The following is a 144,179-nucleotide window of genomic DNA, read 5'->3' as shown; positions in this document are numbered from 1 at the left end:
ATGTAGGTTATATGACTCATTCAATATTGTTATTACAAAATTAAATTGGTACTGTTTCTTATATATAAACACGAAGTGATGAAGCTATTGTTGGAGTAACATTAAAGTTGTGCACATGTAACTATGTATCAACACCATTTTACTTTACACTTTACTGCATGTATAAATCATTTGTGCGTATGGTATAAGAATTTGCCGTTTTTATACCATGGTGTATTTTTACAATTTTAAAAGAATGCTATCAATATACATGTATGTTGTCATTCCATATAGTTCAGCATATATATGAGCCGTACTCTGTCAAAAGTGGGTTAAATGCATGTGCGTAAAGTGTCGTCCCAGATTAGCCTAGGCAGTCCGCACAGGCTAATTAGGGACGATATTTTCCGATTTTATGATATTGTTCGTTTAAAGAAAGTGCCTCCTTAACAAAAGTCTATTTTAGGCACACAGTGTCGTCCCTGATTAGCCTGTGCGGACTACACAGGCTAATAGTGGACGTTACTTTACGCACATGGATTAAACCCCTTTTTACAGAGCATGGACCATATGTAGAGTAATGCGTCAACGGGACACGTTGAATGTAAAATCAGTGCCTTCAACTGAATTCATCTCAACGTACGTGTACAATTTGCGAATTATAGGCCAAGATAAGTTCCAAAGAAAGTTGCCCTTAATGAGCAGTTTATTGAATGATATTGGTGCACATAAACCAGGGATTATTTGCGCATTGCCTTCCTGTGGGACTTACCTTTAACTTTCAGTGAACAGTTTGCACTCCTCTCTGTTATTAATACTACTCTTAATAAGCCGGGAGAAAAATAAATGACGCGACGTTTAGCATCATAAAACATATTTATCCCATTGTTATTAAGGTAAATCAATTAAGTGCATTTCTTCTAAACTACTGATATGTATTACTTTCCCTTGCTCGAGACATCCGTGTATTGGATGGGAAATACGCATATTGATGATTCAATATTGTATAAATTTTCGGAAACGTATTCTAGATCTACAGCAAAGGTGTCTATGAGCTCCAATAGCTCTCTCCTTGGTAAGCGAAATCGACGGAAAAGTTCATCATCATTGTTCATGTCTAATGGATTCAACCTATCTCTAACAAGAAATATCTTTAAAAAAGATATACGGCGTTGATTGTGGTCGATGTTTATGAACGATCAAAAGTTATCTCTATGAGATAAAAAGTAGCGGATGCCTTTTTTCTGCGCAGTTCTTAGCTACATCATAGGCAAATCAATTACGGGGTGTTGCGCCAGATTTCGTGGCTTATTTTGCTTTATGTGATATTATTACTCAGATATCTATATTTACAGAATAGAACAACACAAGAAACATGAAAATAAACGAGTGCATATAGGTCAGCCGGCAATACTCGAATCTTATTTAATTGCATAATTATAGTATAGTGAATTATTGTGCTCATGCTTAATAAACTGGTCCAAATGGATAAATATTTCTAATTAATTTTATCAAAATTGGTCCTTATCATGCAAATGTTGAAACCATATTAAAAATCGATGATTGACATACCACAATAATATCGCCGAATATCTTTATTTAGTATCTCTCTGATCAAAACAGACTTCAAGTGCACAAAGTTTACGAGACGGCGTTTATATAAAGATTTCTGCAACTGACCGCAAACTGACCTTGATACCTTGCGGATTGGAATGCAATGCATTACAGTCACTACGTTATTGTCAGTAAGACCGGTGTAACACAATGATCGCAACCCCTTCTGCGAACTCCGGTGATGAACTGTATATAAACTCTGACTTTCACAAATGGCCGCGTAATGACCCGAAACCTCGCGGGTTTAAATGCAATGCAAGTAAGTACTAAATATGACAACATAGCCTTTAGTATAAACGCTTTTGCGCTGTTAATTCTCTGAAAATAAAAGGTGAACGCACAAACTGTATTTATGTCGAAAATTGATTGTAAAACTGTTCTATCTATTGAGCCTTTTCATTAGAGATAAAATTGTTTCATGCAGTAAAACAGTGTTACAAAGACGCGGATATGTTTCCAATGTTCTGGTGTTATACTCAAATCAGCCAATGGAATAAATGAAGTGTATTCATTCGTACCTAGCCGCGGGAAATTTTATTTGAGTATTATTGGACACTTACAAAGGTCAAGTCAGGGTGAAAAGCTGGCTTAATACAGCTTACGCCGAAAAACTCGCTCTCTTCGAAAATGTCTCCGCATTCAATGAACAAGTCGCATGGAGGCCGCCATGATTAAACTCGAAACTATCCGCGTTCATTTTGCACGGGTTTTCAATGCCGACAAAGCGTCAAGCGACGAGCAGTCGTGGTGTAAGGGGTAGACTGCGGTCGCTCGACAATATGTCGAACAACGCGCGGTCGATTGACGACCGTCGCTCTCCATTAAACACGGCTATCGTCGCACGACTATTATTCGCTGGTACAACCATAGTCGCCCGACCATGGTCGCTCTCATTAAACCGGACCCTGGGTGTTACATGACGATTTAACTTTTATAGAACTTATCGTCAAGAGACTCACCCTGAATCATGATCACGAAGACATAACATTTTAATAACTGCGCAATTGAATATCTGAAGTTGTTACAGCGATACGCACGCGAACAAAAACATGAATTTGATTTTGCGAGTTTACCCGACTTTTACTAGTATAAATTCAACAGGGGCCAATCTTACGAAACAAATGGTGACCGTAATCGATATTATTAGCCTGCGAGTGTTTCTAGAAACTCTGGACATTTTATTTTATCGCAATATATGTAGTAAATATATATATCTATATATCTATATATATATATCTATATATCTATATATATCTATATATATATATCTATATATCTATGAAGTAGTTGCACGCAAACGTTGATCTGATTGTTTTAGTAAAATGGGACATACACAGGCTTAATTGCAGGTCAGAGGTGGGGAATTTTAAATTCGGATACATACCTTAACAATTATCTTGAACACTTGTGTGAAGGTTAAGTGAAATTTCTCAAGTAGAAACAGTGCTATCGAGATGTTGCGCTCAAACTTGAACCATTGCATTACGCGATCGCCGACGCCGACAACGACGTCGACGTATGGGTGCGTAGTATATCTCGGACAAATCTATGAATAATCTTGATAATTAAACTTATTTGTTATAGTCACACATTAACTACAGATGCCAGGTCTTAAAGGGAAGGCCCGTGTTTCAGGCATAAGGTTTTTATCTCGTACATATACATGCTTTCTACTATTTCTACATATTTGAATACATAACGTGATGGTCGTGGTGGAATAGACAAATGGACACCGCCTAGCGACCATTATGTCCTCTGTAAGGGATCGTTTCAAAAATCGTGTTTTAAAACACAAAGTACTGGTTCTACACAGGTAACAACTCGACTGTGTTTCAAGGCGACCTGTGCTATCGGCGAAAGTTTAATAACTTTACCCAAACGTCCACGTGCTTTTAAACTGAATGGCAGTGAAGATTGATGTTTCTTTTTTCAACCGGGCACTGAATTTGTGTATGTGTACAGTGACTCAGAATGAACGCAAGTTAATTGTCTTTTAATATAATATGAGTGTTGCGCATTATTCTGAAAGCGGTGAAGTCATCATCCAGATACATTAATTTCTGCTGATAAAGAAATTTTAAAGGCTATTGTGATATCAGCACACTTTTAGAAGTTGTGTAGTTTGATTCAATATAACTCTTTGTAGGTGTCGGATGCTTTATTTTCAACATGAGACATCGGGTATAAAAAACTGAATTTGTATTTAGGTACACAAAGAGAAGTGTAAATGTCCGTATGTTATGTTATAAAATGTAATTTACATAGTCTTCAATTTCCTGTTCAAAACATTATAATTAATACAAAGGAAAATGTAACAATGAATATTTTGTTTAATCAAAATGTAGTGACTCCATCAATAAAATATCTACAACTAAAAAGAGACCAAACAGGTTGAAATAATGTCGTTAAACCATTTTATTGATATGCTACCATTTAATATAATTGAAGAAAGTGATGTAAACACGTTTGGACATATCATAATTTAAAATACCTACACATACAAATATAAACACACGCTGACATATAGAGTTAAAAAAATACATACATTTTATTAATCATGGAAACGCCACAAATAAAAACGCCAAAGTGTTTAAAGGAATTTTACACAATTAGCTACGGACGTGCCAATATCATTAAAAAGGCCTCTTTCTTTATACCCGTGAAATGCAATATAAAGAATCGGCATTTGCAAAAGACCATCTAAAACACTTACATATACACGCGTGTTTTACGAAAAACATGCTGTATTTATGCACTCGTTTTCATGTTATTCGCTGATATTTATGTTGACAAATAACAAAATAAACATTTACTTATATATAGTATTGATTTTATTGAGCTAGTACATATCATATCTTTTTTAAATAGAAACAAGTTTCCATATTTCCCCGACATGTTTCTTTCTTATGCCCAAATGTGTCGTTCGTAATAAGTTTGTTTTCTGCAACAACTAGGGAAATAAAATTCGACCATAAACTAAGAGCAAAAAAAATCCCTTTTGTATATCGTCATTGGGAATTAATAAAAAAACAGCTTGTTAATAATCCGGACAGCATGTTTCCCGTTATTGATTATTAAATAATATACTACGGACAATAATATCAATGAATGTAAAACTACACAGATATACGAATTTCTGTCATACTTTCTTACATAACATTACATCACGTCACATTATAGCATGTCACATCGCATAACAAAACATCAATGCATTAATTTGCATTACAAAAGAAAATACTAAGTTAAATCATTTTAATATGATAAAATGGTAAAACATACTGTTTAAGAACAAACAAAAATACAAAAAAAGTATTTTAATTACACATAAGATGCAGTAAGTAGTGTTCAAAAACGTGTTTAAATGTTATTAATACTTGAACAATACACAGTACAATGCAATTATTGTATTGATTTAACGCATGATAAACAAAGCAAATGCCATGCTAATTTAAACAGTAGACGATTTGTTTTCTTTGCGGATGACGTTTTATAGCATATGCATATGGATCGCAAGTGCGTGCCAATCAATAAACCTATCAAACAATAAGTATAAGTTTTATTTTCAAACGTTTGTGTTTATTGGGTTGTATTCCTGATTTATATCAAAGACTTTTATACAATAAATTGGAAAACACACACAGACGTCATATTCGTAATAAATTGTAGTAAAGGCCTAAAGTTAATGACATTGTAGTTATAAAAACATAAGAACGATTGATGCTCCTACTTTTATGCCATTTTCTTTACATACTCCGGCATTTTTAAAACCGATTCAGAGTTTCATCTTTCCATTTTAGCGGGAAGCAAAATATGTTCAAAGATAGACAAGGAAAGGCTTAGTTGAATTAACATAGAGCGTTCATATCATTATAAATATACTCTGTATCCGAAATCTAAAATTTAGTTTCGATAATATGTTATTGTATTAAAGGGGCTTAAAAGGAACAGATTTTCGTATTTTTGAACAATGTGATTTAATATATTTACTAACACATCTTTAGTTGTTATAAAAGTAAGTAATCACAATGGTAATGAAGAAGTGCAATACAAAATACCATCCCATGGATTTGAACCCGGGACCTCTGGAAGCTAAAGTCTACGTTTTAATTTAGATCGAACTCCTTCAAGCCAGAAAAACTAGCTTACCGAAACACTTTTACTTGCCAATGATGAACAAATTAATTTCCAATTTTTACCTGTCGCCTAATGTTGACTTTTTGAACAACAGAGTTAATTAGTCGTTATGGTCTTTTTAATATTCGAAATACATATTTTAAGTTTGAATAAAATTATTCAACTTATTCCTGATCAACTAGCTTACCGACATCTTTAGCTTTTCTGTAATCTGCGTATACAGTGCAGATGTAAATTCGTCCCTAATATTGACAAAGTTTGAACTAGAGTTACCAAACTTAGCTTTCTGCTTCATTTTAATATATGGAATTTATATTTAAAGTTTGATTGAACTTTCTCAACTCAATCCTGAATAACTTACTAACATAGCTCGGACGCCGACGCTGACGATGGGAAGAGAATAATAACTTGCCTTTTCTTATATAGTCGAGCTAAAACGGTAACGTTTAGACATACATCATGGCTCAAGTAAATGATTCGCAAATATCAGTATAACAATTAAGCTTTTAATTAAAAATACTTCTACTTTTTAATTGCTAATGAAATTTATACAGAACTACGCAGCATTAAACCGTGCGTTTTAAAATACAAATACTTTAGATACGCTTTAAAAATATACATACGTTTGCAAAAGTTAAACGATAGACATCCATAAAAAAATATATATGGTCAATTAAATATTTCTGCAAAATAGAACCATTACCGTGATACTAATTTGTTGACTTGTTCTTTCAATATGTGTGACAAAATGCATTACATGTACAGCCTATATGCCCATGTATTGTAGAACATGTAGAACATTGTATTCCTAAACAATATTTCTTTTGAAATAAATACGCTGGTGCAAAATTGATTCTAAATGCTCAACATACAAAGCGTTGATATACATGGAATTTGCATTTATATAACAATTATATACATGTGTATTAATTCTTAAAGTTGTATGTCTTTGTCAGTGTTACAATTTCAAAGATCAGCCTAAGATATTCTTCTATTTTAGACCCAGTTTAATTGAGACAAGCATGAAATAATTATATTTAATAATAGGGAGGACGATTTTTAGTAACGTCACTCACACACCCCTACACAGTTGCTGCCTCAAGTGGGTCGTGACGCAAAACATCGCTGCGAAATGTCAATGGCTTCTTAAAAACGTGTATGAAACTCTTTGAAATTTGAAATGTAACAACATTAAAAGACCAACTATCTTTAAATAGTTAAACAAAACGGTAATTATGCGAACACAGTTAAACAAATTTAAATTCGTCTTTTCAAAGAGATTGCTGATTTCAGTCGGGTTATTTATCGCAAAATATATGAATATTTTAACGGTTATAATTCGGATGAATAAGCATGTGTATTATAAAACAATAAATACGAAGGGCACGTCGAGCCCTGTAATTTCAACCATTTCGTAATGGTTTAAATGCTTTACAGAAACTTTAAGGAATATAGTCCTACCAACTGCAATCTTTTGTCTATTTGGTACAAAGCACTGCATTTAAAAACATGTTTCATACAAGTTTAATGAAGATCATCGAGGTTAAAGTTCCCAAGGTTATTCGCCTCTTCTGAATACGCTGCAAACGTTGCTCCGTCCATTTCCGACGCCAACTGGTTCCCTTCCGCTAGTCGATGATTCTCCCCACCAATGTCCGCCTTGCATTCTGGACATTTTGACCTTTGGTTTGCCCCTCCGCAATCATCGATGGCGTAAACGTGCCCTTAAACGTTATATTTCAAATAATGCAACATATAGTGTATCTCCTTTACTTAAAAATGAATAATGACAGGAGTAAATATGGATACTTTTATTAAGCTAATAATATATGGTATTCTTTAGGTAAAATGAATTCCATTTTTGACTAAATCAAAGTTTAGTATATGCTGTCCGCAATCAGCAAAATTCATTTTGATGATTGTATATTTTAATTGAGTGTCCTTATCAAATGTCATACTTAAAATGGATGTTGTGTAGTTAGTTTACCAATTACTAATTCGAAACCTTAGAAATGTGGGTATTAAATGCACGTTTTTTTGTCAAAATATTTTTCTTTAGAATGTGTACCCGGTTTCTCAGTATATAGTCATATTTTTGCAGTCAGTTAACTTCTTTAAGCTTCTCTAGTGCAAGTTGAGCAGATTTTAGTAGTTAGTAAATGTAGATACGAGAACCTTATGTTAGTTACTGTAAACATTTCATCGTCATTAAAATTAATGTAGATAATGGCAATACTTAATATTGTATGATCAATCGCTAACAGATATGCCGTTGCAGCAAGGACTGAAAACGTGAGCCCCGGCTTTTCAGTTTTGCCTTCTTTTGAACGCAGCTAGTTGGCTAGAAAGTCAAATGTGTCTTATTCGGAACAAAAAATAACACAAAAACAAAAATCATAAGTAAAGGTAATAAAAAGTGCCCAACAGTTTCACATATTTACAACTTACCATTCGGGCACTTGAACCAATGACCCTTGTTTAGTTTCATTGCCTGTGTTATTGAAATCCGCTCTTCTTCAGTTATCTTAAGCCCTGGAATCATAGTCATGTCCTTCATGCGATCCAAGCAGGCACGCACTTGAACAAATTCATCTGCAGTTAATACATGAAACGAAAACAATTTGTTCCTCACAAATTTAATGTCATTTACTACTCTGGAATGTTTACCAACTCGTTTCAAATGTTTCTCCAGTTTATAACACTTGAAGTACAATTGGGCTCGGTTTAATTCGGTGTTTATATCCATTAGTTCTTGCTCAGAAAATACAAAACGAGCTTCTGCAACTTTTTTAACAATGTCGTCAAAAAACGACATTCTTTGTGTGTTCACTGTCATCACAAACAAAGTTTCGAACTTATGTATTACTTGAAGTTGAACGTTTATTGTTTGAATAACTTGATCAGATAAAATAACACAACTTTTGTTTTCTTTTAGGGACGTTATCCGCTTTTGAATTTTGAAGTAAGCATTTCTGATCGCAGCATTACAACTTTTTAAAGCGAGCTCCGTAGCTGATATTGATGCGTAGCTTGACTTAGATATTGGATTTTTTTGTTTCAACAAAAACTTCGTTTCCGCGTCCAACATTGTTTTCAATTTTCCGAATGATCCACCGAGAGTTGCTATCTTGACTTGTTCAATATCTCGAAGCTGCTTGTTCACAATATTTCCATATCTCACACATTTGCGAATAGGCGTTTTGCATTTTGGACAGCATTTAAAACAAAGCTCTCCGGTTTCATCTTTCATATTCATGTAGTAATCAAGACCTGTGGATTCAAGTACATGCCCACAGTCGTCCAGTTTTACGAATCGTGCGTTTTGGAGGTCTTCATAGCCAAAGAAAATCTCAGTAACTTTTTCTTTATCACAAATTCGGCAAAGGTGTGGACACGGCTCACCACACAAACCAATGCATATGTGGTTGCAGTTTAATATTCTTTCGCAAGGTTTGTTGCATGGTGGCCGATTACATGGTTCACTGCAAAGTTTGGAGCATTGATCATGTTTACAAGACCATGTACATGGTTCCTTACAAGGCGTGCATGGGATGCCACACAGTTTATTGCATGTATTATGTACGCATTTGTTTTGACATTTCTGATCACATGGCAAACAATGCGCACACGGTGATTCGCATTGATGACCACATATTAAAATACGACTGCATTTCTGTCTGCATCTGTCGTGATATCTTCCTTTTAAGCAAGAACCACACGTACCAACACATTCATGGCCACATTGTAGTATACTGCCGCAAGGCTGTGGACATTGTTCTAAATTTTTCTGGAAACAACGAATTTTACATGTATGTCCACAGAAAAATTTCTTTTCAATTTCATATTCACAGTTTTCAGTATGCGAATAACCGCATGCATGGGTACATGGATGTCCGCAATCGAGAATTGTAGGACAAGGTTTGGTGTTGCAAATAACTTTAGAAGGATCCAAGTGACATTCGATATCTTGCAAGTGCTTGCATTGTGGAATGGTCATCGTAACAATTACTGCACATGGTGGGCAAGGATCTTGATAACATTTTCCTGTGCACTGATGGCTCCGTTCACAAAGTCGGTAACATGGTTTTTGACACTTCAACAATTTATGAGAGGGATCTTTTATATGACACTTCAGTGGACAAGTATGGCCACAATTCAGTCTTGCTTCACACATTTTCGTACACCCGCCTAGTGGAGCATCATGGAAGTCCATGGCCGTTTTTGCAATTTTCGGTGGGTCGTTTGGATGATTAGCGCAGCGGAGTTGTAATCCACTTGAGATAGAACCCCGTTTCATCATGTCGTCTGTAATAGCTTTCCACAAAGACGACACAGATGATAATTGGTCAAAATTACCAACTACGAAGAATCCCATTCTTGCTCGTGAAAGAGCAACACAAATTCTATTTTCAGTTTTCAAAAACCCTATTCGATTTTCATGGTTGCTTCTAACAAGTGACAATATAACAATATCATTTTCTTCTCCTTGATAATTATCTACTACGGTAACATATACATCTGCATATTCGTCGCGGTTCATTCGTCTTTGTAATTCAAGTAACTGACCTGTGTATGTGGTGAGAACGGTTATTTGAGACCCATTGTAGTCTTGTAGCAAAAGATGTTTTGCCAGTTTAGCAACATAATCGGCTTCAAATGGATTAGCATAACTTTTGAACTCGCCATTTGAAATTTCTGGTTCGTTATGATTGATGAACATGACATTCTTTGCTAAGCCTTTAACATCGCCGTAGAATCGCACATGGTTGTGATCTTGCAGACCTGGGTAAATATGCCGCATGATGTCCGCTATGTCTGGTCTCATCCTGTGCTGAAGCTCTAAGCAATCGCGTGGCACTCCGTTATTGACCATGCGTTCGAAAAGGCTTATGTTCAGATTGTATCTGATAGCCAGTTTGTAAACCGATGGATTTGGTCGCAACTGTTTGTGATCACCTATCAAAATAAGGTGCTTGCATCCATCACTGAGCGTCGTGATGATATGAGCTTCCAATACTTCAGCCGCCTCCTCAACAATCACAATCGGAGGTTTTATGTCCCGTAGAGTGCTGAGGTATCGAGCAGCGCATGTAGTTGTCATTCCGATAACGGATGAATGTCGCAATATTTCTCGATCTTCGAGCATTTGTGCCTCTTTGTATCGTTTAGCTGTGATCTTAAAACCTTCCTTTTCTTGTTCAATCTTATGGTATAAATACAAACAATATGTTTGCACCCAGCTTCGATAAAGTCTCCATCTGTCTTTAAGGTTGAGCTTCCAAATGTCGTCAATATCACATACTTCTTGGTGTGTCATTAAATCATGACTTAAAATTAGATTTGGTATCTTGTTCTTGACAGATTTCCGAAGTAATTGTTCTTTTTTTAAGCGAAACTGAAGCTCATTTTCTTCTTGCTTCAGTCTCTTTTGAGCTCTTCGCAGTTCCTTAATTTTGTTTTTCTGTTCTTTTTTGGATAATTCCTCATTGCTTTTAACTTCTTTGATATTTAAATCTATTTCATTTAAATTAAAACGAATCTTGGTTATATGATTTAGTATTTCATGCACGTGTTCCTTAGTGACATTATAACCTGAGAGTATCTTCCGTCTGGCTTGATACAATATTGTAACCTCAGATGTGTCAAACTCGGGTAGTATATCTTCGAAAAGAATACTAGCAGATCTTTCGTTTCCTGTTGTTACATGAATGCTGTTTTCCAAATCCTCATCTTCATTGGGGCCTTCGTAAATTGCCAGTCTGCACTCATGCTCTATCAAGTCCGTTCGTAGCCAATGAGCTATAGTTGATTGAGCAGAATCATCGGTATTCGTTGATATTGTATTTGTTTGCAATGATTGGAATTGCCCATCGCTCAATACATCACGTAATGTTTCTTCATTGATTATAGTTTGTAAACAGATTTGTATAGTAATGGTTAACTCGCGGATTTTAGTTTTAGAATCGTCAAAATCCTTACGTGCCGAGTCTTTTAATTGCTTCATTTTCCCGATTGCGCTCCGAGGACTGTAAGCGCCCATCCGATATTGTTTCAATTGATAGTTTTTTAAACGCTCATTCGTCGAACGGCCACCAACGCGCACCAAGTCTCCGCGATAAAATTGCGCAACTCCCTCCAGAAATTGATCAAGTGCGTGGTTTGTATAGCAAACTATCAACATCGGTGAGGCCATTCCTCTATCATTGCCCCATGTGTCTTTGTTGTGAAGTAAAATCTTTGCCAACTTAAGACCAATGTAAGTTTTACCCGTACCTGGTGGGCCTTGAATAATTGCAAATTCTCTTGATAGTGCGTTCTGTATGGCTTGCAGCTGCGAGCCGTCCAATTGTAGGCTTTCCTTTGCTGGCCATGAGGATTTGTCAAGTACTTTCACACGTGCAGACTTTTTGTTTTCTTGTGACACAATACGCTTGTGATACCTTTGCATCTCGTTTCGAATATGGCTAGGGTGAACAATTGTGTAGTCGTCGTGTATCAACGGCCACAAATCAAAAGATGTTTGGTGATCTAAATAAGCAGGTGGGGAGCTTTTAGGTTGGCTATATACAATATGTTTTGCAAATGAGAAATTCGTTTCGTTAATGGATTGAAGCCCAGATAAAACATGTTTGTAAGATTCAAAATACACAGTAGATTCAGCCACAATAAAGTTTCTGTTTAGCACTTCTGATATCTTTACGTTTTCATCTTCAATAAAAACAGTAAATATCCCGTCTTTTATCTTTTTATTGTCAACTACGGTAGCCAAAACAAGCGTGTCAAATTCATCGACGGAAAGACAAACCAATGATCCATATATCAAACGTTTTCCTAACTCCCAATGTATTTTTCTTAGTCCAGGTGTCATTTCCATTTTCATTTTGAAACTTAAACCAAATTCAGTAAGTTCTGGTCCAACAACAAATACGTTTCGGTATAAACGAACATCAGTATTTCTAACGTTTGGTTTAGTTTTGTTTTCATTGTGCTTTATGTACTCCGTGATGCCATCCCTTAAAGGGCCAATAAAATCTTCTCTTAGAAGTCTAAATTGTACATCTAAATAATCATCTACGTCTTCGTATTGTCCGCTCAGTTTGTTCTTTCGTAGAAATGGTTGAATGAAGCCTTTGATTTCTTCTATTCTCGGAAGAACCGGAATGGTTCTAAAGTCGTCTGGTGGTTTACCTTCATGACTGTGTTCAAATGGTTTTTCGTCTTTTCTATAAGCATTATTAAGATCAGCAAAATCGTTCAATGATTCCCTTGTTAAATCGCTAATACCAGAAGCGTTTGCTGGGTCATCAGCGATCATTTTTATAATTGTAAACAACCTTCTAAATACAGTGATAGACATTGGATTTTTGGCCACTTGATTTGTCATAATTTCCGTCACACATGTTACAACAGGGTGTTTTTTATCGGAGTCGGAACTTGACTGCAGGTCGATCAAGAATGTTAGAAGAGCTTCCCAAAAACCCTCTTCGCATAATATTTCAAAAAGTGTATAAAGCGCGGTTGGCACATCTACACTTTCGAAAGCTTTGTTCAACACTTTAAGGAAGAGCAACAGCAATTCTGGATCTAACTTTGTTCTTACAATACATTTTCGTAATGCGATATCTTTTTTCGTTAGTTCCATAACAATGTGAGACGCGTCGTTGTTTTCCATTGCTTTTAGAAATGGAAAACCGTAGCCGACTGGTTCATGGTTAGAAGTTCCTGTGATTGATAGTTTATCATCATGTCTTTCATCTCTAGTCGTTGACTGATAAATATTAGATTCCTTATTACCCATTTTGGTATCCTTACTGGGAGTAGATCCACTCTTGGCTGGATGTATCATGCTTTGTTTTTTAGGTCTACATCCATCGATGTATTCAATATTGTTTTCTGTGTGGCTTTGGTAGAATGATTGTGCATCAGTGTCGGGCACTAAACAGGATTTAAACTTTTCAACAGTTTTTCTCTCGTTACGTCTGTTACTTTGACCGCTTCCCGAAAGCATACCATGTTGATCATTTTGATCTTTATTTCCACTGTATTTACGCCTGTATATGGTTTCTGAAGAACGATTTGATAGTTCCTCAGAGCTCATCGTCGTTTTTTGAAAAGAAAACGGAGATGTTGACTCATATTCTTTCAGTGTCCTTTTGTTGTTGTTCTGTAAACTGTTCATTGTTGGTTGTTCGTCGTTTCTCTCATGTATATCAAGTGCCGTTTTATGCAAACTACCACCTAACTCGTTTCGGTCTGGACTAACATGCAGCCCTCTTCGGACGAGGTTTCCTTTCCCTCTTTGGAATTGAGCAGAATTCGTTGTCGATACAATCGGCTGACGTTTGCCTGAGGAAGACTCTGCATTTTGTCCTCCGCTATTATGATAATAAATGGCCCTTGGCATATCAAAATCAGTTCGATCAGCAGATAGATTTTTTTTACTAGAATGCCTTTTGCTTTCAAGTTGAGATTGTATATCTAACTTATTTCTGACGTGTTTATCTTCGAGTACAGACTGGTCATGGTAATATCGACTGGTTTCATTCTGGCCTGATGTCACATTCTCTTTCGAATCTACAGGCGGATCCCCTGCCTTAAGAAATGTTCTTTGCATTGGATAATGTTGTCCACCGTGGTGTTTTTTCGTTATCAGTTACTGTAATAAAAAAGAAAGCCAAATAATAAAAGAAACGTGTAAATACAACCCAGTTTTGTTATTTCAATGGTGCCTCCGTATATCAATAAAGATGTCCGAAGGATAGCATCGTCCCTCGCCGTCATCATTTTTGCCTTGGAGTCCGAAATAGTCCATGAGATGGAGTGACTAGACACGAAAAACTAGTCTTCAAAATTGAATCGCCCTTAAGTGACTTCGATCTTTACCTAGCGTCAAAGGCACACGCCTCCTTAACATCGGCTCAATTTTCTTTAAAAGGAGCAAGGTTTCATAACAATCCTTCAATGAGAGAAGGCATGTTGGGAAGACATGAAAATATTACGTACAATTGGGTCGACTGACAGACAATATTGGGCATTGCTATTAACCCCTTAAGCTGGCAAATGATTAATAATCCTGTACACGAAAAGCTTCTAATTCACAGGTGAGTATTACTAACATGTGTACTTCCGACATGAATAACCAATATTGTATTGAAGTAAACGGACAGAACAATAAATGGAAGTGCAGTGATTCATTAAAACCCGACATAAATTTTACATTTGCAAGTAAAATTATTCAACAAAATATATTGGGTTTCACAGATTTTAAAACGAACTTCTTGATTTAAGCCTACGAACAGTATAGCGTTGCGAGATATAATCAGACTTTAGAATGCGGTCAATAACTTTACTATTTAGGCCGTGTGTTTATGAGCCGTTTTAATGATTATTATTGGCGTTAAACTCAATGGATTTGGCTTGTGGGTTACATCAACTTGTCCAAAGAAATAGTTTAGTGATTAAATGAAGCTTACCAAACTAGTTCTTTTGGAAAAAATGGCGAGAACACTTTCAATTAGCGTAATGGTATTGTAATTTTCAATTAAAACTTAGGTATATCTTATGATAATAGCCGTAAAACAATAAAACTCACTATCACAGCAGTATTGTAGTAAAACAGTATTGGTAAAATTTGAACGTTAAAGGGAGTTGTTGTTCATTTGTAAAATAACAGTTTCAGTTTTCAAAGCAAGTATCTTTGATTTAAAAAAAAGAAATATGCATTACATTTTAACACTCAAAATGAGATATCTAAGTTAGAGGAAATGTAAAAAATGTGGGTTCGTTTATGAAATAAATCATTAATCGAAATCGGTAAAATTGTAATCTCCGTGTGTAAAAGTTATAATCTATTATCCGTGAAATACGCGTCTAACTAACATAGACGCAGATCGAATAAGCAGACTGAGTGTTCCTGTGGTACCGAGTTATTTTGCTGCTAAAGTATCCAGATTTAATTACAGTTGAAAAATATTTTTATTCAACTTTATGGGAAACAAGAGCTTTGTTAGGGGTAAGTCAAATCATCAGAAAGCACCTTGACCTAAACCCCATTGTGGTCATGAAGATATTGGCATTCTTTTTCTATGTTACATGAACGAGCCGAAAAGTGTCGAAATTATCCAAAAACTATTTCATCTATTGTCAGGCAATCTAAAAAACATAGAAGCCACACTTCTGTGAAGGGCTGAATGGAAGTATGAGAAAGTGCAATAACTCTTTGCAATCGCAAAACCTTGACTATTATGCTTTAGCACTTAAGATAATAATTCTGTAAACGTTTGACTAATATCACATGCAAAGTATAGCTGAATTTGCGCACAGAAGCTGTTAATGTAATTTTAAAGAAAAGGTTATAACTCTTTTAAAATAGATCGCGTGCCTTTGACAATATGTGGTGTAGCACTTGGAGATAATCATCATTATTTAAACGTTGAACTATATGGAAGCACACATACATATATGAGGGATAATACAAGAAAATTTAGTTAATATTGCTTATGGACATGTAATCCCAATATGTCATATTAAACTCAGATGGGCCACCCTTGGCCATATTGGCCCTTTCGTAAAATATTCAATAGACCCATCTCCCTTCAATCTTTGAAACTCATAAACGCATAGTCAGTGTTAGTTAAAATTTCAAATGTGGCCACATTTTTATCGGCTGTTTACAAGAGACACCCAAATCATGTCAAATGTACGATCTTTCAAGTGTTTTACCGATATCTTACGTATATAACCCTTATCAACGAGAGGTATTGATTTTGCATGAACAAGCATTTCCGAAAATCACAAACTTGGAGAAAAGCCAAAATAAATGCAATGATTATCGTCGTACTTTATACATGTATGTTTATCTCAAAGTGTTTATGCGGGACTGTCGACATATCCTGCCTGTGGATATGTTATTCGAAGTTAAAAATTGAACTGTTTTACTATAATATTATTTACACCTTCATTCAATGTAACAAATGATACCATTTTATTTTAAGGAAAATGAACAATTTAATTTCAGAATAATTTAATCTGACATTACCATATACGGCCAAAAAGGGAACAACTTTTTTCGCAAAAATTCCGACCGATTAGCATGAACATAAAAACGATGTATACCTCAGTTTTACTTCTTGAAACATATTTCATGTTGACTTAAAGTCAACTTATTTGACAAGTTACTGTTATTTTTATTGCTAAGATACATTAGATTGCGCCTATAATGTGCAATTCGATAGTTAACCCATTTATGCATAGCGTCTAGAAAAAAAGGCCTTGGCAAACAGCGTAGACCCAGATGAGACGCCGCATCATCAGGGTCTGCGCTGTTTGCTCAAAGAAATTTCTGTTAGAAATATTCTTAATATAGAAATACATATACTAGACATCCGTAATTTTGGAAATAAATTGATCCAATTTAGAAGGATGGGAGAGTCCACTGGGCATACATGGGTTAAACTCACCCTTAACGTGTACGGACTTAAAACTACACAAACCGATAGCGCAACCTAGGAAGTATCGTTCATATTGGTAGATTTTTCTTCACTTTAATTTGCTTAACTTTCATATCAAATTCTTTTGTACTTCCGTGATATTTTTTAATTATTTGTAAAAAATAATTAAATCAGATGTAGTTTTCTTATAAAATCGTCACGTTTTGTAGTTATTATCCACTGTTTATTGTAAAATAAGGCTTTCACAGATAGAATGTATATTTTGACGGATGCAATGTGTTCACGCGATATATTTTAGTAGTTTCAATGTATTGTTAAGGTATGGTATGTTTTATAACGAAAAGGCATCTTCACGAAGAAGACATAACAAATAATGTCAAGTGTTTTTACAATGCATCAAAAGCGAAGATGAAATCAGACAATTATATGTTTAATGTAATCAATCATAATTCTGTATATGTCATCCACACATTAGTGAACGTTTACGTTTTCATTTAAAGTGCAGAACTAGTTTAACTTATTGCTTAATTCAGTTATCAATACGACAACTGAATACGAAAATTAAAACGCATGTAATACTTCTTCCATAAATAAACGTACGTCAAGTACATTTTATAAGTCGTGTTCTGAGAAAACTAGGCCTAATGCATGTGCGTAAAGTGTCGTCCCAGATTAGCCTGTGCAGTTCGCACAGGCTAATCATGGACGAAAGTTTCCGATTTTATGACAATTTTTGTTATAATGAAGTCTCTTCTTATCAAAATTCCAATTTAGGCGGAAAGTGTCGTCCCTGATTAGCCTGTGCGGACTGCACAGGCTAATCTATGACGACACTTAACGCACATGCATTATGACCAGTTTTCACAGAACGCGACTCATATTATCGGTTTTCTATTATTTTTCACGAGCGTCTCTTTTTAATTCAATATGCTCCATCAATAAGTAATAGTTAAACATGTATTTAAAGTTTAACTCATCAATTGTATTTAAAAAAGCTACTATAAAGATTTAAGATTTAGAGAAAAAACTTACCCTTGTTGCCGATGTTTTTATGTTGTTATCTTGAGTAACAGCGCAGTTAGTGTCATCGGCTGTATTATACCAACGTGTCTGCGGCTTACTGCGCATGTGTGAGAACGACAGCGTAAAATCTGTTTATCAATCGATACATGTAAACTATAGTTTATCTGATTGATTTAAACGAGGCCCCTCGTATCAACAAATACATTTGTTAACGTGATCGATGTTTTGGGTTTCGAATTATAAAGTCCATTGTATTAATAATGTGAATAGTAAATACAAGCGCGGAAGTTCCTGCAGTTATTCACTACCGCATAACATGGTATATACTCTTAATTGTTTTTATTTAAATGAAAATATAAACGCTGAAAAGACACTGAAAATGTCAACAATATTATTGCACAGTACAGTAGCCTAACCTAATAAGTCATACCAGAAGTTGTTGCCAATCAGGTCATTTTAATCTGATCGGGGCAATACTTGATTTTCTAAACTATTGCTCTATTGTGTAATAGTGCTCGTATTTGAACTCAATATTTTAATTCAATTATTTTAACAATGCTTTTAAAAAGGATAAGCAACAGCCTCTTGGGTTTATAATGTAACAGTGATCTGATTTGTACAGAATTTTAGCTCTGATAATTTTATACATGTAAACCTATGGGTTTATATGATTATAAATGCAAAAGTCTCTGATATTTCTAATTTAGAAAGGTTACATTCAATTGTCTATTATATATATATATTCTTTGATCTCATCTTTGTGTTTTTTGTAGTCCGTCTCTTCCGAACATATTCGTTTCAGCCTCACACCTAAGCCGTACGGAATGACCTTTTCGTAGACTCGGTATGAGACGAGTCCTTGTGCAGGTAGAGGTGCCTATCTGTTGGTTTGGTGTGTAAGTCTGAAACCAGCCTTCCTGTTCGAATTGACGTCATAGTGTCTAGGAATTCGAGCTGCTCTGTTGAGTAGCGGAGCTCGAGCTGTATTCGTGGATGGATTGTATTTGCAAACGCGTGGAATGTCTTTATTGCCTCCAAACCATGTTTCCACAAGCCCCAAACATCATCAACGAACCGGAAGTAAGCTATTGGATGTTTATTTGATACCAAAAATAATTCTTTCTCCCAGGCTCCCATGTAGGTCGACGCGTATTTCATACCTAAGTGCGATCCTATGGCAGTTACTTCATTTTGCATGTGGTATCCATTGAATGAAATGGTGTTGTTATTTAGGACATTGTCCATCATTATGATCATGTCGTTGGTTGGAACTTCCGGTTGCACTCGCCGATTGAGAGCTTCAGTTACTACCGCACTCTCTTGGTACGCTGGGGTAAAGAGCCTTCACATCCAAACAAAATATGATGGTACCGTCTGGTAACGGCTTCTGTATCTGTCCTATATATATAAATATATATATTGCTAAAATATATTTTGTTAAAATACGTACACAGTTTCAATTCAATAATTTAATACTGATTTAAACAATTAAGCATATGCTTATGAAAATCACAATATCTTAATATCTATATAAAAACTCAAGCAGGAACATGAGCTCAATTATTAGCTTAAAATTGCACTTGAGATAAATCCAAGTAGCGCTTCACCTGAAAGCATTGATTGTTGCCTAGTTTTATTCACCGATCCAGATAAACTAATCATCCTTTTGAAAATCTTAGTGAGAATAAAACTTTCTTCGTGAGATCTTGTATGAGCTATTTTACTAACATTTACTTGAGCCTTGACAAAAAATACTTTTGCCCTGCACAGACGAATAAGTATATTTTAAAAATAACATTGAATTTTATTAAAATTGAATGTAAACGACTCAAAAATAAAAGAAATATATCTTTGTGATCTTCATTTCATCTATATTTGATATTGGGAAACCTTGTCAATAGGAAAGATGATAAGGTATTTTATCTGGATATATAGAGGATATCTGTTGGCAAAGACTATAGGTCTTTGCTGTTGGATTCGATGGAATATCGATTTTATTTCACGAGTGATCATATAAAATAATATTTTAACGAGTGGCGCAGCCACGAGTGAAAATATGTATTTTATGACCACGAGCGTATTTAAATCGAAATTCCATCGAATCCAACAACTTTTCTTTTTATTTAATGCTTTTTGCAACTAACGTTTATTGACATTGTAAAAGAGTTTGACTTGATAATTTCGCTGGATTTATGACGTCATTTTGTCGAAAAAACATCACATTAAAACAGTGAAAAATATCGATATTAGTCACTGTTATTTTTCTCTGTTTAAAACAATGAAATAACAGTTTTATTTTCAATGATATTTCTCTTTAAACCATCGGAAAGCATAAAATAACAACTTATGATTAGGGCGTAAAGCAAACGTTTATTTCATGTTACATGACTTGAAGTTTATTCCATGTTACATAACTTAATGTGTCTTTATTTCTATCAAGTAAAACGTCAACTACATGGTTCTAAAACACCTGTTTTTTTTTTCAGAATCCTATATCTCAATACACATCGTGGATGATATCAAAACAAAATCAAAACCCGTTTTATTTAAAGTTTGGCAAGATGACTTATTTATTTAGTTTCTAGATCCTTACCATAATGTTTAGCATACATTATTATGAAAAAACGTTAAGAAACGTCATCGTCGAAGAATTTTATAAAATAAACAGTTCATTTATGGTTAACCAACGATCAAAATCGGTAAAATAATAAAGCGTTTATAATGCTATTGATCGATAATTTGTAAAAAAGCCTGAGCAATGCCTTGGTTACGAGATGGGTTTCTCCAGAAGTCTGGTTCGAATTTATTTGAAGGCAAGATTATTTACAATTCTCGCAATTATAAACGTGCAGACTACTGCAACTAATTTATTATTGTTAGTAAACCTCTTTCTTATAATTTCACCCATTCATATAGGTTCGACAAATCCCATATCTGTATAGTATGACATACTTTTAAACTTGATTTAATTTTTATTTGGAAAATTTCTATCGCATCGATGTTGTTATTTGCTTCAAAACACATCAGTTATATAAAATATACAAAAATATAATTTTGGTAAAACATCATCTACAAATGATGTGTAAATGCCAATGCTTTTGAAAACATTCACTTTTTACTAGTATTTGGATGTTTATCAGTCTAACAGCAGATTGATTTAGTAAATTACATCCTTATTACACAAGTTTAGTGTTTTTCTATCGTAATGGTGACTGAACAGATTGACAGGAAAGATAATAACAAATCAGGTTTGCTACGGTCTCTTTCTTCGTTTGGCCTGCTATTGCGGAAATATTCAATAGGTGAATTGTATTTCCTTTATTTTGTTGTATGCATGTAGATATAAAAAAATATTTACGTCTCACTTGTGTGCTCACTAAGTATCAAATAGTGATTTTAACTCTAAGATGACCGAATATACATTAAAAAAGGCTAAATACATTAAATGATTTGTAAAATACGAAATCAGTGAACAAGTTCCTTTAAACCTCGCATTATTTAATAATATTATTTGAAAACAATAAATAAATGAATCTTTTTTAGTTTAGCAAATGCTACATTCTATGCAAGAGTAGTTTTGCGTACAATTCGCTTATCTTAAAAAATGAACCACATAGCTAAGCCTTCAACAAATCTATTGTTATGTTATTTTAACCGATTTCAAAGAGGATATTTGTACGCGATTTAATTAAATGCTGAAAGGAAGGCTACAAACAATAATTAAATGTTCGGACTTTGAATAACGAAATCACGTTTTCTAAATAGTCGTATTATCTACCGTTATCACTTATTGTCAAGCCCTTTTCAGAAAATCAAAAATGGGTGAACGTGCAAATGTGCGTATTTTTCAATTGTGGGTGCTGCTTATTTAAATCAGCGTAATGTATAGTAATTGTGTGCACTTAACAGAATAAGCCAACTTAGATTTGTGAGTTTAATAAGTACCTTTCTGCAAATAAATAGAGATGTTTACATATAGTCAGTGATTGTATTTATTACCTAATTTGAATAAATGAAGGTGTCGTTTTAGGACATGACCAAGAATGAATCCATTCAACAGAATGAGTAAGATTTTGTTTGCTTGGTTAAAACAACGGATTTGTTTCCAGCAGTGCATGAGACGATGTTCATATTACTAACCCTGTCCGCAACCACTTGTACGGTGGAACGATCATTTAGCACGCTGTGACGAGTCAAGACATGGCTAAGATCCACCATGTCCGACGAGAGGCTCTCATCATGATTGTGCAGGGACCGGATGAACACCGACAAGAATATGTTCATACAAAAAATCATCGAACAATTCGTCAGAGACCTTCACGTCCCATTCAGGGACAGAATAAATGTTAATTTGCTTGAATTATCGCCTCGGTTTTGCACGAATGAATCCTGTTTAAAACAAAACAATCTTTTGCGCGTACATAAATTGTGCCAAAACCTCATCAATGATGTGTTTACATGTAAACCGATTTTCCAGGGGTTGTGGGGGTAGGGCAGTTGCTTGTAATTGTATGAATAACTGCTTTTGTTAAATTATAATACAAATGTACTTTTATTTTAACGAAAGTTCCACTAATTGGAAATAGATTATGCGTGAACAAATACACTTCGTTTACCAGTTAAACATGAAATGAAACATTCAACATTTATTTTTATTCAATTGTTAACACGTGATAAAGTGTCATTTGTGTGAGAAAACAAAACTGTTCCAATAAATTGACTTAAACTCGGTAAAAAAGCTAATTTTCTAGCAAAAAAAATTGTTTAAATATATAAACTTATTGTTTGAAGACATTTAACGAGACGGTGTGTTTCATAAGGACAGAACTTGTAATATTATCTGAGCATTTGATTCGAGATAACACGGTAAGGGCATTTGAGTGCGTTTTCTTTTTCTTGTTTTCAGAAAAGGCTATCAAGAAATCCACTGGATTAATTTGAATCATGATAACACAGATAAACATATGTTCAGCATGGTAGCCATGTTTACAAGAGAGATTAAATAACATGCAATAATTGTGATTATGGTCCGTAATATAGGAAAAAAATCAATTAACACGGCTATGAACGGTTTGATTCTAGATAAAAGAATATATATTTATGAACATAATCATCATTTGTGTTGCATGCGTCGTCGTGTTGCATGCGTCATCACGTGTGGTGCATGCGTCATCACGTGTGGTGCATGCGTCATCACGTGTGAAGCATACGTCATCACGTGTGGTGCATGCGTCATCATGTGTGTTGCATGCGTCATCACGTGTGGTGCATGTGTCATCACGTGTGGTGCATACGTCATCATGTGCGTTGCAGGTTACCCGGACGAAATTATGGCGCTTATTGTATTATTTTTTATCACACATGCGATGAACATGAAGTCTAGGGGGGACAAGGTATCTGAGGGCGAAGATAGGGCAAGTTTATGCTCACAGATGGAGCAAGATTTTCATAACCCCGGATCAGACTAAAGAAGAGAGAATAAAGAATATGAATCTCAAAAGGGAACTGGAGAAGCGAAAGTTGGAAGAGAAAAATCATGATTTAATTATTTTTAGAGGGGAAATAGTGGAAAGAAGATCAGATAGTCTTGTGAATAGCACAATGGCGACACCGGGCATTTCAGAGCCGGGTCGGCCATTTCGTCTATGATAAATTTAAAGAAACTGTAAATAGAGTTAGTGTTCCAGTTTCAAGTGTTCACCACAGTTCTTTCGTTGACAGTTTTTCAAGTTGTGTTAATCACAGTTCTTTCGTTGAAAGCTTTTCAAGTTGTGTTAATGACTCTTTGTCTGAAAACAATGAGATTTTAAACAGTAATCAGAGCAATGATTTGCAGTATAGGCATAAACAGTGTCAAGCAATTAACTCTAGTCTAATCACGTGTGATTTTAAATCAATAAGTGAACAGGAACCCTGTGATATTAACCGAAGTATTGATTCCACTATTGTCGCGAAAACAGTTTTAACAGAATCAATTGCAGAAAGATGTAAGTGCATGTATACTAATGCAGATCAGCTCCAAAACAAACTTGATGAATTGCGTTTGCAGTTGTCTATTGTGTCACCAGGCTTTGTATTTGTTACAGAAGTGTTACCCAAGTATAATTTCGACAATATATCATGTTCTTCCAATGTAATTAAATGAGCAAATAAGATATTGATTTTATCATAACATTTTTGCATAAATATGGCATATTTTAGATGAAAGAAAATTATTTAACCCATTGATTTGTTTGTGTTTGACATGAAACAATAAGTTGCTTGTGTATTAAATAAAATATCATACACATTTTAATACTGTTTAAAGTAACTATATATATATATCAGGGATCATATTTTTTTTTCGGTTTTGTCGGTCCTAGACTGATTGGGGTCATGAAAGACCGATTGAAAATCCCAAACAGTCGGTCCGATTCTGTTTGCTATTAATAATCCCATGTCATGAAATCGATTACACAGTGTACATGCTAACACACCCTAATGACATTCTTATCTCGATTAGATGTGATAAACCATTCGCTGCAGTCTCTAAACCGGTCAGGGCCGGTTTATTGCACGTCAGACCAAGAATCAAAAACTTGTGAACAGCGGATTAAAAACGCAACCAAAAAGACACGTCTGAATGCACGCGCTGTAACTAAACGAAACATGCCGATACATTTTCCACCAGCGTAATTATCTGGTAATATAATTATGAATGAAAGTCGCGGATCTGATCGATAGAACAGCCGAAAGTTATTTTTATGGGCGGAACTTCACATAAAATAGTACACAAGAAAAATAATATACATTGAATAAATCTTTAGTAAAACCGTGTTAGAATAGAAATAATTCGTGTACTTTATACTTTGTTGTTGAATAACTCACGACCGGAAAATTAGATGCCTGGTTTCAAATGCTTCGCTCTCGTGATCATATCCCTACGCATCTAAACTATCGGACGTGGGTTATTTGACAACAAATTATTTCTTAATTATTTGGTTTGTTGTTGTCAGTAGCCAACCTACGCACAGACATTTGTTTGGTTCAGTTCATGTTTGTAAGATATTATCGAGTCGACAACAATTTAAAACATCGGACAGGTTAATAATATTGACAACGATGAAAAAAGTCTGATAAAACAGCACACGAAACAACAATGAAATACCAAATGATAAAACCAGTTGAGAAAACTCGTTTCGTTTTTTAAAAAAATGCCTAAGGGAATTTTACTTGTACATGTATTATACCACCTTCATGAATGGCAAAATCAATGGTATATATTTTAACGTAATTTGTCATGATTTCGGATACACATTTTCGGATACTTTTCCCCATTTATATCCGGACCGATTGATGTTGTGGGAAAATATGATCCCTGATATATATATATATACAGTGCCTTCCCCAGGAATTTGTTCAGGCGCCCCGGGGGTGGGTTCGGGAGGGGTGTCCCCTCCCTACGTTGATTTTTTTTAAATTCAACGTGTCAATTCACGTTCTGTGGTGCGTTATAACTATAAAAAAAAACAGCGTCAAAAGACGTCATTTGGTGCGCTATGACTCTTCAAAAAAATCCCCCCGTCATTTAAAAATATATTTTTTTATATTGTTTAATTGTTTTAAAACTGTTCCGCACAAATAGTTAAATCCCGACTCGAACGATTCCCCAACACATCCGTTTCAACCCGACTCTATTACTGTATACTTACTATTTTTCAAGTTTATATTTATTACCCGATAATCCCGTTTATTCCGTTTTTATCAATCTCTTTCTGGTAAATATTTACGATAAAATTTTCAGTTATTTCTTTAACACAAACCTCGCCATTTTTTAAGTGACTATTTATAGATTTGATGAAATATTGCCTCTGAATATGCGTCAATCCCCTGACCTGTTGTGTGTTTGTTAAAACGCTCAATACACGCCATTTGTATGCAATAGACGCGACGTTGTACATGCTGCATAATTTTCGCGCTCTTTTAAATTGAGAAAAAGATTCGACACAAAATAAATTTGCACTGCTAATTTGAAGCAAAAATATTTAACGTTGCGGTAACATTTACATTCGGAAGTGTGTTTCGGATTAAAAACGCGTTTACATCGACTTACGGTAATGGGTTTCGGATTACAAATTTAATTATTCCCATTTGAGATTTCAACAAATATTAACCGTTGCGTTATAAATTCAACGATAATTTGTTTACACACTTTACGAGTCGAATAAATGTTTTGACGGAATTATGCATGAAATTCACAATGTCCACGAGGATCACGGCTGGTTGCCATCATCAGTCTTCTAACTATCGATTATCGGACGAAACATTTACAAGTGTGCGTAATTAATTCAACGAAAATTTGTTAAAGCGCATTACGTGTCGAATAAATGTCAGAAAAACGAGGTGAATCAGTTCTATAAATGGACATGTCGAAATATACATGTACTGGAATTAAATTAATTGTTATAACATAATTGTAACTGGGAGTCATATGCACAACTTACTCGCTATAATAATTAATTGTTTACCACTTGCAATTAATTTCTCGTATTAATTATGAGTCATCGGTAACACTTGTTTACAGTAAAAAGGTGTGATGATGATGCCCGAAACCGTCTTTAATGTTCTGTACTGTACTAATTACCGGTTTTATATTACTCAAATGGTACAACTTCTTGCTAATCAAGCTGCGATAAACTCTTTCTTCATGCCCGACGTCAATCAAAAATAATTGTCGATAGTTAACCCCGCCCTCATAAGCATTCGCGTAACCGATTGGACGATGAACTTCACAGTTTGACGACTGGAAAGTTACCAGATACATCCTTGTCAGCATTTAAATGACCGTGTAATGTGGCTAGAATAATCGATACGCGCGTCATGCTTTTCTCTTTTCAGTGGATTATCCATTACCCCATATGGTGTTTATGGCGATTACTTGTGAAAGTAGGTACCGAGTGCTCTTTTAAAACAGGGAATATTTATACATTGATAGGGAAACCTTGATTTTTTTGGACACTCTCCACTTTCTTTTACTGAAGAATACACTGATCGGAAAATTTCAAGCGCCCCGGGGACTCTGATTTCGAAATTCAAGCGCCCCGGCAAGGGGCGCTTAAATGGCCTGGGAAAGACCCTGCTATATATATATATATATATATATATATATATATATATATATATATATATATATATATATATATATATATATATATATATATATATATATATATATATATATTGTAAAAGTACCTCTTCTCAAACCTCACCTCTTTTCAAACCCTTCATAAGTTTACATTTTATGCGCATGCGCACTACATCACCGTTTTTTCAGTATTAGTAATTTGTTTATGTCGACTCACGCGTAGCTGCAAATCGAAGCAAATGTGTCAAAAACAGGTAGAATAAGTTGATTAATCATAAAACACGTAAAAATCATTGTATTACTTAATGCTCATTACATCTGTAAGGATTTTCCTTAAAAAAACTATAAAAACATGGTCTATTTTTTGTTCTCAACTTTGCTTCACAATTTACACATTTCTGCTGCTGCAGTAAGTCACGTGACCATGGTCAAAACATGTGACTAATTTATTTTGAATGTTGTACACTGAATGGTTCGAAAGCAGGTACTCATTGTTTGGGCGGTATTGATAGTTTTACATGATATGGATGTGCTGGAAACTTGCAAAAATCTTTAATCAAAAGAGGATTTATATAACAATTACAGTTGCCAGCCATGAAGAAACAAGTTATTTATCAAATAGAGTACTTGTAAATATGTTTCACTATTTTCAACATTATATTTGAGTATAATTGACTTGTCAAAACTTAAGAGGTTCGAAAGATGGTTTGTCCATGATACAATGTACAACTAATAACTATAAATAAATACATGTGTTTTAATACATTTATAACAATGTTATAATACTTTTTTAAAATAAAGATGCCAGATTCGGACGAAACTTTGCCGCCATCTGACAAAGAAACACAGCCACCTCTGGAGGAATGTGGTCAAGAAGTTGAATGGTCCCAGTCACCATTAGGATATTTTGTAAGTCATGGTGAAGGTAAACATGTTAAAAAGTGTCAAGTGATTTTTAACAGGACTACATTTTTATGCCCCCGAAGGTGGGCTCTAGTGATTGCATTTCCGTCTGTATGTCCGTCTGTCCGTCATACGTTTTCAAATGTCTGTGCTTTGAGGTTATATTTTACTTTTTACATAGAATGTCAATGGAAGGAGTAGCAGATTGTAAGCCATCATCCAAGTTATAAGACTACATCAATGTTCACTTCATTTTCATCAACACACAGCAATAACATCAGTATTGTGGTCTCATTGGAGCAATTAAGCACTGAAATGGATATACATTTTTCCCATTTCACATGATATAAATGCCTTTTTCATTCTTTCTAACTATCATCAACAAATGTTAAACTAACAGTTCAATTTGTTAAATAATGCAAAATAAGGTTATGGTTGTTTTTCAATGTCATTGTTTGCAAATACATGTATTTGGTAATCATATAGTATTGCTTATACATATTTCATTTCTATCATTATCCTCATGTTTTTTGGAGAAAAAGTGGGGATATTGTGGTGATGTGCGTCTGTCCGTCCGTCATGGCCACCTGCTCCTCCTACACTAGCACTAGAACCTTGAAACTGGCATACATGGTAGCTATGAGCATATGTGCGACAGTGACAGTGGCGGAATTTTTAACTGACCCCTGGGTCGAAAGTTATGGGGGTTGGGGCGGGGCCGGGTCAGCAATAGGCCACGCCCACCAAAAATTGCCTTTTACTATAACTTCTTCATTTCTACACCGATTCACTTCAAATTGATACTGAACCTCTCTTATGACAACACGGTTAATCTCAACTATGCATGGCCCCATTACCAACCCTGGGGCGTCCTGCCCACATATGCCACGCCCACCCAAAATTGCCTTTTACTATAATTTCCTTATTTCTACACCCATTCACTTCAAATTGATACTGAACCTCTCTTATTACAATACAGTAAATCTCAACTATGCATGGCCCCATTACCAACCCTGGGGCGCCCCGCCCACATAGGCCACGCCCACCCAAAATTGCCTTTTACTATAATTTCTTCATTTCTACACCGATTCACTTCTAATTGATACTGAACTTCTCTTATGGCAATACTATCAATCTCAACTATGCATGGCCCCATTTCCAACCCTAGGGAGCCCCTGGGTCAAACATGCTGCGTGGGGATACGCGTTGGCCTCTGCCACGCCATTTCTAGTAATTTCTGTTTTCAAGTGTAGTTATACCTATATAAAACTGGTAAAATTCTGCAGTTTTATAAGTATATAACTTAAACGACATTGTTCACAAATGCACAAATCTCTGAACAAATCTTTTAGGTAAATAACGCAATTTGCAGATTTGCTATACAGTATACCAGACACCTGTAAAATAAATTAATTTGGGTTCTTGTAATTTAATTGACAACAATAATAACATTGTACGCGAACACAATTATTCCCTTAATCAGATTACACATTTTATTTACACAAAGTTTTTGTATTACAACACATTTAAAAAAGCTTATGGTACTCATTATATTGAATATATGCAAATGCTTTTAGAAACCGTCACCAACTGTTTTAATGTGTAATATTGTTAAACATGTTTTTTATCTGTTTTTTGCAGATTTTAGAAATTTGATTGTTTTAAATTCATTAAAAGCAATATTATTGCGCATAACATATTATTTATTAATTAACTTTGGTAAAAGAATATACAAAAACGACATGTAGGCAGATATTGCTGATCTCTACGAGATATTGCTGATCTCTACGGTAATCATGATAGTTTCCCGATATCACATACATATATATCTAGTAATGAATTCTGGGATCTGTTAAGATCCCATCTTGTAAAACGGTTTCAGCTCAATTAATCAGTCACAGTACATTGATTTTGATTCATTATCAAAGCGAAGCCAATTGTTGTCAAGTTTCCATGACTCTTGGAATGCTCTAGTGTTTTGTGTTTTAATTTTATTTTTTTTTGTTATGACTCTTTTTCGTCCAACGACGCTTTAACGTTAAAGACGCCATGTTAGCGACTGACTAGAGACAAAGTGGTTACTTCCATTTTTATAGTAGACTAGGTGAATGACTCTTCCTATGTGTTAAAAATTCAAAACTTTAATTGCAATTAAACCGCGCGTGTTTTTCACATTTTCATTTGATTAAAATACGCTGCTGTCAGTTAGCATAGTGTGCGAGTAAAACAAACAAATTAATTAATTATCATCTTTTCATTTCGATCGGAAATTGGCAGAAAGTTGTAACATCATCGACATAGAACTAATTATTTAATTATCACTTTTAAATTCAGATCAATAGACAGCTTGGAAATAATTAAATTATTGTCACGCTTCTTTTCATTTTTAATCTTTAATAATACGACATTTGCGACCGGCCGCTATTTTGTTTGCAGACGACAATATTAACGGTGTATTCAAAGTGCACAGTATCTGCGCATGAATGACAGAATATTACTCCATAGCTCCACCTATTTTTACATTTCATTCAACAACGTCATTTCATGTGTAAGCGAGCTCAATGTTGATTGGCCAGCTAGCATGCGCACTTCAATAACAATAAGGTCAAGCGATGTCTCGTATACAGGTGCAGACCGGTTTTTGTTCACTGTTCAAATTGCGAACACTTTCATTGAAACAAAGAGAAAAATATAGAAACCCAATCCAGGTTTAAATAGTGGCTGTTTTCAATGAAATTTTACGAGATTTTAGCATTTTCGCCATCAGATTTTTTTCCATGGACCAAAAAAATCGTTAGGGTCGGGGGCAAAAAATAGGGTCGGTCGGGTGCCCTGAACCAAGACTATTTTTTTTTTGCCTAACCATGCTATCTATTTTCTGCACTCTTGTTAACTGGTATTGCAATAGGTTTTGAAAACAATAAATACATTTTGATTAAAAAACAACATGAAAAACTAGAACACTTAAAGTTCTTGAGCATATATAAGTTGTTTTCCACCTGCATCTTTTTAGTAATGCATTATTTGCAGTAAAAACTGAATTGTTACATGTATTCTTGTAAAATTGCAAATTTTAAGGTAGCGCACCCATAATGATTTCCCTGGATTTCTTCGAAGACTGAAGAGCCAGTGTAAAGTTGCCGTGGCCGAGTGGTTAAGGCGATAGACTTGAAATCTTTTGGGATTTTCCTGTGCAGGTTCGAATCCTGCCGAAAACGCATACTTCTTGTGATGCGTTTTATTTCTTGTTTAATGTAATTTGATTTCATGTAGCATATAAACCATGTTTATTATCCCCAAAATTTTCGGAGAAAAAGTTGGGATATTGTGCGTCTGTCCGTCCGTCTGTCCGTTCTGGCCACCTGCTCCTCCTACACTATAAGCACTAGAACCTTGAAAGTTACAAACATGGTAGCTATGAGCATATGTGCGACGGTGACAATGACGGTATTTTGATTTGACCCCTGGGTCAAAAGTTATGGGGATTGGGGCGGGGCCGGGTCAGAGATTTTCACTCATTTTTTAATGTTATTTTACATTAACATCTTCATTTCTGCACCAATTTAGTTCAAATTGATACTGAGCCTCTCTTATGGCAATACGGTCAATCTCAACTGTGCATGGCCCCATTACCAACCCTGGGGCGCCCCGGTCACATAGGCCACACCCACCCAAAATTGCCTATAATTTCTTCATTTCTACACCGATTCACTTCAAATTGATACTGAACCTCTCTTATGACAAAAAGTTCAATCTGAGCTATGCATGGTCCCATTACCAACCCTAGAGCACCCCGCCCACATAGGCCACGCCCACATAGACCACGCCCACCCAAAATTGCCTTTTACTATAATTTCTTCATTTCTACACCGATTCACTTCAAATTGATACTGAACCTCTCTTATGACAATACGGTCAATCTTAGCAATGCATGACCCCATTACCAACCCTGGGGAGCCCCGCCCACATAGGCCATGCCCACATAGGCCACGTCCAGTTAAACTTGCCTTTTACTATAATTTCTTCATTTCTACACCGATTCACTTCAAATTGATACTGAACCTCTCTTATGACAATACAGTTAATCTCAACTATGCATGGCCCCATTACCAACCCTGTGGCGCCACGCCCACCCAAAATTGCCTTTTACTGTAATTTCTTAATTTCTACACCGATTCACTTCAAATTGATACTGAACCTCTTTTATGACAATACAGTCAATCTCAACTATGCATGGCCCCATTACCAACCCTGGGGCGCCCCGGCCACATAGGCCACGCCCACCCAAAATTGCCTTTTACTATAATTTCTTCATTTCTACACCGATTTACATCAAATTGATACTGAACATCTCTTATGACAATACGGTTAATCTCAACTATGTATGGCCCAATTACCAACCCTGGGGCGCTACGCCCATAATAGGCCACACCCACCCAAAATTGTCTTTATCCCCACACTTTTTGAAAAGCGTGGGGATATTGTGGTTATCTCCGCCGTCCTTCTGTCCGTCCTGGCCACTTTCTCCTCCTACACTATAAGCTAGCACTAGAACCACGAAAATTACACACATGGTAGCTATGAGCATATGAGCGACCCTGCACTATTTGGAATTTTGATCTGACCCTTGGGTCAAAAGTTATGGGGGTTGGGGTGGGGCAGGGTCAGAGATTTTTACCCATTTTTTAAGGTTATTTTACTATAATTTCTTCATATTTACACCGATTGTCTTCAAATTGACACTGAACCTCTCTAATGACAATACGGTCAATCCCAACTATGCATTGCCCCATTACCAACCCTAGGGCGCCCCGCCCACATAGGCCACGTCCACCCAGAATTTCCTTTTACTATAATTTCTTCATTTCTACACCGACTCACTTCAAATTGATACTGAACCTCTCTTATGACAATACGTTTAATCTCAACTATGCATGGCCCCATTACCAACCCTGGGGCGCCCTGGCCACATAAGCCACACCCACCCAAAATTGCCTTTTACTATAATTTCCTTATTTCTACAACGATTCACTTCAAATTGATACTGAACCTCTCTTATGACAATACAGTCAATCTCAACTATGCATGGCCCCATTACCAACTTTGGGGCGCCCCGCCCACATTGGCCACGCCCACCCAAAATTGCCTTTTACTATAATTTCTTAATTTCTACACCTGATTCACTTCTAATTGATACTGAACTTCTCTTATGATATACGGTCAATCTCAACTATGCATGGCCCCATTACCAATCCCGGGGCGCCCCTGGGTTAAACATGCGGCGTGGGGATACGCATCGGCCTCTCCCGCGCCATTTCTCGTTGCATTTAAATTGTATTAAAATGAATATAAACGTATTTAATGTTTATTTCATTTTCAATATTTGTCATCATAATTAATGCAGCAGTACTGTGGGATAAAGTAAAACCATGTATTATTTATTTATTTTATCTCTATTTCATTATTATTATTTTTATATTCCATCCTATGGTGATCGGAGACTAAGAAAAAAGTGTAGACAAATGATATATTGATATTGATATATTTAGTGTATATTATTTACATTAGTATTTTCACAGTCCCAATTTTCGAATTATGTACACAATGTTATTATTTAAACAAATAATTATATGAGCCTCAATCTGAGAAAATGAGCTTTATGCATAAAGTGGCCTCCCAAGATTAGCCTGTGCATAAAGTGTCCTCCCAAGATTAGCCTGTGCATAAAGTGTCCTCCCAGATAAGCCTGTACATAAAATGTCCTCCCAGATTAGCCTGTGCACAAAGTGTCCTCCCAGATTAGCCTGTGCACAAAGTGTCCTCCCAGATTAGCCTGTGCACAAAGTGTCCTCCCAGATTAGCCTGTGCATAATGTGTCCTCCCAGATTAGCCTGTGCATAAAGTGTCCTCCCAGATTAGCCTGTACATAAAATGTCCTCCCAGATTAGCCTGTGCATAAAGTGTCCTTCCAGATTAGCCTGTGCATGAAGTGTTCTCCCAGATTAGCCTGTGCATAAAGTGTCCTCCCAAGATTAGCCTGTGCATAAAGTGTCCTTCCAGATTAGCCTGTGCATGAAGTGTTCTCCCAGATTAGCCTGTACATAAAGTGTCCTCCCAAGATTAGCCTGTGCATAAAGTGTCCTCCAAGATTAGCCTGTGCATAAAGTGTCCTCCCAGATTAGCCTGTGCATAAAGTGTCCTCCCAAGATTAGCCTGTGCATAAAGTGTCCTCCCAGATTAGCCTGTGCATAAAGTGTCCTCCCAGATTAGCCTGTGCATAAAGTGTCCTCCCAGATTAGCCTGTACATAAAGTGTCCTCCCAGATTAGCCTGTGCATAAAGTGTCCTCCCAGATTAGCCTGTGCATAAAGTGTCCTCCCAAGATTAGCCTGTGCATAAAGTGTCCTCCCAAGATTAGCCTGTGCATAAAGTGTCCTCCCAAGATTAGCCTGTCCATAAAGTGTCCTCCCAAGATTAGCCTGTGCATAAAGTGTCCTCCCAGATTAGCCTGTACATAAAGTGTCCTCCCAAGATTAGCCTGTGCATAAAGTGTCCTCCCAGATTAGCCTGTGCATAAAGTGTCCTCCCAGATTAGCCTGTGCATAAAGTGACCTCCCAAGATTAGCCTGTCCATAAAGTGTCCTCCCAAGATTAGCCTGTGCATAAAGTGTCCTCCCAGATTAGCCTGTACATAAAGTGTCCTCCCAAGATTAGCCTGTGCATTAAGTGTCCTCCCAGATTAGCCTGTGCATAAAGTGTCCTCCCAAGATTAGCCTGTGCATAAAGTGTCCTCCCAGATTAGCCTGTACATAAAGTGTCCTCCCAGATTAGCCTGTACATGAAGTGTTCTCCCAGATTAGCCTGTGCATGAAGTGTCCTCCCAAGATTAGCCTGTGCATAAAGTGTCCTCCAAGATTAGCCTGTGCATAAAGTGTCCTCCAAGATTAGCCTGTACATAAAGTGTCCTCCCAGATTAGCCTGTACATAAAGTGTCCTCCCAGATTAGCCTGTGCATAAAGTGTCCTCCCAAGATTAGCCTGTACTTAAAGTGTCCTCCCAAGATTAGCCTGTGCATAAAGTGTCCTCCCAGATTAGCCTGTGCATAAAGTGTCCTCCCAGATTAGCCTGTGCATAAAGTGTTCTCCCAGATTAGCCTGTACATAAAATGTCCTCCCAGATTAGCCTGTGCATAAAGTGTCCTCCCAGATTAGCCTGTGCATAAAGTGTCCTCCCAAGATTAGCCTGTGCATAAAGTGTCCTCCCAGATTAGCCTGTGCATAAAGTGTCCTCCCAGATTAGCCTGTGCATGAAGTGTTCTCCCAGATTAGCCTGTACATAAAGTGTCCTCCCAGATTAGCCTGTGCATAAAGTGTTCTCCCAGATTAGCCTGTGCATAAAGTGTCCTCCAAGATTAGCCTGTGCATAAAGTGTCCTCCCAGATTAGCCTGTGCATAAAGTGTCCTCCCAGATTAGCCTGTGCATAAAGTGTTCTCCCAGATTAGCCTGTACATAAAATGTCCTCCCAGATTAGCCTGTGCATAAAGTGTCCTCCCAGATTAGCCTGTGCATAAAGTGTCCTCCCAAGATTAGCCTGTGCATAAAGTGTCCTCCCAGATTAGCCTGTGCATAAAGTGTCCTCCCAGATTAGCCTGTGCATGAAGTGTTCTCCCAGATTAGCCTGTACATAAAGTGTCCTCCCAGATTAGCCTGTGCATAAAGTGTCCTCCCAAGATTAGCCTGTGCATAAAGTGTCCTCCCAGATTAGCCTGTGCATAAAGTGTCCTCCCAGATTAGCCTGTGCATAAAGTGTCCTCCCAGATTAGCCTGTGGAGTCCGCAAAGGCTCATCAGGCACGACAATTTCTACCTAAACTGGATTTTTGTTAAGGGGAGAGATCTTTAAACGAAAAATACAATAAAAGCGGAAAGCGTCTTCCCTGATTAGCATGTGCTATTTATTGAAAAAATGGTTTGTCATAAAATGTCATATAAATGAACTTTCATGTCATGAAATTACATTGTGCAGGTATAATAAATTAAATACTCATAACACAATTATGCACTTTAAATTATTATATTATTACATTATATTTTCTTAATGAGGTATTTATTTATTTTTTAAAGACACAGTATTTTTCATTATTATCATAAAAAAATGTGCATTTCTATTCATTACAGCGTGCAATCCAGGAGGGGGGAGTTCTAAATAACTCGTATACAGCACTGTTGCAGCCAACCGGGTTTCCTTCCAGGGCCCTCAATTTGTCAAATCCACGGCCGAAATTCGGTCGCATTTCCCCCCTGAAAAGTATACTTTTTTCCCCTTTTTTGGAGAAAAATTCCCCCTAAAAAAAAAAATAATTATAGATACGTCTCATGATTATTATATCTCAATTCTGTTTTAATTTAATCTTGTCAAACATACTATTATGAAAAAAGCAATGAATATAGTGCAAACATGTACAAATGTTATAATTAGAGAGTAAGTAAAAAATCCCCCCAAAAGGGAAACACCGCGAAAATTCCCCCTGCTTTGGGTAGCGACCCGCTTCCCCTAAAATGAATTGAGGGCCCTGCCTTCTCTGTGTGAAATGTTTAATATATGTAAAATATGTTAATGCAATCGTTAATTCTGTCATATAAACAAATATATAGTACTTTTTAATGTGGGGTTAGATTTTCTTTCAAAAAATGTATATCCATTTATTACCTCCCCTGAATTTTGCAATTTTAATTCTATATTTAAACATTTACTCTTTTACATATAGGGTACAAAGTGTATATTGTCTGATTAGTATTCACTAATTATTTAAGAAAATGTATAATTTGCCATAGATAATGGTGACATTAAAAATATGTGGTGGTTGCAAGTTAAGGAAAAAAAGAAGAGAAAAGTAGGGACCAGTTGAAAGCCTACACAAATGAACTCATTGTAGTACCAGGTCCGCGAGAGTTAAAGTTTCTGCACATTTTGACACCCCGTTCCAATCTTTTACGGTTGTAACGCCGTTTCTACACCCCAAAATAAGAAACATTTTGTTGTTGTTTTCGCTCGATCACTTAAATTTCAGACGACGCTCGTGCGCCGTTAAAATTCGATAAGCGTCTCGGAGACAATGAGTTGCCGATTCGCACTTCGCTGTTTTCGTATTCATTCACCCGTTTTTCCTTAGTATTTTGCGGCTCAAATTTTTTTACGGATTTTTTTTTCAAAATAAAAAACGTTCGGGCGGGACGAATTATGATGGGCGGGCGGGGATGAGAATCTAGGAATTTATTTTCTATAGCCTAACACTAAATAACTTTTCTTTGCAAATGAATGAAGACATTATGTTTTGAAAAAAAATTATCTAATGGTATCTCACATGCCAAAAAACGATATTAATAATAATTCCTGTTAATTTTTCTGAATATGCTCTTTAAACAGCAGCAGGTCAGGAAACAAATGAGGCATTAAAAACTTCCCCTCTGCAAGTGTTGCTAAAACAAGCATTTTTATAACAGGGCAATCTGTTAGGATTCATTCTATGCAATTTTGATGCACATCAGTGCAATGGCTGAGCAGGGCCAATGTAAATCAATCCTCAGACAAAATAGTCTAAAAGTCTAAAATATCTATTCAAAAGTTGAATTGTTTTTCTTTATTTTTACTTCTCTAAGAATTGGTTGACGAGTATAGCACACAGTCTTAAACAAAATGTCTCCAACAAAACAAGCATTATCTCAAAATACCTGGTTCCTAGCATCTTGACAGTTAGATGGTGGGGTATAGATGCAACTACATTCTCTGATTTTCTGACAAAGCAAAACAAGATTAATTAAACAGCAGTAATATTTCAGTAAAATTAAACTAAAGTATATTATTATATAGCTGTGAAGGTACATGTATGAAACAAAGACTCAACAATTATTGATAAAACAATAATAATAATAATAATTGTTAGATTCACATTATATGCTGCTTTGGTGCAAGGCAGGGCATAGGTGGTGCAGGTGTGCATGGCAAGATTGAAGTTATGACAGTCAAAATGCCAAGGTGATAAGTTAGGAAACACCCACAATCCAGCCCTGTTAATTCATAATCTCATTCATGCTTATCACATGCACACAGAGAACAGTAAATGTCATGTTAACTTTGTCTTGACACCATATGCTTTATACAAGGGATTCCAGCAGTCAGCTTTCCTTCATATTTACAAGACACCCCAAATATTCAGAAGGAAATACAGGGTTGACTTGAAGACCCTGCATGTACTAAAATAATTAAATTTTAAATCAATTGCTAAGACAAAGTCCTTTGAATGGTACATCTTTACCCACAGCCAGTCTTCTTGTGCAGCCTAAGAAGTACGTGTATGTATAACCATTTATAACTAATTTAAACCGTTTACACCCAATAGGAACGCAAATATTCATATATATAGCGAGAAATTGAGTGCTTTTCGGTCGGTATATTGCCGATATTTATCCAATTTTGGGCATTAATACCTCATAATAAACACAAGGTAGTATAAATATGCATGAAATATAACCATTTATAACTAATTTAAACCGTTTACACAAAATAGAAACGCAAATATTCATATATATATAGCGAGAAATTGAGTGCTTTTCGGTCTTCACATGAAGTGCTTTTCGGTCGGTATATTGCCGATATTTATCCAATTTTGGGCATTAATATCTCATAATAAACACAAGGTAGTATAAATATGCATGAAATATAACCATTTATAACTAATTTAAACCGCTTACACACAATAGGAACGCAAATATTATATATATTGTGAGAAATTGAGTGTTTTTCGGTCTTCACATGAAGTGCTTTTCGGTCGGTATATTGCCGATATTTATCCATTTTGGGCAATAATACCTCATAATATACACAAGGTAGTATAAATATGCATGAAATATAACAATTTATAACTAATTTAAACCGTTTACACACAATAGGAACGCAAATATTCATATATATAGCGAGAATTGAGTGCTTTTCGGTCTTCACATGAAGTGCTTTTCGGTCGGTATATTGCCGATATTTATCCAATTTTGGGCATTAATACCTCATAATAAACGCAAGGTAGTATAAATATGCATGAAATATAACCATTTATAACTAATTTAAACCGTTTACACACATTAGGAACGCAAATATTCATATATATAGCGAGAAATTGAGTGCTTTTCGGTCGGTATACTGCCGATATTTATCCAATTTTGGGCATTAATACCTCATAATAAACACAAAGTAGTATAAATATGCATGAAATATAACCATTTATAACTAATTTAAACCGTTTACACACAATAGGAACGCAAATATTCATGTATATAAATAGCGAGAAATTGAGTGCTTTTCAGTCTTCACATGAAGTGCTTTTCGGTCGGTATATTGCCGATATTTATCCAATTTTGGGCATTAATACCTCATAATAAACACAAGGTAGTATAAATATGCATGAAATATAACCATTTATAACTAATTTAAACCGCTTACACACAATAGGAACGCAAATATTATATATATAGTGAGAAATTGAGTGCTTTTCGGTCTTCACATGAAGTGCTTTTCGGTCGGTATATTGCCGATATTTATCCAATTTTGGCCAATAATACCTCATAATATACACAAGGTAGTACAAATATGCATGAACTATAACAATTTATAACTACATTGTAATTTAAACCGTTTACACACAATAGGAACGCAAATATTCATATATATAGCGAGAATTGAGTGCTTTTCGGTCTTCACATGAAGTGCTTTTCGGTCGGTATATTGCCGATATTTATCCAATTTAAGGCATTAATACCTCATAATAAACACAAGGTAGTATAAATATGCATGAAATATAACCATTTATAACTAATTTAAACCGTTTACACACAATAGGAACGCAAATATTCATATATATAGCGAGAAATTGAGTGCTTTTCGGTCTTCACATGAAGTGCTTTTCGGTCGGTATATTGCCGATATTTATCCAATTTTGGGCATTAATACCTCATAATAAACACAAGGTAGTATAAATATGCATGAAATATAACCATTTATAACTAATTTAAACCGCTTAAACACAATAGGAACGCAAATATTATATATATAGTGAGAAATTGAGTGCTTTTCGGTCTTCACATGAAGTGCTTTTCGGTCGGTATATTGCCGATATTTATCCAATTTTGGGCAATAATACCTCATAATATACACAAGGTAGTATAAATATGCATGATATATAACAATTTATAACTAATTTAAACCGCTACACACAATAGGAACGCAAATATTCATATATATAGCGAGAATTGAGTGCTTTTCGGTCTTCACATGAAGTGCTTTTCGGTCGGTATATTGCCGATATTTATCAAATTTTGGGCAATAATACCTCATAATATACACAAGGTAGTATAAATATGCATGAAATATAACAATTTATAACTAATTTAAACCGTTTACACACAATAGGAACGCAAATATTCATATATATAGCGAGAATTGAGTGCTTTTCGGTCTTCACATGAAGTGCTTTTCGGTCGGTATATTGCCGATATTTATCCAATTTTGGGCAATAATACCTCATAATATACACAAGGTAGTATAAATATGCATGAAATATAACAATTTATAACTAATTTAAACCGTTTACACACAATAGGAACGCAAATATTCATATATATAGCGAGAAATTGAGTGCTTTTCGGTCTTCACATGAAGTGCTTTTCGGTCGGTATATTGTCGATATTTATCCAATTTTGGGCATTAATACCTCATAATAAACACAAGGTAGTATACATATGCATGAAATATAACCATTTATAACTAATTTAAACCGCTAACACACAATAGGAACGCAAATATTATTATATATAGTGAGAAATTGAGTGCTTTTCGGTCTTCACATGAAGTGCTTTTCGGTCGGTATATTGCCGATATTTATCCAATTTTGGGCAATAATACCTCATAATATACACAAGGTAGTATAAATATGCATGAAATATAACAATTTATAACTAATTTAAACCGTTTACACACAATAGGAACGCAAATATTCATATATATAGCGAGAATTGAGTGCTTTTCGGTCTTCACATGAAGTGCTTTTCGGTCGGTATATTGCCGATATTTATCCAATTTTGGGCATTAATACCTCATAATAAACACAAGGTAGTATAAATATGCATGAAATATAACCATTTATAACTAATTTAAACCGTTTACACACAATAGGAACGAAATATTCATATATATAGCGAGAAATTGAGTGCTTTTCGGTCTTCACATGAAGTGCTTTTCTGTCGGTATATTGCCGATATTTATCTAATTTTGGGCATTAATACCTCATAATAAACACAAGGTAGTATAAATATGCATGAAATATAACCATTTATAACTAATTTAAACCGCTTACACACAATAGGAACGCAAATATTATATATATAGTGAGAAATTGAGTGCTTTTCGGTCTTCACATGAAGTGCTTTTCGGTCGGTATATTGCCGATATTTATCCAATTTTGGGCAATAATACCTCATAATATACACAAGGTAGTATAAATATGCATGAAATATAACAATTTATAACTAATTTAAACCGTTTACACACAATAGGAACGCAAATATTCATATATATAGCGAGAATTGAGTTCTTTTCGGTCTTCACATGAAGTGCTTTTCGGTCGGTATATTGCCGATATTTATCCAATTTTGGGCATTAATACCTCATAATAAACACAAGGTAGTATAATTATGCATGAAATATAACCATTTATAACTAATTTAAACCGTTTACACACAATAGGAACGCAAATATTCATATATATATAGCGAGAAATTGAGTGCTTTTCGGTCTTCACATGAAGTGCTTTTCGGTCGGTATATTGCCGATATTTATCCAATTTTGGGCATTAATACCTCATAATAAACACAAGGTAGTATAAATATGCATGAAATATAACCATTTATAACTAATTTAATCTGTTTACACACGATAGAAACGCAATTTTTGATATATAGAGAGAGAAGTTGAGTGCTTTTCGGTCTTCACATGAAGTGCTTTTCGGTCGGTATATTGCCGATATTTACCATTTTGGGCACAATGTAGTATAGGCATACACCCATATAACCATTTATAACTAATTAAACCCGTTAACACACACTAGAAACGATATATTGCATATATATAGAGAGAAATTGAGTGCTTTTCGGTGCTTTTCGGTGATTGTATGGACCGACTTAAAAATGTTTGTTTTTTTACTCTATCTATCTATCTATCTATCTATCTATCTATCTATCTATCTATCTATCTATCTATCTATCTATCTATCTATCTATCTATCTATCTATCTATCTATCTATCTATCTATCTATCTATGTATCTATGTATCTATGTATCTATCTATCTATCTATCTATCTATCTATCTATCTATCTATCTATCTATCTATCTATCTATCTATCTATCTATACTGCTAGTCGCCAACAATTAGCATTACAAGCAGGCGCGTGTCAGTGCTAGAAAATTAAGGAAGAAGTGTATAGGAGATAAAAAGTAATACGTAATGTATTTGTGAGACATAGAAACAAAGCCTTGCAAAAAAAGTTCAATGGTAATGACCCATTATGTTTTGCTCAGTTTAAAAGCATTTGCTGTGATAGTGCAAACCATATTGTCGAGGGTGCCGGTCAACTCGTACCTAAGTCAACTCGCACGGTAGTCAACTCGCACGTTTTTTGGAACTCGCACGTCTTTTTTGGTCAACTCGCACTTTTTGAAGTCAACTCGCACCACCCAAAAAAATATTCAAAAATAGATGTAGAATATAATATGATCAGTAGTTTATAAATCATATATATTATGCCTTTTTTGAATTATCTGAATATACGGTTGTCACAATTATCAATGATAAAGTTAATTTAGTTTGTTATTTATTAGTTTTACTTTTATAATCAGGTTTAAAAATTAAAGAAAATGAAAATTAAGTGATTATGTATGCGGTATCTTACCATTCAATATATTTGTAAGTCATCTTTACGAAACAACATATGTGAGATGTATAACATAGCGTTTATTTTCATAGTGTTTTTCCCAGGCCGTTTTAGCGTGGTGCGGAGCCATGCCCTTTTTTGTAGCGCCATGCTGCCCCCTTTCAAAGCCATTTAGCGCAACGCTGCCCTTTTCAAAGGCCACCGCCCTGCCCTTTCATGAGCACCCGCCGTTTTCCACCCTTATTGGTAACATCTTAATTTCCCCTTGACCAAACTTTTAAGCGGACTAGTATCAGATTATGGCCCCAAGGCAGCGAAGATTCGCGCGGTTGTGAATTAGTCATGCCTGAATAACCCTGTGTCAAATCAATCGATAATGTCAGAGGCTATGTTATACCAAGCGCACTAATCTGTCGGTGATGTGTAATCCTCCACGATAAAATCGTGGACTGTTACTTCGGAAACTTTTGATGAAAAACTCGATGTTATCCTCGTGGAAATTGTGCATTTCATGCATAATTCAGTTATATCAAAACATATATTTTACGCAAATTTTCATTTAAAAACACAAACAATTAATTCTTTATCGTTATCATCTTTAAGATAATTAATTATTGAAATAATTACTGAGACGTAAACTAATTAAACAAAATGCGAATCACGTATTTTACGATTTTACGTTGCTATGCGAACCTGTCGCTAAATCATTTTAACAAGATGGCGGACATCTACATCTACATCGGAACGTTGACCAGTCAAACTTGACAATTACTCAACGGGTTAATTAGAATTACAGAATTAAAGGGATCTTTTCACGCTTTGGTAAATTGACAAAATTGAAAAAAAGTTGTTTCAGATTCGCAAATTTTCGTTTTAGTTATGATATTTGTGAGGAAACAGTAATACTGAACATTTACCATGGTCTAATATAGCCATTATATGCATCTTTTGACGATTTAAAAACCTAAAAATTATAAAGCGTTGCAACGCGAAACGATTGAATAATTTGGAGAGTTCTGTTTTTGTCGTTAAATTTTGTGAAACTACGAAGATTGCTTATATAACGTATAAAATACGTCAAGTATGTGTACTCGGCGGAATAGCTCAGTAGGCTAGAGCGTTTTACTTCAGGACTCTGGCAGGACTCCAGGGGTCACTGGTTCGAAACCTGCTCCGGGTAATGTTCTTTTCCTTTTTTTAATTTTATTCTTGATTTTTTACTGAAGCTTTTACGATCCAATGTTTACATTTATCAATATAAAGCATTTAATGAATAAGTTAAAAAATGCCAAAATCTGTGAAAAGTCCCCTTTAAATTGTGAGTCGGCAAAAATTGCAAATAATGTCGTAAACGATCGAATTAACAATGGAGATCATACATTAAGAAGGAATTAATGAAATGTCTGTGATAATCAACAATGCATAAAAATGTTTTAGATAGCAACAACATATTTATTTGCTAATCTACTCAGTGGATGTATGTCACGGAAACGAGTGTTTGCATATTGTTAGGTATCAATTTACTCGCATTGTTAAACATCTGACAAGAGTATCGTTAGAAAATGGGATAAGACGAACATGGTTTCATTTGTATGTTAGTGCATCTGTGTATAATCAGATTCATATGCATGTATTGCTTTATTATGTTTGTCGTGCTGTACAGTGCATTGAAACAGTATTGAACTTAAATGTACATTGCAAGGTAAATATATAAATATAAATCAAAGTAAGTTCAATACATCAATTACCATTAAATGTGCGTGTTTATATTTTTTTCCACAACTGCCTCTGATGCGATTACATGTTTCTCCCTAATTCAGGTATTCATGGAACGTTTTTGCCCTTTTTTGCCTAAACTGCGCGCTAAAATTGAATGCCATGCCCCTTTGCCCTCCTGGGAAAAACACTATTTCAGGTTGTGCGAAAACCGACATCCTGATGAGTGGGCTCGCTTTCGTAAGGCGACTGTGCCAAACAGATCCCCTCGTATGTGTATGTGAAATTTGTTAAAAATTGAAGTGAGTTAAAAAATACATTTAAATGTAAGTAATGCCCACATTTTAAATACTGCCATGTGTTACTTTTGTCTTCACAAAATTGGCCGTCTGTTGTGCGGAGAGGTGGGAGTTTGTGGTGGATTTTGCAATTGTTCATATACATTGCTAAGTACAGACGAAACATTAACTTTCTGTCAAATTTAACTTTCGGTTGGCACAAATGTCTCAATGGGAGAGCAGGGACTCCCCCTCCCATGTACCTTCTCAAACGTCTACTGTCTGACATGACGAGGCAAACATTCCGCTTAGGAAAATAATATTTTGTAAAAAAAAAGTGTTATTTTGTGAAAATATTGCAATAAAAAGTATTGAACTAAACTCTGAAAGTGTTTCTCATTTGTGTTTATGTATAAATTACTAATCTAGAACCCATTAACACATCAATAGTTTGAATAAAGTACGAGTTGACTTAGGTACGGGTTGACTTCCATGCGAGTTGACCAAACAACATGCGAGTTGACTACTGTGCAAGTTGACTAAGGTACGAGTTGACTGTAAACCGTTGTCGACTGCGTGCGCAATCTTACTCGGAAAAATAAATGTGATTGCCGGTGTGGCGTAAAATATGAAAGACCCGTAAAATATGCAAGTGCGCATGTGCAAAGGGATCACAACATCCGGCGTAAAAAGTGCAAGTTGCATATGTAAATATATTAATAAATCTACGAAAAGAGATGATAATTAACATTCTTATCATTATGTAATGTCAGCCACGTAAGCCATGCTGTTGATTGCATAGGTGTCACACGGATTTAACGGTGTAATGTACGTTTTTACGATGATAAAATATGTCCATTATGGTTGAGAACATCCTGAGAGGCCCTGTTGTATGTGTAGACGATAAAAATACAATAATATTAAATAAACATGACTATTCGAACCTAAATAATGCAAGAAACATGGTATGTATTCATTTACTACATGAAGGAGAACAAATACTTTAAAGACAAGCTGTACACGTTGAATAAATTCAGCATACAAGATACAAGATACAAGATACAAACTTTTATTTCAAGTTGGTTAACAATAAATAACAGTTAGCTAAAGAAACTTCAGCGTACAGTTTATATAGTATTGACAGACCTGTACGCTGAAGCTAACCCCGTATCGAAAGTCAACCAGCGTCGTAACATATTTATGTCACGCTATAATTCAGTCAATTTGCAGTTCATAGAGAAAATACCATAGCTAACTGGCTCAGAGAGACAAATTCATCACTTAAGGCTATCATTTTATGTTTTTCTTGTCATATAACGTGACATATACCTGAAAATGTCTGTGATCAGAAAACAGTATGTGATTTGGTCGCCATTGTTGCTTCGTCACGTGACTGCGAGAGTTACACTCGGATACATTCGGATCGACCTTGACCGTTTCTATTAATATTTTCGTAAACATTACGATCGCTTTTTACAGTACACTATATTATTTTAATAATTCTGGCGTACATTGCATACCGATGTCGTTGAAACTTTCAAATATGATAGTAATTTAACTGTTCGTTCGTAACATATTGTTAGATAGCAGGTGTTCATTCAAAAATAACAAGAAATAAGTAGATCTACCCGGTGGTGGTAAGTACTTAAAGTTCCTTACTGAAAGTACATGCAATATACATGTTACGGATAATCGATTGATATTTCCGGTGGCGTATTTTAAGCATGGCTACTCGAGATTTAATAGCGCGAGAATTCGAGTGTTTGAAGGGCGAATTCAAGTTCACTTTCAATGATTTGAAAGATAAACAGATTAGTGTTATAGCCAGCATTGTCAACAAAGTTGACTGTATGGCTATTTTTCCAACAGGGTTTGGTAAAAGTGCATGTTACATTCTGCCACCCCTCATGATGAAAAACATGCATAAGAGACATTTCTATGCCATTGTTGTTTCCCCACTAAGGTCTCTAATGAATGACCAGGTTCGCCAGTTGACTAGCATGGGAATAAGTGCTGTTATCTGTGGTCCTGATATCAGTGCAGAAGAAAAGAAAGGTGGGTGAAATATATATGTAAATATGTACTGTTTTTGCCCCACCAATATTTATTTACAAATATATATATATATGAAAGTTAGTTAAAGAATAAAGTAGCATAACATTAAAGTAACAAATAATAGTGTTCGGATTAAAAAATCATTCAGCATTGCAAACTCATTTAACAGATCCCTAATTTTGTTCTGATATATTTACAATTAATTCATATATTTCATCTGAAATGGATAAAATGCTTGTTAACAGGGTTGGAGGATGGGATGTACACCATCATTTTCTTCTCCCCTGAGATTCTGGATAACATCGATAGGTGGAGGTTTTTTCTGGAAAGTAATGTGTACACAGATAAAATGTCACTTTTGGCTATAGATGAAGCTCATCTACTTCATTCTTGGTAATTAAATTAGTTATAGTCACTTAAAATACAATTACTTCCACATGACTCATTTTTAGTCAGTAACCAGCTTTGAAAAAAATATTTTAATATGCGCCAAACACTGGAAAATAACAAGGTTCTAATGGATATGGTGAACACTAAGTAATTGGGAGGTACAATCCCCACTATGGAGCATGAGATAGGTTTCATTAATAAATTATCACAAGTTCTCAAATGTGATTGCAATTAAATGCACTAACAAGTTTATAGTGCCTACTTGTTTGCTAGAATGTGTATTTTTAATAATGGATGTTGTTTTTTAAAATTATACTTAGCATTTAACTTATTTAGGGGTGATGAGTTCAGACCAGCATTCAACAGAATTGTTGAGCTGAGAAGTTTTTTCACCAATGTGCCAGTGCTACTTCTATCTGCAACATGCACCAAGACAGTGCGGCTAGCTTTGATCCAGAAGCTGCAACTCCAACCAGACATTCAAGTTGAATGGGAGGTTCCAGACAGGTATATAATCATGAATTTGCAATGACTCCAATTGTTTTATATGACACTTGCAATCGATTCATAATTTCAAAACACTTAAGACATTTACAGTGTATAACTTTATTGCATATTTGAGACAAATACTCCACATTTTGGTTCATAGAAGACAATATATATACATGCACTAGATAGATATAAAGTTCAAAGTATTTTTTTCCAGACCTAACATACATTTGGAGATAAAGTGTGAATCTGGGATGGATTTCACAGCCATGACCTGGTATTTAGACCAGATTATTGAAAGGGGCAAGATGGCTGAGAAAGCTGTTATCTATGTAACGTATGTACAACAAGTTAGAAAATAATGAGATAAAACAATAACAATTAAAACTTCCTTTTGTACCCCAGTATTGTGAGTAACATGTGATACACAAATATTTCCTTCCGTACCATAGCAAATATTTTGTGAAATACCTGCTCATAATGTAAAATAAAGCTACAAAGAACATGAATTTCTAAGGAATAATCAAGGGTATAACATAAAAATGAATAAATTCAGTATTTAATGGACAGTATAACTTATATATTTTCAATTCATTAATACACTCTTATATTCCTATAATTTATAAGAATATAAGAGTGTATTAATGAATTGAATAATATACTATCTTGAGTATAACAAATTAATGAAGCATGAACTACATGTTTATATAACACAGGACCCATAAAATGTTTTTTTTTATTATTATAAGTGAAATTTACTTCCAGTGGAATCACTCAGATGGCAAGACTTGCCTTGGACATTACGGCACACCTTAAGGATGCAGCTGATGGCGCCAAGGTGTTTAAACTGTACCATTCTGGAATGTGTAACAGTGACCTTAAGTCCATCTTGGAAGAGTTCACCCAACCAGATTCTTGCACAAGATTTCTTATATCTACAATTGCATTTGGAATTGGCATAAACATTCCAGATATAAGATTTATTATACACTGGGGGGCACCAAAAACATTAGAGGATTATTGGCAGGAGGTCGGAAGGGCCGGTCGTGATGGAAAGGCAGCACAGGCCAAAATGTATGCTACCAAAGTATCCCTGCTGAACTGTTCAGAGGAAATGAAGACACTTGTCAAGAGTGAGGAATGCTACCGGCAATACATTATGGATTTGTTGTCGGTGACTCCGACATTCAAGGCACCAACAAAAGTGTGTGGCAATAACAGCAAATGCGTTGCATGTGAATGTAATATGTGCCTGTGCTGCTCTAACTGCCATAAGAAATGTTCATGTTCATGTTAATGTTTAATTTAACACTTGGACACGCATAAATCCATCAGTCAATGAAAGCATGGTGGACAAAAGTGTAACCTTGACATTGCAGATATTGACGTGATTCTTTTGCATGACACACTGTCCAATGATGGTGAACAAATGTGCCAAATGATTTTAAAATCTAACAATGAACAACATAGTTATGGCCGGGACAATCTCATTTATGGCCATTTTTAACCTTTGAACTCAAAGTGTGAACTTGACTTTGGAGATATCAACGTAATTCTTTCGCATCGAGACCTCCTGCCAATAATGGTGAACAAATGTGCCAAATGATTTTAAAATCTAACCATGAACAACATAGTTATGGCCGGGACAATCTCATTTATGGCCATTTTAAACCTCTGAACTCACAAAGTGTGAACTTGACTTTGGAGATATCAACGTAATTCTTTCGCATTGAGACCTCTTGCCAATAATGGTGAACAAATGTGCCAAATGATTTTAAACAACATAGTTATGGCCAGGAAAATCTCATGTATGGCCATTTTTAACCTTTGAACTCAAAGTGTGAACTTGACTTTGGAGATATCAACGTAATTCTTTCGCATTGAGACCTCCTGCCAATAATGGTGAACAAATGTGCCAAATGATTTTAAAATCTAACAATGAACAACATAGTTATGGCCGGGACAATCTCATTTATGGCCATTTTTAACCTTTGAACTCAAAGTGTGAACTTGACCTTGAAGATATCGACGTAATTCTTTCGCATTGAGACCTCCTGCCAATGATGGTGAACAAATGTGCCAAATGATTTTAAAATCTAACAATGAATGACATAGTAATGGCCCAGAACAGCTCATTTATGGACATTTTTTACCATTCAATGGGAGTGCTATACTGCTGAGAGTTTTGCTTTTGTATATTTGCTGTCAAGCAAGGAACTAATCTCATATGTTTTATATGGTCATCTTCACATTTAGGCCATTCAACTGTGAAAGTTTTAACAATACTCACTCGGTAGCTAGTGAGGATTAGAAAACACAACCTAAATGTGGCTGCATATTCTAATACCATTTTTGCAATAAATCCTGGCCATCATCAAGTACTCAAATACAAAATGTGATATGGACATTTTGCTGCCATTTATATATGCTGACATTTACATGAAGCCTGTGCATTGTACAAGATTTTCTCAGACTTTGTGAAGTTTACTGTTAAAACTCGTATCAAGAAAAGTGAGCAGTGCCACCATCAGCAAATCCATGCTAAAAAATCATGTAAGTATGCAAGTTAATTGTCATGGTGCAATGTCCTACTGAAAAATTTAAAAATAGACAAAATTGTTTATTTTATAAGCAGCTATTGGTTATTAATTTTCCATAAATATGAAGCAAATACTTTCAAAGTTGCAAGTTAGAAATAGTTGGTGCATGTAAGTCACTTATTCAACAACTTCAGTACTACTATAGTGTATTATGATCAAATATTCTGATTCATTTGCACAGCAACCTTTCTGTGTCAAGTTTAACACAATATTTCATCAATCTGTCCTTTAGTTTTGAAGGTGTTCTCAGTGGAATACTGTGAACAAAATGTTCATAAGAACTGTGATGTCTTCCAGGCAGGCATTGGAAAAGGCGTTCACCTTTATATAATTTCACAAACTTCTTTAAGTCTCGTGTGTGCGCTGCATGTGCACTTTTTGATCGACCAATGTATTTGTCCATCACCTGGCTCATGAATTTTTCTTCTAAACCTTTACCAACTGTTCCGGAAATCAGACTGCAGCGCTGAACTGCAGAATCAGTATACTGGCCTTTGACCCGTTTCAGATTGGCTGGAACAAAAGTTCAAACAGAAATTTAAGGCTGCTATAGAAAGATTAAGTAACTGTGTGCATAGTAATGAGAAAACAATACAAAATATTTTATTCTCAAAGTACATATTTATTCAGCAAAATTTAAATTATATCAAAGTTTCTTTTCACAAAGTGTTTTGTTCAGCTGAGTTCGTGTTCACATTAGCAAGACATACTTTTTGTTTCCCAATCAGGTCTAAAATTAAATTAATTAATAACAAGTAGCAAGTACAAGAACTTATCTCAATCTCTCCTGTGTTTACATTTTCCCTTTGACAGTGAACAGCTGATTATCATGATCATACAGACGCTCTTAAGATATAGTGACTAAATGTGCGCTTAACATATTCAGATGTAAATTGAACTGAAAGAACAACAACAACAACGACAAATACATACTTTTGAATTCATTGTTTAGGAACTCATTCAGCAGGTCCAAAGGTACATTACATCCAGGTTCCCCTCGCAAATTGGCCGTACTGTTCCATATCAGGTTTTCTGATATCCGCTTGGGCATCCAACCACTAACAGCTACATGAATAAAAAGTATACATTACTTCGGATTGTTGCATTCCGGACACATAAAACTATGCAAAATAATACCATAATGGATATAAAAGCTATAATTATACTTTATCAAATTTACTGTTAAAATATATGTATGCATTTTTATGATTTAAATGTATGAAATTTTGTTTAGAAATTCATAACATTAATTTTATATTGGTTTCTTATTAAATATCATCTTACAGGCCAAAAGTCTAAAGGCCAGTGTCAGGTATTTGTAGTGGCCATGTTCCCAAAACTCCAGCATATTCAGTCGCCAAAAGCTTATCATGGCTTCCCCGTCGTTTTCCCTCTCCGCGTCCCTTTCTGCCATGTGCATGAGGCCACGCCACAGGACACTCATTGCATATGCCTGTTTGTGATCAATTTCCTTGCCTGACCTACAGACTTCAGAACAATGCCATATGCCTGAAAAAAATCATGATTGAAAGATTAACAGAAATGAGTATTTAAAGTTAATAACCTTTAAATGATAAATGATATATTTTTATGCAAAATAATTAATTATGACACTAACCAGAAGTATCGTTTGTCCCCACACAGACTGTGTGAAACCACTCGCCACGTACACAGTCAGCCTCTGATGAGCACCGTATCCATGTGCTCTCCAACTGCTTGCCACAGCAATATGCACTTAGGCCCCGTGCTTGACATTCTGGGGAGCACCACCAGTCATCATCTTCTGCACCATCCGGCACGTCAACACAGTCCTTGTGGAACCATCTCGTTGGGCAACTCATGGTACTTGAACATTCTATCCATTCTGCACCTCCTGTTTTGAGAATGAAGACTGCTTAGTCATTTGACTTATATTTAAAATACTGTAATGCAAAGTGAATATTTGTTTGTTACACAAGGTAAGCTTATATATTTAAACTGAATTATTTCTCTTTTTTTCCAGTCAATTCTGAATTTACTCACCATCCTCTTCATCACATATGCATGTATACTTCCTGTCATCTTCAACGGCAGCCACGTATTCATTGGTGTTTGGCCATATGAATTGAATAATTTCCTTGGCCAACTGTGTAACGTCTTCCAAACATGTAAGCTGTTCGCTAAAATTCTCATTTTTTCGAAGTTGTGCTGCTAACAACAGTATGTGACCTTCTGTTACAAAGTCCAAAAAGTTTGTCAAATGGTTCATACAGTCTGAAGCTTTTTTTTTCACATTTCTATGTCCAAAGACATTCTTTATTTGAGTAAGTGTGCCTTTGTCACACGCCCCTTTTCCAAAAAGGGTATCCAGTGTCACCTGTGAATTTCAATAAAATTAATTCTATCATATGTGTCGTATGATATATGGATAAGCTTTAGTAATTAGACTCATAATCCAAATACATTATTTATTCAGGTTTCTTATTGCTGTACATTTATATATAAGTTGAATCATGATCATGAATCATGATTTTTTTGTTCTATACCTGTAGGAGCACAATTCGCTTATGGAAGTTCTGTGGTCTTGGGATTAGCCCCTCTAGACGGTCCCCAGGGAGAGCAGAGGAGGACATGGCTATCCTACACTCTATCATACGCTCCACCGACAGCTGGTCCCCGTGACAAATTATAGGCCAGGGTGTTCCTTCAACATCCCTCGGTGTGTATCGATTAAGGTACTTCATTATCTCAATTACACCTTTGCATGTTGCAGGGTTTTCTTTCACAACACCAAGGTTGACCTTGAAGAACATTAAAGAGTGTTATTTATTTAAAATGATCATGTAACGTTTAAGAGATACATGTGTATTTCTGTATTTCATTCAGATATATTTATGAACCAGAGATTTACAAGCAATATTGTCACCTACTGGTGAAACTCCACCATTGTCAGTAAAAGTATCTATATTTGTTGCCATAGCAACCACAATTTTTGACTTAGGAACAAAATGAATTGACATGCATAATCTCCATATTGCCATCTGTCCACGTTTCAAGTTTCATGAAATAACATGAAGAAATTATAAAGTTATCGCAGGATCCAGAAAAGTGTGACAGACTGACAGACAGATTGACACACAGAGCGCAAACCATAAGTCCCCTCAGGTTTCACCAGTAGGGGACAATACAAGTATACATTTACAACAGCAGAAATAAAACAAATTAAAATAACGCTTACAACTTCACTTTTCTTCGCAGATTCTGTTGAATACTTGTGAGGAAGATGCTGCTGCACTGGGATGTCAAGGTCAAGGATACTTGCTAGAGTCCTTGCAACAATCAACTCCATCCTGGAGCGTAGCTGCTTCCAGTCCTCATCACTTGGTAGGAATGTCTGTCACACATAATGCGTATTTAAGCATTGACATTCAATAGAGTGATTAGATGTTAATAAATTAGCCAAATGCAGTGTTTAAAAATACAAAATATAAAATGAAAATAAATAATTTCCATTACACTTCAATACAATTACAAACATGCAGCTTTTTTGTAATTTAAAATTATTTTTTCAGCTTTATCAGCTCCAAGGGTACATTTTAAAGAATGATTACTTTTAGATCAATGGAACTGGCTGGTACTGTTTCTTCCCAGGAACAAGAAGAGGATGTGAAGCTGATTCTGTCAAGCGTTGCAAAGCAGTTTGCCCAGAGCAGCATCTTATTTCCACTATGCCTGCTTTGGTGGCGCGCTACTGACATTTTCTGGACGTTGTCCCAGCACACAGAAAAACCTGGTATATCTGAGGTAAAGTATTCCTAGTAAATTCTCGTTGTTAAATTTTAAAACAGTTATTAAAATATAGGGCATATTGATTCGAACCAATATTGAAAAAACGTAGAGAAAAAATGCATTAATAAACACAATTTATTTTCCCAAACACAGGCAAAGTGGGTTTTATATCCACAAAAATTAAAATAATGGATTAAAAGAAAGTTGTCTACAATAAAGTACTGTTAATGGTCCACTCTCCTCAGTGTACTAGTGTGTAACATACAATAACTTCATACAAATTAACTACTGCTAAACTACCTGTAAAATACAATTGTTTGTTTTGCTTAAGTTTGAGCAGGGTATGGTTTCTTAAATTTAAACATACCATTCATTTCAGATCTTTCAGGGAGTGGAACAAATTCTTCATCGTGGTCTGACTCCGAGTACAGTATTGTGTCTTCCAACACCAGGGACAGGTCCTGAATTTCCTGGTCTTCATCCAGATCTTCGTCATCATCTGTTTCATCAGACATGTTGACCTCACTGTCACTGAGAGATGACCATTCACTCTCATCAGTTCTTGTGTCAGCTACCAGTGTTGGTCTCACATGTAGAACATGCTGCAAAAAATGTTTATTTCCAGTTAGGTAGGCATTTTTAAAGCTAGTTAGCAGAAGTTATTGTTGCCTATGAAATAATGACGATTAAAGGCCAAGATATATTAAGTGTATGTACAAGGTAGCTATTGATCATGCATTTTTGCTTTGTTAATTTTTTTTCTGGGATATTTTATACCTCTTCTATGTTCTGTTTCCACTCCTTTATTTTGGTGTCATAGCTTTTTCCTAGACGATCTACAAGTTGTCTTGTTGTATGGATACTCATGCATAGTCCAAACTTATGGAACCATCTGAATATCTGCAAAATGTTTAACTTGTGTAATGGCATATTAAGCTAAAGTAGTTCATTAACAGTCATCAGTTAAAATTTTAATTACAATAAAGATTTTAACAGACAGAGCACTTGTTTGTTCCATGACCCAAGCTTGTCATGCAATGAAATACACATTGTTTAACTCAAATTAGTACTTTTTAGCCTACCTTGTGGTTACAGCCTGATCGGAACATCTGTATGGATAAGATTTGTTGCAGGAACTTGAACTTGGCTGGAAATCTTTTATGAAGGATGATACTCACAAGAAGTCCAAATACAGGTACCAAAGGACCAATCTTGTTACCAGAACTGCAACATTGTAAGTTTCTTTAAAAATATAAGCAAACAAATTGCAAAAATAAATGTCATTCATAAAATTTGATATTTATATACATTACATTGCACTATTTCCTTATTAACCCTTTGAATGCTGGGAAATTTGTTATCTGCAAAAATGTTGTCTGCTGAATTTCTAAAATTAGCATTTTCTATGATTTTTTTCAAAGAATACTATCAGAATAGCAAACAGTTTGGATCCTGATGAGACGCCACGTTTTGTGGCGTCTCATCTGGATCCAAACTGTTGGCAAAGGCCTTCAAAATTTGGTTCCAGCACTGAAAGAGTTACTATCAGAATAGCAAACAGTTTGGATCCTGATGAGACGCCACATTTTGTGGCGTCTCATCTGGATCCAAACTGTTGGCAAAGGCCTTCAAAATTTGGTTCCATCACTGAAAGAGTTAAATAATTAGTTTGACAAGTCTTGTGAACAACAACTGCTTCATTTCATTTAAGATTTAAGTTTTTGTATAATTTCATGCACTCCTTTATAACTTCATATCGGAATGTTTATCAGGTTTTAAGTACATTGAGCATTATGTGGCCTATTGAAGAAATGCAAGAACCTTGATATCTTGTCTTTTGTTCGTCTAGTGGTTACTGAAGACCGCAACACAGTTGACAGAAGAGGTAGCCCTGAATCGATTTCATTGAGAAAAGCTGTCCAACTGAACTTCTCAATGCTCTCTAATGTCAAATCCTGTCTAAGAGATGACAGTGTTTTTGAGAATGCCCTGACTTCATCCTGGACAAGCAGACCTATGACTTTTTTTATGTCTGCAAAAGCCTTCTTGGAGCCTTTCATCATTGTTCTTAAAGCAGCATCATAGTTTGTGTTAGTCACCTGACGAACTATGGTCTCAACCAAGGTAGTACTGGTAGGTTTCTATTGAGAGCAAACAATGTTAAAAGTTTAAGCTATTTATTAGTTCTTAAATACATTACTTACACGAAGCATATCTGGTGTGTCATGAATAAAGAGCTGTTCAATGGAAAGGTTAACACCTTGTGTTTTTTATGATTGCTTGCTATGCTGTTGTGTGGTTGATTTTACACCTTCATTTTACAAAAAAGTAATTAAAACTTACTAATCCTACAGATTTTAATGATATTAATGCTCATAACTTACTGTTTTCTAACTTGTGCTTGATGGTCTTTTGGAATTATTGAGTATTTATTCTGTTATCAGTATTTCAATGTCTCTTATCTAATGTTAACAGTTTCTTTTTATTTTTTCTTATAATAATTATAATAATAGTTTTCAATATGGGTAACTGAAGACAGGTCATTCTTACACATGTAACAGTAACAAGTTTTCATTCCTATTCTTAAATATCAATATAATACTGAAGACAGGTCATCCGTACTCATGTAACAGTAACAAGTTTTCATTCATATTCTTAAATATTATATATACTGGCTAAACATGCATTTATTTAACTAAAATGGAATTCAGTAATTAAAGTAAGTATCAAATTAAAGCTACAGTTTTTAAGCAAATGAACCCAGGATTTTATAAAGAGTAATGTATTCAATGGTACACTACAAGCTATTGTTTCTACATAGGCATATACAGAAGGAATACATTAAATAACAAAATGTTACCTTTACATTCTGTTTGGGTGTACTGGCTTTCTTTGGAGAAAAGCATATTCTTTTTGCTGCTGGTGATGGTGAAAATGATACAGGTGACTTCAATTTGTTAGTCTGATCCTTCTCAAAAAGTCCAGAATTAGTTAGTTTCCTTTTCTGAGTTCGCAATTTGATATTGTCATTTTTTACTTTTTGAGACAGAACAGTCACTTGACTTATTTTTTTAAAACAATCACCACACACATTTCTTCCCGGTGTTAAATCCACATTAAAAGTTTCCTTCACTCCTTCTCCTACCGTGAGGTTCATCCCATGGCCATGAAGCTTACTTGCAACACTTCTTGCTTTTTTCAAAGAGCATCCACATGCTCTGCACTGCTCCATGGTTGCAGACTAAATGAGACAAATAAGGGGCTCGCCCAGGTCCTGAAAGTCTTGATTGACATCTGCCAACTGTTGGCACTTCCTCTGTCAAAATCTGACATCTTACACATTTTCCAAGTTAACACATGCATAGTCATTTTCCAGTGTATTTCCACTCAAAATCAATCCAATTCTCCATTTGCATCGATGAGTTTTGCAATAACCATGAGGATACTTCTATTAACTAGTGATTGCTTCTTGTTAAATTCACAAAACAGTCACCAGTGAAGTAAAACTCCTGGAAATGCCATTTTCGTCAATTTGTGTATGTAAACAAACTAAGCACATGTTTGTTTCTAAAAATAGGACCTAAAAATAGATTGACCGTGACCGTGAACTCTCACGAGAGTTCCATTTCAAAATGTCTTCCATGGTGTTGATTTCATTCACTGTTCCCGAATAAAGCAGTAATATGGACATGTTTTTCACCGAATTTTGAGTTCAAGTGAGGTAAATGTGTATATAAAACATCATTATATCGTGACATGCTTTCATTTTCGGTCAATAACTGTTTAAAAGGCTTTTTTGGACCGATCTTTGTTAACTGTCAACTTTTCGGGAATTTCTGGTTGACTTTCCTAATGGGGTTGGTCCATAACTATAAAGTCGCGCCTGTCAAAAATCATAAAAAGCGACATTTAAAGTTATGGAAGCCAGAACTAAATAACAGTATAACATTAGCTAGATGCTTGACTTGCATATGTTGCGGATAAAGGGATTGTCAACCACGACAACGAAGAAAAGAACAGTTGTTAAATACTGTATTTTTTCACAATTGGTTATATTGATTAAAATATCACGACATATCAAAAATTAAGAGGTTCGAAAGATGGTTCGTCCACGATATATTACATGACTTAACAAAAGTTGTGGTATGTCTACCAGGTAACTACCAGTCAACTATAAATAACACCAGTAGATTGATCATCATCGTCATGTGGTAAATCCAGGAAAATGCAAACTGTGCATGCGTAATGAATTGTATACATTATATATAAAAAATGATCAATCTACTTGCGATATTTAGAGTGTGTATATTGTTATATCACCTATTTTCACGATCTACTTTCGATTTCACATCGTAAAATTTTATTACCAATTATACTGAAAATATGAACTTTTTTCAAGTAATATAATATACCGGTTGTGATATGTTCATCAATATAAACTAATAGTTGTTAAAAAAAACGGTATTTTAGAACTTTTCTTTTTTCGTCATTTGTGGTTGACAGTCCCTTTAAAATACACATTTGAACAAAAAAACAACAACTATATTCTAACCTGAAGTATCCATGAAAGTTAGTTTCAGTCTTTGATAATCTTTATATAAAATAACCTAAATGAGCTAAATTGGTTTTAAAAACAGATGAACAGTTGGTAAGTTAAGCACAAAGAAATATTGACTTGCATATTTTATGGCCACACTTGCAAATTTTTTGGCTAAACTTGCAAATTTTATAGCCACAAATGTATATTTTTATAAGAATTTTTTAAGTGAAACTATGTAAGAAAAATGGCTTCTAACAGATGAGTGCCTGTTAATGAACAACACCATGATAACTAAGCTATATGTGTGGGAAATATTAACCATTTAGCACCATAAAGCGGGTAACCATAAAGCGGGTATATATGATCTTGTCAAATATTTATTAATTAATATAAAATATGTAAAAAACTTATTATACATATATTTCAATATAAACTAAAATAAAAGTTAAGAAGAACATGTGTCGCCAAAATGCTAAATAAGCCATATTTAATTCTGAAATCGAAAAAGGCTGTACAGCCGAATTCGCAGCATGTATATTATGCATGTACGATGTGAATCTAAATTTAGTTTAACGGTTCATTTGAAATACTGCATCGATATTGGTTCATACGACACCCGAACACTTACTAAAAAGACGAATGCATCGGTTATTACAGGAAAATATGTACGAATTATCTTCGTCACAATAGGCTCGGGCGATAATTTGTATTTGCTGTATTTTATGAAATTCGTCTTAAATGTATCATTTTTCTTGCATATTGTGTGTTATTATAACATATTTGTATCAATATATAAAAATTTAACACATATAAAAATCGTATAATTACGCTTTAAAACGTTGACTTGGATATTTTACAACAAAAAATGCATATTTGGACATGATAGTACATGACTTCTCTTCCTGTTTTTTTTTAAGCGGCCTTGTCCCCCTCATTTTGTGAAAAAATGAGCTGCGAACAGTTCCAAACTGTAAATAAATGAGTCGCAAACTTTCTAAAATTAGTCAGTGAGCTCTTGTCTTATGAAAGCATTTTGTATTTAAACTTGGAGCAGATTGGTGAAAATTCTTTAGGAGTGTGTATCCTCACGAAAGTGTGACGGAAGGATAGACACTGAGAGCCTAATGCTGCCTTTTTGATACAGCACAACCGACTTTGTGTTTGTGAACAGAATGTATATAATGTAAAATAACATGTTTGAAAATCAATGAATTAAACTCTTCATTTAACGTTTAATTGTATCTGCCCAGGATAACATTCAAAATTATTGTACATGTGTGATGCCTTTATGCTATAAATTACTGGTAATTAATAAATAACTACCACTTGAAGTAATACCGTGACAAGTGCTAGACCTTTAACTACCCACACTTGCAATTAAAATACTTTTTTATTGGAAATTCCTGTCAATGTTAGTTACGAATTCAGCGTACATATAGTTATTTCTTATTAAGTGCCAAAGTTTATAATAAAAATGGTGCAGTTGTATCCCTAAGATTAATAATAGCACATATAAATTATGACAAGGTACACATTTCTGCAAATTATTATACTTGTACCAAAAATCACCTGTCTAGGGGCATCATAAATTCTTATCTGTTGTAATCAACACCCCTAGTGATATATGGTTTCTAAACCCCATTCTGATCAGCCATAAATCACAGTCAAGAGTGAGAAAATGTTGTTATCAGATACAATTCTTATCAGACACTGGTCATTAATGGGTTAACTTATACATCATATTCACCAAAAAATAATTTACTGAACATTCACCAATTACAAAAATCTATACTTTCAATCTTATTTTTTCCAACAGGTTTTAATGTTACAGTGCTCCAGCTAGCAGTAAATAGAGGGGCGCTGCGCCCCTCTAAAATTTGCCCACTTAAAAAGCGCCCCTCTATTTTTCTGTCAAATGCCCTTTTGATCTCTAAATTCCTGTTTTCAGGCCGTATAAATCGCCAGAAACATCGACATGAATACACAGATAACACCCTTACATGACTGCCTGGGGTGTATTAAGTCAACACATTGTTAACAAATAAGCCCCAAGGGCATGGTTTGTTATCAGATCACTAATTAGCCTTTCGTTGCAGACGATAGTAACATGCTGTGAAAGATTATCTCTGAGGTCACGCTTGGTTAGGCACAATCACACTGAATGAAATAAAACTCCGCACTATTGTTTTTTTTAAACTTCTGAATTTCTGGCTGTATTTTTTTGTTTGGAAAAATAAAGAATTTTAAGTCAAAATACCTATTAACATTTGAAAATTAATCATCTTTTTTTAATGCGAATATGCGGCTAATTTTAAGTTCCAAATTACGGAATGGAAACATATTTGTGTATGGATTTTATTTCTGAACTTTAAAACACTGTCTGTCCTCAATCATGATGAATTTTAAAATGAATAGGGGCAGACAGTTGTTATTTCAACAAATAAAGAACTTGTTTGGAAGGAGGATTTATCACTCTGCAAGTAAAATGTAATGTTGATATTGTCATATATTTTCGCGACCTAACAAAACTGTCAACGTTGTTGACATTAGTTGAAATAACGTGTTGTGAAATAAATATATCCTATTATTAACAATAACAATGTTTCATTTTAATCTCCAGACTGGATGCTACTTCATGGTGACATTGATCATTGTTTAGACTTTAAATTTGTCAATATAAATTTTTGTTTTAATAAATATTATTATTGTGGACAAACATTGGCTCAAAGTTATTTAAAGCTACGAATTTAAGTAGTGACAGTCATAACATTTTTTTGATCCAGTGAAACCCCTGAATTTATTTCATATTTTCTTCATTTCATTTTCTTCTAAAAGGCCACTGATGCTGAAACTGAAACCTGAAAGATTAACATGCAGTTCAATGATGATAGGTGATAAAAAAACATCAAAATTTCCCCCCCCCCCCACACACACCGTAAAGAAATATGATATCTATATATCTCTAATGCGTGTAGTCGGATGCTAGCCCAAGTCGGTTAGGAAATTGGCTACTAAGTTGTTTTCCTAAGCGCCAATGTAGATTTAAATATGTTTGTTGTAATTTCATTACACAAAATGAGGAACAGCATACAATTGGGTAAGTCATCCAATGCATTAGTGTTTGCAATTAATAAGTATATAGTATAACCAAAGTATATACTTAAGTATATGTATAACCAAATGCCCTATTTTCCAAAATTACGCGTGAAATGTGCCCTTTTTGGGGAAGCTCCCCTCTATTTTGAAAAGCTGGCTGGAGCACTGTGTTATAATGCAATCTGAGATGAACAAAAGGGTCATAAGCCACATATATAAATTATATAATTTATGTAAATTTAAAGTATGACTTTAGTTGTTTGTAATTCCTAGTTTGAAAAACAATAATGCAAATTAAAAAAAATATATGACAGTTGCAAAAAGAAAAAAAGACACATTTCCAGTATGTACATGTATACACAATAAAAGTATGAATAAATTGCACTAACAGGTGAAAAAGGCATAGAAACACATTTTATTTTTAGTAACGGTACAGTACCGGTACTCTATTAATGGTATTTTGTAACAAGTTGAAAAGAATAGAAATATTAGAGGTGAAAAAGATGCATATTCAATTCGTATAAAGAATTCTATACAATACAACTCAATGGCATTGTAACAACAAGCATCAAATTTATATATTAAGTTGCGAGACAACAGTACTGAACAATTTCCATTTGCTGGGATGAATTCTTAGTTGTGTTTTTATTAGCTCATCTATTTTTTGAAAAAAAAATGAGCTATTGTCATCACCATGGCGTCGGCGTTGGCGTCCGGTTAAGTTTTGCGTTTAGGTCCACTTTTCTCAGAAAGTATCAATGCTATTGCATTAAAACTTGGTACACTTACTTACTATCATGAGGGGACTGGACAGGCAAAGTTAGATGACTCTAGCGTGCATTTTGACAGAATTATGTGCCCTTTTTATACTTAGAAAATTGAAAATTTTGGTTAAGTTTTGTGTTTAGGTCCATTTTATTCCTTAAGTATCAAAGCTATTGCTTTCATACTTGCAACACTGACTAACTATCATAAGGGGACTGTGCAGGCAAAGTAATGTAACTCTGACTGGCATTTTGACAAAATTATGTGCCTTTTTTATACTTAGAAAATTGAAAATTTGGTTAAGTTATGTGTTTTGGTCCACTTTACCCCTTAAGTATTATAGATATTGCTTTCATACTTGGAACACTCGCAAACTATCATAAGGGTACAGTAAAAGGACAAGTTGCATAACTCTTGTTGTCATTTACACGGAATTATGGCCCTTTTTTACTTAGTAACTTTGAATATATGGTTAAATTTTGTGTTTCGATCCACTTTACTTCTAAAGTATCAAGGCTATTGCTTTCAAACTTCAAATACTTTCATGCTATCATGAGGTTACTGTACCTGGCAAGTTGAATTTTACCTTGACCTTTGAATGACCTTGACTCTCAAGGTCAAATTATTAAATTTTGCTAAAATTGCCATAACTTCTTTATTTATGATTAGATTTGATTGATACTTTGAAAAAACTACTTTTACCTGACATACCACAATAGACTCCACCCAAACCATCCCCCGTGCCTTCCCCCCCGAATCCCCCCCTATTTTTTTATATTTTTTTTTAAGATCATCTCACAAATGACCACCACACCCTCACACTATACCACCCCACCCACCCCCCAATTTTTTTTTAGAAAGGTTAAAAAACACAAATATTTATTTTTATTATTTTATGTTTGAAATACTGTCCGACCATCGCACCCAAGAATCCCCCACACCCCCCCTCCCCCCCACCCCGAATCCCCCCTCCTAATTTTTTTTTTTTAAAGATCATCTCAAAAATGACCACCACACCCTCACACTATACCCACCCAACCCCCAATTTTTTTTTATTTGAAACGGTTCAAAACACAAATATTTATTTTTATTATTTTATGTTTGAAATACCGACCAACCATCGCACCCAAACCCCCACACTATACACCCCTCTTCACTCCACCCCTCCCTCCTTTGTGATTGAAAATGAGAGTCCTTTCACCTTTAAAAAGAAAATAGATGAGCGGTCTGCACCTGCAAGGCGGTGCTCTTGTTAATTTATATTTTTACTTTACCGGTAGTTACCATAGATATATACTTAATGTATTTCTTGTCTCCTGTTATGCTTGGAATGCATTTATTGATTGTACACTTGTAGAAGTATAGCTTTATAAACAAAATAACATAATTATGATGCCAGCATTTGTGTGAATTTTTCTACAAAAATTAATAGGCAAAGAAATCCTTCATGCCTATTTGTGTATGTGTTTGTATTCAACGGTGAAAAGTCTTGGCTGTTATATTGTCAACTGTATGCTAATATTTCTTTAAATTTCAGAACTGAGAACAGACTTCACAAGGTCTAAGAAGGTCTAATACATGCCAACAGCAAATCAATTCCGTTGATGTTCTCTCTACATATCAATGGACAAATAAAGCTCTCGATATTAAGTGAACAAATAACACTGGATTACTTAATTCAATTTTATAACTGCACTACCATGACCATGAATAATTGTGCTAAGGTACAGCTGGCTTGGTTTGGACACATCACCAGGCACAACTCTTTGCAAGGCTGTTTTCCAGGGTACGCTAGAGGAAGGTCGACGATGAGGCCATTTGTAGAAAAGATGGATGGATAATGTAAAAAAATGGACATGCCTTTCCATGGATGAATTACTCAAAGCTGCACACAACAGACCCGACTGGAGGAGCATTTCTGTATCGTGGTCCCTCATTTTCCCAAACAAGCTGAACCAGTTTGAGAATTACTGGGATAAAGAAATAATTGAATCTAACAGTCATATATTTGAATTGTTGAACACGCCAATCTATATTATGTATATGTGCAGAATCTTTACCATCTCAGACTATGACATTACCAATTTAAAGTACTGGAAATTTAGTTAAGTTTAAGTAAAAATTACATTTGTTTCATAAAGCATGTATTATTTATTTCATTATTTTTAACTCACCTGAGCACAAGGTGCATATGGTGTGCTTTTAGGATCAGTATTTGTCCCTTGTGCGTCATCAACACTTTTATCCAGGTTTTCGGAAGGAAAAAACTGGTTATTAGATTGGCGAATGTCGGCGGGCTGGCGGGCGAAACAAGCTTGTCCGGGCCATAGCTATGTCGTTCATTGTGATATTTTAAAATCATTTGGCATAGATGTTCACCATCATGTTACTGTGTGTCGCGCGCAAGAATTACGTCGATATTTCCAAGGTCAAGGTCACATTTGGAGTTCAAAGGTCAAAAATGGCCTTAAATGAGCTTGTCCAGGCCATAACTATGTCATTCATTGCGAGATTTAAAATTCATTTGGCACTTTTGTTCAACATTATTGGACATTGAACGGTGTGTCATGCGAAAGAAATACGTCAATATCAAGGTCACACTTAGAGTTCAAAGGTAAAAGATGGCCATAAATGAGCTTGTCCGTGCATAACTATGTTGTTCATTGTGAGATTTCTCTTGCTCTTGAAGGGGGACAGTAGCCTGCGCACTGCAAACTAGAACAAGATGAAATAGACTTTCCAGACATATTTTTTAGTTGAAAGTGTTGTTTTATGAATTTCAAACTATAATATTCCTATATTTTGCCATACATTCGTACATAAATGCATTGCTTGGACAATTTTTATTACTTTGATTAGTTTGTAAAATTATTTGGTATTTCTTAGATGATTTTAGTGCATAAATTTATGCAAGACATGACTTATGTAGGAAGATAGTCAGAAAATTTTGTATTTTAGAAATTCAGAGTATAACATAACCAAACTTTTTTTACCAAATAATTAGTTTTTAAATTTACGCAGTGCTAGGGAAAATTTTTGTTTACTACTTCAAATAGTCTGTACAATTGCCAGGGTTTTATATTGATTTAAGTGCGTAAAGTTACGCAGAGCTTGTCTTATGCTTTGAACAATTTTGTTTGTTTGAAAAGTTGGTAAAAATATCAGGTATTTTGTAGTTGCTAGTATTTTGCAGATTTTCATTGTTATTTATGCAGAGCTTGGCTTACGTAGAAAGATAGTTAGAACAAGACTATTGTAAGGAAATATTAGTCCCCTACCGGCTCCACCATTGTCAGAAATTCCACCATTTTCAGATTTAAAAAATATATATATTTGTTGCCATAGCAACCAGAATTTTATGATGTAGGAACAGAATGAAATGACATGCATAATGTCCATATTGCCATCTATCCATGTTTCAAGTTTCATGAAAAATTATAAAGAACTTTAAAAGTTATCGCAGGAACCAGAAAACCACCATTTCAGCAGTATTTTTAGTTTATTTGTTGCCATAGCAACTATAATTTTTGACTTAGGAACGAAATGAAATGACGTGCATAATGTCAATATTGACATCTATCCATGTTTCAAGTTTCATGAAAAAAATATTAAGAACTTTTAAAGTTATCGCAGGATCCAGAAAAGTGTGATGGACGGACGGATTGACAGACGGACTGACAGACGGAGCGCAAACCATAAGTCCCCTCCGGTGAAACCAGTAGGGGACTAAAAAATGTTGTATTTGTAAAATGCAAAGTATAACTCTACTGTTTTGTTTTACCATGAAGTTGTTTGTAAATTTACGCAGTGCTTGGGACAATTTTTGTTTACAACTTCAAATAGTCTGTAAAATTGCCAGGGTTTGATATTGATTTAAGTGCGTAAATTTACGCAGAGCTTGGCTTATGTAGAAGAGTTCTTTGCACAATTTTGTTTGCTTGAAAAGTTGGTAAAAATATCAGGTATTTTGATGTAGATTTTAAGTGCGTACATTTACGCAGAGCTTGTCTTGTGTAGAAAGATAGTTAGCTGACCTCTTTACAATAAAATTACGAACTGCTTTTGCAATAAATTAGTTAGTAAATTTACGCACTGCCACTGGAGAAATTGCCAGGGTTTTTATTTGATTTAAGCGCGTAAATTAATGAAGAGCCTGACTTATGCAGAAAGATCATATGTTTTAGTTAAAAGTGTTGTATATTTGAATTTCAAACTATAATGTTGCTATCTTTTGCCATAAATTAGTTTATTAATTTATGCAGTGCTTGAGACAATTTTTTGTTTACAACTATAAATAGTCTGTAAATTTGCAAGGGTTTTATATTGATTTAAGTGCGTAAATTTATGTTAAAAGATACTTCCCAAAAATGCTGTATTAGTGAAATTCAAACTACCACACCACCTTTTTTATAAATGTAATACTTCGTAAATGTACGCAGTGCTTGGGACACCTATTGCATAGTTCTTCGATTTCTTTGTAAAATGATAAGGGTTTTTATGATGATTTAAGTGAGAAAATTTATGCAGTGCTTGCATAAACCGACAACTGTATTTAGAAAAGTTTGTCAAAATGAAATTTATGGGCAATAAAATGTGAAATAAATCACTTTTTTTTCATTTTGCAACAAATAAAAGGGAATATTGAGGGATATTTCCATATAAAATGCCAGTGAGTTAATAACCTTGACTTGCATATTTTACAGCCTTATTGCCTGATTTAAATAACATATGGTACATTTTCTACCGCACATAATGCAACAAACTTTGTCTTAAGGCTTGTCAGGTTTGATTGTGAGCAATTACATTATAATTAAGCTCTCTTTGTTAAATAAGATTAATGTTGGGTAGTATTAAACACTTAAGACGCCTGACTTGCATATTTTATGGTCGAAAATTCACATTAAAACAAGAAAATAGCTCACATAAACATTTCTGCACGCTTTATTTTACAAATTTAAAAGCACACGACGCTATTTATACATACACATATCAAGTGTGGCGAAAAATCAATAATTCCTAAAACTCAAATTGGAGCTCAGTTTGAAAGTCTATCGGTATATCCGAAAAGAGTTATGTCCGAAAATTAGTCTTACCCGCATGGTAATGTTTTTTTGCCCAATCTTGAAGAAACGAACGTCCACCCATTCACACTCTTTATTAGTGATGTTTTTCTCCAATTAAATACCAAAGTCATTGCAAAACAATATAAGACTTGCACTTTTTACGGGTCTTGCCCTTTTTACAGAGCCTAACGTAAAATTCACATGACCGGAACCGGAACTTGCATATTTTACGGGTCTTGCATCTTTTACGCTACACCGGGTTTATCTAAAAATTGTGTTTTTAAGGGCAAGTTCCGAGACCCCTGAAAAGGTATATTTTACCCCAGATATCATTTTCTGCATTGTTTTGTGCTTTATTTTCAAGCTGTTGATGAGCTGCACTGGATATTGTCTGAATCTATTTTCAGGTTGTGACTGGAGGCCTTGTTTTGAGGGTGTTTTGCAGACCAGTGGTTGTCGGTCTGGGGATTTTCAAGAAAAACTGTAGACTGCCTCCTTAAGGTACAAAATCCGGAATTTCACACCCAACGCCCCAGAGTCAGAGGTGACATTTTTTTATAAAATAGAGTCATCAACACCATAAAACAGTTTTCCCATTCGATTATGACCAATTTCAGCAGAGCTATTAACTTTTCAGTAGGGTGATGTAAGCCTGATGTTCGAAGAAAACCCTATTTTGCATTGTACGCACATCTGGTTTAGAGCTGCAGTCTATGTTTCTTTGTGCTATAGGCTTAGTTGTTTATGCAAGAAAGACTAAGTTGACTTAAATCAACTATTTATACAACATTTAGTGCCTTTAAAACCATTTAAACCCCTAAATGTGCATACACTTCGATGTAAAGTGAGTAAAACACACTGATATAAAGGAAAAAATCATCAAAATTCATTTTATTTTTGACCAGTGTAGTGAACAATTTTTGACTCGGGATGAAAGATGACCCTCATTATGAGTCATTTGTGGCAATATGATTATACCTACATTTCATATCTGTGCGAATTGAGTGACTTTTAGACTTGGGTAGAAAACCGAAAAAAATGACCCAAAAGTTGCGCGTAAATGCCGCCGCTGATATGCTCACTAAAAATAGTATAAAATTGTACAATGCAGTTATTTCATGAAGAAAATCATTCAGTTTTATCCAGAGTTAACTGAAGAGTACAAATAATTCAAATTTAGATGGGTTTAAAACTTTGGACTGCTATTTTAAGGAGGCAGTCTACAGTTTTTGAGCCCTATTTGCTAAAGCTCACCCTATTTTCTTTTTCTATTAAAGCCTCACCGGATAAACTTGCTCCATCTCGGCACCAACCATGTATTCTCTATTTTTTGCAAATACCTTTCAGAGCACTTCATACAGTTGGTACCAGGAAGGGGTTATCACAAGGTTCTTTTACTCATAGATGGACATAGGCCACATGTTGCCCTAACACTGGCTGATAGGGCTAAAGGAAACAATATCATACTATACATTATTCCTGCACATACAAGCCACATTCTGCAGCCCCTTGATGTCCAATGCTATGGACCCGTTCAGAGGATGTACCAAGTCTTATCACAAAAATACATATGACAAACACATGCTGCCACAGTGTTCTGCCGTGAATCTTTACTGTTGGGGACAGGGACCCTTTAGGGTTAAAAAAGTGGGGGCAAAAAGGAAACATATGGGGAAACAGACATATATTTGTAGCAGAATTAAATTTTCAAAAACTAATTACCTTTTACTTTCACTCTTTACTTAAATTTGCTTGATTTCTTATTACAGCCAGTCCACAGGATGTAACATTCTAATTCAAACTTGAACATTTTAAAAACTTTTTAACTGTCAAACAATTGTTAACATATTTACAAAACTTTGAACAGATTTATTGTCATTGGACTCAGCATTGCGTGTCAAAATACTTGTTCGATAATTAGAATTACCGATAGTAAAGGCTTTTTTATGCCCCCGAATCGAATGATCGGGGGTATATTGTTTTTGGCCTGTCTGTCTGTCATTCTGTCACCAAAACTTTAACCTTCCATTAAAGTTTTGCAATAACTTTTGAAATATTGAACATAGCAACTTGATATTTCACATGCATGTGTATCTCATGGAGCTGCACATTTTGAGTGGTAAAAGGTCAAGGTCATCCTTCAAGGTCAAAGAAAAAAGCTGCGCATTAGGGGGCATTGTGTTTCTGACAAACAATCTTGTTCTTTTTTGTGCTTTATGCACAAAATGCATGTCATTTTGTTGTTGTCAAACAGAGACCAAGACAATTTTCGAAGACAATTTGCTTGGAATGTACATTTAGGGGCAGACTATTTTGTCATTGCTAAACGATGTTGGGACTTGGGAAGACTCTGTTGAGGTGTTGTAATTATTATCGTCATATTTTCTAATTTTACTTGCCGGAGGAAAAAAACTAAAATAGATTTTGTTTTCTTCTGCCGGTCACTGTGCGCCATTTTGATAGGTGTGAAAAATTTCTTGATATCAGCTGATTGGTTCTTAAAATCTCAACTGGCAAGTGTTATTATTAAAAGTAAATTAACCATTGGCTACACAATGACGTCGCGTCCAAGAAAATAATTTGTTCTAGTTACACATTCACTCGATTACTTTACCGACTTACAAATTGAATCAATAAGTTTTTATTCCTAATTCCTGTGCGCCCGCGGACCCATATACAGAAAACGGGTGGGGACAATTATTTTATTTTTGCGCCAATGACGCTAGGACGCATCCACGGCAGAACACTGCTGCCATGACCAAGTACAAAATAGCCGACATATCTTGTAACTTACAAGAAAGTAAGGTATACAACAGGGCCTTATGTGCACATAACTTGCAATCTTCTTTTAGAAGAACAGGAATTTACCCTGTGGATACAACTGTTTAACCAAAGAGCAGCATGGTTCCAGCAGCCAGAGGTATTATGTGACAGTTGTGACAGTCAGTCCAGTGACTATTCTATCAATGTATTTCAATGAAAGGAACATGTATCAGTCATGAATCCGTAAGGAACAGTTAGTAATATTGTGTTGGTAAAGAAATGACCAGTGAAAATCTCAGTAATGCAGTCCAAAAACATGAACAGGCCATGAAAAGACCAGACATGACAACAAAATCAACACAAAAATCATTCCAAACCAGGTCATACAAAAAAAAACAAGTCATCTGTGAGGAGAAAGAAAGGCTAGCAGAAAAAAACTCATTGTGGAAGTCTTAAGCCCGGCTCATTGCGCATAAATGTGATCCCAGACACATCAAGTAGTGTTGAGCATGATGAAACTTGCTGTGTCTTTGATCAGTCTCAAACTGAAGAGCAGGCAGCATGTGTATCACTTACCTTTGTTAAGTGGGCAAGATGTGATTGGTTTCACAATGGAATGCCATGTTTGCATTGGACACATCTTGGTTATTGCACACCAGTGAAAGTAGTGAGAAGCCAAGGGGAGATGTCCTCTTCATTGACAAAAAACAACAACAGAGTAATAAATTGAAGTCCCATTAAAAACTGTAGATATGTTACAATGTTCAAGTTTCCAGTTATGAATGATAAATAAACTTAAACAAAGGAATAAAACACCCCAAACAAATTTATGAACAATTGCCAGACTGTTGAAAGTATATTTATTAAAGGGGCCTTTTCACAGATTTTGGCATTTTTTAACTTATTCATTAAATGCTTTATATCGATAAATGTAAACATTGGATCGTAAAAGCTCCAGTAAAAAATCAAGAATAAAATTGAAAAAAGGAAAAGAACATTGCCCGGACCAGGTTTCGAACCAGTGACCCCTGGAGTCCTGCCAGAGTCCTGAAGTAAAAACGCTTTAGCCTACTGAGCTATTCCGCCGATTACACATACTTGACATATTTTATACGTAATATAAGCAATCTTCGTAGTTTCACAAAATTTAACGACAAAATCAGAACTCTCCAAATTATTCAATAGTTTCGCGTTGCAACGCTTTATAATTTTTAACCAGGTTTTCCGAAGGAAAAAACTGGTTATTAGATTGGCGAATGCGGGCGGGCTGGCTGGCGGGCTGGCGGAATAAGCTTGTCCGGGCCATAACTATGTCGTTCATTGTCAGATTTTAAAATCATTTGGCACATTTGTTCACCATCATTGGACGGTGTGTCGCGCGAAATAATTACGTCGATATCTCCAAGGTCAAGGTCACACTTTGAGTTCAAAGGTCAAAAATGGCCATAAATGAGCTTGTCCAAGCCATAACTATGTCGTTCATCGTCAGATTTTAAAATCATTTGGCACATTTGTTCACCATCATTGGACGGTGTGTCGCGCGAAATAATTACGTCGATATCTCCAAGGTCAAGGTCACACTTTGAGTTCAAAGGTCAAAAATGGCCATAAATGAGCTTGTCCTGGCCATAACTATGTCATTCATTGTGAGATTTTAAAATCATTTGGCACATTTGTTCACCATCATGGGACGGTGTGTCCCACGAAAGAATCACGTCAATATCTCCAATGTCAAGGTCGCCACGACTAAAAATAGATTTAAAAAAAAAAAAAATTACAAAGGGGGTTAATTTTTTTTGTTCATTTCAAAAGTTTAGTTTGAGTTTTCTCCCTTTATCAGATTTTTTTTTCACAATGAAAACCTGGTTTTGTGACAATTTTGTCCCTTGTTAGGTTTTAAAATCGTCAAAAGATGCATATAATGGCTATATTAGACCATGGTAAATGTTCAGTATTACTGTTTCATCACAAATATCATAACTTAAACGAAAATTTGCGAATCTGAAACAGCTTTTTTCAACTTTGTCAATTTACCAAAGCGTGAAAAGATCCCTTTAACAAAACTCCATTTGCTTGCAATCTATGATCGTGACTACGACGATCCATTGTTAGTCGAGGACAAATATATGTAAACATCATACAAGCTCGGCTATGGGAAGCATAAAACACTGCTATTTTATCGTATCAAATTTTAGTAAAATCCGTAAAATACAATTAAAATTTTATGTTTTTTAGACAGTAGGGATTTAAATAATCATACAATCATGTGCATCCGCACATGGGGTCAAATGGGGTCAGCGGACCCCCCCCCCCCCCCCCCCCCCCCTGGAAAATCGATGAGTGGAAAAGCAAGTAGGATATGGACAAAATGTAAATGTGTAAATTTATTATTTGTGAATTGAACCCTAAAAAAACGAATGTGATGATAGGAATCGGAAGGCCCCGTTTCAGGATAGGATATTAGTAATTTCTTTGAAGATGTTTTTCATGTACTTAATTAATATGCTTTTAGTGAGGATTTCTTTTGCACGTAGGAACTCCCATGTGAAAATTGATCTTATGCAATGTGCTGCCAGCGCAGTTCCAGCCCAGCCTGCACAGTGTTGTCAGAATATGCTGGACCTGCACTGCCAGCATATTGCATAAGACCTTTTTTCGCATGACCTGTGTCTTTAAAATTCGAATTGTGTCTTGTAAATGGAACATCACACTATGATACTTTTCATAGAGAATTGAAGTCACACTGTTTTATTTATAGCAAACTGCCAAATGTCGGTAGCCTATTGCCTAGCAACTAACCAGATTTCACGTTTCATGTAAAATTGTAGCCGGAAATATAGAATTTGATTATATGTTACATTATACTCAATAATCAACTTGTGTAGGACTGTTTTCTCTCAAATTATCATATTTTACTTGGAGGCATTTTTATACAGTTAAGACAGTTGTTCTGGATTTATAATTTGGATATATCGAAAGGGTAAGCATAGGCGTTCATTACTAAATTCCTGAAATATTACATAGTTGGGGACAATGTTAAAAAATTGCTCAGAAAAAGGTTACATTCCACTAATAAACAGCTTGACAAAAAGGTGCAAAACAGTCGATTTTGATTTTTGTTGAGCTCTTTCTTGGTTTGAACATAACATATCTTCTTAATTGCTTACATCGATTCAGCTTAGAATGCTCTTTAAGAAAAGGTATGGTTATGGGGGTCTCTATGTGGAAAAAGTGGTGCATTTATTTTTGCTTAAAGTTGTTGCTTTTACTATGGATTGTATTAGGAACATATTTAGTATATTGTGACTTATATCGGTTTGTGGGAGACGTGCGCAAAAACAACAACTTATATAAAAAAGCATTTCTTTTAGTACAAAACGATGGGAACATAGATAATTTTTCTTGTGATGAGTATCTCAAGTCACATTATTATTTCTTGATAGACTTGTTTCCGGCAATGTTATCTCAGTAAAACCCCTGTAACTCAAATGCCCACAATTTTAAGTGTTGAGCACTTATTTTTTGCAAGCTTACAGCTTACTCCATCATAGAAGATCACTTATCACTTTGCCTGTAAGGAGCTGCCCAATACTACATGTACATCAAGTTGCTACCTTGACAACCATTTTAATGTAAAATCAGTCCAATCATACAAGTGTAAATCCAAATAGTGTCAAGATTTAGTGTAAACTGATTTTATTTTAGCTTTTATCTTATCAAATACATTGTACATATTTTATGAACAAAGGCATTGTTGATGTCATGTCTTAATAATAATTATTATGATAGAAATAGTGCTGGAATTTTGCTCCTTTTTTACATGCATTTTATAGTGTCTCTGAACAGGGTGCACTGTTACTGCATCACTTTTTATGCCCCCCTTCGAAGAAGAGGGGGTATATTGTTTTGTCGGTCGGTCCGTCCGTGTCGGTCTGTCCGTCCACCGAATGGTTTCCGGATGATAACTCAAGAACACTTACGCCTAGGATCATGAAACTTTATAGGTACATTGATCCTGACTCGCAGGTGACCCCTATTGATTTTCTGGTCACTAGGTCAAAGGTCACGGTGACTCAAACCAGTAAAATGGTTTCCGGATGATAACTCAAGAACGCTTACGCCTAGGATCATGAAACTTTATAGGTATATTGATCATGACAAGCAGATGACCCCTATTGATTTTCAGGTCACTAGGTCAAAGGTCACGGTGACTCGACACAGAAAAATGGTTCCCGGATGATAACTCAAGAACATTTACGCCTAGGATCATGAAACTTCATAGGTACATTGATCTTGACTTGCAGATAACCCTTATTGATTTTCAGGTCACTAGGTCAAAGGTCACGGTGACTTGACACAGTAAAATGGTTTCCGGATAACTCAAGAACGCTTAAACTTAGGATCATGAAACTTCATAGCATTAGGTACATTAATCATGACTCGCAGATGACCCCTATTGATTTTCAGGTCACTAGATCAAGGTCACAGTGACAAAAAAGGTATTCACACAATGGCTGCCACTACAACTTACAGCCCATATGGGGGGCATGCATGTTTTACAAACAGCCCTTGTTAAATAAGTTATTTTAAGGTTTTCCTAGTCATCTTTTCATTATTAAGACACCTGATTGCATATTTCTTAGACATCCGAATGCCAACATACTGGACCACAAATCCTTCTGAAGTCCAAAACTGTAATTTTCAGTTAAATGGTTAGAATTCCAATTGATTGGCCAGGGACAAGCTAAGAAGTATAACTAGTTGAAATTATTGCAGCGCTGTTCCAAACCTTTTAATTTTATGTTAAAGCTTTTCAAAACATTAATGAATACATTTTCAGTGCTCAGATAAAGCATTTTAGCCTCTTGGTTGTCGTGTCAACATTTTTTGCAAAGCCTGGCATTTGTAAATTAACGAGAGTTGAGCGGGATACGAGTACTTCTTAATTAATAAGCTGTTACTCAGCTGTCTGACTTCCATGGTGTAACTGGGTAACATGTCCACTATTTCAGTGGAAGATCTAGGTTCAAATCCTAGTGGAAGTGACAAGCTGTTTTCAGCTAACATTCGAATATGTCTTTGAGTAATGCTGGATTGCTGGTCATTTCGTCCATTTCAGCTGTAGTATAAATTATTACCAGTTCTATGCATACTGAGAACAGGTTGAAATAATTAATAATGAAACTGCTATTTATCAATCAACTTTACAAGCAGATAATACCATATACAGTAATACAAACCCTTGTCTGTTTCATTAGCTTTTTTTCGCCAGTTTCTACAGTATTTCATTAATATTATGGCTGTCAGTTGCTCATACTTTTCCATGTAAACTGGTTAAAGGGGCCTTTTCATGTTTTGGTAAATTGACAAAGTTGAAAAAAGCTTGTTTCAGATTTGCAAATTTTTGTTTTAGTTATGATATTTGTGAGGAAACAGTAATACTGAACATTTACCATGCTCTAATATAGCCATTATATGCATCTGTTGACGATTTAAAAACCTGAAAATTATCAAGAGTTGCAACGCAAAACGATTGAATCATTTGGAGAGTTCTGTTGTTGTCGTTATATTTTGTGAAACTACGAAGATTGCTTATATAAAGTATAAAGTATATTTGTCATACATACTTGGCAGGATGGCCGAGTGGTCTCATTGGTAGTGTTTTTACTCCAGGATTCCAGGGGTCAGTGGTTCGAGCCCTGCTGAGGGTTACTTTTATTTATTTTTTAAAATTGTATTCTTGATTTTTTACTGGAGCTTTTACGATCCAATGTTTACATTTGTCAATATAAAGCATTTAATGACAAACTTCAAAACATGCCAAAGTCTGTGAAAAGGCCCCTTTAAACAGATTCTAGTGTACACAATTGTGCAAGTAACAGACACCTGCTTTTCTTGAATCAGAGGTAGGGGTATAATAAACTTAGAAATAATTCAATGATCATACCTCTTACATGGCCAGCCAGAATGATGAGCCTTGAGGTTTTACGACCATGATGCTTCCGAGGCTTACAATTACAGCCCAGCCACATATTTTCAATCTTCCAGTATATCCATTAAGTACTGTATTAACTTTATCATTTCATTATGCTCTGGCAGCTGATCGTGTTATTTTTACAGATTCTTAAAGCAACTAATAAGATACTAATAAGAAATGATAAGTTATATACTCTTAACATTTTATTCCACTATACAGTTGGTTAGGGGACCATACAAACTTGTCTATTCAGAACAATTAAACAAACCCAAACAACTATGTAAAATATTATTATACCCTCACAAACGAGTCCGTCTGTCTGTCGGTCCGTATTAAGTATCCGCTCTCTAATTCAAGTTGTTTTCATCCGATCTTCATCAAACTTGGTCGGATGTTGAATCTAGATGATTTTTAGGTCAGGTTCAAAAATGGCTCATGTCGGGTCAAAAACTAGGTCACAGGGTCACTTAGTACGTTTTACACATTCAGCATGGTGTCTGCTCTCTAATTCAAGTAGTTTTAATCCGATCTTCACCACAGTTGGTCAGAAGTTGTATCTAGATGATGTGTAGGTCAAGTTCAAACATGGGCCATACCGGGTCAAAAACTAGGTCACGGGATCACTTAGTGCGTTTTAAACATTGAGCATGGTGTCCGCTGTTTTTTGTGAAGACAACATGCAAAATATTCTGTGTCAATGCTGCATGTGGGGTATTCGTCATGTCTGTGACAAAGCTCTAGTTGTCATTACAGACAAAAGATCAGAAATTTCAAACCACATAGGTTGTTTTGAAGACGTATAACTAATATTAAAATGGTGGCCTTGGTTAAGATACAGCTCACAAAAAACATTACTTTTTAAATGTTTGTTAAATGAAAAAGAAAAGAAAAAACAACCAAATCCAATAAAATAATTCAGTATATTGAAAAGCATAGATTTGTGATAAATTAGCTCAAGTCAAATATTATATACGTTCATTTTACAATTTAATCACATAATTTATGCTAGAAGACTTCACAAGTGCCATTTAAATGCTGGCATGCCATAACCAAACACATATAAAAAGTATTTAGTGGTTAACATACACAAGATTTTCACAAGCTTTCACAGAACACATTTGTAAAATATACATGGATATACATGGAATATTCTTATTTAGCATAATAATAAATCTTAAATTTTGTGTTGTTAGTTCTGGTGTATGTTCACATGGCAAGTTTCAATCATTGTTGCTGATGTCATTTTAAACAATGTTATTTTGATGAAGTGGGTAATGGAACAACACAATGAAATGTTGTTTACCTATTGAAGATTGTATACGTTAATGTTAAATAGTTTCATACAGTTAACGAAAACACCCATTTGTGTTCAAGAGTAACTGAATATTATTTTTGTAACCGGTTAACCTCCTTAAGAAACGGATAAGCGGTTAACCAAATAACCGTTGCCATAAAATATTATATATATATATTAATAGGGAAGGCAACGGTTATTTAGTTAACCGCTTATCAGTTTCTTAATTTATTATTTACCTATTGTGTGTCAAACATAAAAGATGCATCTTTTGTATCTCGTAAAGAAAATAAACTTTTTTTCGATATACACATTTGTATATACACAACAAGTATATAATTGAAACAATATACTCGTGTAGAATAAATATACCGTTAACGAAAAATTACTTCATGAACACGTGCAAATTAAACATATTGATATTTATTTCATTTAAATATTATTTATACATGTACACAAACAGGCCATTACACAAAAAACAATTCTGACCAGTAGCTATTAAATACATTGAACTAGCACTTGAACCGAGTCTCATTTTTAATTATACATGTATACTTTATCAATGTGTATGCATTTGCCCACATGCATTTACAGAATCACTTGCAATAAACTTAAAATATTTTGTTATACACATATCACTGACACAGTATTTGTACGCTACATTCAGAATAATCTGAACACATGTTAATTTTGTGGCCATTGTTCAGTTGTGATAGCTATAAGTGTTTACATGTCTTTCATATATTATCGTTGGTACATCAAGTACTAAACGCATTACCATCCACTAAAAAACCCACTGGCAACAAGATTTTCGTAACAACTTCACTCTAGAAGTCAAAGCTTATTTGAGCCCTGACCAGGAGAATTTCAGCCGGCCAGCCTCTTTTTAAGCTGCGTTCTGAGAAAACAGGGCTTAATGCATGTGCACAAAGTGTCGTCCCAGATTAGCCTTTTAAGTCTGCACAGGCTTATTAGGGACGATGCTTTTTGCTTTTTTGGAATCATGTCTTTATAGGAAGTCTATTCTAAATGAAAAATCGCTCAAATGTTCATTGTCGGCTTGGGTACTACTAACTTAAACGTGCCCCAGGTGGTACTCTTAAGCATACTTACATGTATCCCTGGAACGGGAAATATGCTAAAACGCTTCATTGGCCGGCTATTTTTTTTCAAATAAATTATGTTTATATTTATGTAAATATTTGGTAAAATGGTCTCTTATATTATCAAAACTCATACTCAAAAAAGAATGTTGAGGCAGGTTTTGTTCAAAGAGATTTTTTTTTCGTATTCCATAGTGCGTTACATGACATTGGATTTTAGGCGGAAAGAAAACTCAGGTTTTTTAAAGGCCGGGTACGTTTTAGTACAGTTTAGCCTGAAAGTTTGGACCCCGTACTGCATAGACAAAACTGGGTTAACACTAAGTCTTATCGTGCATGCATTAAGCTCAGTTTTTGCAGAATGAGGCTTGTTTGTTAAGTTGCATCTACAAGTAAAACTATGAACATTAACAAATTATTACTTAGTTAAGGCACTTTATAACAGTATCCACAACTCTTTTATAAAGACCCCATCAAGTTATATAAAAATGCATTATGATTGTAATTCATGAAAATAAAAACTACAACAAGGGACAAAATTGTCACAAAACCAGGTTTTCATTGTGAAAAAAAAATCTGATAAAGGGAGAAAACTCAAACTGAACTTTTGAAATGACCAAAAAAAATTAACCCCCTTTGTAATTTTTTTTTTTTTTTAAATCTATTTTTAGTCGTGGCGACCTTGACATTGGAGATATTGACGTGATTCTTTCGTGGGACACACCGTCCCATGATGGTGAACAAATGTGCCAAATGATTTTAAAATCTCACAATGAATGACATAGTTATGGCCAGGACAAGCTCATTTATGGCCATTTTTGACCTTTGAACTCAAAGTGTGACCTTGACCTTGGAGATATCGACGTAATTATTTCGCGCGACACACCGTCCAATGATGGTGAACAAATGTGCCAAATGATTTTAAAATCTGACGATGAACGACATAGTTATGGCTCGGACAAGCTCATTTATGGCCATTTTTGACCTTTGAACTCAAAGTGTGACCTTGACCTTGGAGATATCGACGTCATTATTTCGCGCGACACACCGTCCAATGATGGTGAACAAATGTGCCAAATGATTTTAAAATCTGACAATGAACGACATAGTTATGGCCCGGACAAGCTTATTCCGCCAGCCCGCCAGCCCGCCAGCCAGCCCGCCAGCCAGCCAGCCAGCCCGCCCGCCCGCATTCGCCAATCTAATAACCAGTTTTTTCCTTCGGAAAACCTGGTTAATAACATCCTCGATGTCACCGTTCTCTGCAAGCTGACATGGTCACGGTACTTAATATGAATATGGTACCCATCAGAAAACTAAGAATATTACTTAGAATTTGAATATGGTACCCCATCATGGTACTGGCAATGTCTTTGCCTACTATTAAGATACCTTTACCAGGTAGGAGGGGCCATGGGTTATTTGGTGCACTTATCGCAGTTGCAATAGCATTATTTTTCAATGAGAAACGATTGTCATGTTCTTGCGAAGTGATATGTTGAGTGAAGCATATTTATACGTCACAATGCATCTTGTTGCTTTTACTATAATTTGTTTCACTCATTACATGGGCGAGTAAGCCACCTTAACCCTTTGCATGCTGGGAAATTTGTCGTCTGCTAAAATATCGTCTGCTGAATTTCTAAAATTTGCATTTTCTTTGATTTTTTTCAAAGATTACTATCAGAATAGCAAACAGTTTGGATCCAGATGAGACGCCACATTTTGTGGCGTCTCATCTGGATCCAAACTGTTTGCAAAGGCCTTCAAAATTCGGTTCCAGCGCTTAAAGGGTTAACTGCATGAAAAAACATGGCCCCAAAAACATGAGTTTGGTACTCAGCGATTATAAGAGCCAATGTAGATGCAGTAATGCAATCAAGCTGGGAACTGTTAGGGCAATTTAGTCAGTATGGTTCCCAGTGAGTCAGAAATAAACACAGTCACTTAAATATGAGTTTTGTGCCAAGCCATTGTAGGATCAAAAGCAGACGCAGTAATGCAATCAAGCAGGGAACCGTAAGGGTTATTCTGCCAGTCTGGTTCCCAGTGAGTTAGGAGTCAACAAAGTCACTTATATGTGAGTTTGGTACCCAGCCAGTACAGGTGCCTAACATGAAGTGTAAACATGGGTTAAGTTCAAGAATCCCACTCTGGTGCCCTGCAGTCATAAAAGCTGATGTGGTTCCAATGTAATACAGCAGCAAGCTGGGAACAAATGAGTCCTCAAAAATGTACAGAGGCTAACTCCTATGGTGAGTAAGCTGGATCCCAAATTGTTCCCAAAACTATGCAGGTGCTATCTCCTGTAGCGTTCTCTCTTGAAGTGGAACCAGAGCTGCATGATATTGTTGGCAAACTGACAGCGGAAACTGCGTTTGTACGAATGCTCCCACTCTTTGTTGACAACCTTAAAGGCAATGTCCTGAAAAAGAACAGAGCTGAGTTCAGAAAATAATACATCCATGTTAAGGGATATAAATTTGTGGCAAACCATGAGCAATTTGCCTTTTAAATTTGTACCTGAGGCTATAATTTTATGAGAAAATACCTTTGTCCCTAGTAAAGGCGCACAAAAAAAAGACAAGAACAAGCTGACAAAAGAAGACATGAAGCACAAGAATGGGAACAAGAACAAGGAAAAAAACAAAAGATGTTCTAGATAAACTATTGAACATTGGCAGCATAACAGTGTAGTTAAATTCTTACTCCATTTATAAAAGATTGTTCATGATGTACATAAACAAAAATGTAAAAATAACCAAAATATTAGACTTATCAGCAGAAATACAAGAATATCAGTGAAAATTAAGGATTCTCCCCAAAGATGCACTTAGCTAATGTATGTGTTTATTGGGTGGGAACCCTTTGTTATTATAGAGGCAATAAAATAGAGTGGAACAACATGACTATGTGAGTACATGTATATCCGCCCTGTAAGAATACTGCATATGCAATTTTCTATAAATAAAAGTCTAAAAATCTTATCATTTTTTTCCTTTGATCAAACACATAAATCTTAAATTCATTGAAAAGGGTCATACTATTAATAAAAGGACAATGACAGTCTGTTATATGTGAGCAGAACAATCTGAAATTAAACGCATGTCCACCCAATAGGGATTCTGCATATAAAGTGTCATACAATTCAGATCATTATTGTCAAACATGTAAAGGAAATAATGTTAAAAGGGCAAAAATGCCCTGAAAATCAATGGAGCAAAAAGTCCTGAAAATATGCGCCTGTCCACCTCAAAAGAATATTGCATATACACATTAATTAAAGGGGCCTTTTCACGTTTTGGTAAATTGACAAAATTTAAACAAGATGTGTTTGTGAAACACTATGTCCCCGTATATGACGTTTGACCTTGGAGGATGACCTTGACCTTGACCCTTCACCACTCAAAATGTGCAGCTCCATGAGATACACATGCATGTCCAATATAAAATTGCTAGCTTCAATATTGCAGAAGTGACATTACATGAGCAATTTTGACCCATATATTTGACCTTGAAGGATGACCTTGACCTTTCACCACACAAAATGTGCAGCTCCATGAGATACACATGCATGCCAAATATCAAGTTGCTATCTTCAATATTGCAAAAGTACTCATCAAATGAGCGATTTTGGCCACATATATTTGACCTCTGACCTTGACCTTGACCTTTCACCACTCAAAATGTGCAGCTCCATGAGATACACATGCATGCCAAATATCAAGTTGCTATCTTAAATATTGAAATATTGCAAAAGTGTACATTAAATGAGCGATTTTGACCCATATATTTGACCTTTGACCTTGAAGGATGACCTTGACCTTTCACCACTCAAAATGTGCAGCTCCATGAGCATGCCAAATATCAAGTTGCTATCTTGAATATTGAAATATTGCAAAAGTGTACATTAAATGAGCGATTTTGACCCATATATTTGACCTTTGACCTTGAAGGATGACCTTGACCTTTCACCACTCAAAATGTGCAGCTCCATGAGATACATATGCATGCCAAATATCAAGTTGCTATCTTCAATATTGCAAAAGTTATTGCAAATGTTAAAGTTGGCGCAAACAAACCAACAGACCAACAGACAGGGCAAAAACAATATGTCCCCCACAACTATAGTCGGGGACATAAAAAAGTTGTTTCAGATTCGCATATTTTAGTTTAGTTATGATATTTGTGAGGAAAGAGTAATACTGAACATTTACCATGCTCTAAAATATCCATTTCATGCATCTTTTGACGATTTTAAAACCTGAAAATTATAAAGCGTTGCAACGCGAAACAATTGAATAATTTGGAAAGTTCTGTTGTTGTCTTTATATTTTGGGAAACTACCAGGGTTGCTTTTATAAGTAAAAAATAAATCCACACATAGCATGAGCACGGATGGTCTAAGCAGGAGACTTTTTACTTCAGGACTCCAGGGGTTAGCGGTTCGAGCCCAGTTTAGGATTATTATTTTTTCCTTTTTTTAATTGTATTGTTTTTTACAGGAGATTTTTAGGTCCAATGTTTAAATTTATCAATATAAAGCATTTAATGACAAGCTTCAATACATGCCAAAATCTGTGAAAAGGCCCCTTTAAATACGATCATTAATTACTAAGATCTCATGCAGAAACAAAACATCAATAAAGCATTACATATTATAATCAAAGGGAAACAACTCCCTGAAAAATCATTAAACCATAACAACCTGAAAACCATGAGGATCTCCACCCTATAGGGGTGTGTATATAAAGTTCCATCATCTTTCAATCATTAGTGTCTAAGATCTTGCACAGAAACAACAAGATACATATTAATGTTTGAATGGCCATACGAAAAAAATATGGCCATACGTCCCAGCTTAAGAACCAAGTGTTGACAGACAAACATTGGGAATGACCTAAACCAAAAAGGGCAGATTCATTTCAGATCCACCCCAACTCAGCCCCATTACAATTATATTTGGATGGACGGACAAAGCAGTGACTATATGCTGCCAATCCTTTAAGGGTGCATACAAACTGCACATAAATAATTGAAAGAATAGTCAAACAAAAGTGAATATATACATACATTTTGAAAATCAGAAAGGAGTTGTAATACAGATTTCTAAAAATTGAATAATAGCAAAGAAAGAACAGATAACCTACTGAAAGACACACTAAAATACACAAAATCAAGTACAATAGTCAAATGCTTATTTAACAAACCTCGTACGGTGGTCCTGCATGAAATTTAAGAATGGCAAAATCTGGTTCTGATGGTATTGGCGTCTGAAATGTAGGTAAACTTTGATATATTTGTTATGCAACCCTATTGATAACAAGAGTACCAACTTGTAACAAAATTTACCAATTTAAAGGTATAGTTAAATTAATATGTGAATGATGGACTAATTCCTTGTAAAAATAATGACACAGAAAAAAATGACACAAAAAACAATGATGTTTAACATATAAGTTTCAATTTCAAGTTAGTCTGCAGGTGAGCTACACACACAATTTTAGCATAAATGCTCCAACCCAACTCAAGTCATTGAGCAAATACTTTTTTTTCTACTTTTAGCAAGGGTGATATTGACAATTTTTATTTAGCAAAATTGACCTAAACCTTAAACCGACTAGCTCCAAATACAATCCAAAGCTAGATCTTATTTCAAGCTTGCTGTTTCCAAGGTGTCATCAAGATTGGTTAATGCCAACTTGAGTTATTGAATAAAGTCCCCTAATACAGAGAAGACAACAATAATTAAGCAATGTTGGATAATTCAACCACCAAATCTCAAAAGTGCTTCATGCAATTGGTAGACATTTTATGCCCACAAACATTAAACAGGTTTAATGATGATCCGATACAAACTATCAGAGTTGAAGAGTGAACATGGTAAATTTTGCTTTTTTTTTAAAAATAATTCAATTTGAATTCATACTTCATAAGTGCGTAGTTGTCAAACTTGGCCGAGATATTATGCCAATCAATATTACAATAATAATAACTTATTATCAAGTTTCATAGTGATCAGATTTAAACTGTTTGGGGTATTAAGCAGATATTGTTTTTTCTGAACACCACAAGTCCTCCAGCCTAACATTTTTTAAATTATATAAACTTTTCTTTAAATAGACACATGATCATTGTTTTGTTCTTCTTAATAATTCTGATTTAAATTAAAATGAAAATTTTAAGAAAAATGTTCAACGTGGTCATGCTACTGATTAAGAATTACTGTGTTTAGATGAGAGGATATTGCGCCAAACCTTATGAGCAAACAAAATGTTGTTATGAGCCACAGCCTGGGAAAACTGGGCTTTATACATGCGAGTAAAGCGTTGTCCCAGGCTAATTAAGAACAACACTTTCCACTTTTATGGATTTTTTGTTCAGAGAAAGGCTATTTTAAACAAGACTATTGTCAAGCAATATGGTCCCCTACTGGTGAAACTCCACCATTGTCATAATTTTACCAAAAAAAATGTTGCCATAGCAACCAGAATTTTTTACTTAGGAACAAAATGAAATGACGGGCATAATCTCCATATTGCCATCTATGCAAGTTTCATGAACAAATATTAAGAACTTTTAAAGTTATCGCAGGATCCAGAAAAGTGTGACAGACTGACAGACACACAGAGCGCAAACCATAAGTCCCCTCCTGTTTCACCGGTAGGGGACAAAAAAAATCCAGACTTGGCGGAAATTCACATCCCTTATTAGCCTGTCCTCCAGACTGCACAGGCTAATCTGGGATGTTTGCACACATGCATTAAACTCGCTTATCCCAGAGCACAGCTTAAATGTATTGCCTACATACCACAGTGTATTCTGGGGTCCTGGACTTGTCAATGAGATCTGGGTAGAATATCTGAAATAAAACAACATCTCATGTATTATATTATTCAAAGCCATAAGAATACAATTTTCTTAGACACTGAAAGGATTTTACACCCAATGTTGATTATTTTAATGTAATCAATTTTAATGAATGTTTGTGAATCCAGAAGCTGTAAAAGTAGTAATACAAGTAAATAATGCATAATCAATTTTTTTAGCATACTACATGGATTTTAACTTAAGATTGTCTTTAGTAATTCTGGAACCATGCTTAGTAAGAAATTGTATGTTAACAAGATGGAAATTGATATCAAACAAAACTTAAGTTTTAAGCATATGGATACTATATTATATATCCATTTTCTTGGTATTTGGACATTGGAAAAATTTTGTTCTGGGAAAACTGGGCTTAATGCATGTGCAACAAGAAATGTGTTTGTCAGAAACACTATGTCCCCTTGTGCGTCGCTTTGATTAAGTTTGTTTGACCTTTGACCTTGAAGGATGACCTTGACCTTTCACCACTCAAAATGTGCAGCTCCAGGAGATACATATGCATGCCAAATATCAAGTTGCTATCTTCAATATTGCAAAAGTTATTGCAAATGTTAAAGTTGGCGCAAACCAACCAACCAACAGACCAACAGACAGGGCAAAAACAATATGTCCCCCACTATAGTGGTGGGGGACATAAAAAGTGTAGTCCTTACTTAGCCTGTGCAGTCAACACAGGCTAATCAGTGATGACACTTTTCGATTTTATGGCATTTTGAAATCATTTTTAGACAGAAAGTGGAAAATGTGGTCCCTTAATCATGGGACAACACTTTACCCACATGCATTAAGTCCAGTTTTCCTAGAACATGACTTATACGGAGAACTCACATTAAACTTGTATCCCTGTACAATCTTAGGCGGAGGGTTGTCAATGTCATAGTGGGTCTGGTTGTACTTGTTCCATTCAAAGCCCTAAAACAAGACCAAATATATTGTAAAATTGGCTTTAGAACAAAAGCATCCCCTTTCAAAATTTTATTTTTAGGTTCTGGTTTTAATAACTAAACATACAAGTTAAAATCAAAGCATTCTCAATACTTTTCCAAAGACAACAAGTAATATTCTCAACAAAAGGACTCAAGGCTGTCTTTTAAAGACTTTCTTTGTATTTGAGCTTACATAAAATTAGTATGATAATACTATAAGTGAACTCAGTTAAAGTATCGAGCAACATTGAGTTAATGAAATCGTTTGACCAAACCTAATCTATGATATAACCTAACATGTTCACCTCAGCTTCCTTCTGTAAATCTTGTAAAGAAGACAGAGATTTTCTCAGAACATGTAAAGGCCCAGCAGACATTTTTAGGCTAAAGGTGTGAGGGCACTTTACCAGTTTCACCAGTGAAAATAACAAATTTTCGGAACTCCTTTTTCTATTTTTAGATTATCATAAATAATTTTATATATATTTTCTATGATCACGAGTGAATTAAAATCAACATTCCACGGAATCCAACACATTTTCTTTTTATTTTACCGTTCATTTACATTGTAAAAGAGTTAAACTGGAGAATTTCGCTGGTATAATGACGTCATTTCGTCACACAAATGACGTCATTTTGTGTTTTGAAATGTATTGAGGCATGCCACGGGAGAAATGGTAACATTTCAGCAAAAGGCAAACAGCTGTTAATTATTTTCTTGAAAAAGGGGCATAAAAAAACCCAGAAAATTTGTTCATGTCAGTGTAAGATTGTTTGTTATTTTACTCACGCTCATAGAAAAATAATATATTTTCTATATAATATATTTTCGATGACCTCTCGTGAAATAAAAAACGATCTTACACTGACATGAACAAATATCCTCTATTTTCTAGGTCAATACTTACAGTATGTACTCTATTGAAGAACCTTGGTTTCCTAGGCCTGTACTTGTCTGACCAGAGGAAGGACTGTTTCTCAAGCTCATGCTGCACACTGAACTGGGCCTCCTCATCATCCATGCCCTCCCTTGCCTTCTCTATCAGCTCCGACTCCTGGTCCAACTATAAAATAATGTTCAATTCATATACAACATTCACTTTGTTTTAAAAGACTATGAAGAAAACAAAATGTGTGCTATTTTGCAATAAATGTGGGTGGAGCCTAGTGTTTTAAAGTGGTTATGGAGAATTATCAGAAATTTAATAATTTTAGTAGCCCTCTGGGAAAATGAGACTTTAAAGCGAGATTATACGATTTTGTATATGAGTTAAATTGTAATATATTGATAAAATATGTTACAATAACACAAAATAGGCAAGAAAAAATATACATTTAAGATGAATTTCATAAAATGCAGCAAAGACAAATCAGCGCCCCGAGCCGATTGTGACGAAGATATTTCGTACATATTTTCCTACAATAACCCAAGCATTCGTTTTTTTAGTTAGTGTTCATGTGTCGAATGAATAGATATCGTTTCAGGAATTTTAAATGAACCGTTTAACTATATTTAGATTCACATTGTACATGCATGATATACATGCTAGCTAATTCGACTGTACAGCCTTTTTCGATTTCAGAATTCAATATCTGGCTTATTTCGCTTTTTTCGACACATGTTCTTCTTAACTTTTATTTTAATTTATATTAAAATATACGTTTAATAATTGTTTTACTCATTTTATATAAATTTTTAAATATTTGACAAAATCGTATAATCTCGCTTTAAGCATGTGCGTAAAATGTCGTCACAGATTAGCCTGTGCTGCACAGTCTAATGAGAGACGACACTAGCCACATAGACTGGACTTTTATTTTAAACAGAGACTTCTTTTACATAAAAAATTCCATAAAAAGAGGAAAGTGTCATCCCTGATTAGCCTGTGCAGACTTAACAGTCTAATCTGGGACAAAACTTTCTGCACATGTATTAAGCCCAGTTTTCCCACAACGTGGCTCATATCACCTAGACTCATGTGTATCTAAAAACTGTTTTAAACAAGTATTTTTCTATCATAGTTTGATGTCAAATAACCAGGGATATGGATAATTGATGTGCAGGAATTAAATGAATGTGAATTTAAGCACATGCATTTTACTGTGCAATTTCTAAGAATTCTGCAGAGCTTAGCAAATATTTATTTCAGAACACACATTAATTTTCCGTCAAAGTCTTTAGAAAATAACATGAATCAACGTTGTATTTGAATCGAAGAGGTCAAGCCTCCTTTCAGTTATAATACAGAAACCATGTTTGTATACAAATGCATAATGAATAGACTCTGAAACTCAGTCAATAGACAATCCCAGAAATCTATTACTCTCGGATTACCGCCCCTGGCGCCGCCATCTTGGTACTGAAGAAAATGCAGGGACCTATATGTTTGTATAGGTCCCTGAACAATAAAACAAAGTGCCTATATGTTTGAATACTCAATAGGTCCCTGAACAATAAAACAAAGTGCCACAATTTTATTAAATATATTTGAAGATTTAGAAGGTTTCTGATATCGATACAATAATCATATAACAGTTTGTATTTTTTAAATAAATATTTTTATCAGGTCCATCTGCATTGTTTAAGAGTCATAAAACCTGAGACGAAGATATACGACTCTGATAATACTCAGCATTAATTAGGGCTTTTTGTCATTTGATATGTTATTAGAAGGTGACACATGCTATCTTAATAACAGCATCTACACATGTGGAGATATATGGTGTCACAGATATACCAATTAACACTTTTAATCCACCATTTGGACATCGTCTCCCACTGAGGGAATGCTTTTCTTCCTCAATCGCAGATGGCGTTTCTTTTACCATTAATTAGTTTAATTAAATTGACAATCCATAATAACCGAAGAAAAACATCACTTTGTTCGTGTTTGAATAGTTTATTTTAAATCTTAAAGGCCCTATAAAGATGGCAAATCCAATAATCATGCATATAAACTAGTCTAATTTTTACCGGATTTCAGTTACTAGTACTCTTGAAAAAAAATTGCTTATAACACAGCTTAGGTGCAACGTTGTCAAGAATTTCATAATTGGAAGAAATGTTTACAACTTTGCAACTAACGTGATGTGTAGCCTCAAGGCGGTGACATATGCTAAAAATAGCCGAATGAAAATTAAATTTTAATTCTATTTTAAACAACTTTTTACCAGCATTAAGTAACTTATTAGATCACTACAAACATTTTAACCATTTAGAAGAGACCTACTTTGTGAGTGATACCGGAAAACATTGAAAATCAACGATATATTTTTGGTGACCTGAGTCACTTTCACTTTCACCTTCCCAAGTAAACAGCGATGTAAATAAACTGATTGTTTGTAAACACAATTGACATGGAGGACACTGTATTTTGAGCTCAAAACAAGTTGTATTGCTCATTTTTGTATGGTAATGTCCAATAGCATATATATATTGTTTTTTGATAACCTTTTATATAAATAAAATATGAAAAAAATATTTAAAAATCGGTAAATAATTACGGATTGTCACCTTTATAGAGCCTTTAACTGTACAGTGAACATTTAAGAAAGAAATTAATACGTTGACTGAATGTAGCGAACATTATTGGGACTATTTAAGATTACGTTTGACTACATATGTGTCATGTTGAGCATTTTTATGGTAAATTTAGATTGTATTAAGAAATTAAGTATAGCAAGTAAACAAATAAGTGAATATTTAGAACAAGACATACAAACACAGTTTGTTCAGGCTACAGACCTTGATTCTAACATAAGAATAATGATAAAATAAAAATAAAGTTATAAGCAAAAGCAGATATTCACTTTTCAATTAAAAAACCTGTCATGTTCTGACATCTGACATTGTTCACTAATGAATATCCCCTGGACTAGAACATTTTAAATCACAAAAATATTTTCCGGCAAGAGATTTTTGTTTGAAAGCAATTTTTAATAAAAATAAATTAATACAAAAACAACAACAATGTTTTAAACTAAACCATATACTTTTTAACAAGAAAAGATTGCCACTACATAAAATCTTACAGAGTTTCGCTTATAAATATTTCCGGACCAATTTTAGTTAAAATAACACATTTTATTTCGGCTAGAGCTTTCACATTACCTTAAAAATGATACTTTAATAAGAAGTATTATTAAAGAATTAATAAATGTTAAGAAAAACAAAGATATGTACTATTGAATAAACAAAGTCTGTCTCGGTATTGAATCATATACATTTTCTTAATGAGTATATCTGGAACTATATACTTTTTTATAAAGAAATAATAATGTTTTAATCAAAGGCAGATATCTGCTTTTCAAAGAAATTGTATATCTCGGGCATAAATCTTTAAAAATTTCGATAATTAACATCTCCAGAATTATTAACTTTAAAATTCACAAAGTTTACTTCAGACTTTATATGCGGAAATAACCTTTATAATTATCTTCAAATTATAAAATTCAATAAAGAAATAATTGTGCTTTAAGCAAAAGGATTTCTTTAAAAAAATACAGCAAATTCGGCCTTAATTATTTCGTGAAGAATTTGTCAGATAAGTTCTACATCGCTGTTATTTTTCAAATCTTCAGTACCAAGATGGCAGCGTTGTCACGTGATAGCTAATATGGCAACGGTCAATTTATCGATTCTGGCATTGTCTATATTTTGTGATTTCTAACTAAACATGACAGTCATTTTATATATCTGAACTAACAGTTATTTTAATTTTTTAATCCTTTCTTGAATTATTGTCTGGAAACCATGTGTTTTTTTTTCATTTAAATCTGAAAACGGTGAGTCCGCGTTTTTATTACATTACAAATGCACATAAAAATATTTAAATATGCCAAGCATTTCTTTACTTATTTCAAAACTATTTTTATAAGATTCACTTACCCGGACTTTACCGGTGGATTTCACCTGTGTGCGAGCCAGTGCGAGTTTCTTCATATCATCAAGAGGGTCGTATATAACCGCCTCTAAATCATCAATTTCCCGCGGGGCAAAGAGTACGGGGGAGTAGTTACCCGCACGATACTCTACAACTGCTGGGTCCTCCACAAAATCTTCCTCAGAAAGTTCAATTTCATCATTTTCGTTGTCTTCTGCTTCTCCCTCTGGGGAATGTTGCGTCTCCAATCTGAGCAAGTGGGGACTTTGGTGTGAAAATGTTGTTACCAATATAAAATGAGAGTTAAATTATTGTTGGAGATTGCGGAAACATTATGCAGATACATGTAATAATTAATTTTCACACTCATCCTTAATTAGTTTATTTGCTGAAAATATCTCCCATATTTGCAAAATAATCCATGCAAAAAGCGGCACACAGATAACTTTAGCCCACTTTTCCATGGTGGTTAACTGACCTACAGATGTGTCTTAAAACTACTTAATGCCCTCACCCACTCAGCTATATGGCATTATTGGGATATGATCTGAGGAACAGCACATTAAAAGGCTGGCACTGATAAATTAATCTCCAAATAGTTTTCATCTCCTAATACATAAACTCAAATACATGTACCTATCACCTTTTTGAAATGAAAATTTAGTTGAAATTAGACAACACTAACACATGATATAAATAGCTGGATACTTATATTTGTTGATTTATTACATATCTCTGTTATTCTTGATCATTTATTTCTGCTGTTAATTTTATGTTTAAATGTCACTGTATGTTATTTTGTATACTCTTTCATATACAGTTTATAATTATACAAAGTCAAGCCTTTTCTTGGGATTTTGTTAAGACTCAGGGGCGTAGACCAACAGTTGCCAAAGGAATCAATTTTTTTCTTAATTGTGTGTTTAATTCATTCGTTATCAAAAGAGCTAAAACAAGCACAAAAAGATAATAATAGAACATTTTTGTTTAGGGTTGTTCATAAATTGAAAATTAAGGGTACAGTGGTACCCTTATTAGGAAATTCAGGCACAGGGGTATCCTTGATTTGGAAATTCAGGCACAGTGGTATCCCTGATACAGGAGTGTCATGGTGATTAAAGGTAAAGGTTAGGGTTTTTAGTTGGATATTCATTATGGTACATTGTAAGCCGACTTTCACTATTAACCACCCGATCACTGGGATATAAGTTGCCATTTTACATTTAACCGAGTATGAAGCCATGGCAACTGGATGAAGAGAAGCGAGGATGGGATTAATTTTTTGCTGTGAAAAATTCCTAAGGTCTGAACAGGAATTGAACCAGAGACCTTCCAATTTCTAGACCAGCATAATACCACTATACCACTCTTCCGATATAAAGGCCCTGGGGACAGGCCTGAACGTACCCAGATGTGCTAGGACCAGGTTGTTCCTCCTCTTGCTTCACTTTGACTACATCCTCAGTACTACTTCCCACATCATCAGCACCATCAGCACCAGTTGGCCGTGACTTCTTCACAGGTGTAGATCTACCAGAGTTTGGAGTTGCACGGCCAGAATTTGGAGTACCCTCCCTTTGTAATCCCGCCGGAAACAGACCAGCGGACTCTATTCCTTGCTGTGGACAATTAAAATTAATATCAGGATTGTAATAATGAAATAAATTGAGCAAAATTTATCTACATTTATATATATATATATAAGAGCTCAGGCAAGGTTTCTATAACATGTCACCTTCTGGAGTAACTTAAACGTGAAATAAGTTCCTGTGTTGGATAACTAACACATGCACTCAGTCGGTGGCATAAAATTGGTGCTTGTCAGCCCATTGGAATTGTTTTAAGGCCTGATATGGTCAAGGTCAATTAGGTTGGGTACTACGGGTGGGTTGGGGATGGTAATAATTAAAAACAAATGTAAATACCAAAGTGTTTAAGTAAAACATGTTTCTGCTAGATGTGACTGCTAATAGCTAGCTAAAAACAAAACGGACCTTTTAAATCATTCCATATTAGATCAAGGTCAATGACAGTGTGAGGCTGGATGACATGGTTGGATTGAAAAGTAACAACCGTTAAAAGTATTATAGACTTGTATGAAGCCGTGTTGCCCCCAAACAAAATGTTTAAATCTACTGTACCTGTCACGAAAAAAAGGAAGGTATGACAAAATGCCTTCCCCATCAGAGTGCAAGGGGCATACAAGAATAAAACTTGCTTAAAATGTGAATTGCATTGTAAAACTGTTAAAAATGACAACCCTTGAACATTTTAATTGAAAAATTATAAAAGAACTCAAAACTAGAAAAACACACAAGGTGCAAGTATGCTCACTTTACGTCAAAATCAGTCCTTTTATGAAATTTGGTTTTTGTTGACGATTACTTTCAAACTGTTGGGCATAGAAAACAGAAACTCTTAAAATGTCCAATTTTTAATAAAGCGTGACTCATCCATTTCAAAGTCAAATTGCTCAAACTTGTCCATGATTTATACTTACACAATGTTTTAACAATTTATGACAATCAGATGCCAATTGTTAGACTCCAAAAGTGGAAACATCTAAGAAAAGATTTTATTTTTATTTTTAAAGGAACACTAGCCAATTCTGCTGTATCTGGCTAGTAAATAAGTTAGCTTAATGATTTCAAATGATATAATTTAGCTTGGTGAGATAATTTGGTCTACTGACAAACTAATAAAAGCAAACACATTTACCAAACTATCTTTGATAGGCTGCATAATAATTTTGAGAATCTTTGAAAAGTCACATAAACAAAAACAATGTTCACTTCAAGAATTCCTTAATGTTCTGTAATCTTTACTACCAAATCTGGACCCCATTTTTATTTACCTTGGATAAAATGGACTAAAACTGTTGGACTGAGAAAGATAGAAATGTCCAACTAATATCAGCTTTAACTGGTACACTTTTTCCATGAATAGTGTAGACTAACAAGAGCACCACATAACGGGTGCCAACGCTCGGCTGCAGGTGCAGTTTTGAATAAATGAAAGCTTGTCAGATTTTTTTTTTTTTGAAGGACCCTGACCTTTGACCTAGTGACCCAAAAATGGGTGTGGTGTGTAGAACTCATCAAGGTGCATCTACATATGAAGTTTCGAAGTTGTAGGTGGAAGCATTTTTGATTTGAGAGCCAATGATCAAAACCTTAACAAAATGTCAAGGTTTTAGCACGACACTGGCGGAAGACACGACGAACTGGCTATGACAATACCTCGGGTTATCTCCGAAAACAGTCAAGCTAAAAACTAAGTAAACTTCAAGTTTGTTGTGTCATTTCTACTACTAAAAGAAGACCGTGTACCTCTTGTTTGAGCTTGAAGAGTTTCTTTCTCAGGACGTCCTGATGTCGTTCCCTGAGACGAGTCTTGGCCATGTGGGCCTTCAGCTGCTGTAACAAGGACTCCCAGTAACCTGTGGAGTACAGCGAATCACACTAACAACATGTTACAAGTCCGGTTGAGGTGGACAATGTTGTCCCTTACCAGCCTTTGTGGACTGCACAGGTAGTTCTTGGATGACACTTTAGGCACATGCATTAAGCCCAGAGCTATAACAGTGGTGTCAATTTGCCAAAATCCAAAATCCTGAAAATAAGCCTATCGTTTGAGGGCCAGAGCAAAAAAGGGTTAATAATTCATGTAACTTTGTTAACTATTGTTTATAACTTTGTAAACAATATGTCAAAGTAAAATAATTTGTGTTTAAGATGACATTTGTGACAATAATCTTAAAATTCCAGAAAAAAATCCTCAGATTTATATCAATATCTAAATTGGTCCTTGAGGGCCAAAATCCTGATTTCAGGAATAATCCTGAACATTGACACCTCTGTATAAGCTGCATCTGTATGTTTATTTGGTAAATTTCCCAATTAAATATTTCAAAATTACAAAAAAGCCACTTTGTAATTTAAAATATATAAATAATTATAGATTATTAGACGTTTCACTGTACAATATGGAGATATACTTGGACGAGCACACAGTTTGAATTCATATTGGACAAGCCATTTGGCGAGTTCAATATGACTACAAACTGTGTGTGAGTCCAAATATATCACGTATTGTACAGTTTAAACGTTTAATAAGCTTTTTATTCTATATCCCTTTCTTAAGATGTTTGTTTGATTTTAATGCTGCAATATGCATGTATAATCATTATTTGCAGCACGATAACCTGTGAAACTTATTGCATATATTCATGAGATATGTGTGGATAAGCAATTGCATTTTACTTAGAATTGATAATTGTACTTTTGGATACTTTTTCTCGGTAATGGCTTTTAATCTTATAAAAAATTTCTTCGAGCACTTGTACTCAACTGTCCAATATGGAAAAAATACAGACTTTTTGGATCCAATACCGGAATATATCGGACGGTCACGTGGTACATATGAAGAATGGCCATTAGATAAATTTATTGGATATAGAATAAAAATATACAGTTTATATCCATATCCAGCTTTTTGTAACACTTGTATTGTCAATTTATTGTATATGCGAGCAAAAAACATCACTACGTAATTTCACAATGTTAGTCAAAACCATGTGATATTTCCCAATCCAAAGGGCCCCATTCCCTAAGTGCTGAACAAATACTGTACATAAATCCATTGCCATTTCATCCCCCAATCAATATACATTATTTAACAACCCTTGGTTCCCATTGAATGATCACCTACCTACATCCACCCCTTCTCCTCCCGCCAATTTCTTCCTCATCTGCTCCTCCAGCAACAGCAGCTGTTTGGTCGTCTTCCCCTTAAACACGGCCACCACTTCGTCAGTCACTGCTGCATTCACACCCTCACGAAGGTCTCGGTAATCTACCATGACAAAACACACACAAATGGGCTGCACTCTGGGAGTTCAGGGCATATGATTTGCCTGTGCAATCCACAAAGGCTAATCAGGTACAACACTTTCTGTCTATAGTATATTTCAGAAACAAGAGATGTGTTCGTCAGAAACACAATGCCCCCTATTGCGCCGCTTTGAATTATTTTTTTTACCTTTGACCTTGAAGGATGACCTTGACCTTGAACTTCCACCACTGAAAATGTGCAGCTTCATGAGAATGCAGCTTTGAATTATTTTTTTCAACCTTTGACCTTGAAGGATGACCTTGACCTTGAACTTCCACCACTCAAAATGTGCAGCTTCATGAGATACACATGCATGCCAAATATCAAATTGCTATCTTCAATTTTGAAAAAGTAATTGCCAATGTTAAAGTTTTCAGACAGACAGACGCCATATATTTGACATTTGACCTTGAAGGATGACCTTCACCTTCACCTTTCACTACTCAAAATGTGCGGCTCTGTGAGATGCACATGCATACCAAATATCAAGTTGCTATCTTCAATATTAAAAAAGTTATGGCAAATGTTAAAGTTTTTGGATGGACAGACGCCATATATTTGACATTTGACCTTGATTGAAGGATGACCTTGACCTTCACCTTTCAGATACACATGCATGCCAAATATCAAGTTGCTATCTTCAATAGTGCAAAAGTTATGGCCAATGTTAAAGTTTTTGGACGGACGGACAGACGCCATATATTAGACATTTGACCTTAAAGGATGACCGTGACCTTCACCTTTCACCACTCAAAATGTTCAGCTCCATGAGATACACATGCACGCCAAATATCAAGTTGCTATCTTCAATAGTGCAAAAGTTATGGCCAATGTTAAAGTTTTTGGACGGACGGACAGACGCCATATATTAGACATTTGACCTTGAAGGATGACCTTGACCTTCACCTTTCACCACTCAAAATGTTCAGCTCTATGAGATACACATGCATGCCAAATATCAAGTTGCTATCTTCAATTGTGCAAAAGTTATGGCCAATGTTAAAGTTTTTGGACGGACGGACAGACGCCATATATTAGACATTTGACCTTGCAGGATGACCTTGACCTTCACCTTTCACCACTCAAAATGTGCAGCTCCGTGAGATGCACATGCATGCCAAATATCAAGTTGCTATCTTCAATATTGAAAAAGTTATGGCCATTAAAGTTTTGGGACGGACGGACAGACTGACAAACACATACTGACACACTGACGGACAGTTCAACTGCTATATGCCACCCTACAGGGGGCATAAAAAACTTCTTTTAAATGAAAAATACAATTAAAGACCAAAAATACCCACTGACTGATACCTTAGGTAGGCTATTTCCTTTTTACTAAACAATGAATATTCTGCCTCATGATCATATCTATAAAATATAGATTTCAAGTTTATAAATCAGCTTAATGACCTGAATTATTTGAATTTATTCAAAATTAAGCATTGTAGATTTTCAATCCCCAAATACACATTTACTCAAGGCTCCTCCTGGATCTATATTTTCTTCAGATAAATTTACTACAAAACATAAAAATTCCTCAAATTGTATCTGCTTGATGACCTCAAACCATAACAGAGCTTTGGCAAAATACAATTTTCTTCACTTTTCTTCTTTTGCAAATGTGCTTATTTGTAGCCAACTTAGCTGATTGCAGATTAGGTCCTCATAACTAACCTCTAGTGTTCTCCAGCTTCCTCAGTTTCTGCAGCTCATCCTCCGTTACCGTGACGATGTCCCGCCAGTACTCCGTGTTCTTTCCCTGCTCCAGCTCCAGATACACCTTGATGTCCTCCAGCAAATCCTCGAGGTCAGTAGAGGTCAAACCCTGCAGAGCAAAAAAAAGTGTATCAAGACTATCCTAAAAGTAGGTCAAACAGTGCAAGGCAAATACATATTGTCCATTTCAGTACCCTCAGCAGAGGTCAAACCCTGCAAGGAAATATATAAATGTTATTTAAGTATCCTCAGTAGACTGAACTGAGAAAAGGTAATAAATGTTGCTCTCTCTAAAAAATTCCCATTGGAGGTCAAACCTAGAAACGGTAATAAATGTTGCCCTTTCTAAAGAATTCCCATTGGATGTCAAACCAAGAAACGGTAAAAATTGTTGCCCTTTCTAAAGAATTCCCATTGGAGGTCAAAATGAGAAACGGTAATACATGTTGCCCTCTTTAAAGTATGAACTGTGAAAAAGACGCAAGTATTGTCCTCTGAAGTAACCTCAGTTGAGGTCATACACTAAAAATGAAACATACATTGCTATTTTCAAATTCACCTCGGTAGAGGTCAAAACCTGAAAAGGAAATACATGTTGTCCATAACAAGGTATGGACTTATGTAGGTCAATCTCAGCAATAGAAATAAAATTGCAAGTGTCTGCAGTGCAGGTTTCATGCCCACCCATATACATGAATTTATATACACACACTCCTAAGATAAGGAAAAACAAGATTATCAGTGAAACTATCGGATGCTTTGTATATGGGTTGTTTGGAAATGAATTATTGTTTAAGGGCAACAAGTCTCTGGAAAAGCACTGGAGCGGAACAACATGGCAACATGCGAAACACCACCCTGTAGGGATACTGCATAAAATATTTCATAAAATTCCTATCGTTAAATCCTTTGATCTGACAGTAATCCTGCAATCAATAGGCATTGACTGCCTAAAAAAGTATTGGAGCAGGACAACCGGCAAATAAACATATGTTCAGCTAATAAGGATACTGCATATGACATATTAAACAATTTTGGATAATTATAGTCCAATACAAAATGTGGAAAGGAATTATTGTTAAAAGGCAATTACAACCTAAAACAAGAAATGTGTCCACAGGACACGGATGCCCCCAACTGTAACTTTGTCACTACATAAAAGTATAACTGTGTAAACGCTTGGTAGAAGTTATTAGCTTTTTTCAAATCCTAAACGCAGATTTTGAACCTAAACGCAGACCCTAAGTTCAAGGTCAAGGTCACAGGGGTCAAAATTTGTGTGCGTATGGAAAGGCCTTGTCCATGTACACAAGCATGCCAAATATGAAATTGCTATCTGAAGTGACATAGAAGTTATGAGCATTTTTCGAAATCTTAACGCAAAGGCTGACGGACAGACGGACGGACAGACAAACGGACAGTCCGATCACTATATGCCCTCCTTCGGGGGCATAAAAATGTCTTAGAATATCAAAATAAATCAGAAAGCCACATAAACTAGAGAGCAAACAACATGCTTAATCCTTGAAATGCACTAAGTGACCCAGTGACCTAGTTTTTGACCCGGCATGACCCATATTCGAACTTGACCTAGATAATGTCTTGATACAACTTCTGACCAAGTTTAGTAAAGATCAGATGAAAACTACTTCAATTAGAGAGCGGACACCATGCTAAATCCTTGAAATGCACTAAGTGACCCCGTGACCTAGTTTTTTACCCGGCATGACCCATATTCGAACTTGACCTAGATATTGTCTGGATACAACTTCTGACCAAGTTTGGTAAAGATCGGATGAAAACTATTTGAATTAGAGAGCAGACATGAAGTGTGACCGACCGACCGACCGACCGACTGACCGACCGACTGACCGACCGACCGACCGACAGACAGTGCAAAAACTATATACCCCCTTTTCTTCGAAATGGGGGCATAAAAAAAAACGGAACTGAATGACCTGAGACTATGAGCCCATGTCCATTGTTTAAGGAAAGTGCATATAAAGTTTAATAAAATTTTGACCATTTTTTCCTGAGATTTCATGTAGACATGAAAAATCACATATTAATAATCAAAGAGCAAGCACTCCATGAAAAATCATCATAGCAGAATCATCTGACATAAGGATGCGCATGTCCACCCTATAGGGATGTTGCTTATCAAATATCATCAAATTTGGAATGGAAACCTGACAAGGATGGGCATGTACATCCTATAAGGATGCTGCCTATCAAGCTTGATCAAAGTCGTTTCATGAAAGTCATTTCATCAAAGTCATTTTGTCAAAGTCGTTTCATCAAAGTCGTTTCACCAAAGTCCTTTAAAAATATGTGGGTAAAGAGTTCTTCCAAATCAGCCGGTGCAGTACACACATGCTAATCAGGGACAAAACTTTCTGTCTTAATGGCATTTTACATTTAAAGTTAGTCTCTAAGACTCTTCTAAACAAAAATCAGTTCCAGGCAGAAAGCTGACTGCACAGGCTAATCTGGGACGAAATGCATTAAGCACAATCTCCAGATAATGAATTTCTAATAAATTCTTACATATAGATAGGTGTAGGGCTCATGCATCTCCACAGCAAGCTCATCGTCCTCCGCACTGATGTACTTGGCAAGCAGGTCGATAGGCTTCGCCCGCCCGTCCTGGATACGAATCTCTGAGCGCATCTTAGCTTGTTGAAGGTGGAACTGGGGAAAGACAATGTAAACTCAACACCACCTGTTCTTTTTTTAAACTAAAGTCATATATGCTTGGATATGTTAAATGATCAAAGAATTTTTATAGGCTAACTGTTAACAACTATGCATAGAAATGTTGCACAGAAGAATATTTGCTTTAGCTGTAGTTTTTTTATAAAATAATTGTGGCCTAAATTTGGCCCCTTTTCCAATCTTAAAAGTTACATGTATATTTCTCCCCAAATAACTACCTTAACTTCCAAATTGAAGATTTTCATAAATAAATAAATGAATTAAAACATTTTTTAAATAGTTGAATTCCCTATTAAAATCTATAAGGTTTTTTAAGTAAATATAACGTTAAAAACATTTTTATTTTGAATGTGAAATTATTTGTTTGCAAAAACAACAACATCGATTTCCCATTTACCTCAATACCACACAGTTTTTCCCCATCAAAAGTGCCCAATCCCGAAACAGGGTTTTTGGTCATTAGCATACCATATCCTCAGATTTCTCCCACTTCTGGTACATACATTATCCTCAGATTTCTCCCACTCCTGGTACATACCGTATCATCACATTTCTTCAACTCCTGGTACATACCATATCCTCAGATTTCTCCCACTCCTGGTACATACCATATCCTCAGATGTCTCCAACTCCAAAAACATACTGTATCCTCAGATTTCCCTCACTCCTGGTACATACTGTAACCTCAGTTTTCTCCCACTTCTGGTACATACCTTATCATCAGATTTCCCCCCATCCTGGTACATACTGTATCCTCAGTTTTCTCCCACTCCTGGTTCATACTGTATCCTCAGATTTCTCCCACTCCTGGAACATATGGTATCCTCAGATTTCTCCCACTCCTGGTACATACCATATCCTCAGATTTCTGCCACTCCTGATACATACCATATCCTCTGTTTCTCCCACTTCTGGTACATACCTTATCATCAGATTTCTGCCACTCCTGGTACATACAATATCCTCAGATTTCTTCCACTCCTGGTACATATTGTATCCTAAGATTTCTCCCACTCCCAGTATATACTGTATCCTCAGATTTCTACCACTCCCAGTATAAACTGTATCCTCCGATTTCTCCCACTTCTGGTACATACCATATCATCAGATTTCTCAAACTCCTGGTACATAAAGTATTTTCAGATTTTCTACACTCACAGTATATACTTTTAGCTAAGATTTCTCCCGCTCCAGGTACATACAGTATCATTGGATTACACCCACTCCTGGTGCATAACTTATCATCAGATTTCTCCCACTCCCGGTCCATACTGTATCCTCAAATTTCTCCCACTCCTAGTTCATACCGTATTGTCAGATTTCTCCCCCTCCTGGTTCATACTGTATCCTCAGATTTCTCTCACTCCTGGTACATAACTTATCATCAGATTTCTCCCACTCCCAGTACATGTCATCCTCAGATTTTTCCACTCTTAGTACATACCCTAACCTAAAATTTCTCCCACTCCTAGTACATACCGTATCCTCAGATTTCTCCCACTACCGGTACATACCGTATCCTCAGATTTCTCCCATTCCCGGTAATACTCAGCCTCCTTGTCCCTCTGCAACATTTCCTGAAAGAAAACAAATAAGGCTGTGTATGGAGGTACATGTATAGATTATAGGTAAAAATATCAAAGTGTGGAAATTACAAATTGTGTACTCTAAATAATTCTAAACTTGCACTCAAAAAAGTGTACTCCATGCACTCCAAAAGTGTGAATAATTGTCTTGTCATATTTTCAACACCCAGAACAATATTAAACATCCTTCAATTATGTTATACATTCCTTAGGCTTATAGAGAAGTATAAGTGGTGTTAAATGTGAAATTCCATGTCTCAATAAATGAAAAAAATGAAATAATTGATAATTCTTAATAAATTTAAAGATTTTGGTAGATTATTGATTTTATCAAATAAGCCCATAGAAATAAACTCTGAAAAAATAAGATTCTGTGACCACAAACATCCTCTACATATTTTTATGCATTCATTTTGGTACCCTTTCATTTTCCCGTTCCTCTCTTTCACGTTCACGCTCCAGACGGCGTTTCTTGACCTTTTCCAACTCCACCTGCAGAGAAATAAAGAGGTTATTGTGTAGGTTTCTTACATTTTTTGTGAAAATTTACATGCACAGCAATAAGAGTTTACCCCTGTGTCATAAAACCAAAGATTAAAGAACCCAGAACATAGGATTATATCTCTACGTTATATTGACCAAAATAAGTGCTAAGGGCCCTATCCTGAAAAAACTGCCTTAAATCTGAGCTGTTCACTCTAGTGAGTTTTCAAACTATGCACCCTCTTTCCATCATTTGAAGTTGCCCCAATGAACTTCACACCCTGTTTTCCACCATTTAAAGGGCCACACTACTCTATATAACCTGTTTCCATTGCAATGGTCCCCATTAAACTACATACCCTATTTTTATCCATTGAGAGGGACCCTTCTTAACTACATACCCTATTTTTCTCCATTGTGAGGGATCTTTCTTAGCTACGTACCCTGTTTTCCTCCATTTTTTTCTTGGTCATCATGTGTATCTGGTTTTTATCGAGCTCTTCATTTCCTTCCTTTGAGATTTTCTTCGTCCACACAAATGTATCTGTAAGGTGTTCGTCCCCAAATGGGTTGTCCACGTTTGTGTAACCCTGAACATTCGGGGGAATATTTTATGGCAAGTGCAATGTGCCAGTATTCTTACCATTTTAAATGCAATTAACAAGTATTTTTACCATGGAAAATGCAACAGGCCAGTTTTCTTACAATGTTTAAGGCAAGTGACAAGTATTTTCACCAAGGTAAATGCAGTATGCCAGTAATATTACCATGGTAAATGCAATATGCCAGTATAAATACCATGGTAAATGCAATATGCCAGTAATATTACCATGGTAAATGCAATATGCCAGTAATATTACCATGGTAAATGCAATATGCCAGTATTGATACCATGGTAAATGCAATATGCCAGTATTGATACCATGGTAAATGCAATATGCCAGTAATATTACCATGTACTCTTGATCCCAGCCCATCTTTTCTCGTCTTTTTCTCTCCTTTGCCTCCTGGTATGGATTAAACAGAAACAAATGTTAAACAATACATACTTTTATTCTATTGTACTATTATACTGTCTTGCTTTAATGAAATGCAGATACTTAAAAAATTGCAACGTCTGAGTTTCCACAAAGAGTGGGTTCACAATTTGCTTTATTCAATTACACTGATTTTTTTTTTAAAAACAATATCATGTAAAACATATATGATTATATGATAAAGGGGATATCAAAGTATGTAACTAGAAAAATATTCCTTATAAACATGTGCAGTTCCAGAAAAAAATCCAATACCTTTTTGGCAAGGCGCCTTGCTCTTTTTTCTTCAGGGGTTTCTACTGCCTTTATGTAGCTTTTTCGCAACCTGTTAATTGTATAAAAAGAATAATTAACCAATAAACAATAAACCAACAAACAAACACACCCTTCATAAACTGGTATTGAATACATAACAGAGTCAAAATAAACTCAAGTAAAATATTATTACATACATGGTCCAAATCAGTTTTGGTTTGTTTCTAGATGTCTGATATCACTCCTTTGTCTTCTATAATTATTTAAGAACAAGAGTGGCTAAAATTAATCTCTAACACTAAATCTCTAACACTTAATTATACACAAGACACTTCGTCTCCTCAATTACTGTAGTCATTTGTGATAAGTGGACTTGAAATTGAATGATGAATGAAGCAACAGCCAGGGCCCGTATTCACCAACCGATTCTTAGACTTAAGAATAAAGAATAGACTTAGAACCAAGAAAAATGTGTTCAGTGTTTGAATATAGTGTTTTTCCCAGGCCATTTTAGCGTGGCGAAAAGCCACGCCGTTCTCCCGGATCGCCACGCTGCCCTTTTCAAAGGCAAATTTCGCCACGCGCCCTTTTTTTCAAAGGCAAAATTCGCCACGCGCCCTTATCGATAACATCTTTATTGCCTTACGATCTAACTTGGTCCGAAAAATCAGCTTCCTTGATTGTCTGTGACGCTCCGACTGTGCTTGATTTACTCGAGAGACGTCAACGTCTAATCGACTATATTAATTGAGCAGATTTAATCTATAACAGTGCTCGATTTATAGGTAGGTCTTACTGACTGCTCCAAAGCTGTGAATTAGTCATGCGTGAATAATCCCGTGTCAGTATCAATCGATTATGCCGGAGGCTATGTAATCTTTGGAGACTTTTGATGAAAAACTCAATGTTATTCTCGTGGCAATTGTGCATTGCATGCATTATTCAGTTATATCAAAACATATATTTTTACGCATAATTACATTTAACATCACAAACAAATTTATTCTTTATCGTTTTCGTCTTTAAGATAATTAGATCTAATTATTGAAATAATTACTGAGACTTATACTAATTTAACAAAATGCGAATCGCGTATACGATTTAACGTTGCTATGCGCACCTGTCGCTTACATCATTGACATTTTATCAACATGGCGGACTATACAGAATTAAATTGTGACTCGGCAAAAATGGCAAATAACGTCGTAAACGATCGAATTAACGATGGAGATTATACATTAAGAAGGAATTAATGAAATGTCTGTGATAATCAACGATGCATAAAAATGTTTTAGATAGCAACAACATTATTTATTTATTTGTAATCTACTCGGTGGATGTTTGTCACGGAAACGAGTGTTTGCATATTGTTAGCGATCAATTTACTCGCAATGTTATTTTAAACATCTGTCGAGATTATTATTAGAAAATGGGATAAGACAAACATAGTTTCATTTATATGTTAGTGGATCTGTGTATAATCAGATTCATATGCATATAGTGTTATTTATTATGTTTGTCGTGCTGTACAGTTTATTGAAACAGCATGGAACTTAAATGTACATTGCAAGGTAAATATATTAATATAAATCAAAGTAAGTTAAATACATCTATTACCATTAAATGTGCTTGTTAATATGTTATTTTTTCCACAAATGCTTCTGATGCGATTACATGTTTCTCCGTAATTCAGGTATTCAGGTAACATTTTGCCCTTTTTTGCATAAACTGCGCGCTAAAATGCCCTTTTTGAAAGTAATTCGCCATGCCCCTTTGCCCTCCTGGGAAAAACACTAGAATATATACAGGCCTGCACTGGTGATTGTCATTAACAAAATGTTCAATATGAAGAATAATATAGATAGAGATGTTTACTGCAGAGGTTGACTCAAAAATAATGAAATTCTTGAATATTTTAATTTAAAGAATTTTCTTTATTCTTAGACTTAAGTCTAAGAATTGTTTGGTGAATACAGGCCCTGAACAACCTGTTTTATAGACCCTAAACCTCTAAGCGTGACTTCTGAGGTAGGGAAACAAGTTTTACATACAAAATGCCCGGTCCCCATGACTTAAAAAAAAGGTAAGTTATTTTAAAGCTCTGTCCTCATGGCTAACAAAAGTGGTCAGTCTGGGACAACCCTTTACGCACATGCATTAAGCCCCATTTACCCAGAGCGAGGCTCTTTAACAATACCAGTTTTTTTTTGCTTCTTTGTGACCCTCCAAAAAATGGCCGTTTCCCCTCGGATTTTTTTTCCCCTCAGCAGGTAAATTTCCCCTCAGATTTCATTCCCCCCACCCCCCCAAAAAAAAATATTTTTAAAATTTAAATACATAACTTAACCTGATCCAGTGTAGAAAATAGGACATATTGCATAATTAAAATATGTTAAATTGATTATTTAATGCTTTCCTTATTTTCCCCAAAATCCAGCGTTTCGCATGATTTTTCCCCCCCAAAATCCAGCATTTCGCGCAACCTTTTTCCCCTCAAAAAAGGCCAGGCCCTTTCCCCAAAATCAGATCAAAACCCCTGAATACCTAGCCTCCTCCTTTAACTTCTCCATCTGTTCTGCACTGAGCCGTGACAACACGCTGCCACCTCTTAAACCCTCTCCATCTGATGCATCGGAGTCTGAACTATCGCTGCCACGATGCTTCTTGCTCTTATGTGACCTTGACCTGGGGTCAGACTCATTGCCACTGTTGGAGTCCCGACGATGTTTCCTTTTGTCACGGTCATGTGGTGATCGAGACCTGGACGATGCCTTTTTCGATTTCTTTTTCTTCCTTTTGTTACGGTCTCTTTCTTCTGAGCTGTCAGAACTGGGAAAATAAAATTGTAGATTATTGTTAAAGGGAGTTTTTTTAGTTAATCTTAAGCAAGCAAGTTATCCAAAGAAACACTTGCAGAGCAATCAACAAATATCCAGGAACAAAATTTCTAGACTTCAGTGTTTTGACCCCTGAAAATTTCATTTGACCCCTTAAAATTTCAACCATGGGGTCATTTGACTCCTAGTTTTCAAAAGCTATTGAAATCCTTGTTTTAAGAACAAATATTTGTTTCCATTAGTTTCCTTAATTTATTATCATCCTTCCTAGATACATGTATATCTATTGAAATATACAGTACTTCTATTGTAAAGTCTTATTATAATTATATGGGCCATGCTCTGAGAAAAAGGGGTTTAATGCAAATTACATGTGTGTAAAGTGTGGTCCCAGATTAGCATGTGCAGTCTGCATAGGCTAATCAGGAACGACACTTTCTGCCTAAACTGGATTTTTGCTAAGAAGAGTTTCTTAAAATGAAAAATATCATAAACGCTGGAAGTTTCATCCCTGATAAGCCTGTGCGAACTGCACAGGCTAATCTGGGACAACACTTAACACACATGCATTAAACCCCCTTTTCACAGAGTACGGCCCATATAAATGAAGGAGAAATTTTTAGGCTGGAAAAATGACAGACTCTAATTGCATAAATATGAATACCTACATTCAACTAATAGAGAATACTAGGTTAGCGTTGAATACAGAGAAGTTTATGTTGCGAGGCTTAGAACGCCGGAAGCGCGAGCCTTGGCGACTCATTTTTGCTGAGCATCCTAATTGCTTTTTATTGCCCCCCATCATGGAATATTTGTGACATGAGTGCAACAAAACAAAAAAATCGTTATGTCCGACTATTTTAGAGACCATGCAAAATTATTCACATTTGGAATAATTCTCGGAATTTATCGATGTTGATGTACTACTGACTTCCAACTGTGTAATGGTAGAGTGCAATCTAGCCTAAAAAAAACAACAACATGCAATGGATCCGACAATGAGCGGAAAGTGTTGAAAAATTGTGAATTAAGAGGAAGGTAGTTCACGGTAAGCAGTGTTTGTAGTTTCTTTTACTGGCCTTTTGATTATTATACCATGGGTCGATGTAAGGTACCCTGTTTTTCCAGTAATTTCCCTTGTTTACTGGAAAATGGGCGGGTCCGGGGTCTGCTGCGTTTCATTCCTGTAGTCTTTATACTATATAGGGGTATATTTTTTATTATTTGGCCATTAGATTAGCTTTATGGATAGAATTTCAAACTCCTGTGGACTAAATTGGGTTTGAGTATAGACCAGTTGACGAGTGACGTCACGCGCACCTGCAAAGTTTAGACTCAGCCCACTGGTTGGCAAAAAGAGGTAGAATTCATATAAGCGCATATAGAGAATGTTGACAAAATCATCCTTTTTTAGGGATAATTATGCACAATATCAAATATAATTTTACTAATTATGTCTAAATAAAACATTAGCATGCAAGGAAATGCATCATTGGAACGATTATATTGTTGTTATTATTTGTTTTTACTAACAACCAACTCGGGAGTGGAACACAATCTAAGAGCTCGATATGTGGTAACCACAAAAATCTCTCTACTTGGCACTTCTTCGCGACCATTTTTAGATTAAACATTCTCAGAAATTGAAATTCTTTCAGAATAAATTTAATTTAATGAACGAAAACAAATAAGGATGATAACAAACAACCAATAGGTCAATTTTATGTATGCAACATAGGGTAACTGATTTGAACCTTTATATGTCTGAAAAAAACAAAGACCCATAAAATGTATAAAAAACTAACTTTGTTACACATTAATTAAATTCTCTTGATTAATGTAATTGTTTTATTTAATTGTTCACACTAATTTTGACAATCTTTGTTGCAGCATTTATATCCCGGTGTTTAATTGCACCTTTGTTCATCACAAACCGATTATCTCGTTATGATCGGATACTGTCCAAACAATTACAAAGAAAACATGGTGTCATAAACCCAGGGACCTATACGTGGGTCCCTGCATAAACCACATGTGGCAGATCAGTGTCTGGTCATTTAAACACAAGTTACGATACCTCAATGTCAGCTCTTGGCATATTGAGCAGTCATTTAAGCAAAATTTAAAAGCTAAAATACTGAACAGTTGCTTCAATAAAATATTTTAACATTAAAGAAAAAGAAGTCATTTGTCGGAAAGGGATTAACAGGAACTAGTGTATATATATATTAGCCAGTTTAATCATAATAATACATTGTTTAATATCTATACATTCAAAATATTGTGCAATTTTACTGCTACGCAATTAAGGTATTTACATGTACCGTTAAAAGTAAACTTTGCTATTACTTGTAAAGATTGTAAATTACTGTACGAAACACCATCATGAACACAAGCAATCACAATAGGGTGAAAAATAATTGCGTTAAATAAATTACATATATGCTTTTGTCATAAAACGCTAGATTTTTATCACTCCTTATTACTAGTAAAGAGATTTCAAGATACATGCAAAGACAGTTCAATTTGCATAATATGCAGGGGGTTTCCGTTTGTATGCAAAATTGTTTTAATATTGTCATTCAATGTAACTGAAAATTCATTAAATGTAAAATAAAATTACCACAATATTCAGAAATTGTAATGTATTCCGCTTTTTAGGGCTTTGTTTTATAATTGATTAATGCATCTCTGATACTATTGATCGCTGATAAAAATAACACTATCCACACCACTTATAATTATAATACAATTAATATAATTTTAATTATTGTTTACATATAATTTATTTAAGTCTTACTATCAGAAAGAATACGGCTAATTTATTGTTTTGTTTTGTGGAATTGTCAGTATAGTCTTCCAATCACATTTACTCTATGCTTATAACTACTTTGTATTTTTATGAAGAGGAAATTTTATTTGTGAATATACATTTATTTGGTACTAAATATGATATATTTGCACTCTGTTTTAAGAGTTTTAATGTTTATTTCGGTTTTATTACCAATTTATTGACTAAACAAAAGCCCTTTATACATGTTTTACGTTACTGTAACCAGTGTTTTTGCCAACCAGTCAGTGCACATGCACGGAAAATCCTGAATGTAAACAATTCAACTGGTCTATACTCATAACAGCTCGAGCATTCAAGAAGAAATAGGCGATACAAAATTAAATAACACAATTTGTATTACTTTTGTAATATTATCATTTTTCTCTATAAAAGTTTGTATTCACTGTCATCTGAATCTTTCATATTTAATTTCTCTAAATTTTATTTACTTGGGAATAAATTAATGCAAACAATCCGAAAACATCTATCCGGAAAATGCGAATGTATTACACGCTCCAGATAGGTGTTAGTCCATACCTTCGTTCTCGATCATATTTTCGTTTTCTGTGTTTTTCCCTTGATCTGGATCGACTTCTTGATTTGTATGACTTTGTTCTATTCATTTTATAAATGAATTGATGCAACAAATGATATAAATGTTAAAACACCAAAGCTAATCATCGAAACGTCAATGAACGCTTGAATTTTAAAAACACCTTATTGCCAAGGTCAAAACGGCCACAAAACAATTCGGTTCTATTATTGTGATAATGGTTTTATTCCAATGAATTTTCAATAAAGGTAAGTACAAATATATATTGTTGTATAAGTGTAGTATATTCATTGATATATATATAATTTTATATATTTTACTTATTTCTTGGGGGGGGGGGGGGGATAGTCGTTTCGGAGGGGGGTATTGACACCGAAGCTGTAGGTACAAACCAAGCTGACCCATTTTAAATCCCTTAAAAATTAAAAACCGTCATAAATCATAAAGTATCATTATTTAACAGGAGATACAATTGTTTTATGAAATATAGCAGCGTTAATTTGTAATTTAGATTCTCTTTATAATGTGTTACCATTCAAACACAAAATATGCAAATGTTTGCCTTACACATTGGCGATACATATAATGTGTCGATGTGTTTTCATTGCCTTATGTAAAGAAACTACTGCTTGTCGAACCAAACGAAAATAATTGTGGAGCAGATACCGAGATTCGATCGAGGAATCACATGTTATAAATTAGCATCTGCTGAGCATATGGTAATTTTTGTTATCATTGATTAGAAAGATCATTTATTGAAAAGAAGAAACAACAAAACGCAATAAGAAGAGGTCCTTACTGTTTTATCTCGAGTAAAATTTACTAACCAAATGACCATTTCTGTGTTAATTAAACAAGTTTTCGTATAAAAAGTTTAAATTGTTAAGTCGTTTGTTTTGCTAGAACAATTGTTCTATGCTCGAGTTATTTTATTCGAATAGGAAAGTTATTTTTCACAAATTAGACTTAATCACGTGTTAATACTTGATTAAAACAAATTAAAACTGTTTCACTTCAAGTTCAATTATGAACGTATTGTAGTCATTTGTGCGTAAACTAATTCACATAAAGTGACACTTCAGATGCACCAGAAGGAGTAACAACTCTTATCATACAATGAGGTCCTTTATTTATTGCAATGAACCAACTCTTATCATACAATGAGGTCATTGATTTATTGCAATGAACCAACTCTTATCATACAATGAGGTCCTTTATTTTTTGCAATTAACCAATTGTCACACAATGAAACACAAAACTAATGCACTTGACAATATAAAGAAGTGAAACTCCAGCTGCTGGAGCAGTATTGAATTCCTATTATACAATTAGTTGGTCCTTTATTTAAGGCAAGTGACCAATTGCCCAAACAGTACAAAACAGCACAAAACAGCACAACACAAAACAACATAAACACTTATAAGAATAAAGCTGGGGTCACCGCCTTGGAACGGTCAATGCAAAGCATTGGGGGTTTAAACCGGTTTTAGAGCGCTCAACCTCACACTTAGCCCAGCAATATTCATGATACATTTAAGTGTAAATAAATTTTAACCTCATAGCATTGTAACTCAAATTAAACAATAATAAAAGGGAATTAAAACGCTTTCAATTTAATTACCATAAAATTACTCAATGGTAGGAAAGATACCAGAGCAACAGAGTTACAAAGACATGTTCATAACACACGTAAAAACATTTACAAAACTGAGTTACCGCCATGGGACGGACAATGTAAAAAAATGTGTGGTTTTAAACCGGTTTTACCAGTTGACATTTTAGTTGGTACCTTATGTCTATGCAGGGGTTAAACTTATTTGGTTCAAGGCTAAAATTAATTCAAAATAAGTATCGATCATAGATTTCATTAGTTAAGTTCAATCTACCTTTAGATCTTCTGAAAGTAAGGTTGTTTTGGGTTATTTTCCTAATCGATGAATCAATCGAAATTTTCAAATGCATTATCTGAAAACTAGACATCACGCAACGCTATTAAGTGTAATCCAACATGTGTTATCTCAAGCACAGAAAATAGAACATATGTCTAGTTATTTGTTATTGAAATGAACTATCCCCGGCCGTATGATAACCGCCGATAATAAGGTCGTATTTTCACACCGTTGTTTGGTGGTATATATAGAGATTAATAGGTTGGTGACGTGATGGAGAATGGTTATCTGGCAAGTCGGTGGAATTTATTGGGTGAGCCGAAGATATACTCTCTTTATATCAGGCAAGGCTTAGAATAATATAACGGCGAGGCTTGCCGAGCCGTCATTTTATTCGTGCCGATCCTGATATATTACAAAAAGATCAGAGAATAAACTGTTTTTCTGTTTATCATACCTAGAGCTACGTCCCCGATTTTAAAACAATAATGAAAAAATCGCTAAAAAACTGCAGTTTTTGCGGGAAAGAATATGACTTGTGTCGTTCGACGTGTTAATAATGACGTCATGAGCACGCGCGCTTAATATTGGTAAAAAATGTTTTGTTTGCTGTTTGTGTTCCATTTTGTGTTTAAAATATATTAGAGCTACATCTTGGTATCGAATTGTTTGTTTTGTTGAATCTGATTGGATTTTACTAAAATGATTACTTTATAGTTGATTCCGAATAAGATGACAATCCTCCACACATGACTAATATAAAAACTTCCTATTGACCATGATATAAAACAATATATCAGGTAACGTTATATCAGGCAGATATCAATGCGGTGGTATGATAAACTAGGTTACCTAGTCAACTAGCCCAATAACTTTTGGGTTATTAGATTACCTGGTTATCAAGCTGATTTAAAGGCATGTGACAGGATAATTATCCGCCGAGCCAGATTAACATTCTCCATCCACGTCACCAACATATTATTCTATTTATCATGTCACATGCCTTTAAATCAGCCTGATAACTAGGTAACCTAATAACCCAAAATATATTTGGCTAGTTGACCACGTGACCTCGAATATCCGTCAGCCGCTGTCCGCGCATGCGCATGCCTTTACTATTTTCTATTAATAAAATATACGTCTTTCTATTAATAAAATACCAACTAAATGAAAAATACTGTTTGTTTAAACATTATTATTTAAACAGCATAATTTCGTCTTTATGTATTGAATTTATAACGAGTAACTCGATTTCTGTGTTGTTTAACAAGATGGAAGCTAGCCTAAGCGCTTTGCATGACGTGACGTCACAATGTTTTTGTTCGCGGGTGGTTTTTCCCATATTACATATTTAAACACAAAATACTCGAAAACTAGATATTTTAGAAACATTTCAACGAATGTTGTTAATGTGACATGATAAATAAAATAATAGGTTGGTGACGTGGATGGAGAATGGTTATCTGGCAAGCCGAAGGATCTTATCCCCCGAAAAATTCCTCCGACTTGCCAGATAACCATTCTCCAACCACGTCACCAACCTATTATTCTCTAGTTATCCTGTCACATGCCTGTAAATCAGCCTGATAACCAGGTAACCTAATAACCCAAAAGATGTTAGGGTTGTTGACGACGTGACCTCGAATATCCGTCAGTCGCTCTCCGTTGACGGGCTACTTTTTTCGATTAATAGAAATATCAAATACCTTATTGGGACGCATCATGAATGTTATCGTTATATTATACATTATCCTTTTTCTTCTTTAAAATATATCACCGAACCAGCTTTCCGTAACTTTATCATATTCATTTAATTGATTACGCAATTTATGACGTATCTAGTGTGACATCATTTTTCAGACGAAACATACTGTACTATCTAGTTTCTCTTAGGATTTTTGGGACAACAATTTTGCCGTGGTGGTTTTAACAGTATTTTTTTTAATATGTCTTAAGCATCGAACGAATCATAAACGTATTTTGGATTGTGTGTTTGTCATTAATAATTGTTAACTTCGATAGGTATACAATAATTCGCTACGACAGGATTACGATTTCGTAAATCGGGTATTGGGTCAGAGTGGTTAGCATTCGATACAAACGCTATCAAAAAATAGTGTGCTTTAAAATACAGTTCGATAATAGGGATGGAAGAACAGAAAATGGATTTCGACAAAGGGGTGGAAGAACAGAAAATGGATGTGTATATCGTTGTAGCTTTATTGTTATAAGCCATAGATTAAAGTTGTCATTATTTATGGTAAATAAAATTTAGTTATTGTTTTGATGCTGCAAATTTTTTTTACTAAGAAAAATATCACATTCTCGATTCGTTTTTTTTTATTTCTTCTCATATTTTCAATAGGAAAGTATTTAAAGAAACAGTTTGAAGTGGAACTATTTTTTTTACCTGACAATCGGTAGTTATTCAGTCGTTAAAAATGTGTATATGTAGGAGGCCCGACAAGAATAATTATATTGTTGTGTCAATTAATCGTTTAATAAACCATCAAATATTCAAGGCATAAAAATAAAATTAAAAATAAACAGAAAATGAGCTACTTAAAAATATTATAAACATCGAACATCAGTTAATATCAAATTCAAACGATAATTAACTTTAAGAACAATTAAATAATGCAAAACAATTATTACATGAATTTAATAATAATAAAATGAAAGGTTATATGTTAAGGAGTAAAGCTGAATGGATTGAGGGAGCCGAAAAAAATACAAAATATTTCGCTAATTTGAAAAAAAAATTATTCTGAAAAGAAAACAATAAAACAAATAAAAAATTGACGAAAACAAAATAGAAGAAAATCCTGAGAAAATCATACACCATATAAAAGATTTAAAAAAAATTGTATAAAAAAGATAATAATATCGAGGAGAGCAGCCATTCGAAAAATTTTAACAACAATGTAGTAGGATAAATTATTCGGATAATATAGAGCATCTTACAGAATAAGAATGTGGAGAAGTCTTAAAAGATATGAAAAACAACAAAAGTCCGGGTTCCGATGGTATAACTGCGGATTTCTATAAAATATTTTGGAGAGATATAAAGAAATATCTAGTAAATTCACTAAATTAATCTTATGATATAACAAAACATAACAGAAATTCAAAAACAAAGTATCATAACTTTACTTCCAAAAGGAGACAAAGATCTATTAACTTTAAATAATTGGAGACCAATATCACTACTCAACTGTGATTATAAATAGCATCAAAATTAATTGCAAATAGAATTAAAAATACCTACCAACCATTATAGGCACCGATCAAACTGGCTTTGTGAAAGGAAGGTATATAGGAGAAAATGTACGATGCCTGTCAGAAGCTATAGAAAAAGTGAATATTTACAATGAAAATGGGCTCATTTTTTTCTCCGATTTTAATAAGGCATTCGACAGTCTGGATCATGCTTTCATGAGGAACAGTTTAGCTAAATTTGGTTTTAACTCCGCAATTATTAATTAGATTAATTTGTTTTACAAAGATGCTAAGTCATGCATAACAAACAATGGCCACTTTTCTGAATATTTTAACATAAAAAAGGTGTAAGACAAAGCTTCCCGCTTTCCCTTTACATATTTATTATTTGTATAGAATTATTGGCAAATGAAATAAACACAAATGAAAATATCTCAGGTATAAGGGTGAACAATATAGAAATTAAACAAACGCTTTTCGCAGATGATGCATGCTTCCTTCTGGATGGATCCAGATTATCATTTGAGACCCTTATTGCAACCCTTGACAATTTTTCAAAAATATCAGGTCTAAGATTAAATAAAAATAAATGCACTGTTCTGCGCATAAGGCGTATGAAATATTCGAACATTATTTTCTGTAAAAAACACAATTTTTTTCGGACATCGGAAAGTGCAAAAACATAAGGTATAACATTTTTGAATAACACGGACGAAATGACGGAGTATAACATCAAACCAAAAATTAAAGAGTTTAAAAATTGTCTCGCAAAATGGCAAAAATGGAAACTAAGTTTAATGGGGAAAATAACATTCTAAAAACATTCGCCTTCCCGACACTTATATATCTATTAACAGTTTTAAATAATCCAGACAATGCAATTATAAAAGATATAAAGACCTCAATGTTTTAATTTTTGTGCGATTATAAACCAGATGAAATCGCGAGAAACAAAATTGTTCAAAACTACAAAAATGGGGGACTCAAAATGATTGATCTCGAAAATGTTATAGACGCGCTAAAATCAAGCTGGGTGAAAAGAATGTTATATCAACCAACTACAAAATGGGCAAAAAAGGACAGTGACATGCTTGAAAATAATGGCCATCTCTTTATCTTTAAATGCAACCTAAAATCATCAAACGTAGACTCTTTGGAATTGAAATCGAAATTTTTAACTGAATGCTTCAAAGCATGGTGCCGCGCGAACTATAAAGAAAAACAGAAAGAAAATCATATAGAAAGAAATACTCTGGAACAATTCAAATATTTTACTAGTGAATAAAACATTTTTTTACAAAACATGGTTCGATCGAGGTATTTCACAAATAGAACACATCTTTAACTATAGGAACAAACATTTTCATACCTTCACAGAGCTTCAAGAATTATATAATCTGCCCCGATCTGATTTCTTAAAATACCACACGTTAGTTGGTTGTATACCAAAATGCTGGAAAGACAAAATGAACAATGAAGCAATGTCATACGTGCCACCTAGTTACTTAATTAATAGAATTACCCCGACAACAAAAATATGCAAATTTACAAACGAACTGTTAATAGAGAATACACATATAAAAAAACAAACAAACAAGAACACAAATGGGAAATGATTTTTAACAAACAGTTACATTGGGAATCAATATTTACTAATTATATTTATACCACAATCGATTCCTCCTTAAGAACGTTCCAGTGTAAATATCTGATGAATATTGTTCCCAACAACGAAAATCTGTTTAAATATGGCATTGTATAATCTAGTCTCTGTGATTTATGTTCAATGTCTGTTGAAACAAATATGCATTTGTTTTGGAATTGTCCTAATGTTCATATTTTTTGGAACAACATTGAGACATATATAGAAACTCAATTTAGCATTTCTACTGATTTCAAATTGTCTTATGAAAGTATTTCACTTTGTAATATTTTTATCAACAATAGGAACTGCTCAAACTGTGTCAATTTAATTGTATTACTTGGAAAATATTTTTTATTTAAATGCAAATATCAACGATGTCCACCAATTTTTTAAAGATTTTTGGAATATTTAAAATACAAAATAAAAATCGAATATATAATCGCAAGCTGGTAAGGTAAAACTGAAAAACATACTAAGAAATGAAATAATTTTGTAATTTAATTCTGTTTTCTTAAATTTCAGGAAAAAAAGAAGATAATATGTTAATATTTCTGCTTCATTTGCTTTTCTACTTGTATACGTTTGTGTCCTTTATTGTTCAAAACATACCACCGTTTTCATTTTCATTATCATTTTCATGTATTCCATATATTATATATATATATATATATATATATATATATATATATATATATATATATATATATATATATAAATATATATATATATATATATATATATATATATATATATATATATATATATATATATATATATATATGTACTTTTCTTTCTTAATTGATTATATGTCCATATATTACGTAATGAATAAAGTACTTGAAACGGGAAAGAATGGCATGTGACAGGATAAATAGAATAATAAGTTGGTGACGTGGATGGTGAATGGTTATCGGTACACCCGATAAATTCCTCCGCCTTGCCAGATATAACCATTCTCCATACACGTCACCAACCTATTATTCTCTATATACTTTATAATATTATACCGTTTAAGAAATTAAATTACTCCATAGATTAATCTTACGTGTTTTTGCAATTGATTGTGCTTAGTTGTATTTGTATTCTTAATTGACTATTTTATGTTAAATAATGTTTTATAACTATTTATAACTATTCATGTGACAGATATTAGGTGAAAATTTAAAAATGAAGACGATGCGCTGTGGTATTAGTCTGATTAAACTGTCTGTGTGTCTTCTGTCTGTTTAAAATAAACTTCCTCGCTGCGGTAAATCGACCCTATTAAGTTACACTTTCCTCATCGACTTTAAATTTATCCCACGTGTACTCCTCGATTACTGCTACAACGGCGATTTAAAAGATAAACCTCTGTACTGTTACTAAATTGTTTATATTCAAATACATCTGTGAACATAAGTTTAATACAGCGTTTTTTATTATTTTGTTATCCCGCTATGTTTAATGAAAGCATGCAGAGACGGGTCTGCATTGTAATATTACACGCCGGTCGCCTCTGCTATCATGCAGTTTCTGTCTACAATAAACATGTGTCGGTCTTTGCTTTGAACAGAATGATTTGTTTAGAATTTCTTAAAAAAGAGATATGCTGTGATTATCGTTTCTGTTTTGTGTTTTGGTTTTGGTTTTCTCTGCATATATATATCAATGAATTATTGTCAATCACTTATAGGTAATATATCTTTTTCAATTAAACGGATATATGAAAGATGATGCTCATGATTAAAGTGTTGGAGTAATTAAAGAAGGTTTATATAATTTTAATATCAGCTTTTCATTTTGAAATACTTTTTGTAATACTTTTAACAAAAAAGGTATTAACCGAGCAATAATAGTATTAAAGAATTTTATTTTCGACATGAGGATTGCCGTTTTAGTACCAACAGTCTCAGATTAGGCCACGTGTAATCAGATAAATAGTTACCAAGTAAACAATTAGAGATATAAATGTCCATTATGTTTTATATTTCTTTACATTTTATGATAAATATAAATTATTTACCATCTACTCATTTAGAATAAAAACAAACATGTTTTGTTTTAGGGGTCATAACAATCATGGCCTTTTATTTGACAGGGCTTTCGACACATAAATGCAAATAGCAATGCTTCTGACGAGCGTATGTCTGCAATGTGCAACCGAGATCGACCTCAATGGCACCGTTAGATTGAAGAGTCTCGAGACGTCAGTAAACGTTGCGACATCCTTCCCATATATCTAAGAACTGAAACGAAAAACTACATGAATTCTATAGGACACGTCATTACGCGTATAATTAAACCTGCACATGTGTGGCATGCGAATAGTGCAATATTATTAATACGCATCAGACGGTAAGCCTAAATACAATATCACACACGTTCACAATTTAACTACACCATTCAAAAGCACAAGCCCATTGACGCCAACAACCCGCCCGCCCCCGCAGATGCCCAAAGCGCACACAGGACACCCCCATGCCAATCCACCACGCCGATCGCAAAATGTGCACAAAGTGGAGCATGAGTTTGTTAAAAGCAGCTGCGATATTTGCAAGATTTATCCATCACCACCAAACAAAAGAAGTGCACATGACTTCAGGTACACCCCAATCAATAATCGGTATAAATGAAAGATTCAGGTTTAACCGCGAGCGGATACGAAACCCTACTGCCATTTTCTTAATATTTTTCTTTTAATGGCATGGGAAAGTATGAGAATCCATGGCTCAAGACAGGTGTCTAGGTGCTTTCATCACATACCGAAACGTCTACTTTTAGAGAAATCTGAATATAATCAGCTATTACTTTATCGTACATATTTAAGTATTCTTTTAGAACGCCATGTACACAGAACTAAGAAAAATAGAATATAGCACGTATACTCGTTAATGTTCGGAACCAATGCCCCTGTCTATCTCAAGTAATCCGTCTGTTCTTATAAAACTAACTGAAAAACACAAAACATAATATTAACTATTAAACGAACAGAGAATTGCAAACAAACAAACTTGTGCACAGGGAAATATTGATTTCCGCAACTATGTTTCCCTTTCAAAATCCAGTATAACCAGTTTATTCAATCACACAACGATAATAAAAACATGTAATTAATGATAAAAATAATGACGGTATGTATTCGATTCATAATATTTTATATTAAACATTCGAAACTCAGTTATCACTTATATCAAAATATATATTATGTACAGAGTATGCCTTCAACATATTCGATTGTAAACTGTTCGAACTATGTGCTAGCTGTCATTATAACTTGTGTCAAATCAATGACTTGATCTAATCATTGTACAGATTGATTCACAACATAAATATAACATATTCCTTTTTAGGCTAACGATTCCAGCGAAGTTTATTCAATTGTTGCTAATGATTATATCGTACATTCCACTTGTTTTGAGAAACATTTTAACTACACTGACCAGTGATTCCATATAAATATTAAATCACAAACATTACTTACAAATATATCATAATGTTATTTTGTAATGATATTATTGGGTCGTCAATATAAAGTAATAAAGTATCTGTAGCTATTCTTTTCTATGTAAATTTGCAATAACGTATATCATAACCATATTAAGGCTTTAATGGCGAAGGAATATCGATTTTGCTCGTAAAGGACTTGAGCTTTTCCAACTGTTGTGAGCAAGTCCCTATAACACTCACATTCTACAACATTCATACTTGTAAGATGTATTATTGATATGCATGCGTTCGAGTGTTTCATTATCAAACGAACCTTAGTCAAATGGATCATTTTAATATCAGGTTTGATGACCCACTTTGTGTATAACACGGTCGTTACATTTTCTATCGTTTTCGAAAAAACATGTAGCATGATTTATGAGGCCAACATAATACGTCATTGTTTACTTGCGATATATTTTAAGTTTAACGTAACTAATATTTGGGACATCATTGAATAAATATAATAATATAATTTTTATCAACATACAATCTTCAAAAGGAAGTCACGCATAGACCATCAGTTCATTTCCTCGGGTATAAAACCTAAATTAGTGTCGGACACTCCGAGTTTATCATACTTGATGAGTCCTTGTTTATTTACGCATCATAATTAGCAGGCAAAACATCGGTCAATGCCGTATATATTCGTTTTGTGTCTGTTGCATACGTCATATTTACATTGCAATTGATTGTAACGTGTGCAAATTCCGACGGGCCGTGTGCAAAGTTACGTGTCAAACAATATGTCTATTATTAATTAAATTTATATTTATATATTATATGAATGTATATTATTTAACCATACATTTTTATTAATTTTAATGCAACATATATTAATAATTTTCAAAATTTAAGTATTCTATTATTAATAATGTTGAATGAAAGATTTATAATAAATTCCAATTTATATATAATAATTACTAATACTATTCATCACGTTGCATTTTTGTTAAAGTTGTATTTATATTCTTCTTTATATAATTTTAATATTCAATAATAGACATAACGTTACACAACCTATATGTCCGTTGCATACGTCATATTTACGTTGCAATTGTTTTTGACACGTGACTTTCTACACGGCCCGTTAAATGTTGCACACATTACAATCTACTTTTTCATTGTTTATATCTGTATTTTGACTTTAGACAGTACCACGCACACAACTTGATATAGCGGATACACAACAATTACATTTGAAGAGTTTGTCAATACTTATGCAGAAATGAATAACGTCAGTGACTTCAGCGCTTTTATCTTGTATACACAGTATTAATATATTGGACTTAAGATTCCAAAACTCAAAACAACAAACACGTTAATATCAAAAAGTGAATTTGTTATGACGACGGGCCTCGTTTGAAATCAAATAGATAAACTATAGTTTACATGTATCTATTGATAAACATATCTGACGCAGTCATTCATACAAATGCGCAGTAAGCCGCGGACACGTTAAAAAACCAGTCGAGGACACTAACTGCGCTTTTACTCAAGTTAGCAACCTAAAGAGCTTGACAACATTGGTAAGTGTGTTTCCTTTATTATTATATTTAAAGTAGTATTGTTTGTTATTCATTTGTTGTATGAAAATAAATATTCAAATACATGTTAAATAAATTTTAGTTGATAACAAATATTAAATTAAAAACAGACACTCGTAATTAATGGGAAACCGGTAATAATTTTATACTACAATGCACCCAACGACCCATTTATTTATGTAACAGTAAGAAGTTTTACATACGCTTCTATTTTGGCATAAACAACTGAATAATGAGTTATTTAAAATAGTACTTCAATTTATATGGATACAATTTAAACGTTTCATAGCGTATGGGGGTATATCAAAAAGAATCATGCTTGATTACATCCAAACTTTAAATTTTCGGATTTCATCCTCGCTTGTTGATACATTTCAACACTCGACATTGTAGAAACACTTTATATTCTTGGGTTGTTGTATTTGTGAAGCTGCCCTTTCATCTTTAAAAGTGTCTTACATTACATTAAATCTACTTCAATGTTGACTACATTTTACTATATAATGTTTGTTACTTACTGGAAATGAGATATTCCGTGTTGTTCATAAGTGAAACGTCATAACACGAAAATCCTTTATTGTTTGGGAATTTCGTGAAATGAAATTCTTAGTTTCACAAATTTTCTGTAACATATTATCATAAAAATAAAGATTTTAAAAGACAAATACATGCTGTTTAATGTTTTCTAATTTTCAAACATATAAATACGACTTAAGAAAGCATTTGAAATTAAAGTTACACAATATAAGCAACTGAAAGACGCCGCCAAAGTTACTTTCTATGTCGCGCTCTTGTTTTGTGTAGTCAGTACACGTAAAGGGTGAGTATAACTACCGGAATGCAAAATCACAATGTATCTGATCAATTAAAAGTAGCAGTAATATGTCTTATAAATTTAATTTACATGTATGTATATGGTTAACATGAAATGTGTTTCAAAAAGTAAAACTGAGGCATCCATCATTTTTATTTGCGTAATAATAATCGGTCGTTTTTTTGCAAAAAACAATTGCTTGTTTTGACAATATATGGAGCTGTCTGATAAAATTGATCAACGTCATGTTTTTCCAACACATTTGAATAAAAGGATCTAATTTGTGAATTTTAATACAATTGTAAATAATATAATTTGTCAAACCGTTTTTTTTTATAAGTGATGATCTCTCATATTCACAGGCAGGGTATATCCATAGTCCCGCATAAACTCATCGAGATAAACAAACATGTATAACGTACGATGACAATCAGTGAACTTGTCCTGGCTGCTCTCCAAGTTTGTGATTTTCTGAAAATGTTAATTCATTGCATTATCAATACATTAAGTTGATAAAGGTTATATTCATGAGATATCGATTTTACAACTGATAGGCCGTACAATTTATATGAGTGTTTCTTGTATACAGCCTAAATGTGGCCGAATTAGCAATTGAAAATAATGGATATGCGTTTATGAGTTTAAAAAAATTAAGTTATATGAGCCTGTATAATATAAAACGAAAGGGCCAAAATGACCAAATGTCGTCCACCTGAGTTTAATGATGGTTATCGATATTAAATTTAAATAAAAAAGATTAACTAAAATGTTTTGTCTTTATCCTCGTGTGTGTGTGTGCGCCTGTGACTCCTTTTGTCATTGACACTCGTCTGTGCTCAACTCCTCCTACATTTTGAATGTAATCGTCGTCAAACTTTTTAGAATGAATATCTCAGTGATTCATTTTTTTTAAGTTTTGCAATATATAATATTTTTTAAAGAGATATAGTCTTTTGTTTATGTGAGCAAAATGTTTTATATTTTGAATTAGATATTCGGAAAAAATGTACACAATATTATCTCTAAGAAAATTATATTACAACATGAATAAGACTGACGATGTACTATGTACAAGTCGAAATAAATATATGTTATGTGCTGTTCTGCTGATACCAACCTCGTCTATGTTAGTAGTACACGTACTCTCCCAATGATTGATAATAAGCTATACCAACGCTTTAGCAATACAAAACATTAAGTTTACTGAAAGTGTTCCCAGAAGATTTTTCTAACAAAATGGTTCAGTAAATTTCATTTCTTCAATAATTTTGTTCACGCGCCACCCATCCAATGTTTTTTTAATCAGTTAACCGATTCTTAAAACAAATAGCCTAAATAGTTATCACTTCTTTTAATTCATAAAGCTTACAGATTTAAAATATATCGCAACGTCTATCTGTAAATGGGCAAACAGAAATGCATTCTTTTCACAAAATATGAAATTCAATATGTTTTTATGTGGTTTTACTTGTAAATGTAATCTTGCTGTCTGGGCTTAACAGAAACATTATACCATGTATCTGTGAAGCACGACGCTGTCATTTATTAGACAGCCCGTCTACTTCAATACAATATTGGTTATATATGTCGGGAGTAAACATATAATTAATAATCACTTCTAAATTACAGGACATTTATATAAAGGATTATAAATCGCTTGCCGCGAGGCATCAGAGATTAAATAGAATTCCAAATTCGTCTTGTCTATCTATCCGTTTGTCCCAAACCTTTTCATTATTATCCAACATGCACTCACCTTTTGAAGAATTTTAATGAAACTTTGTTCCTATTTAAGGTAATCGAGGCGATTTTCAGAAGTCATGCACCTTTGACGCTAAGCCAAAATCAAAGTCACGTAAGGTAAATTAGATTTTAAAGTCTTTATTTTCGTGTCTGTTTTTTCATGTTCTTTTCAAAGTAGTCATATTGCATGCGACGTCTTAACTGTTTTCTCATTGAGCTCACGTTAAGAAGGCATATGCATTTCTCAAATGTTTATCACATTGCAGTATGTATGCAGGATAATAATGAAGCCACGCCATCTCAAAGACTATGTCACTCTTGAACGTAAAATTGATGAGTGATATGTCTATCGTTTGGATATGTTGAATCTATAACACACCATTGAATTAACCAATCTGGTCTGTTTGATATGATAATTGTTAATATAATGTTATTAGAGGCAACACAAAACAAGATAGTAATATTTTACAAAAATGTTAAACAGAATAAAAACAAACATTAGACAATTATCCACTAATGAACGTCTTCAAGCTTCTATACCACCCACCGCATACCAAACTTGTAATTGGGTTTCAAGTTATTTTAACCCACTACATAACACATGTGTAAGGATCTCCACTGGAACAAGGTTTTTTGTCTTGCCTTTCTGTCGTCCAAATGTTCGAACGTCGGATTGTTTTGTCCCAGCTTCATAAGAAGACATACGTCATTGCAGGAAAACGGCAGGGCTCAATTGTAATAATTCCTGTCACAATTATTGTACTTAAATGGTAATTTTATATTAGAATTGAAACTTCATTGGTAGATAGATATCATTAAGAGACAATTGCCATAACTCTTGGATACAGGATATTAGACAAAATTATGTTATATTTAAATTAAACCGGAACATAATTTGAATCAACTTGAAACTTCTTGTTAGATAGATCCCATTGCCTTAAATGGCAATTCACCATATCCATAACTATTGCATATGCTTTATGAAATGTATTGCTTTAGTTTTTAAATAAAGTTGTTTTTCCGGACATAAGAGATATCAACATGCAACTTATAGGTAAGACGTTCGCATTTAAGGGAACTTAATTACACAAGAGTCATAACTCCTAATTGATTTTTTTATGGTTATGCTCCTTTCTTACTAAGTATATACAATTTGTCCGGGCATATTCTTAAGGAGAGGTTTAACAAGTTTTATAATGTCAATACCGAACTATGAATGCCCTCTGGTTAAGCGGCATGCACGATTTTTTAGGCACGATACTCACTGTTATTTAAACGTTACTTATATTATTGCTCTGTATTGCGTATTACAGGAACTGATAATGAAAAAGCACGACGGTAGACCACAATATCCAAAGCAAAAAATATTTTCTAAGACTGTAAATTCGAAACAGAATGTGAAAGCAGGCCAAGGTGACACCGGTCCTAATACCCATGATCATTCTGTATTCAAAGATACACCAGACAGTAACACGTTAGATACAAAATATCGCCCTGAAAGCAAAAGACATTCAAGTAAACATGAACTGTCCGTTGATGGAACTGATTTTGATATTTCAAGATCCTTTAAATCTGATAATGCCGCAGGACAAAATGCAGAGTCTTCCTCGGATAAACGTCAGCCGACTTTATCGACAACGAATTCTTCTCAATACAATAGAGGTAAAGGACACTTTGTCCGAAGAGGACTGCACTCTTGTCCAGAAAAAAACAAATCAGGTGGTAGTTTGCAAACACTAGAACTTGATCTACATCAGCGAAACGATAAAAAACCATCAATCAACAGTTTACGAAACAACAAAGGGACACTGTTGAAATTTGAGTCAGCATCTCCGTTTCCTTTCGAACAAAAAATGATAAGCTCTGGAGAGCTTGTAAATCGTTCTTCAGAAACTATCAACATGGGTAAATGCAGTGAAAAAACATTTCAAAACGATCAACGTTGTATGCTTTCGGGAAGCGGTCAAAGTAGCAGACGTACCGAAAGAAAAACTGTGGAAAATATTGAATCCGTTTTAGTTCCGGATACAGATTCTCCATTAGCCTACCAAATTCACACCGAAAACAACATTGAATACACCAATGGATGTAGACCTAAAACAAAAAGCATAATGCATACAGCCACTCGATCTGCTCCCAATAATGATACCATGTCGGCTTATAAAGGATCTAACATTTGTGAGTCAACGACTAGAGATGAAAGAAACAATGACAAACCATCTATCACAAGAACATTTAAACGTGAACGTGTCGGCTACGGTTTTCCATTTCTAAAAGGAATGGAAAACAACGAAGCGTCTCACGTTGTTATGGAACTAACGAAACAAGATATTGCATTACGAAAATGTATTGGACGAACTAAATTAGATCCAGAATTGATGTTGCTATTTCTTAAAGTGTTAAACAAAGCATTCGAAAGTATAGATGTGCCAACAGCACATTACACACTGTTTGAAATGTTATGCGAAGAGGGATTCTGGGAAGCTCTTTTGACCTTCTTGATCGACCTGCAGTCCAGTTCCGACTCCGATAGAAAAAACACTGTTGTTACATGTGTGACGCATATAATGACAAATCAAGTGGCCAAAAATCCAATGTCTATCGCTGTATTTAGAAGGTTGTTTACAATTATAAAAATGATAGCGGATGACCCAGCAAACGCTTCTGTTATTAACGATTTCACAAGAACATCGTTAAACGAATTTGCTGATCTTAATAACGCTTATAGAAAAGACGAGAAACGGATTGAACACAACTATGAAGGTAAACCACCAGACGATTTTAGAACAATTCCGGTTCTTCCAAGAATAGAAGAAATCAAAGGCTTCATTCAACCATTTCTACGGAAAAACAAACTAGGGGGACAATACGAAGATGTAGATGATTATTTAGATGTGCAATTTCGACTTTTAAGAGAAGATTTTATTGGTCCTCTAAGAGATGGCATCACAGAGTATATTAAAAACAATGAAAGCAAAGCTAAATCAAACATTAGAAATACTGATGTTCGTATATACCGAAACGTAATTGTAGTTGGACCAGAACTCGCTGAATTTGGTTTAAGTTTCAAAATGAAAATGGAAATGACAACTGGACTAAGAAAAATACACTGGGAATTAGGAAAACGTTTGATATATGGATCATTGGTTTGTCTCTCCGACAATGAATTTGACACGCTTGTTTTAGCTACTGTTATTGACAACGCAAAGATAAAAGACGGAATATTTTCTGTTTTAATTGAAGATGAAAACGTCCAGATATCAGAATTGCTTAACAGAAACTTTACTATGGCTGAATCTACAGTGTATTTTGAATCTTACAAACATGTATTAGCTGGGCTACAATCAATTAACGAAACTAATTTTGCATTTGCAAAACATATTGTATTTAGCCAACCTAAATGTTCCCCGCCTGCGTATTTAGATGTCCAAACATCTTTTGATTTGAGGCCGTTGATACACGATGACTACATAATTGTTCACCCTAGTAATATTCGAAATGAAGTACTAAGTGTTAACCAGCATATTGTGTCACAAGAAAACAACAAGTCTACACGTGTGAAAGTACTTGATCACTCTCCATGGCCTGCAAAGGAAAGCCTACAATTGGACGACTCACAGATGCGAGCCATTCAGAACGCTCTATCAAGAGAATTTGCAATTATTCAAGGTCCACCAGGCACTGGAAAAACATACATTGGTCTGAAGTTGGCAAAGGTTTTACTTCACAACAAGGACACATGGGGCAATGTGAGTGGAATGACATCACCAATGTTGATAGTATGCTATACAAACCACGCACTTGATCAATTCCTTGAGGGAGTTGCCAAATTTTATCGCGGTGACCTGGTGCGCGTTGGCGGTCGGTCGAAGAGCGAACGGTTAAAAAGCTATTCATTGAAACAATATCGAAGGGGCGCTTACAGTTCTCGGAGCGCAATCGGGAAAATGACACAATTAAAAGATTCGGCGCGGAAGGAATTAGCCAAATCTCAAACGAAAATCTGCAAGTTAACCGTTAGTGTTCAAATATGTTTGCAAACTTTGATCAATGAAGGAACATTACGTGATGTAATGAGCGATTGTCAGTTCCGATCATTACAAACAAATATGATACCGAAGAATACCGACGAATCTTCTCAATCCACTATAGCGATTTGGCTGCGAACGGACTTAATAGAGCATGAGTGCAGACTCGCAATAAACCAAGACCGCAATGCAGATGAAGATTTTGAACAGAGCATTAATGTAACAACAGGAAACGAAAGATCTGCAAGTATTCTTTTCGACGATATACTACCAGAGTTTGACACAACACAGGTAAATGCAGTGTATCAAGTCAAACAGAAGACACTTTCAGGGTATAATATCACTAACGAATACGTGAATGAAATACTGAATCATATATCCAAGGTTCGTGCAGATTTAGATGAAATAGAATTAAATATCCAAAAAGTTGAAAACAAAAGGAAATTATCCAAGAAAAACAAGATAAATAAAATTAAAGAATTGGAAAAAGCTCAAACGAGAATGAAAAGACAAGAAAATGAACTTCAGTTTCACTTAAAACAAGAACAAATAATTCAGATATATCAAGAACAAGATACAAAATCTAATTTTAAGTCATGATTTGATGCCGCACCAAGAAGTAATTGCAGTTGACGACATTTGGAAGCTCAACCTTAAAGACAGATGGAGACTTTACCGAAGCTGGGTGCATACATATGTTTTGTATTTAAATCAGAAGATTGAAAAAGAAAGAGAAGGTTTTATGATGACAGCGAAACGATACAAAGAGGCACAAATGCTTGTTGATCGAGAAATATTGCGACATTCCTCCGTTATAGGAATGACCACTACATGCGCTGCTCGATACCTCAGCACTCTACGGGACATAAAACCTCCGATTGTGATTGTTGAGGAGGCGGCTGAAGTATTGGAAGCTCATATCATAACGACGCTCAGTGATGGATGCAAGCACCTTATTTTGATAGGTGATCACAAACAGCTGCGACCAAATCCATCGGTTTACAAACTGGCTATCAGATACAATCTGAACATAAGCCTTTTCGAACGAATGGTAAATAACGGAGTGCCTCATGATTGCTTAGAGCTTCAGCACAGGATGAGACCAGATATAGCGGATATCATGCGGCATATTTACCCAGGTCTTCAAGATCACAGCCATGTGCGATGCTACGGCGATGTAAAAGGCATAGCAAAGAATGTCATGTTCATCAATCACAACGAACCGGAAAGTTCTAATGGTGAGCTCAAAAGTTATGCGAATACATTTGAAGCCGATTATGTGGCTAAACTTGCAAAACATCTTTTGATGCAAGACTACAATGGGTCCCAAATAACTGTTCTAACCACATACACAGGTCAGTTACTTGAATTAAAAAGACGTATGAACCGCGACGAATATGATGATGTAAATGTTACCGTAGTAGACAATTATCAAGGAGAAGAAAATGATATTGTTATATTATCACTTGTTAGAAGCAACCATGAAAATCGAATAGGGTTTTTGAAAACTGAAAACAGAATTTGTGTTGCTCTTTCGCGAGCAAAAATGGGATTCTTCGTAGTTGGTAACTTTGACCAATTATCATCTTTGTCGCCTTTGTGGAAAGCTATTACAGAAGACATGATGACAAGGGGATGTATCGCTAGGGGATTACAACTCCGTTGCGCAAATCACCCAAACGACCCACCGAAAATTGCTGTATCGGCCACGGACTTCAAAGATGCTCCATTAGGCGGATGTACGAAAGCGTGTGAAACAAGACTGAACTGTGGCCATCAATGTACACTGACATGTCATATAAAAGATTCCTCTCATAAATTGTTCAAGTGTCAAAAACCTTGTACCCGACGTTGTGAGCGGAACCATAAGTGCAAAAGCAAATGCTTTAAAGATCCTTGCCCACCATGTAGAGTTATCGTAACGATGACCATTCCAAAATGCGGACACTTGCAAGATATCGAATGTCACCTGGATCCTACAGAAGTGCTTTGCAACACCAGACCGTGTCCTACGATTCTCAATTGCGGACACGCATGTACGAATGCATGCGGATATCCGCATACTATAAAGTGTGAATATGATATTGAAAAGACATTTTCTTGCGGACATACGTCTAAGCTTCGTTGTTGGCAGACAAATTCAATACAATGTCCACATCCGTGTGGCAGTATACTAAAATGTGGCCATGAATGTCATGGCACTTGTGGTTCTTGCTTAAACGGAAGATATCACGACAGATGCAGCCAGAAATGCAGTCGTAGTTTAATATGTGGTCATCAATGCGAATCACCGTGTGCGCATTGTTTGCCATGTGATCAGAAATGTCAAAACAGATGCGTACATAGCACTTGCAACAAACGGTGTGGCATCCCCTGCACACCTTGTAAGGAACCATGTTTATGGTCTTGTAACCATTACCAATGCTCCAATCTGTGCAGTGAACCATGTGATCGGCCACCATGCAACAGACCTTGCCCAAAGAAACTAAAATGCAACCACACATGCATTGGTTTGTGTGGTGAGCCGTGTCCACTTCTTTGCATAATTTGTGATAAAGACGAAGTTACTGAGATTTTCTTTGGCACGGAAGACCTCCCTGGCGCACGATTCGTAACACTAGACGACTGTGGACATGTGCTTGAAACCACTAGTCTTGATTACTACATGAATTTGAAAGAAGAACATGGAGAGCTTAGTTTTAAATGTTGTCCAAAATGCAAAACACCTATTCGCAAATGTGTGAGATATGGGAATGTCGTGAACAAGCAACTTCAAGATATTGAACAAGTCAAGATGACAATGCTCGGTGGATCATTTGGACAATTGAAAACAATGCTGGACGCCGAAAATATTTTTCTGTCGAAACGATTACGTAAAATGTCCATTCCAAGAATTTTAATGCGATTTTTTAATGCAGCTACAGAAAATGCTTACCTCAAAATTCAAAAGCGAATAACGTCAATACAAGAAAACAATAGTTGTGTTATCTTATCAGAACAACTTATTCAAACAATTCACGTTCAAATTCAAGTTATAAATCAGTTCGAATCATTGTTTAAGATGATTGTGGGAGAAAATCAAAGATTGTCGTTTTTTAACGACATTGTTAAAAAAGCTGCAGAAGCTAGATTTGTGTTTTCCGAACAAGAACTCATGGATATAAATACCGAATTAAACCGGGCCCAACTTTACTGCAAATGTGTTAAACTGGAGACAAATTTGAAAAAAGTTGGTAAACATTCCGATGTCACGGATGACATTAACTTTGTGAGGAACAAATTGTTTTTGGTTCGTGTGTTAACTGCAGATGAATGTGATAAAGTTTGTGCCTGCTTGGATCGCATGAAGGACATGACAATGATTCAAGGACTTAAGATAACTGAAGAAGAGCGGATTTCAATTACCCAGGCAATGAAACTCAACAAGGGTCATTGGTTCAAGTGCCCAAATGGTAAGTATTAGTTTGTATCATACCACCGTATTGCTATCTTTCTGATATAACGTTTCCTGATATATTTTTTATATCATGGTCAACAGGAAGTTTTTTTATCAGTTATGTGTGGACGATGGTCATTTTACTCGGAAATAACTATAAAGTAATCATCTTTAGTAAATTCCAATCAGATTCAACAAAACAAACAATTTGATACCAAGATGTAATATATTTTAAACGCAAAATGCAACACAAACAGCACAAAACATTTTTACGAATATTAAGCGCGCGTCCTCATGACGTCATTATTGACACGTCAAACGACAAAAGTCATATTATTTCCAGCAAAATCTGCAGATTTTGTGTTGTTTTATTAATTATTTTTGTTAAACCGGGGACGCAGAGGTATGATAAACAGAAAAACAGATTACTGCCTGATCTTTTTGTAATATATCAGGCTCGGCACGAGTGAAATAACGGCTCGGCAATATTATTCTAAGCCTTGTCTGATATATTACAAAACGATCAGGCATTAAACTGATATTCTCTATATAACAATGCCCTATAATAGTGATAAGATGAATGTGTAGATGTTCAAACAGTAGTATTATTTTTTAAGTATTGATGGTTATAAAATGTTATGACCACATCTACTGTATTTTTCTGTCGTCTTGTTATTTTTTTCGGAATTCAACAACGTAGACTTGCTAGCAAACTAGCACACTTAAAAAGAAAGCAAAGCTAACAATCCGGGGCTCGCGAGTACGTTTGGCAATTGATCGTACAATATCAATTATGGCCTTTCTGTGCATTTCGTTCAATGACGATGGAAAGTTAACAGTAACTAAATAAGCAACATTAATTATCATATTTGAATTAAGTTACTACAAAAATATGGTAAACTTGCATTGGAAAAGCGTAAAGGGTTTAACTGACCGCCCAGATATGACTATTTATCCTGCCTCTGTTGCAAACATTTACCTAATAAAGCAGAGTCGAATAAACTATTTGATACCGTCAGTACCTCGCGTGCCCGCGATCTACCGAAAGTACGTATTCCTATGCGCCGATTAACATGATCGAATATTTGACCTTTGAAAGTTATTTAGACGCATCATGAATGTTGTCGTTTTACTATATGATCCTATTTTGTTTCTTCTTAAAAATATATTACAGAACCAGATTTCCGTATTTTTTATTTTCATTTACTTGATTACGCAATTTTTGAAGTTATTAGAGTGACGTCATTTCTCTGACGAAGCATACTAGTTTAAGCAAGACTTTCTTGATTTAGGGACCATTATGACGTGGTGGTTTTTAACAGTAATAAAAACTGTTTACATCATCGAACGAATCCATTACGTATTTCGGATTAATTGTTTGTCCTGCATTATTGTTAACTTCGAAAGCCTTTTTTAGGAATAAAATAACTCGCTCCTATAGGATTACGATTTCGTTAATCGTGTTTTGGGTCAGGCTCAGAGTCTGAGCGTGGTTAGCATTCGATACGAACTCAAACAAGTGTGGTTCAAAATACCTTTCGCAGAAGAACAGAAAAAGGATTTGATAAAGGGATGGAAAAACAGAAAATGGAAGTGCATATCGTGGTAACGTTATTGTTATAAGCATTGCATTAAAGTTGCCATTGGCGTAAATAAAATTGAGTTTTTGTTTTGCTGTTGCATTTGTTTATCAATTTCTACAAAAAAAGTATCACATTCTCGTTTTTTGATTTTATTTCTTCTCATATTTTTAATAGGAAAGTATTAAAAGGAACAGTTTAATGTGATTTTTTAAGTGACACAATCGGTAGTTATTCGGTCGTCAGGAATGCTGTGTCCATGTAGGAGGCCCAACAAAAGGAATTATTTTATGTCAATTAATCATGTGCTTTTGATAGAATGTTTTTACGGCAAATAATAACGTGAAGCAGGATAAATAAAAAAGCGAGCCCTATTTTTCTTTTTCGGGCCGAACCGGATAAACTTTCTCCATCTCGGCACAAACCATGTATTCTCTATTTATATCTTGGTCAACAGAAAGTTGCTAAATCAGTCATGTGTGGAGGATGGTCATATTACTCGAAATCAACTTTAAAGTAATCATGTTTTAGTTAAATCAAATCAGATTTAACAAAACAAACAATTTGATACCAAGATGTAATATATTTAAAACACAATATACAGCAGAAACAGCAAAACACATTTTTTTTACAAATTTTAAGCAAGCGTGCTCATGACGTCATTATTAACACGTCAAACGACAAAAGTCATATTCTGTTCCCCTAAAACTGCAGTTTTTATCGATTTTTTCGTTAATTCTTAAAAATCGGGGAAGTTGAAGAATGATTAACGGAAACAGGTAACTGCCTGATATTTTTTTTTATATCAGGCTCGGCACGAATGAAATAACGGATTAGCAAGCCTCGCAGTTATATTATTCTAAGCCTTGCCTGATATATAACAAAAAGGCAGTTACGCTCATTGGGTCATTGTCAACCTGTAATGGCCCACAAGTCACCCGGGGTTGACTAGAAGCCTATTCATTTCAAGCCGACGCTAGTCACCCCCGGGGGACTAGCATCGGCTTTATGTCACCCCAGAGTAACATAAATCGGCTTCTAGTCACACCCTAGTGGGACAAGCCTCGGCTTCTAGTCACCCGTGTAATTTTTATCAAACGGCACCGCATCGCATTCGATAGAGAATAGAGAATTTTAAAATCATAGAGTATGTGTGATAAAATGTAAGGATAAAAATAAATGGATATGTGATAAAATGTTTTTTATTCAAGAGTATGTGAGTGATGAAAACGATGTTTTTAGACATTAAGCTCTACTTTCGTTTTTGTAGTATTTTTACACAAATTCCCTCGCATATGAACGATCTAATTAAGTATTTTTTGTTGAAAAATTAAAATTGTTACCGTGGGTGACTTTATGCTGATTATGAGAGTGACTCGAATCGGCTTGAAGTCACCCCCGAGTGACAAGAATCGGCTTCATGTCACCCCGGGGACTACAATCGGTTTCATGTCACCCGGGGGTGACTACAATCGGCTTCATGTCACCCCCGGTTGACTACAATCGGCTTCATGTCACCCCGGGGGTGACTACAATCGGCTTCATGTCACCCCCGGTTGACTACAATCGGCGTCATGTCACCCCCGGTTGACTACAATCGGCTTCATGTCACCCCGGGGGCTAAAATCGGCTTCATGTCACCCGGTGGTGACTAGCGTCGGCTTAAAGTCACCCTAGGGTGACAAGAATCGGCTTCTAGTCAACCCCGGATGACTGATATTCTCTATATATACTCAAACCCGGTAATCTCGCGGGTCTGCTATTTTCGCGGCGTTGCGTTTATGCATCCTGGATTGTATTAACAAACAAACATTTCAACCTTCTTGTTATATCTGCAAGAAAACTTCTATCATTGCTAAAATCAAAATCGATATCTGGTATTTGCATGCTAAAAAATGATTGATAACATAATTTGAAGCCGAAACGTATTAAAAATCAATCTTTAAATGAATTTTTCCATTTAATTTCCTCAGTTTGTTCGATATTTCTTTTGCGTTCGTCTGGTTGCAGGGTCAAACTTACAATATTTGAATTCTTCGAGTTTATCTGATTTATTTGAGAAACAATATGAACAATGTTTAAATATTAACGTGATATTTATGTTGGTGTCGTAAATTCAAATTATTAAAAAGAAAATCAAGTTTGATGGTTTGTTATATCTTTGTTTTTTCATGTTTGATTTAATTGCATTACTATCTATCCTATTAATCGCGAAAATACCCGATATAATTATAGATAAGAATGACGGACAATAATGTTGTTTTTGTTGTGACTACAGTTTAAATGTGTGTTGTTTTAAGAATGCTGAAACATAGTGTTTAGCCGCAAATAATTTGTCCTTTAGTACCACGAGAATACCGTGTTGCAGGCTAATTAAAAAGCGATATAATCTAAACAAAAAGATCTTGAGAAACCGTCGTGCATGAAATACTAAAGTTTCTTATGTATCGGATGAGGAGTTGGTTAACTTAATATACCGATTTGTTTAAGATGATTGATTTTCCACTTCATTTAAACATACAGTAATACAATAAAATTGTTGACACACATTATGTACTTCGATTTATTTACTAGAGAGACCCAATTAATTAATTTCGTTGACGAAGGATTAACACATACCACTAGCATAATAATATAGTCTGTATTTACCCCTGTAATATTTCCTAGTCTAATGGAGCAAATACAATAAAGATTGCATTATTAAAAATATAATGTTTTAGGTCACGTTTATGCCATCGGCGATTGCGGAGGTGCGAACCAAAGGTCAAAATGTCCAGAGTGCAAGGCAGAGATTGGTGGAGAGCATCATCGACTGGTTGACGGGAACCAGTTGGCCACGGAAATGGACGGAGCAACCTTTGCAGCGTATTCGGAAGAGGCGAATAACCTTGCGAACTTTAACTTGGATGATCTCCATTAAACGTGTATGGAACATGATTTGAAGTACAGTGTACCAACTCGGCGATAGCTTTGTATACTTTGCTTCAATAAAATTTCAATTTGGATAACATGATTTATGTAGGTTTCGGAAAAGCATTTTAACCATTTTGAAATAAGTCACGGACCTCCACGTGCGCATGCGTATTTGTCGTTTTATAATGTACATGCATATTAATCCAAATATGTTATTATTACTGTTAAAATGTCATTATATATTTTGCGATACACAAACCGAGTGAAATAAGTTACCTCTTTGGGTAGACGAAAAAATAACATACATAAACACATTTCAACAATTTTCCCAGTAATATCGTATTGTTTTACAAGTTTAAGACACTGGCCGTTTAGTGTGCTTATATTACAAATTTTAAAACTGTGTAATGAGTGCTTTTAAGGCGCCGGACGGTTCAAAGTAAACAATGCATTGACATTTCGCAGCGATGTTTGACATCACGATCAATTTCAGACAGCGACTGTGCTGTTTTATGAGTGACGTTTCTAAAATTAGTCTTTTTTTATCAAAGATTATCCTTTTTTTTAAATTGTCTCAAACAAAGAGTGTGGGTGTTACAATGCTTTAATGTCATTAATGTTGACTGTTTAAATTGTAACTCTGACTTAGAAATAGCACTTGGAGAACGAATACATATGTATATTTAATTCATATCACAACAATTTACACGTATATTGACGTTTTTTTAATAATTTAAATCATATTGTGCACCAATTTATTAATTAAAAAGCACTATTTTAAGCAATATCAACATTTAAATTTTGCCACATTCAATGACACTGTACGTAAAGAGCAAGGGCTCAAACTAGTTACATCAATCGTGTTTTGATCATTGTCGTGTAATCATTATTGATATGAACATGATGTATGTCTCTGTTTCCGACCTATTGTACAGAATTCTTCGAAATAAATATGGAATACGACCCAACAAACCTAACCTTTCAAAATTTAAAATTATAATTATTGTCTAATGGTTTTTTTCATTGATACACCATTGATTTTTTTCTTCACATAATTATGCTATACAATGTCGTTAGAACAGTAGCTTATTGCTAATTTAGCATTGCATTTGCTAGGTTTATCTTATTTAGTCTATTACAATTCTTGCATTTACTGTGTATTTTCCAAGTATTAATCGCATCAAAACACTATGTTAGATTTCTATTAAATGTATCTAATGTGTATTTTATATGAGTCAAATTTTTGAGGTTAAAAGTATGTTGTACAATTGTATCGTATTACAAATGATTGAACTAGCCATTATATTATTTTCATATGCAATTTAATGTTATGAATTGAAGTTTTGCTATGCAATATGACTTACTGTCATGTGATGTGATGTAATCCAATGAAATGAGCGTAAATGATGTTCTTGTGCGCAGAATATTATTAAATAACCAATAACGAAAATCATGCATTCAAAATTAAAAATTGCACGAATTTTTATGTATGCATATTGATGATAAATGGAGAGAATATTTGTTGCTTTTGGTATATGGTCGAATTACATTTCCCCGATTTCTTGCAGAAAACAAATGATATACCCACGCATTAGAAGCAACAAATGTCTGGGATGTAAAGATACATACTTGGATTGAGTACGTGTTTGTGAATACATGCTCACTTAGACTGAAAGCTATATATTTAACAGTATGTTATGCTTATTGCTTTTTTTTGTTTACGAGTTGTTTTAAAATGCTTATTTTGTTATTTGTCTATATATTGTTATATTGTCTTGTATATTAGCGAGTAGCATGCAATAATTTATGTTAACGTCGAAAACACATAAGCTGGTGAATAAATATAGTATTTAATGCTTATATATGGTATATTTTATTGAAACTAATGTACGCGAGTACGTGTTTTAGGTGGTCATTTGCGCATGCACATTCTTTATATTATAAATGACATAAAGACAATGACTTTTCGGAATGATGTTTGCAGGTCCGCAGCTGAAAGTGTAAAATTTGAACAAATGAAGCGTTTTTGTGTGGCGTTTCCATTATTCATACGAACAATGTATGGGTTTTTCTAAAATGCTTTATGTCTGCGTGTATTTTTCCAGTTTCTAAAGTAACTGTTTCATTCAAATAATTCATATTTAACGTCTTTACAAATGTGGTATGTTCAAACGTGTCAATCGCAGATTATAAGTGCGTAATAATAATATAAAAACTGTTTACATCACACAAGGACTAAAGAGAACCATACTCTCTTCAATTAGATTGAGTGCATGTAAAGCCATCGAATGTTTTAATTACAATTTTGTCGGTTTATACGTCTTTTTTGATGAAATTAATAAATTAAGATTTGGAAAACAAATCTTCCTTTTAATTTTCTTTTGTATTCATAGAATACCTAGCCTTTAAAAAAACATTTCTCTTGCAGCAGCAGAATAATGCTTCTAGATGATGACTGAACGCCTTTTATAATTACGCGAAGCAACTTTGATTGTTTTAAAAGAAATTAATGTGCGTCAATTTTGAGTCCCGGTTGAAAAAAACAACAACCTTACCGGTCAGATAATACCGCGTGAACGTTTGGAGGAAGTTATTTAATTTGCATTGAAATCCCATGGCGTATTCAAACACACTCGAGTATTCAGAAGGGTCATGTGTAGAACAAGTACTTGGTGTTTTAAAGCTCGATTGTCTCAACGATCCTAAACCCAGCACATTCTGGTCGCTAGGCGAACACAATATTATGTTGTATGCCACCATTACCGGCAGGTAAAGTGTATTTATATGCAAATATGGTTGAACACATACACATGTACTACATACGTTTTCTTGTGTTTGAAACACAAACCATCAGTCTTTAAAATGTTTGCTGGCAACTTCTTCATATATTCATATCTACTTCATATATTGAAACAAAATTAACATGATTGTTCATAACTTTTATAAGCATTTATTTACCAATACCAATAAATGTCAACATTTTTTAATGAAGATTTAGCCCTTTTGGTATTTATACTAATAAAGGTATGTTTAGAGTGCAAGATGCTGTCATGTTACGGTTTGTGCGTGCAACAAGTACGTATCGCTGTAACTACTTCAGATATTTAATCTGCAATTATTCATATGTGTTCGGGATCATAATTCGTCGTAAACGATGCTATAGAGTTATAAGTCTGACATGAAATGCGGCAGAATTATGGATCTTTTTGTACTTTAAAAGAACTGTTTGTTTTTTTGCCAAAGAAAATTCAGTTTATCGTTTACGAGCAACTACATCATCCCTCGATTTCTACAAAAGATATTCAAATACAACTTTACACGTGGGTTCAGTGTTTTTACAAACATTATTTAACCAAGACCTATTATTGTGACCAGCCTTTAAGCACAAGTATTCCCCTGTTTCAACTTATACTTACATGTATAGTAAGGTTAATGTTTGCGTGCATGATGAAATTCATTTATAGGTTTTTATGCAAAAGGTGTAAGTATTTATGTAAGTACTTCAAATATTCAAATGAAGCTTTACTCATGTCTTCGAGAACATCATTTGAGGTCAACACTTATGTTTGGAGATCAAAAGCTGTAGTTTTCATTGCCAAGACTTGATTAATTTTGGATATAACAATCTTGCATTGAGACACAGAATTAGGGCCGATTTGTTCAAGGACATTGTTATTAAAAATAGCAAAATGTATTCCTTACAATAGTTAAAATATGGAATAATGTATTTTTCTGTAACACTGTTTATAGGTAAAAGACATTCCTACCTAGCCTGGCAATGTCATTGGGGCCAGTCACGTCAAGGTCACTTTTACTTACACTAAAATACAAGGTCGTTTTATAAGTTGTATTTGTACGGAGGCAGTGTGCTTAAAATTAATGTGCAGATAGCAAACATGCATATTATAGCTTACATTTGCAGATGAGATCTGTCAATTCAAGAGTGAGTGACCGAAGCTAAACATACACACCTAGTTTTGCGTCATTACCTGTTGTTTTTTAATGGAAGTTTTGCAGTAAAAATGTGCTCGTATTGAGTTTATTTAAAGATTTTGCTTGGGATTCACCTTCTTAGTTAGTTGAAATAAACAAATTTTATTTGTTAAACATACAGAGTATAGTTAAGCGACATTGCTTTGTTTCTTGTTTTAAGGTATACATGTTCCGGTTTAAAGCGGAAAATGTATATTCTTTTGAGGGAAATATTTCCTTGTTTATGTTTAAGTATCCTTAAGGCTTTATACGGTTTTTGTAGCATCAATAATATATCAATAATCACTATGCAGCACAACCGATGAGATGCCATTATGTTTGTAAATTATTTGCAGTAAGAAAACACTTGCCTGTGATCAAATTCTTTTCTATCTTTATTATAAACTCATGCGTCGGTTAATTTGTTTTTCTTTTGACTATAATGATAAATCATATTTTAATAATATTTCAATTATTTGCGAGTTACAAATTAAAAAGAATTTAACTCACTACACTTATATGGTAACAGGTGTGAAGTATTAATGATAATGATATATGTAACCTTATAAGAATGTTTCCTTGTTTATAGGCATTTTGAATATATTTTTACTTTACTTTATTTAAAAATTGTTAGTGTACATTTGCACGACCACGGTGGTACGTGTACAATATTGAATGTGATAAACTAATATGAAAATAACTCGGAATTTGTAAATTTCGTTAACGACATTGCCTTGTGTCAAAGAATTTCGGCTAGGGAAACTTACCTTACCCGATACCCCTCGTAAATGTCCGTCCCATGCTTGTATTTTAATTATCGACCTTTTCCTAAAGCTATTGCTATATATGTCATAACGATAAACATATTCTTAATTTGCTCATATGTTTGAAGTATAACGTTCAAATAGCAGAGCACCAAGTGTAATTTGCTTGCTATCAATATAAAAAATTACCCATTGATCATACACTATTTAAAACAAACTATTTGTAAACCTTAATATGAAACGTACTTTGTTACCATTATGGATAACTATAACACTCATAAGATACAGAGGGAAATCTCAGTATTTAAAATTAGTTGTTTTTCGCATTTGCCTACAGAACACTGCATCTCGTAGCAAGTTTGTATCACTTGAATATGCCTTATTCGGAGCTCAGATCTACGGTCTAACGTTCAATATCACTTATATCACTTTCAACTAGATATGGCATGAACAATTGAGAGTTCCACTTCATTTTAAAATCGTTAAAGTTATATGTAGCATGTCCATAAATAAATGTAAACGGGCCTGTTAATAGAAAGTGTGCTCGTTTATAGTTTATATGAAAATGTTGCATGAGATTCACTTTCCAAGTTATTTAATATAAACAAAAGTAATTGGTTACCGTGGAGAATACCGTTTTGAGGCATAGCCTTGTTGCTTATTTTTTCTTCTAGCAGACGTTGATAAGGTTAACATGCATATTCTAACAAAACCATTTCTATCGATTTAATAATTAACACAAAAGAGCCTTCATCAGTTCACAGTTATAAATTCTCTGTAATACTTGAGTATATATTTCATCCCTCATATTGTTCAGTTCATTTATGATGTTTTGAACATCATATCCGTCTAGAATAAAGAATACGTTCTTTATATACATTTTTCTGGTGTCGTGTGTCCAGTTCAAAATGTTGTCTTATTTTGTGGGTTAATGCTTTTAAAAAAGTATTGAGTTTACAAAATAGGAGATTACTTTCGAACCATCCTTTTGAATGTTCGAACGTAAACACACAAGATACAATATCGCAATGAACGCATGTTTGGACAGTCATGCAATCAAAATATTGAAGTGCAGGATGTTTATATTTTATTCAGAAGAGTTTCCAGTTTCAGTTTCATGTTCTGTTTTGACGGTCAAATATGACACCTTTATCATATACTAAATTTTATGTATACCATATTCCCAATGGTTCGGTACTTAAGGGTATCATTCTGCACAGTTTAACACTTTTTCGCAGTTTTCATTTATTTGTTGTTCAACAACGATCATTACGGCGATCATTCACATAAGTTCTGGTTTTAAGTGGAAACTGGGTCTTGTTTACTCTTGACTGGCGTTATGACTTTTTAAATCATGTAACGCTTTATAAAGTTTGTCATGTACATTCAGAATTATTTCTAGAACGAGCAAATGCGCATAGTAACAGACATTATCAAACAATCTGAAGATCGCTTCCGATGAGTAACATACTACATGTTATATATAACTAAAGAGAGCTAAAGCTAGCCACTCATTTGTCAACATAGTGATGATTTAAATAAATTTTCCAACATTTTTATTTTAATTGTCTAAGAATACACATCTATCTGTAGATCTACTTTTAAAACATGTGTGTTTTAAAACATTTCAGTTGCATGTCGTAGAAATATTCATTAAGAAGGCCGGAACGACGGATACATATGCTATATTAGGATATGTTAGTCGCATTCTTGATTTAAATAGCCTAATGTATCTTATAGACATTCTTTCAAACAATACGTTAAATTGTTGACATATATGCTTATCATTAAAAAAAACTTGCATTGCAGTTGAATGTCGATGTGCTATGAACCACCCAATCACACATGTCTGCTTCTGCGGAGAACATATTTGCCTGGGTCAGGTTGTCGCGTTACTCTGCGTGCTAGAGACAATATACGAGTACATGAATAACAGATGTACGTCAATTTAAATACATCTCCCTTATTCAGATTAACAACGCCAGTTTTAGAGTTTCTAGCCGACGTGACAATGTGCCAAGGGCATAGGATACGAACGATGGCAGTAATTACATTCAAGCCACTTTGGACGTTATGATTAACATAATAGTCAACCCGATACGACAATAAAGGAACATTTTACACTTAAGGTACTGTTTCAATACGTGGATTCATAAGAATTTAAAAAATGGCTTGAACATATATTATGAGCATGTTGAAGTTTCAATGTGAAATATATAAGAAATAGAAAATACCACCAAGGGTAATCTGGACTTTTAGTGACCTGAGATTACCTATATGTTTGAGGCCTGGCTGAGCGGTGACTAAAAGGCCAGAAGACTCAAGTGGTCTTTACTATTTCGTATATTATACCGCACACTTATTTAAACATTTTAACAGATAAAATACTTTCGAAATATTAATGAAACAATATAATCTCCAATTTCCATTGAAAATGTTCTCAGCTTGAAATGTCT

At 34.7% G+C, this 144,179-nt stretch overlaps 4 protein-coding genes, 2 long non-coding RNA genes and 1 other non-coding gene across 10 annotated transcripts; 4 read left to right on the top strand and 3 right to left on the bottom strand.

Annotated features, from left to right (window-relative positions):
- Window positions 1-3,747: 3,747 nt before the first annotated feature.
- Window positions 3,748-14,378, bottom strand: LOC127834347 (NFX1-type zinc finger-containing protein 1-like). The gene is made up of 2 exons (XM_052360106.1): window positions 8,176-14,378; window positions 3,748-7,451 (listed from the first exon to the last, which is right to left on the bottom strand). The coding sequence occupies exons 1-2, from the start codon at window positions 14,339-14,341 to the stop codon at window positions 7,252-7,254; spliced, it is 6,366 nt and encodes a 2,121-aa protein (XP_052216066.1). The 5' UTR covers window positions 14,342-14,378; the 3' UTR covers window positions 3,748-7,251.
- A 4,034-nt stretch (window positions 14,379-18,412) lies between these two features.
- Window positions 18,413-22,662, top strand: LOC127833325 (uncharacterized). Its single transcript, XR_008027348.1, has 3 exons — window positions 18,413-18,519; window positions 19,003-19,280; window positions 22,310-22,662. It is a non-coding gene; the product is annotated as an uncharacterized LOC127833325 (long non-coding RNA).
- Window positions 22,663-31,363: 8,701 nt separating this feature from the next.
- Window positions 31,364-31,445, top strand: Trnas-uga (transfer RNA serine (anticodon UGA)). Its single transcript has one exon. It is a non-coding gene; the product is annotated as a tRNA-Ser (tRNA).
- Window positions 31,446-48,232: 16,787 nt separating this feature from the next.
- On the bottom strand, window positions 48,233-55,030 carry LOC127835183 (uncharacterized). Of its 2 annotated transcripts, XR_008028403.1 has the most exons (10): window positions 54,867-55,030; window positions 54,322-54,509; window positions 53,949-54,104; window positions 53,257-53,511; window positions 52,754-53,087; window positions 52,350-52,604; window positions 52,016-52,240; window positions 51,665-51,796; window positions 49,957-51,244; window positions 48,233-49,639 (listed from the first exon to the last, which is right to left on the bottom strand). XR_008028403.1 is itself a non-coding variant. In XM_052361487.1 (9 exons), the coding sequence occupies exons 1-9, from the start codon at window positions 55,012-55,014 to the stop codon at window positions 50,901-50,903; spliced, it is 2,037 nt and encodes a 678-aa protein (XP_052217447.1). In that variant the 5' UTR covers window positions 55,015-55,030; the 3' UTR covers window positions 48,233-50,900. The 2 variants fall into 2 exon arrangements, 1 of the variants encoding a protein (XP_052217447.1); XM_052361487.1 differs by having other exon boundaries at window positions 48,233-51,244.
- Window positions 50,569-56,750, top strand: LOC127835184 (uncharacterized). 3 transcript variants are annotated; one of them, XR_008028406.1, is made up of 9 exons: window positions 50,569-50,684; window positions 52,376-52,573; window positions 52,734-52,878; window positions 53,263-53,445; window positions 53,969-54,094; window positions 54,328-54,514; window positions 54,888-55,128; window positions 55,633-55,733; window positions 56,349-56,750. It is a non-coding gene; the product is annotated as an uncharacterized LOC127835184 (long non-coding RNA). The 3 variants fall into 3 exon arrangements; XR_008028404.1 differs by having other exon boundaries at window positions 54,879-55,128; XR_008028405.1 differs by lacking the exon at window positions 50,569-50,684 and adding an exon at window positions 51,620-51,706 and having other exon boundaries at window positions 54,879-55,128.
- Window positions 56,751-80,342: 23,592 nt separating this feature from the next.
- LOC127834854 (cactin-like) lies at window positions 80,343-110,854 on the bottom strand. The gene is made up of 18 exons (XM_052360929.1): window positions 110,693-110,854; window positions 107,030-107,314; window positions 104,486-104,555; window positions 104,147-104,200; window positions 103,637-103,783; window positions 103,131-103,202; window positions 102,639-102,701; window positions 100,957-101,100; window positions 98,368-98,518; window positions 96,508-96,651; window positions 95,127-95,236; window positions 93,205-93,416; window positions 91,803-92,046; window positions 87,823-87,978; window positions 86,817-86,900; window positions 85,912-85,962; window positions 84,311-84,373; window positions 80,343-81,525 (listed from the first exon to the last, which is right to left on the bottom strand). Exons 1-18 carry the CDS (start codon window positions 110,776-110,778, stop codon window positions 81,400-81,402), a joined length of 2,262 nt encoding a protein of 753 aa, XP_052216889.1. The 5' UTR covers window positions 110,779-110,854; the 3' UTR covers window positions 80,343-81,399.
- An 11,257-nt stretch (window positions 110,855-122,111) lies between these two features.
- Window positions 122,112-138,847, top strand: LOC127834066 (NFX1-type zinc finger-containing protein 1-like). The gene is given in 5 exon segments (XM_052359645.1): window positions 122,112-122,455; window positions 125,083-125,147; window positions 126,344-129,646; window positions 129,648-132,510; window positions 136,795-138,847. Coding segments are annotated over 3 exon segments (5,043 nt in total). The 5' UTR covers window positions 122,112-122,455; window positions 125,083-125,147; window positions 126,344-127,666; the 3' UTR covers window positions 136,995-138,847.
- The last annotated feature ends 5,332 nt before the right edge of the window (window positions 138,848-144,179 follow it).

Source organism: Dreissena polymorpha, chromosome 6, assembly GCF_020536995.1.
Source record: "Dreissena polymorpha isolate Duluth1 chromosome 6, UMN_Dpol_1.0, whole genome shotgun sequence".
Taxonomy (NCBI): domain Eukaryota; kingdom Metazoa; phylum Mollusca; class Bivalvia; order Myida; family Dreissenidae; genus Dreissena; species Dreissena polymorpha.
Note: the sequence above shows the minus strand (reverse complement) of the source record. Positions and strands in the feature narration are given on the sequence as shown.

Excerpts from the sequence above, each read along its gene's own strand:
- LOC127834347 (XM_052360106.1), bottom strand. The coding sequence starts at position 14,341 with ATGCAAAGAACATTTCTTAAGGCAGGGGATCCGCCTGTAGATTCGAAA. Across the intron at positions 7,452-8,175 it reads TTGGTTCAAGTGCCCGAATG|GGCACGTTTACGCCATCGAT; the intron begins GTAAGTTGTAAA and ends ATAACGTTTAAG.
- LOC127834854 (XM_052360929.1), bottom strand. The coding sequence starts at position 110,778 with ATGAATAGAACAAAGTCATACAAATCAAGAAGTCGATCCAGATCAAGG. Across the intron at positions 104,556-107,029 it reads AAGTTAAAGGAGGAGGCTAG|GTTGCGAAAAAGCTACATAA; the intron begins GTATTCAGGGGT and ends TACAATTAACAG. Across the intron at positions 98,519-100,956 it reads AGCCCTACACCTATCTATAT|GGTTTGACCTCTACTGACCT; the intron begins GTAAGAATTTAT and ends TTTGCTCTGCAG.
- LOC127835183 (XM_052361487.1), bottom strand. The coding sequence starts at position 55,014 with ATGTCTGATGAAACAGATGATGACGAAGATCTGGATGAAGACCAGGAA. Across the intron at positions 54,105-54,321 it reads CCAGTTCCATTGATCTAAAA|ACATTCCTACCAAGTGATGA; the intron begins GTAATCATTCTT and ends TATGTGTGACAG. Across the intron at positions 52,241-52,349 it reads GGGGACAAACGATACTTCTG|GCATATGGCATTGTTCTGAA; the intron begins GTTAGTGTCATA and ends GATTTTTTTCAG.